General features: G+C 43.7%; 5 protein-coding genes across 7 annotated transcripts in view; 2 read left to right on the plus strand and 3 right to left on the minus strand.

The window, feature by feature from the left end:
• Positions 1-1,462, plus strand: part of LOC105898549 — a 19,237-nt gene extending 17,775 nt beyond the window's left edge. The window contains 3 exon segments of the mRNA XM_042708919.1: positions 1-210; positions 611-759; positions 1,099-1,462. The exon segment at positions 1-210 is cut by the window's left edge and continues 81 nt beyond it. Coding sequence (XP_042564853.1) covers positions 1-210; positions 611-759; positions 1,099-1,107 — 368 coding nt within the window. The 3' untranslated portion in view covers positions 1,108-1,462.
• Positions 1,463-7,101: 5,639 nt separating this feature from the next.
• On the minus strand, positions 7,102-68,039 carry usp43b (ubiquitin specific peptidase 43b). The gene is made up of 15 exons (XM_031571530.2): positions 66,933-68,039; positions 59,928-60,074; positions 41,738-41,841; positions 34,406-34,498; positions 31,933-32,068; positions 30,742-30,886; positions 25,862-26,027; positions 20,329-20,440; positions 16,165-16,268; positions 14,235-14,312; positions 13,146-13,275; positions 10,864-11,245; positions 10,357-10,515; positions 9,680-9,790; positions 7,102-9,326 (listed from the first exon to the last, which is right to left on the minus strand). The coding sequence occupies exons 1-15, from the start codon at positions 67,557-67,559 to the stop codon at positions 8,155-8,157; spliced, it is 3,666 nt and encodes a 1,221-aa protein (XP_031427390.1). The 5' UTR covers positions 67,560-68,039; the 3' UTR covers positions 7,102-8,154.
• Positions 68,040-68,259: 220 nt separating this feature from the next.
• On the minus strand, positions 68,260-76,222 carry LOC105898827 (cilia- and flagella-associated protein 52-like). Its single transcript, XM_031568786.2, has 13 exons — positions 75,898-76,222; positions 75,674-75,810; positions 75,399-75,527; positions 74,484-74,583; positions 74,256-74,372; positions 74,027-74,127; positions 73,598-73,768; positions 72,786-72,934; positions 72,330-72,475; positions 71,879-72,030; positions 71,370-71,472; positions 68,918-69,029; positions 68,260-68,606 (listed from the first exon to the last, which is right to left on the minus strand). Exons 1-13 carry the CDS (start codon positions 76,078-76,080, stop codon positions 68,428-68,430), a joined length of 1,779 nt encoding a protein of 592 aa, XP_031424646.1. The 5' UTR covers positions 76,081-76,222; the 3' UTR covers positions 68,260-68,427.
• Positions 76,223-98,542: 22,320 nt separating this feature from the next.
• On the minus strand, positions 98,543-138,867 carry ntn1b (netrin 1b). The gene is made up of 7 exons (XM_012825982.2): positions 138,504-138,867; positions 137,168-138,229; positions 115,771-115,959; positions 109,310-109,459; positions 107,804-107,857; positions 104,987-105,061; positions 98,543-98,906 (listed from the first exon to the last, which is right to left on the minus strand). Exons 2-7 carry the CDS (start codon positions 138,180-138,182, stop codon positions 98,584-98,586), a joined length of 1,806 nt encoding a protein of 601 aa, XP_012681436.1. The 5' UTR covers positions 138,183-138,229; positions 138,504-138,867; the 3' UTR covers positions 98,543-98,583.
• A 1,188-nt stretch (positions 138,868-140,055) lies between these two features.
• The window catches only part of pik3r6b (phosphoinositide-3-kinase, regulatory subunit 6b), a 10,425-nt gene continuing 6,301 nt past the window's right edge, over positions 140,056-144,179 (plus strand). For 2 of the 3 annotated variants that reach the window (XM_031571552.2, XM_031571565.2), the window contains exons 1-6: positions 140,056-140,393; positions 141,681-141,762; positions 142,373-142,477; positions 142,566-142,657; positions 143,198-143,266; positions 143,846-143,978. In XM_031571552.2, the coding sequence (XP_031427412.1) occupies positions 141,681-141,762; positions 142,373-142,477; positions 142,566-142,657; positions 143,198-143,266; positions 143,846-143,978 (481 nt within the window). In that variant the 5' untranslated portion in view covers positions 140,056-140,393. Of the gene's footprint in view, positions 141,763-142,372; positions 142,478-142,565; positions 142,658-143,197; positions 143,267-143,845; positions 143,979-144,179 lie in introns of all 3 variants that reach the window. The other variant, XM_031571559.2, reaches the window with a different exon arrangement.

The following is a 144,179-nucleotide window of genomic DNA, read 5'->3' on the forward strand; positions in this document are numbered from 1 at the left end:
CCGAGTCCATCGACATCACCTGGCTGAAGAACGGCATCAGCGTCGAGGCTTCGGACCAGCGAACCGATCTGCCATCCAAGGGACCGGACGGGAAGTTCAGCGTCCACAGCCACCTCAACCTGTCGTCCGGCGAATGGGACAGTGGTGTGAAGTTCACCTGCAATGTGACTCACATCACAGGTGCACTGTCTGTCAGCACTTTCAAACCAGGTGCCAATCATCTCCGTTCTGCTATTCACACATTCACACCATGTGCTGACTTAGAAATCACTTAAAGCAGCAGTAAGGAGTTTTGGTCAACACCTAGTGAGCTATCTACCTAAAACTACCAAATGCCTTACAAACAGCACCAGCAGCCCAGCTGGCACTGACAAAAGCTTGCTAAAATGCTAGACCACATGACCACAAAATGAGTTGCCTTTAAAAAAGCATACCTAAAAGTGGCAAATTGTTGCATAATGTTGCTTTAAAATATGTTCATCTTAGGAATGTTTGAAATTTGCACTCTTAGGGATCATCGTTTCTTATTGCCTGTCTCTGCAGCTTACCAACAGTGTTTGTTTTTTGCTGTCTTTTCTTTTTCTTTTCAATTCCATGAAACCATGTTTAGAGCCAAAGGACGAAGTGTTGTTTGTTGACAACAACATGGCAGACGCTGTTCCTGAGGACACTGTGGCAGAAACTATGAACATGGTCTGGGCTCTCCTCTTCCTTTTTCTCTCCTGTCTCCTCTACAGCTGCACTGTCACTCTCATTAAGGTGAGGAGCACATCATATGATCACAGTCTACACATAGACTTAGCGTAAGGACATGAGACACGCCTAAAGGGCAATTTGGTCTGCCACAATAACCTGCGCTGTAAAAGGAAGACTATTGATAGCGATTATTGCCCCAAGATCATTTAGATTTGTATTTACAAAATATCATTCCTAATGCCAAGAGTTGCAGGTAGACTGAAATTGCAGCATCTAGCTACAGTATATATAAAGCGCCATGGGAATTAAGACATTTGTACAGCAGAAAGGCACTGGTATGTTGTGAATCATTTGATGACATTTTCTCTGTGTAAGTCACATCACTATTCATTTCTCTTTCAGCTGAAATGAAGGGCTGCACCCAGAAAGCCTGCTCTTACTAACCCATGGAAAGATGGAAAGAAAATGACTGTGATTATTTCTTACTTAAAAGCTTCTTGGCGAGTTTAATTGTTTAGATGTTTTCTTTTGAATAGTTAAATGTTTTCGTATCATGCAATTTCATATGACACCTTTTCTTTTGTTCATATCGTCTTGACTTTAAGCACTTACTTGTTATGGAACTGAGAAGTGAAACTTCAATCTTAAATGATTTTATGCATACATGAGTTTATATAAATGAAAGTATATATTGAATAAAGACCTATATCCAAAAACTGTGCAAAAAATGTTACAACTGTTAATAAATATTGCAATTTTAACTGGTTTTCTACTCTCTGCAACATTTGTTTATTGATACACCTGAATGCTCATGAAGCATGAATTGAAATACCCATCATTTCCACAAGAGCTCTCTCTCTCTCTCCATTTCACCATCCCCTTCTAATTAGCTCTCCTTCTATCTATTTATCTACCTATATATCTATCGATCTGATGTTGCATATTATCACACAAATTAAAGACCAACCAGAGCACCGATTATTTGTGGTGAATATGTACAGACATTGATAATAATAATATTAATAATAATACTTTTAAGCTAAGGGACTGTGGCTTTAGAGCACTACAGGGTTGATGATGTTTAGTCTCATGCCCCAGTGGGCAGCAGTTTGGGGGAAGGAAGAGACATGGAGCCGGTTGCATAACGGCCCTGCATGTCAGATACAAATTGTGGTCAAGTATGTAAAGAAGGCCCAGGGTTTCTGTCCAGGTGTTTGTAGAATGACATTTCTCAGCCCCTCTGGGCCAGATGGTGCTCTGGGAGAGGCTTTCACTTCTGCTTTGAGCGGCTTTCAGGAGCTTTTTTCGTAGCCAGTTATCAGACTTTATGCCTGCACCTGCCTGGAGCTGCTCACTGAAGCCAGACCTGGTTCCAGTCACAGTCTCTCAACTCTCCCTTATTTGGTCATGGTTGTGTTATCAGACAGCACAGAACATGCAGCCATTTGCATATTATTGTAAATGATTACTCTGGTGTCTGTAGAACAAAATATCTTCACATGTGTATGGTGAGGCCTCTGTCAGATTTACAGTTGCAGGAGATTTCTCCTGGAGTGATGACTAGACAGATACATTTGTGACCACATCCTTCTAATCATACTTTTTAACGCCACGCAAAAGGGGAGGGGGAGAGAGATGGACTTCTCTGCATGAGTCTACCTCAGTCTGCCCTCCCCTGCTCATCTCATCTCAGCCCCATGCACAGACTTTACCACCTACATATTCTGCACTATCACTTTGCTCTTTCCAAACACACACACACACACACACAAGCACAAGATCACTATCTTGCACTACCCATCCTCACAAGCACAAGAACATTATATATTTTTTTGCACTCTCCACACCAGCAGCACAAGATCACTTTTCACTTTCCTCCTGGACACCGACACTGTCAAAATCATTGCACTCTGTACAATAGGGTCAGACCCTTTTCTGTATCTGGAAACACTGTGTGAATATGTTCTCCCTATGTGTATGTATATGTGATTTATGTATGTATGTAGGTGAGGTGTATAAGTGTATAAGTGTATTTGTGTATGTGTTAAAGCTACTGGATGACCTAAATTTCCCTCTGGATTAATAAAGTATCCATCTATCTATCTATCTATACTTAACCTCACCCAACCCTTATCACATTAATTACAAAACAGCAAACCTGAACAGAAACAGTGTTTTTCTTTTAGTCAGCCCCTTGCACCTCATTTCCATTGAGACTGAACCCTGCCACCCATAATAATTACAAGAACAAGATAAGACAACAGAAACTCCAACTCCACACACACACAAAAGGTCTGTTTTTTTTTGTGAGTGTGTGTGCTCTTTCTACCAAAAAAGTCGAACACCATACTACTCTAAAGACAAGAAATAGGTTTCCTTTGAATGTTCCTTTGAACCTAACAACTACACTAAAAGAATGAGGTCGTTTTAAAAGTTATTGCACATTTGCAAGTTTGCTTGACCACATCATTCCACATTGACAATGACCTTGTCTGACCTTGTCTGTCTGATGGGCTCAGAATGGCACAGGAATATAATAATAATAATATAAATATATTTTGAACGTATACAAAAGTATGTGTTGCTTCAGGTGTGTTTGTCACTGAAAGTCCCACATCTCTCTCAAGATGTGTATATGTTGATATACCAACATGTGTATATGTTGTATATGTTGAGGTACCTCTGTGTAGTGTTTACATTGGAAACACATCATCCAGCCCTGCCCAAAAGGAACATGTGTGAGGTTAAAGGGCCTCAGCGACAAAACAGATTAACAACTGAGTTTTATGATGCCATCAGAGTGCTATTTTATAGTTTATAACTTAAACCGTCAGTGAAAACACAGATACAACAGATAACTGTTTTGCATATTTTATGCTCCAAATTAATTTGCGGGATGCAACCTCATCTGAGCCTGATCACACTAGCCTAGCAGAACGGGACTTATGGGCCAAAATTCTTTTCAGTGGCGTTCAGGCTTTAAGTTGCCTTTGTTAGATATTTTATTTTAAAGGGTTAGACTGCCGCCTGCTGGTGATAACTGAGTAGATCAGTCGAGTACATTGGATGGCATAGTTGTTCTGTTCTGCTTTTAGTTAGAAAAATGTAATGCAATATCTTGCAAAACAATGTGACATGAATTAACAATAAAATATTTGTATTATGTGGGTGATGCCAAATAGAGGACAAGACAATCTTTCATAAAAATGAATTAATTGTATTCATATTCTGCATTGATATCTAAATAAAAATGCTTCCGATACAGTTAGTTATCAAAGTATATTTAAAATATAACTATATGTTTATCCTGGGTACATTTTACTTATGCTTTTGTTATGCTTTTGGTCTGATATCTTGCTGAGAAAATAGTCAAACACTGAGACTCCAGTTAAATACCCATACAAGCAACTTCCCTGGTGCTGTGTTATAACCTAGGGAAAGCAATCATTTTGGCTTTATTGGATTCTTAAGGGATTGAAGTCTCACAAAGGTGTTTGCAGTTATCTGCATCTAACCCATCTTATTAAACTGTATAAGGTGCATGAGCCTTCAAGGGGGTTGTTAGTTATGACAGAAGGCCTTTGCTGTATTTAGACATTTTGAGTACCCATAGGTAGCTTGAGCATAAAAGCTAGAAAAAGGGTAATAGCACCCCCAAGTGGCAAAAATGACACAACACAGCTCAACACAGGACCGATTACAGTGAATATAGTGGTATAGGGACAGGGCCAGATGCTGAGTCCACTTCTTAATCTTCTTACCAGAAAGCATATGCAGAAGATTAAGCAACAAGAGCAGCCTGTTTGATAAGATAATTTAAGTAGTGCTTTCTACTCAATGTAAAGTGTTAAAGAGGATCAGATGTCAGAGCAGTGTGTACAAAGTAAAACAATGACAGCCACATCAGGGGAGTTCTGTCACACTTAAATTATCATAGAAATGCATGTATTAGCTACACTTGCTACGTAGTCAACTAACTACAAACTATTATTATCAAAGCAATGGCACTACTAGACATTGTAGTTTTGGTCAAATGGAACTGCCCCAGCCAATGAATTAGGCTACTTGCCTTGATGTAGCTTAACATTTGCCTGGGCAACATTTGTTTGTTGTTTATCTAAGTCAGCTTTATGCTGATGTATTCTAAAAAAAAAAAAAAACAAGGTCAAGCCAGAACGGTTAATCAGCAGAAACTAGTACAGGCATGTGTCAAACACTTATTGTGTTGTTGGTGTGTAGGCTGATCAGTCTGCAACCTTGAACAGGATCAAATTCAACATGCATTAGTCAGCGATAGTGCACCTCCTTCCACCATAAGCCAACATTGTCATGCTCTCTATGTGCACACCACCAAATAAGTTAAAGGTCAAAGGTTACTAGTGTGCTTGAGGTTTCAAAAAATGTCTCAGCATTGTGCAAAGCCTGTGTCTTTCCTTCAGTCAATTTTGCACATTTGTTAGTGGACAAGGATGTATTGATAACATCAAATGCTTTGAACAGTAGGTAAAGGCACAGTGTGTCTTTAGAATCCCAATATTCCTATAACAGCCCACGCCCATTGTTTTATCAACAATGTCTCTGTTCACCTTTCAATGTACATTACATCAAGAAGGTCTCCCAATGGCAGCAACCACAGTATGGTAAACAAAAACATTTTGAGCTATAATGTGGGTGAGCCTGTAGGTGTGCAAGGAACAAAGAAAAAGTGATCTGTAGATCAACCATAACATAATTGTATTTCTTATTATTCTTATTTTAGATCTCATTAAAACATTATTAAGAGTATTTGTCTTTGCTACTATCAGTTTTATACATTGTATGAATAGCAGGCAACTGGTTTTGTTTACTGTTGCTTGGCAACATGTGGTAATTTCAAGTAATAAGGTGGTGGAGGTGAGCTACAATATTATTTATATAGTTATAGTTATGGTTACAGTATTTAGCAGATGCTTTTGTCCAAAATGACTTACAAAACATTACATAGATACATCAAATACAAGAAATAGTATAAATGAAAACAATATAAATGATCGATAATAATAATGATAATAATAATAAGGAGAAAACTATTTGATTATATTTATATGGTAGGCCTTAAACAAATGAACTAATTAGACAGATGATGTTTAAAAAAGTTGAGTTTGAAAATGCTTTTGAAATGTACCAAGGCTGTTACTGGAACAGACAGCACTAAGTACCGCTACTGAGGAACGAAAGTCTTGACTGCAATCTCTTGCTGCTGAGAGAAGGCAAAGACAATAGACGCTCATCAGAGGAGTGAAGTGGTCGAGAGGGGAAGTAGCGCTGAATCATCATATTTAAATTGGATGGTGCCACCCCAGTGGCTGTCCTACAGGCAAGGATAAGGGATGTACAGTCAATTGCAGCAGCTACAGGGAGCCAGTGGCTGATCAACCACCTGTGAGGTGTTGTTCTGCCGTTTCTTAGCCTCTCTGAAGACCCATGCACCAACGATGGCAGTTACAATGACTCACATGAAAGGATCACTGTGAATATGGTCTGTTGTAACAGAAGCATTTTTTAACCAATATCTGCCAACAGCTGAAGAGTGCTTATTCATGACAGGGATAAAACACAGACAACATGCACAGCAAGGGAGAGCTGTAACAAACACTGATTTATTACATGTTGTTTCTGCTCACTCTTTACCTAGAGCTCTCAACTGATCCTCAGCTGCTTTACTTCATTACAAAGAGGTTAGAAAATGTTGAGTACAAAAATGTTTCTATTACAATGTTTCTACGTGGGTCCAGTAGGACATTCAGAGTATTCTGGAACCACAGTGCTCAAACAAAGAATATGATAAAAAAAAATAAAAAAAACTCGACAAGGAATGATTTTGACTATTACATTAACCTGGCACGTGTATGTGGTACTCAAAGTGAACTGCATTTGGAACATATGAAGCAAACACAGGACTCTTCATGGAAAAAAAATGTTTTAAACATTGTCTAAAGCTGAACAAACACAATTAACAATTTGGATGACTGCGGTGTACATACAAAGTAATGAATTCAGTCAGCAGTTTGCATTTTGACAAGTCGGTCCTCTCAATATTCTAAACAATAAGCATTTAATGTCAACAACGTATGACAGGAAGTTGTTGCAGAATTAAAAATACATTTTGTCTTTTTTAAGAAAAAGCAATATGTACTGTTAATTAATTAAAAGCAGGTTCCAAACATTCAAGATGGTCAAGAAGGTCAGGAAAAAAGCAACAGAAGTCATTGGATCATGTCTACTGTCAGGATCATGCTCAAAGTAGACATGGGATTCTGCACAGCAGGCTTACAAAGGCAGTTCGCAGTGAGTGGTTGTTATAGTACATTGTGCATTTTATTTCTATGTTTAAACATTGCCAGTGTGTACTTAAAAATTGGAAACATATGTTATAAAAAAGAAAAACAAACAATCAAAAACAGAGGTGACAACATATAAGCAAAATGAACAATGTGTTGTGTGTGTTTTTGTAGTGTAGTTTTACATGTACCAACTGAATAAGGACTGTGTCTTATATATCAAATACACCCACACAGTGATAATGCTAATGTATGTAGGAGTGCTCTATAAATACTATGCAGAGTTACAGTACATCTTAAGTGATGTATCATGGACCTGGGTCCTTACTTTAATGGATGCAAAAAGACTGAAAGCACTATGAAAAATGGTGAACTCATGGCCATGCAATGTGTAATGCAGTGATTACCCTCGGACTGTTTGGTAGACAATGGAAGGAACTGGATGTACATAAGGCAGTGAAAGCCAAAGTGATATATTTCTGAAAAGTAAGTCAATAACAACAAAAACTTCAGTGACCATGTTTAAACTCAGTGCTTATGTCTAATGCCATATACATGTATTTTAATCTATATTTTATTTGTGGCTCTTCTCAACCTGACCATAATTTAAGAATTATATAACGAAATGTTTTAATTTATTACCATTTGGAGACGGACAACCTGAAAACTCCATCAGTAGCTTGCAGCTAAAACACCTAACCACCAGGGACAAACATGGTGGACTTAGTAGAGACAGGAGCCTCTTTTTGATCCACTGTTGTCTTTCTTCTCCTTTGGAAATGTCAAAAGCATTGTCGTTAAATCTCTCCTTAGAATTAAATCATAATGAAAACTGTGGCTAAGAAGCTTGCATTGTGGCCCATACTAACACATAATTGAAGAACAACCTCAAAAAACAATAACAAGAAGGGTGGATATGACATGAGCTGTATCCTGGGCTAAACAATTCTCTATCCAGAAGTGATTAACAAAAGAAATCAAATGTCTCTTTAGAATTTATGTAGATCGCCAATAACAAATGAGTGACAATGCTCATATACTATGGGACTATTCAGAAACTGGCCCTAGATTATTACTTGGCTGCTTGGTGTGCAATACAATTAGCTAGGTTGGTAGCTACTGGTCCAGTGCAGTTTATTTAGAAGCATGATTCGGGAACTCTCCGGGGCCTGCCCAGGGAGGTGGTGCTGTAGCGAGTCCGTTGTAAAGTGGCGTAGGACGGCCTGTCCATCACCGAGGTGTGGGGCAATGCTGACGGGCCAAACTGACCATTCCTCTGGAGCGACGCCGTCCTGTGCAGGCTGCCGCCTAACTTCGCCTGAAGGCTCGAGGAGCTGTGAGCTCGCTTTATGTCTGCATTATTGGCAGCAGCCGTGGCACCGCCATGGCACCTCCTGCCATTGGACATCGCTGCTTTGCCATGGCGCGCGCAGGGCCCTCTGAAGGGCAGAACCGAGCCATTGGCGCGTTTGTCCTCCAGGGCGGCGCCAGTCAGGGACCCGTTGGAGGTGAGGGATCTGGTGGATGAACTCCCATTGGGGAGCTTATCCTCATGCTCTCTGGGTCTGTGTGGACCTTGGTCTTTCTTCTTATGAAGGAGGGACACAGAGCTTTTCAGCTGGGCCCCGGTCTCCTCACTCTTGGTCCCAGTCCGGTGCTCTGCTGCCTGGGCTGGTGCTTCGGCTGGCGACCCGGTCCTGCTGAGCCCCTGTGGGCCCTGCTGGGTCTTGGCACGCTTCAGAGTCGAGTCCCTGTTGGACGGAGCGGTGCTCGCTGTGGCGGCTGCTTTGCCGATGGTGGGGAGGTTAGGGTGGGCCTGGCTAGGTTGGGGCCCAGCCAAGGAGCCTCTGGGAGGGGCCTGAGGGTCCTGAGCGATCCTGGTTCCAGTCCTCCTGGAACTCCTCCTGCTTAGAGAACTATCGTCCCTGCTGCTCGCACTGGCCTGTTCTGGGCCGCTGGAGGTCCTCCGGCACTGACCCTCCGGCACCCGTGGAGACTCTCTTCCCCTACTCGGGGAAGTGGTCGATTCTGGCTTCCTTCGGAGCACCTGGGCCTTGCCTGTGGGTGGGCTGGCTACAAGGGGGATGATGGGCTCTTTGATGCACCGGGGCCGTCGGCCAGACTCCAGGTACTCCACCAACTCACCAGGCATAACTCCGGGGGCCGTGTGTTTCTGGCGGTCCTTGGAGCCGAAGGACCAGCGCAGGGGCAACATGCGGCCCAGGCCATCTCTGCTGTGCCTGGTGGGCGAGCGCATGCTCACGCTCCTGCCTTGAGTCCCACGAGCCAACGGTCTGCTCTCAAAGCCCTCTGAGGATAAGGTGGATAAAACAGAGCTTGAGGATAGAACAGTTCTGGGTTTTTTTTTCTCACTACATAATCAGACCTTTCCAAAGAGTCTTACATAACTTCAATTGATATTCAATGTAGCACAAACTATTGCATTAGTGATAGCAGAGGTCCCTTCTGCTAATCTTTGTCTTTGAGTCATCTTAACATTAAAGCTATTACTTTATTTTGTTAACACAAGAAGCCACTTTTAACTACTGCTTCCGTTACTGAAAGACCATATTAGTATGGCATCATTAAAGAAAAACAAAACATCATTCAATTTTACATCCTAAAAGAAAAGAAAGTTGAAATAGATGGAGAATGAAACTCACCTGTGTCCGTGCTCGCCAACTTCTCCTGAAAGACAGGAGAATCAGGAGCAGGGGGACTGTCCCCTGCCAGACGAATGAGCCAGTGGTCTGAAGAGCTAGAGTTGGTGGAGCCTGGACAGCGATCAGTGAGTGACAGACAGACAGACAGACAGACAGGTGAAGAAACAGACATAGAAGGGAAGAGGGAGGAGGTGAGCGAGATAGAGAGTGACAGGAACATTGGGAGTGGTAGAGAACAGCATACTGTCAGTCAGATTTCTCAGTCGGTTTAACAGCCAAACACAAGCAGGCTCACTTTTTGTCAGCTAGAGTAAACATTCTTAGCTCTGAATGATGGTAGCACTTATGCTTAGAGCATTTCTGATCTCTCTGTGATGAAGAGGGATGCAGGGGGACATAGGCAACTCTTGGAGGTATTATACAGACCTGGAAAGACCTTTGGCACCAAAACTATGATGAGCCAATTGCCTTACGCCACATGACTGATGTATCCACGTCTCCAAAAACCTACACTGATTAGCCACTACGGTGCATGATTGAATGTAAAACAAACTTCTTGGCACTTCTTCATAAGCCTACATAAAACCAAACCAAACCAAAACTGCTGATGCCAACTGGCTGAAGGCAACCCTATGAAGCCTAACTCCCTGGGGTGACCATGCTGGAATCCTGCTGACCTCTGAGTAAACAGCTGGCTGACCAGGATGGGATGGTGTTGCGGCGCTGGTAGAAGAGGATGTAGGCCCCTCGCGTGCACACCTCCCCGTCAGGTACTGTCTCCACACTGCTGTCATCGTAGCTGTACCACTGGCCGTCCACCGAGTTCCGGCAGTAAGCTGGATTCACATGGGTGTGAGAATACAAACATGTGCGTGCGCACGCACACACACACACAAGAACAAAACATAAAAACACAAAGGTAACACGCTTAGGTGGATGAAGATACAGGTGCACGCACACACACACACATACACACACAAGGTTAGTGCTTCTGACCTTTAAATAATGACATAATGGCAGTGCAGATGCTACCATCTTCAGACTGTCGGCTAACAGCTACAAATTACCACATTTTCTGCGACATTATGTCAAGTGTGTATATATATATATATATGGTATGTTCGCTACAGCATGCCACAGGGTGTCATTTGGAAATGACAGATAGATCCTCAGCTGAAGCAAACCTGTGTAGTGGCCCCCATGCATGCCTCCGTGGTGGTTGCACACGGCGTACAGATCGTACAGGAAGTCCTGTGGCTGTGGCTGCTGCTGCTGCTGCTGCTGCTGCTGCTGCTGCTGGGGTGGCCGTGGCAGCTGTGGGGGCTGCTGGCTCTGGTGGGGCAGGGGGGCTGCTCCCTGCTGTCTCTTCACCACGTGGGGGGCCATGTCCAGGCCGGCCAGGGGGAAACGCACCAGCGTGGAGAGCTTGTTGCGCCGGTCAGCCACCTGCCGGAAGCGCTTGAGGTGCAGGATGAGGATGTCGGGCAGCGTCCACAGGCTCATCTGCACCATGCCCTGCTGCAGCTGCTGGCAGTATGGGCACTTCCACGCATCGTCTGGAGCCAGCTGCCATGGCACACACAAGACGGACACAGATGAGGTTGACTTACTTCAAGGGCACACACAAGACAGACACAGATGAGGTTGACTTACTTCAAGGTCACACACAAGACAGACACAGATGATGTTGACTTACTTCAAGGTCACACACAAGATAGACACAGATGGGGATGACTTACTTCAAGGGCACACACAAGACAGACACAGAGGTTGACTTACTTCAAGGTCAGATACAGATGGGGATGACTTACTTCAAGGTCACACACAAGACAGACACAGAGGTTGACTTACTTCAAGGTCACATACAAGACGGACACAGATGGGGACGACTTACGTACTTCAAAGTCACACACAAGATACACACAGATGGGGATGACTTCAAGATTGGTTCGTTTTGGATGGCTCTATTTGAGCACTGTTGAATGCTCAGCCATTCTGTGGTTTGTGAGATTGTGACAAAGAGCAGTAGACCATAAGTCATTACCAGTAAATAGGCTGACTTTATGTAGCTTAGTATAGTGCCATTTCAGTTACCATCTTGCTTTGATCATGAAAGACATAAAACATTGTCTTGATTCTTGTCTCTGTCATGCATGTAGTCTGATAGATTATTGAAGAGTCTTGTGAGATAGACACTTATATAAAGTGTACACAATGTGTGTGTGCACTTGTATCTTCACACAGTCATTACTAATAAATAGGCTAACTTAATGTAGCATAGTGTAGAGCCACTTCTGTAGTCATCATGCCTTGTGCATGAAATCCTAACATTTACCAAGAGACCAGTGGCAGATGCTAGCCCTGTCAGAGCGGTCTTACTCGCTTGGTATAATAATCTCTGTGTATATTATGATATCGGACTCTGGTGGTGCTCAGGATGGGGAAATCAGGATGACATAGTATCGTGCAACGTTAGTCTATGTCATTCAACTTCAATCCGTTCCACTCCACGCTATCCAATTTATCTGAAGCACCTGGATGCCCATTCTAGTACCGTCCAATATAGTCCTTTGCAGCCCAGCCATCAAGCTCTGTGCAATCAAATGGAAGTCACAATAATGCATTTCCCCCCAGCGGGTTCAGCAACCCACAGAGTGCAATGATGAAGGGGCCCCAGAAGCACTGCATAGGAACGCGCTGTCCTGCTGTACACTGACAATGGAACACTGAGAACAATGCATTGTTGAGGCAATAGCCGCAGCACAGCACCACACAGCAGTGTCACCTGTGTTCTTGGCCTGCTCACACAGCACACAACCACCTCACAACACAGTCTCCCCAGCTGCCATTGTAGCCTAGACATACAGTATATTTCTATAGTTATCTATTCTATAACGGTGTAGTGGAGCTTTCAGTTTAAGAATGGACTCAAATAAGAGTATAATGAGACAAAGCATGCTGAAGTGCCTCGGGTCTTGTTAAGGGCTGAGGCTGGAAGGCTAGAGGCCTGGCCATGAGGGGATGAGCGTGGGTGCAGGGTCTGGGTCGGGAGATGGGCTGGGGGATGGGCTGGGGTGCAGGGTCTGGGCTGGGGTGCAGGGGATGGGCTGAGGTGCAGGGTCTGGGCTGGGGTGCAGGGGATGGGCTGAGGTGCAGGGTCTGGGGTGCAGGGTCTGGGCTGGGGTGCAGGGTCTGGACTGGGGTGCAGGGTCTGGGCTGGGGTGCAGGGTCTGGGCTGGGGGATGGGCTGGGGTGCAGGGTCTGGGCTGGGGTGCAGGGGATGGGCTGAGGTGCAGGGTCTGGGCTGGGGGATGGGCTGAGGTGCAGGGTCTGGGGTGCAGGGTCTGGGCTGGGGTGCAGGGTCTGGGCTGGGGTGCAGGGTCTGGGGTGCAGGGTCTGGGCTGGGGTGCAGGGTCTGGGGTGCAGGGTCTGGGCTGGGGTGCAGGGTCTGGGCTGGGGGCTCTACCTGCTCTTCTTTGGTGTAGAGCTGGAAGCACTCATCCAGGGTGCAGCTGTACTGCAGCACGTGCTGCTGCTGCTGGGAGCGCACACTCTCAGCATCCTTCACCACCTCCTCCTGGATGTTCCCAAACAGGCTACAGGGAAACACACACATACACACACACACATATGAAATGTCATATTTTCATGACTACAGACACATAATCAGGAGATTTACTGACTGATGGAGATAATTTCCAAACACTGTTAATGACTTAAGAATATAATAATCAAGTGCTTTGTATTAATATATTCCTTGTATGAATCATGTGCTTATGTAAGCAGGAACATGGCTTTTCTGTGTTTCTGCGTGTGTGTAACTTAGAATATTAGGTGCTACTTAGTCTGCATATGTACAAGAGCATGTTTAGACCAGAAGTGATAAGAAGGGACGAACTGTGCTTCTTCCGACCTTGTGCAAAACTTCCATCTTTGCCTCGGACGTCAGAAATCCACCACGTGGTTATCCCTGCTGAACGCTCAACTTCTGTCTATATAAACCTTGTGCGATGTGTTTATCATTGCTTCACTTTTCAGCCTTCTGCTGGGGGTGAGCCCACTTGCAATTGAATAAATATACTTATTATACGGCTCTTCAGAATGTTCCAAAAAGTTCAGTTGATTTGAATGGGCCCTCCCAACGTTCGCCGGTGAATATTTCCTGATATTCACCGCTGCGAAAAGATATTGACCGCTGTCATTGGCAACAGGTTTTGTGCTTTTAATTCACATCTTTCATATCATTCCGCAAGTAGTCCGGTCATTTAACGTAACAGACTCATTGTAATTTGAAGTCAGCAAGTAATAGGTTGCTACGCAACACCTGAAACTTAAACGTTATATTTGCTTGAAGAACTATTTTTTCTTAGCAGAAATCACAAAGTGGCAACCTCCGCTTCGCGTCGGGGTGCTGTTCGCCCTGTCGGGGCTTTTTTTTCCCGATAATGACCGGCGTTCTATACATTATCCCTTACTGATCTACAGCTCCGGAGTCCTGAGGTAACTAGGGTGAATTTTCACCTAACACTGACTAATAGACGGAAGCTTAACTCACCAGTCTTTGATGTGATGCTCCCATTCCACAACCAGCTTCACATGGCGCGGTCCACCAGAGCCACACAGCTTCAGTGCTCTGTACACACACACACACACACACACACACACACACACACACACACACACACACACACACACACACACACACACACACACACACACACATATTAAACATAAGTCTACAGATGTATGTGCTCTTGTACCCTCGTACACCCTTCTAACAACTATCCACCTCTACTAAGGGTTATATTATTGGAAATTGGGCCCTAAAACAGTTTTTTTTAGTTTTTAAACAGACTCCTGCAATGACTGGGTGAGTGGTTGTATTCTACGCTTGGTAGCACTGGACAGAATGGTCCCATATGATGGACTGAGGTTCTTCAAACCATGAAACTGAAAGTGGTCATGAAAAAATGGCTCCAACATTTAACACATTGTATATTTTATAGTGCAGCAGATTAACTGGGCCAAATTCTGATGTCTGATGAGGGCAATATTAACTAGCAGCCACAAGGTGTCAGTGTGTACTCATAACTGTTTTTTTTTTCATATTCAAAGTGAAATAAAACATTATATTTCTTATATTATGTATATAAACTGGGACATATAAAGAGGTAAAAAACAGGCTCTGAATTAAAATTGGGAAGCACAGGCTTGATGGTGGCACATATACGTGTTAAGATCTACAGCAACTCTAGAGAACTCTCTGAGAAAACACATTGTCACTAATTTTTTCATTATGGTCTAACATCACTTTCGATTTCTCTGCATTTAGAGTTCACCTTGTGCTGTGAGCAGTTGGGTAAGTAAAGTTAAGTAAGTAAAGGGCTTAGGACAACTACTCTGTCTTGGACAACCTGTGCCGTATGCAGTAATCTAAAAAAATCAATGCTCTCTTATTACAGACATTGTTGAACTCTTCTTTCTGTCCTGGCCAACCATTATGCGGCGTTACTGGGGCAGTCTCTGTGTCCTTGGTTCTGACCTGAAAAACTTTCATAGCTTTGAACGACAGAACATGTGTGTGTGGGTGTGTGATGGCTGTGTATAAGCTATACCAAATTAACATGTTTTCAACATAGAAAATGGTCCTGATTACTGGGCTCAGGGATGCACCTCAAAAGCAGGAGGCTAAGAGGCATTCATTGAGTGGAGTGAATGGTCTTTTCTGTGTGAGTGTGTTTTTGTCTGTGTGTGTGTGTGTGTGTGTTTGTGTTTGTGTTTGTGTTGTGTGTGTGTGTGTGTGTGTGTGTGTGTGTCTGTGTGTAGGAGGAGGAGGAGGGGGGGTTAAGCTCTTTGAGTTCCACACAGCTTCACTGTTGCACAGAATGTCAATTAGCTGTTTAAAAAGCTGTATACACCCAAATTACCTTCCTATTAACCGATCTCAACCTGCAAAATTGGCAAAGGATCAGGTAGGTTCAGCTCACTCCCTGTTCAAATTACTTCACACATACACCTTTCAATGGAAAAAATATATAATGGCCACAAAAGGAGGACAATTCTTAATTGGGCCTTGCTTTTGACATCCAAACAAAGCTTTAGAGAGGGCTTCTGTGCTCTGAGTTCGGCTCGTTCTGAGGTTTGCTCAGCTGTGCTCCTGTTTTTCACTTTCACTAATGATGGCTGCATTCAGGAACCTGGATTCCTGCTTCTGCAGTATCTACCGAGCCATCTGTCACCGCTATAACATGTCCCCATCTTAATCATAGCTGCCAAAACGAGATTTCATTTTAGTTTTGTTTTTCTTATTTCGGAGTGAGGCCATGTAGGTGGAATAGCCATCAAATAGAAGGTGGGACTTCCATAGAAGATTGTTGGTGCAACTGGTAAATAATTCACTGTGTAAACTGTGTGTGTGTGTGTGTGTGTGTGTGTGTGTGTGTGTGTGTGTGTGTGTGTGTGTGTGTGCATGCGTGAGGTTGTACCGATCCACAGCTGGGTGACAGAGAGGCCGTCCATCCTGAGGGGAGAGGTAGCTGTACGAGGCTGATCCCCCCACCACACGGATCCTGAACAGCACCCTGGAGCTCTGCAGACCCAAAGGACACAACACAGGTTTTACTCTCATCCACAAATAAACCCACACATGCACACATGCAAATGCACAGAAACGGCACAGGATGTACACTTGTTCAGTAGGAACCACAGGGCAGGCAGGTCAAGACATAGGTTATGATACAGGACACAGGGCTACTGTAAGACAAGGCTCAAGTAAGGGTAATGCTTTGGATAGGGCTGCTGAGGAGGATTATAGTTTCTGCAAGTGTTATTTTCCCCTCGAGCCTTTGGGCTTGCTGCAACTCTGCTCTTGATGACCAGAGGGCTATTGCCTTATTGTGAATGCAGAGAGAGCTGCCATGATTCTCATGTACTCCACAGGGTCCACCTGTATGGACAGCAATACTGCTGAGATGAGCCCCGTGATTTTCATAAGTTGCATGTGTGCTTCTGCAGCCCAAAATAACTCCTGTGACTGGCCGTGAGCTTGAGAAATGAAAGAGCCTGAGACATAACGAGAGGGAGACACAGAGGGAGAGAGAGCAAATAAATACGAGAGCTCTAAGAGGCCTTTGTGGGTGAATAGCTAACAGCAGCAAGCGAAGAGCAGTGATTTGTACAGCAATCAGGGCTGTAGAGGCCAGTAGAGAGCGAGCGCCTCTGAAGCCTGATAGGCAGAGGGGAGGGGCTGAGGCATGCTCTCCAGGACACTGCTGTTAGGGGCGGATTGCAGCGATGGGCCAGATATTGCCTCAGAAAGCACAGTACCTCATTTGATGATGGCGCAGAGTGGCACACTCAGCAAACATGTGCAAACTCTCACTCTCACACTCACACTCACACTCACACTCACACTCACACCACACACACACACACACACACACTCACACATTCACACTCACACACACACACACACACACACACACACACATACACTCATAGCGAGGCTAATCACAGCATCATCGAATAACAATATGTTGTAAAAAATAAACAAATTCATAAAATGTGTCAATAAAAAGTCGTTCTTTTACCACACTATGGCTAAATTTCATACAACAAAATATATCAAAAGTATATGCCACAATATGGCTGAAATATATTTATGGAAATTGCATATAATAAAAATAGAATTAGTAATGGCTGCATTACTCAAAATGACCACATAGAGGCACCATCTGTCTTCAAGAGCCAATGCTGCTGGAGCTGAGGCTGAGAACTTAACAGTTTACCTTGTTCTAGAAAATCTATACATGAAGGAATCGGGAGCATAGAGACTAAGAGAAAGCCAAAAATAGCATACAGGTGAGAGCGGGAATGAGCCTTAGGAAGGCAATCAGAGAGGAAGAAAGGAGAGGGGGACAGAAGGAAACGACCAAGAAAGAATTAAGGAGAGCCAGGGCCACTGAGTGACTGACCAGAACACAGGGGAGAGAGAGGGGGAGGGAGAGAGAGGGGGAGGGAGAGAGAGAGAGAGAAAGAGAGAGACAGAGAGAGTGAGAGAAAGAGAGTGAGTGAAAGACAGAGAACTAGGCAGGGGCCGTGCAAGTGGTAAATAAACTGGACTTTAGTCTGGAGTCTCGTTTCACACGATCACATGTTCTCTAACAGATGGGCCGGATTTAGCGGAGCATTTAGGTGAGATTTCCTGGGATAGCTTGGGAATGTTGTCCCTGTTTCAATAAACAAAACAAATGAAACCTAGGTGAGGTGAAATCCCAGGTGAGTAATATTGCTGATTTAGAAAGCTGAGAGGAGAAAGTTTCTCTGGGCGCCTTATGGATATCCTCAACTAGAAGATCATAAATCTTTTCTATTGCCAAATGATATTCAGGACAAAAATTTTGACATTTTGAAGCCCCTTACAGATGACAAATAATTGCCTACTATTTACAACTAAACGTCACTTCAAGGTGTGGTAAATCAATGAAATCATTTCACTTTCTAATCATTTTAATGATCATCCAACTCACTCGTCCTTATTTAGATATGTTCAAATATGGATGTCACACTCAACAACACTTAGAGGATCCTCACCCTTGGCTTTAGACAGTGTTAATTAACCCTCTGGCAAACGCTGTGCAAATCCCAACCCTGTCCTCCGTTCTTAGACAGACATACAGTACACCAGTAAGGACCAAAGCCACCAGTGCCCTTCCACACGCAGCTCTCATGCCCATTAGACACCCTTCTGAGAGCAGGACAGGCACTTCGGGGGAGGAGCCTGACTACGGGGTAAGAGCCTGACTACGAGGTAAGAGCCTGGCTACGGGATAAGAGCCTGGCCCTTCCCTGTATAAATATAATTCTATTGGGGGGGGGGGGGGGTCTAGTCATGTTGTTCTTTTGACAACACACTTTCACCACCTCAGTGATCTTAATGTGCATCTAAAATTGACTTTTATCACATGATCTTCGCATCTCAGTTGTTATCTCGTCGATCTATAGCACCCCCATTTCTAGCATATGTCCCAATCCACTGAAGCCTGCGTGTGCACAGTATCCCCTGCACATACCAGTGTGCTCACACCTCAGTGGGCTGTGAGTAAGAACACACGGAGATGACACCCAGTCATTAATCACCCCCCACACTGACTTCCACAGGCTGCTGTAATGATTCAGCTCTCATGAGAGTTCTGCAATGATCATCCCTGAGCCAATATTCCTCCTCTATTGAAGAGAGAAAAGACAGAAAAGAGGGCCGTCGAGGCTGCTGGCGAAGCTCTTGACATGCAGATGTCACTTAATGGTCTGAGAAACGTATTAAAATAAGTAAAGGAGGAGATTTCCATGATGTGTCCTTGCTGGTCCTCCTTGTGATGGCTGAGAACATAGTGTAGTTTAATTCCAATTTCATCTGGGAGATTGGATAAGGACAAAAAGAAATCCTGCCCCAAGGGGAATGAGCAGGCTTGATGGCGTCATGTCTTACTCTCTACGTAGAGAGACTTGCTCTGGGTCAGGAAGGACTCCTCGCACGCACACAGACACACACACCCACATACAAACACACACACACACACACCAACATACAAACACACACACACACACACACACACCCACATACAAACACACACACACACACACACACACACACACACACACACACCTACACATACAAATACACACACATGTTAGTCATATTCACAGCCCTCCCCCTTTGTTCACAAATCTCACGTATTCATTTCTCTCTCTTACCTGCTTGTTTCTGAAACAGTAGCTGGGTTTCCATCCAACTCTTTCGCATCATTTATGCGCATTTATGAAAATTAAATTAAACAAAGTGTGTTTCTTTTAAGCAGTTGTGTTTCCATCAGCTGTGTTATGGACCCTCTCCTAATCAAGAGAGGAGATGTGGACAGCTGTGGGAAACCCCTGATAAAACTGAAACAAATGTGAATGTATGCGAATACACCCATTTCCATCAACCTGAGTCGCATTATACCCTATGTGAATTAAGAGTTATTCCACACCCCTTTTGCGAATCCAAATTATATGCGCATTAGATTTTATGCGGATTTCAAGCAATTCCAGTTTAAATTTCTTATTTGAATGGTCAAAATTGTGCATTAAAAAGTTGTATGGAAACACAGCTAGTGACAGGGGAAGCACAGGACCTAAATGAAGCGCTCTTGGCTGGGTGGGACTGTGACTGTGTCACTGCAACAGACAACATGTGCTAATTGGAACGTGGCTTTGTGCTTTGATTAACTGCTGTTTGTCAGCAATAGGGGAGCACATGGAGCCAGCACTGAGGTAAATAATTCATTTGATGGAGATACACAGCTGGAAGCATTTAAATATCTCTCTCTCTCTCATTGTGCCTGTGTCATCAGCACGACATCACGACTAAGGGCTGCCAAGCTTGGTGTAATTCGTCTGGTTTGTTTACGGGCACATGAACTGACCCAGTGCCCCAAACCCTCTGAGCCATGCAAGCAATATAGCGTTATCTACACACACACACACACACACACACACACACACACCACACACCACTCACACCACACACACACACACACACACACACACACACACACACACACACACACACACACACAGAGAGCAGAGCAGCCCACTATCGGCCCACATACCTGAGCCTGTGCTCCGTTGATCATCAGGTAGTAGAGCTTGCTGAGGATGCTCTGCTGCAGCTGGTCCCATGACACAGACCTGTCCTCTCGCATCAGGAATGGGGGTCCAAACCTGAGGGGACCAAAAAAGATGAGATGAGAGGGGTGTGTGTGTATGTGGGGGGGTGAGGAGCACAGAGAAGGAGAGAAAAGGGGGAACGAATGAGATTGAGAATGAGATTGAAATTGAGATTGAGTTTGGGTAAGAAATAATGACAAAGATTATTCCTTAACGTCTGTCGGGATGACAGTACATGGTGTTTGCACGACTTCGCAGATCTGAGCGGTTCACTGTTCTCAGTGTGTGGACGATGGCACATGTGAGTCAGTATTCATGTGCTGATGATCATGGTCGTTCCCTCTGACACCGACACTGATGCCAATGTCCTTTTAATGTCACGCTGCTCATCAGGATCATGATGTGGGCAATTTTTCCTAACTGTTTCGCTCGGAGCAACAACTGAGCCCTAGTAAGGTAAAAGCACTGATGGTGGGTTAACATGCACTGAGTGGCCTCAAGGAATCAACCCAGTCATTACATTCTTATGGCAACCATGATACTGAATGAAGGGAGATTAGCACAGACATTACGTAGTGGTGTAATCACTATTATCATTAGATTCCATGTGGCTATGCTTCCTGCTGTGGGATATCCATTTCCAGGCTTCAAGCAAACTGCGTCTCACTCAAACACAGCCACCAGATTACTCACAGCAGGCAGAGGGGGACGACCACACCTCAATTAACAAACGGACATTCAATTAGAATGGAAACATTCAGATACAAAAAGAGCTAAAACATTCTCAAGTTTTCCCTTCGAGGAGCCCAGATTACTGACGACTCACACTGGTTCCTCATAAAAATCACACTAATGTTCTGGTAGTGGTGATTTATGCCCTCCCAGCACTTGGTTCTTTGGTGATATGGAAATATTTGACTAAGTCTCCTATATATACAAATATCTGCCTATGTTTCCTCCCCACCCCACCCCACCCCACCCCTTCCATATTTTCCTCCCCCCCTCCCTCCCTCTTGTCCTTTTGGAAAACCTCCTGTCTACATTCTTCCTCCCTTTGGCCTGTTCCGTCGCGTCTGGTTGGAGGACGGTATAAAGGTTACTGACTTCCAGGTGACCATCACACTGTGAGCTTCCATGCTCTCAGTCCAACTACCTCCTCCACATGCAACTGTGGAACACCACCTGAAGCTGCAGAACTCTTGGATCATGGAGACAATGGCTGATTCACTGTTTGTGGCCTTTTATTCAGGCCACACATTAAAACAGAATGTGACTAACGCACACTGAAAAGGCCAGACAGCTTTGAGTGGCAAACACTATGAGAATATGGAAACTCAGCTATGTGTATTAAGAAAAAGTATTCAAGACATATCAATCTGACTGCTGTACAAAAGGGCCTCTTTCAAAGTGGCTACTATTACACCATGTCAGATCGCAGCTGTAACCAAACACTCAAAGGAAACATACAGTTAAGTCTAGAGCAAACTTCACATACTTCACGTAATTATGATCAATACATTTGTTCTCATAAAGATCTGCAATCCACAGAATCATAGTGTCATAGTTTGAGATAAACATTAGCTCTTGTCTACTGATTAGGTTCTGAAATTAGTGTAACCTAACAGAAATAACACTTGCTGTGCATACAAATGACCACAGAAACCAAGGCATGTATATTATCATATTAGAATATTAGCATGCTCAGTTACACCAGTGTTAATTTCGTTGACGAAAACTATGACGAAAAATATTCGTTAACGACCTTTTTCCCGTGACTAAAACGAGACTAAGACGTGACGAAAATGGATCTTTAAAAATAAAAACTATGACTAAATCTATTTTAACTCTCGTTGACGAGACGAGACGAGACGAAAATGTTGGTGGTTGACTAAGTCACAATTGTTTTTTTTTTCTAAACTTGTATGCACATCATTGGTTGAATGTTGCCCGGTCCTGTATCTATCCCTCCTCCACTCCCTGAGATGCCCGGACAGACATGAAAGTGACGCCCTAACAAACGTCATGATGGCTGAAGTTCAGGCACTCGGTAGGCTACTGGAAGAAAAATAAGAATAGATATCTGGACAGTCTTTAATTATAACTTGACAGAAAATAAAACACAATGCACCGCAATAACCGGCGAGAAACCTTTTGGCTTCAAAATAGGTGGGAAGAACACAACAAGAGGCACCTGAAAGCGCACAATACAACCCTGCAATTTATGCCAAGGTAAATTAGCTAGTAACTGTCAATGATAATTAGCTAATGTTAACTAGTTATTAGAATATATTAGCCAACGTTAAGTTAACTTCAAAGGGGCAGTCGAGTGTATAGGTTGTGTCAGCTTGGATAACTAGCTAGTCATTTTCGATTGAAACCTCCCGTTTGGCTTGGCAAATGAGTTCCAAAACGTTTAGCTAGCTAACGTTAGCTAACTATGAGGTAGCATAGCTAAGTTATACTAGCTATCGATAGCTAGCTAAGTTATACTAGCTATCGATAACTAGCTAGTAAACGCATTGCAGAATGGACTATAGGACAGGCCACGCATGACATTAATCAAGAGAAAATAAATGAATATGTGATTTGTTGCACTACTTTCAACTCTCAAACTATCCGTCTAGCTAAATATGTAGGTTATCAGATTGCACAGCAATTCATATGGAGGATATGTGGTTGATTTAACTAAGGCCAGGTAGGCATAGTAGTTGTATTGTGTTATCACATCATTTGAATCTTCAAAATCTAGACTCGATATTCTCTTATATTTTAATAACAATACTGTTAATTAAGTATTGCCTTAAAATTATTATTTACATTGAATTCATTGGAATTCAGCTGTAGGCATATACTAGGAGATCTGTATCTTAGAGACTAATTGCATCCACAGTTTAAGTACTGCAAGCTTGACTATTATGCAGTTGTAGACACTACACAAGGGGTCCCCGGGCCTGAGAAGGGAAGGAAAGGAGTTTAATGTGGCTATAAGATGGACTTTTAAATGTGACTAAAACTAGACTAAAATGTAATGAGACTTCGTCGACTAAAACTAGACTAAAATGTTCTGAGTTTTCGTCGACGAAAACTAGACTAAAACTAAGGAGGATATAAATGACTAAAAGTGACTAAAACTAATATGCATTTTCGTCTAAAGACTAAGACTAAGACTAAATCGAAAATAGCTGCCAAAATTAACACTGAGTTACACACACATACAGCTTGACCTTGACAAGTTTGGAAGGAGCCGCATGTGTACACCAGCCTCTGGTTTGAAAATACTCTTGCTATGCTTGAAACAGCAGACCCACAGTCTGTGCTTCAGTAGCGAGTTACTCACAGAACCCTAAATCCTTCCAGTCAGCCACCTACGTCATGAAAAAACCTTTACAGCCACTGACTTGAGGTCAGCCAAGGGTAGAATATCAAACGTAGGCGCCCCGTAACGGGCCAAAACAGTCTCCTAAGAGATGTGATGGCAAATAACACAAGGTCTGGTTCCTACCTCCTAATTTAATGGTTTTGGAAACTTCTCTGTGTCAGATAAATCTGCTGAAAAGTTGCAGAAAGTGATTGGAGAGATACAGAAAATCAGGGGAGGGCAGAGGAAGAGAGAGAAGGAAAGGGGAAAAACGATCAAGCATCTTCATGGCATGTTAACTCATTAATAGGAGACAAGAGGATAAGATCATCCCATGCAAACTAATAAAGGCATCAGCTTCTCTCCCCCCTCCCCTCCCCATCCTCTGCATCTCATCTCATCTCTGCAGCCCATCTGTCTGCCCATGTGGAAAAAGGAGAGAACATCGAACTAGGCCACAGTCAGATGTGTTTGTCACTGAGAGAGAGGGAGAGAGAGAGAGCGAGATAGATAGAGAGAGATAGAGAGAGATGGGGAGAGAGAGAGAGGGATGTAGAAAGATGGATAGAGAGTGAGAGAGAGAAAGACAGAGTAAGAGAGAGGGGGAGAGAGGGGAGGGAGAGAAAGTGGGGTGCCTAATGATGATATCACTGAAACTGAGATGTATCTGCTGACTCACAAGCAATAAGCTGGATGAATCTAAATGAGTTTTCATGTGTCTCTGAGGGGGGAGGGGCGCAATAAGAGCACAATGATATTTGTGTTTGTGTACAAACATGCTCGTCACTGTGATGTCAACACACTATATTCTGCTCAGTGTTTAGAGCCTTGAACCTCTACTTGTACACAAAGGTTCTGGACTAGTCCTACTCTTGGTCCAGCGCAAATGTCCGATATCTTACCAAAAAAAAAGCATTTGATTCATTTTCACTTAATAAATGTGCAGAGAGAGTTCTCATCATTTTTCCAGTGCAGAAGTCGGCCAGGCCAATTGCACACCTCTCTGTGTTGAGAGGCAGTGATGGGATTGTCACAGAGTCCTGTCCCCAGAGAGATGGGAAGAGGCGGGCAATCAGTGACTCCCTGTCCTCCCTTTCCATCTCCACCAGCCTGAGCTGGGAGTTTTTTCCACGAGTGCACAAGCGAAGTCCAAGGAGGGAAGACTGGGCCACACAGATGCTATAGGCAGACTCTGAATTTCTCCCTGTTCTTGGTGGTCCGTGTCGAGCGTGGTACTCTCATCTTTCTCTTCTGAGATGAGCTTTTCACTCATGGTGAGTTCCCATCAAAAGCCTAGTCAGTCCTGAAATAGTCATTTAGGACCTTGAGCTCAGTATATAAAAAAAAGGGTAAAATAAAAAAAAGATCTGCATATTTCACTCCCCTTTGGTATTAAAAACCACCAAACCCTTGTGCATTTCAGTGTGAACATGTAGAAAAACATCTGATTACACTTAGTATGTAAAGTATGTATTACAGTGGCATGTACATTCAGGATGTGAGAAAAGCTGTGAGAAAGACATGCAGGCCTCTTCTGGCAATCCTCAGCGTGCCTTTTCTATTTAACTTCCTATTTAACTCTAAAGTGAGGCTCAACATCACCATAGCCTCCTACCTAACTCTACAGGAAAACTCAGGTGAAGGTAGATATCTTAGCAGTCTGTCACCTGCACATTAGCAACAGTTCCTATGGCGATAGAGACAAGGCATATGCCTGCTGACTCCACTCCTGCTTTCTGAGAGGGGAGAGCGTAATTAGGGCTAATTACTGGATTTAAGACATCTGACATATTTATTCACGGCAATTCATTTCATTGATGCAGGGCTTAGAAGAATGCTGATGGAGGATGAAAAGAGATTTAAAAGACTGTAACACGTGGAACATGAATGCAAACATGCGGAATGCAGAAAGCTTTGGTTTAAGAATTGGTTCTTAATTCAAGTCCAGTCATATACAGAGTAAAGTCCATTCGTTTTTTATGCTGTAGTCAATGATTTCATGTAGTCCTATCTCTTTTTTTAAGTTGAAATGAAAAAGCCTGTGTAAAGCTTGCACCCACCCGTTCTTAATTAAAAGAAATATATCACAATGCCCTTGTGAGCTCATGTTTGGTCACCTGACAGCTTGCTGGCCTGTTCCTGCCGCATTGCAGACCAGCAGGAGCACCTTCCCAGGGATGCCCTGGTTGAGGAACTCAGACGACAGCGCCCCTGAGGCAGGTAACCTCTGACCCTCAGGCCCAGAGGTGGAGTAGGGGGAGGAGGGGAGACTGTGGTGGTACCCTAGGACAGAAAGAGAGAACATGAGAGAGAATTAAAAGATGGGAAAGGGACATCTGATAGGGCACTGGAATAAAACTCTCTACTGCTACACCTGAGAGCATACACCTGAGAGCTTCATTCTTCATCTCCATATCTGCTTTCAGAAATCAAGCTGATTCTCCATCTCTATATCTGCCTTCAGAAATCAAGCTGATTCTCCATCTCCATATCTGCCTTCAGAAATCAAGCTGATTCTCCATCTCCATATCTGCCTTCAGAAATCAAGCTGATTCTCCCAATCAGATGATGGGCAGAGACCTACAACAGTTTTGGAAACCGAAATGAGAACATGTGCGGAGAGATGAATGAAAAGAGGGGGGATGAGGGGGGCAGCTTCTTCTTTAAGATGAGCCCAGAAGCGTGAGGCTGGGCAGCAGATGGGGATGAGCCCTGCGAGCGAGCAGGCGGGCCGGCCAGCCGGCAGACTCTCCCAGCGGGGCGTCGAGAGAGAGACTGGCTGGTGGGGTGCCGGCCCTTCTCTCTCCTCTCTCTCATTTCCTCCCTCCATTGTGACTAGACCAAACGCTCGTCTCGGCCCCAGCCATCTCTGACGTCACCCGCTGCGAGTGCTGTCAACAGACTGGGAGGATTTACACACCGGGGTGGGTGGTGGTGGTGGTGGTGGTGGTGGTGACATGAAACATGACACAGCTGCACCTCATTCCCTACGGGTGGGAATGATGACAAATACCCCCCCGAGATGTCGGACCGGTGGGCAGGCGGTGGGCAAGAGATGGGCACGTATCGATCCCTCTGGGGCAAAGCGACTCCTCTTTCAGGCGAAGTCTCTCTGCTTCATTACACTCTGACGTCTGAGTCTCTAGCATCATTTATCACCGCCAGCAGCCCGGTGTCAACTCTGCTCTGCTGACTTTCGACTGCCCTAGTAATCAGGTCCTGTGGTCTCTACACTAATGACAAGCACTGAGAGTGAAGGGTGGAGACTGACTTCAGAACAGCAGTGAGGACAGGCTTGTACTCAGAAGGTTAGCAAACTACCTGAACACACAGGGAGAAGGTATTTCTGTACTTGGTGTTACAAAGACATATACGTACATACTATAACACAGACAGAAGCTCGTTGACTGCTTGATGTTATGGTCACTTTAGGACACATGCACTGCATATGTAGGTGTAATAATAATAATAATAATAATAATAATAATGTAGGTGCATTCATCTTTCTCTTCATTGAGCTGTCAAATGCTTTTTATATTAGCAGTCTTTTAGTGAGATTCATTATTTTGAAGGGAGAAACCCATAATAATGAGCAGCAAAACATATTCATAAAACAGCAGTGAAACAGCAGTGAAACAGCGTAAAGGTCACCTCATGGCTTGTATGTATTTGATTGATGCTGTGGCAGAGAGGAGGAGGGCAGTTAAATCAAAAGAGGGGTTTTATGGGCAAACATCAGGACTGCAGGGTTTCCAGGCTTTGCTTGCCAAACGTCCTTCACGTCTCTTCAAATTACAACCTGTTTCCTGACACAAAGCTGAAATCCAATCTTCAAAATGGGACAGGGAAAAGGTATCAAGATGACCCCTGCCAATCTGTGTTATGTGCATTCAAGAGAAAACCCATGCATATATGCTCAAGCGCATACTTGCATGTAAACTCATGTGGAAGACATGGACATGCACAGTACAGTTTCTCTCTCTCACTCAAACACACACACACACACACACAAACACACACACACTCAAACACACACACTCAAACACACACACACACACACCTGATTCAATCTATTTAGTTATCTGTTGACCCTCATCGCTTTTGATAAATCACATCTATCTCCATGAGTGTTAATGAAAGACCACCAGGTAATCAATGGGATGGTGGGGAAGCCATCACTCTCCTGTATTACAGAGCAGTCACACTCTACATGTAGCCAACAGAGCATGACCAAAGCTCGGAGATGCTAGCAATACTGTTAGTGACAAAAATATTTCATTAGACACTTTTGCCCTCTGTCTTTCAAGGCCATGGCCATACTTGCATGGATAAGAAAATACATTTAATAAAGAGATATAAGGCCATTGCCGTCAGGTGGGACACTCAGAATTCAAAATGTTGAAAGCCAGTATTCCTCTTTCACTGGTCATTCCACTTACATAACATACTCATTATAACCTGGAGATGCTGCTATACCGCTCACAAAAAGACTACAAACACTCCAACAAGGTACACAGCACTTGATGCAAGACAATATTATTATTTTTCATTCCATTTTCTCATGGGGAACTTCAAAGAAAATCATCCCATTTATCTTAAAAGACACTAGAGCAGTCTGATGTTCCCTCACATAAGAGTTTGAATAACCCTCTCCAGCAAACAATCTATATCTACACTCTAAATACCTCTGTGTGGGAGAAGGCTATTACATACAAATTAACCGCCTCCATCTTCTCCACATCTTCCTCATGGCGAGTTTTAACAATACTGCTGTCAATACAAGTAGTGAGCTGAATAGTCTTAACCTATAAAACCTAGAACCATGAGCATCCACTGGAGGCTGGCTGTCAAAACACCTCTGATGAGGCTAAATAGTGAAGACTTTCCTTTCTACTGTATATTTTGTATGATTGTGTGTAAGACTTACATGCATACAGATATATTCCAAATGTATTAATTTGTTTACACTATATGTATACCTTTATATACTTTCATATATGCATGCACCCATATAAAGCTAGGTACATACAGGTAGATACAAGTCAGATTAGAAGTAAATATCGTCTGGTAGACAGTGTCAGTCCTACAGTACCTATAAGTGAAGATCTCATTTTTCTGATGTAAAACTGAAGAGCTCCTCCTTGTTAGTAGAGACAGAAGAATACAATCTGTCGAGATCTCCCCTCTGATGTTTGGCATGAATGAAAAATGAATGGAAGTTGTCATCATGATCTTTAATGCTTCACTGTCTCTGCACCAATAACTTCCACATCTACAGCAGCTCATTAAACAAGGGCCCTCAAAGCTCTGCTATCCAGAGGAGATGGAGTGCTCTAGGCCAGCAGAAGAACCCAACATCCCAACATCCCAATCATGTTGTGCCCAGTATTTCAAAGAAAAGCCTTTTTTCAAAACTTCAGTGATATGGCTATACAATAATGGAGGACCAGGTGCTGGGTATCTATTTAACAGAAGCTGATCTAGTCAAGGGGGGAAAGGAGAGGAGAGCTAGAGCTAATAGAACTTGAATGAAAACTAAAACCATAAAGCTCTGTGTTGATGTCTCCATGACAGGAGAGTTCACCACCAAGCCAGTGTTCAGGGTTGGTCTGGGCAGTTCACTTTCAAACTTCAGCGTCCAAGTGAACAGCATCTCAGATGTCTTCTGTACATGAATATCAACGTGTATGGAAACTTGTAATGCGATGCTGCTGACTTCAGTTGCTCAAATACACATGACAAAACACAAACACCGCAGCACCTCAAGCCCCTGGCATTATGCCTGACTGGGGAACCCCTTTCCAAATATGCTCATAAAATCAAAATAAATTCACAAAAAATCCTCCCCTGGCTACCCTCTGCTGTCTAAAAGGAGATGTATTATATACATTATGTATAATAAATACAGTATCGTTGAAAAAGTACGATCAATTAACATTACTGATGTCTTTTAAATCCACTTATTTCTCAGAAGCAGAGAGTAATCAAGGCCAATTAGTGAATTCAGTAAAACAATGTGTCATATTTAACTCACTTGACAGCTTTATCTGTAGGTGATACATTTAGCTAATGTGGCCTAAGAGGAAGAATTGTATAGATTTCAAACAGAACAATAAATGGGACTGAAATTGATCCTTTGCATGCTTTGATTAAGTTTAAGGGAAACACAAAGGGGATGTTTTATTTTTGTGTCTGGTCTTTTTTAAATAAAGTTACATAATAAAATGTGCTTAAAAATGTCTTTTATTTGCCTGTGTTTCTATAAATCCATAATTACAATCAATCTGATATGTGACTAACACTGAAGGTTCCTTGATTGTGTTTTATTGACACATGCACCCAAGATCTCTTCCTGGCTATATTAAGAGCATTCATGGGAGCAACCTAGAACCCATTCAGCTTTAAGAGCCACGGCCTGGCTCTAATATCACAAGTGGTACACAAGATAGACTATACTTGACCTCTAAATAATTCAAACTTTTACAACAAAAAAAACACTGTCAAAACCTCAAAGAACACACGTCCGGAGAATGTGTGTGTGTGTGTGTGTGTGTGTGTGTGTGTGTGTGTGTGTGTGTGTGTGTGTGTGTGTGTGTGTGTGTGTGTGTGTGTGTGTGTGTGTGTGTGTGTGTGAGCACTCAAACACCAATGAGGGATAGGAAGCACATGAAGCCTATCCCGCAACTGTGCCATCATACTGCAAGGGCTCATGGGACAGCCTCCTAGTAGATGTATCTTTAGACTTGTGACTTCTCCTCTGTCTGAAAAAGGCCTGGGTGACAAATCATAGCCTGCCACACTGTCTTGACAGTTGATTCAAACACGCCACTGTCACTTTGCACAGTCCCATGCTGTGTAATTATGGGTCACAATTTTAACCAATGTTGAAAGCGCTTCGGCTTGAGAATACAAAGACTTGCAGGAGCATTAGTTTAGAATTGAGCAGAATATGTGAATGGCCTGTGCCAAACCACACTGAGCAGGTCCCCATTATCACCTGAGATTCGCGCAGAGCCTCCCCTGATGTAGAGGGGGGAGGCCTGAAAGGCATAGATGATGTCGTTCTCTGCAACACTGGTCAGGTCATCCTCATCGAAGAAGGAGCGCTGGAAGCCAGTAGAGTAGATCTCTGCCAGGATCACCTGCAGAGATGGAGGGAGGGGAGGGATATCATTAGGGGAACAGAAAGATACATTGACATAAATAGATACATAGATAGATGTACATATGAAATAAGGTTAGATATCTTGTATTTATACGTGGAGTGAGCTAAGGACAGCGGGACAGGTAGATCATTGAAAGTGCTACATGACATGTGACTCGCGCTGCTGTACTAAGAGGTTCATCTGACGGCGTTGAGCTAGTACTGATCATGGAAGTAATAGTACTTGAACTTCAAAAACTAGCACAGGGAGAGAGAAAAAAAATCTATGCCACCAATGCTCTGCGGGACAATATGTTAGACCAAAAATACACATTGGAGAGAGGGGGGTGTTTCTAAAATAAGACCTCCTCATTTTTACACTTGCTAGAAGGTTCAGTATGCCTTCTGAGGCATGGTATTACAGTTGCCTAACAGGGAGTCACAGGCCATTGTCCGCGACCTCTACAACTGCACATCTGTCTCTGCAAATCAAGACTACTTCCTAAGGGGTGGATTTCTCTCACTGCAGGAGTCCAATATTACAGGAAATGCTGTGAAGTAACAAATTCATTCTAGAAAAAAAATGGCCAGTATTGAACACTGTTTTTATCCGTGAACAAGAGACAGCTTTCCTAGATATATGAAACTTAGCTATAGACCATGTTGCCATGGTAGTTGATAGGAATATGTACCACCATGGATAGAATGCAAGAAAACATGTGCTTCTGTAACTTACTCTCCATCCGTTGGTGGAATATTCAAACATGTTTGTGCACTACAGGCTGGTACATCGAACATTACGTCTCGCAAATCATTATCTCACCCCCTTCTGTGCCCTACATACAGAACACCACAGCAGGTGTTAATGCAGCCGAATCCCATCTGGAGGTGTACTTCAGGACACGTTTAGTTTCAGAGACGCACAGTAATTTTGCGGAGGCTCTGGCTCTGGTTTTAAAGTACTGGGTGCTTATTCTTCTCTTCCCTTTTGTGTGAGCAGGGCAGGGAGCTGAGCTCAGAGTGTGTGAGAGTGCTGAGAGGCACCTGGTCTGGAGAGATCTTCCCCTCATCCGCCACCGTCCGGCGTAGGCAGGCCAGGGAGCCGAACAGAGGCATGGCCAGCCCCACGCGCAGGTACCGCTGGCCTTTGGTGCTGAACACCAGGGTCACATACACAGGCCTGAGCAGAACACAGGGAGAGGAGACAGGGACACCGGATCACATTTGTTATTACTAATAGTGATAACCTACTGTATTGTTTATTTCAATGTCGTGACAAAACAGACATTACAACATTTATCTTTGATCATTTGATGTTTAACGATTATAACATGGTTGGGGGTGAAATGGTGACAACATACAGACATCAACCAGGTTTATCATTCTTCACTCTAGTTTACATGGGGCAGAAAAGGGGTCTATCATTCATGCCATTCCATACCTCTGTGGTTCAAAAGGGACACACGGTTTTCATGAATAAATCAATATGTTTAGCATCAATAATAAATCATTAAGTCCCTTTTTTCATGCAACAGAAATAATGGAATCCATACTTCCATGCATCTTTAATAGCAACACGCCTGGTTTCAAACCATTCACCTCTGACACACTCTGACAGAGACTGGAGAACAGGATAATAGCCTCAGCTGGCAGTATAACCAGTTCTCATAGAGACCTTAGAGTTAACTGCCTGACGGGTGAAGAGGCGGAAGTGCTGTGAATTAGAAATGGCTGCCCTTGGAATGACCTGATGATGTGCCACGACCATGTGATGTGAACACACCCTTTATTCTTGGTGAAACAGGAGAGAGTAAAGGATAAAATAAGAGAGGAGGAGAAGGAGAAGAGAACAAGGGGGGTGAGATGGACAGGGAGAGAGAGAGAGAGAGAGAGAGAAAAAATGACTATAATAGAGTGCTCCGCCCTCCACTCTCAGTCAGGAGGAGAATGCAGCTCCAGCTGGCTGTGAGATTTCTCTTGAGATCAGTAGATGTACCGAAGAGTGATGGTGCTGCGGTCTTTGGTTGGTATGTGACAATGTGAATCATATATGGGCAGTCTATTGTCAAAACACTGATTTATAGTTCATGATTTATACAAGGTCAGCGTTTACACAGAAGGATTGCTACTGCTGAAATGTACAAGACTCGTGGGAGTAAATAAGCCAAAAGACTAAAAGATACCTGGACATGAGTGGCACATGAACTGACAATATAAGCAGTATCACACTCCTGTGAGCTGACAAGGGCATTACAAGCTATTCCAAAAAATGCACAATGCCATGTAAAATTTATAACAAAATCACTGTATGTTTGGTTTTCCTACGGGAAGAGGAACACTGACAAACTCCAAACTAAACCAGTGCCGACCAGATGACAAAATCACTAGACAATCACTACAATTCGTTCAATCACCTCATCTTGACTTATTGCCCTCTTGTGTTCCGTTCTGGAAAACACATGACCAATGAGACCTTGGTGACATAATGAGGTCCGGTCTAGACCATTCCCCACACCATCTGTGGAGCCTGCACACATGCACTGTGATATGTTCATTCACAATGGCCTCCTGGTGTATCTGGGAGTATATCAAGAGGCTTTATTCCCCTTTGGACCAGATGAACCAGAAACAGCTGCCTCTACTCAACATTTTTATGTTTACATTAACAAATTAGGTAAAAAGTCCAAATTCTATTCACATGGTAAGTCAGTGTAAAAAAAATTGACAGCATTTTATGCAGATATTCTGCTTACCATCTCCTAGAAATCCTTCCACAAAACAATGGAAGTGTGATGAGCAAGAAAGCAGTGGAAGAGCATTCAAGAACAACAACAATGAGGGAGTGAGAAGAGGAGGGAGAGGCGATATAGCCCGTGGCCATACACCACAGCCTGTCTGTCCATTTAGGGGTGGTTTGGGCTCCAGGAGGGAGAGCTGGTGTGTGTGTGTGAGGGGGGGGGGTTGGGTATGCTGGTGCCAGACCCACCCTGGTACGGACACGGGCAAGTGGGTGGAGATGGAGGCCGCTCGGAGAAGCACTACATCACCCGCTGTAATTCAGACTCTAATCTCGGAGGCAGGGGAGAACAATGCTAATGTACAGAGCTCATGTGCAACCACCAGGCCCTCGGGCTCAGGTTTCTCCACTGTGTGCCCCACCTTCACGGTTACATAAGGACACAGTAGAGCCCTGGGATTGTCACGTCCACACAAAGAGACGGGGGTGGGTGTGACTGGGCATGCTGTGGAGCGTTCCCCCAGCTGAGGTGAACCCGGAGTCTGAGTCGAACATTGTCTGTGGGTCTGAGGTGGGGTTTCCACCCTGTCCAGAGCAGAGGCAATTGGGCTTGATTGTTTCGCAGTTTGCTGGAGATCTCTATCCTACTCCCTTGAGGGAGCCACTGCCACTGAGGAGTACATGTGTATTGTAAGGTTCATGTCAATGGAAACACTGTGTGCCTTTTTTGTCATATAAATTGCTCTTGGTCGCGGACAAACACACAACGTGGTCACTCACCTGGTCTGTCGTAGCGGGATGGGAAGTGAGATGCACAGGAAGGGGTCAAAGGTGTTACTCTGTTTAAGGCAATGAGGGCATGTCAGCGATGACCTTTGGAAACAGGATGACAAAAAAGGCAGAGGTTAACAACTTCAGAATGAGGCATAATGTTTCCTGACTTTAACCCAGTTAACTATGGGAAACAATTGGCTGCCAGTTTCCAATGTATTACATCATGCTGTCCGTAAGGATGGGTTGTGCTCGATGTGGTTCAGTGGGTATTCCTCTAAGCCCATTTCCTGATTTACACTCTAATCCCAGGTTAGCAAAAGGGAGGGAACGTCTGTTTCATTTAAAGACAAAGACTCAAGGAGAAAGCCCCGGAGAGCTTGAAGTTTCAGTGGTGAAATAGGCATTCCCTGCCTTGCAGTTTCACGCACAGTGGCCATTAAAAAGCAGATAAATTCTCTGCCGTGGAGTGGAAAGGACGGGAACATCCATCCTTCATTCAGAATGGCTTGGTCATGCACATTCTGACAGTTAGACATGGCTGAGATCTGCAGAGTGCATGAATGAATTTCACTCATATCTGTCTCTTCTCCCAGAGGCTTTGCATCCTGAACACCTGCCCGCGAAGGCATATTTACTATAGAGAGGTGTTCCATGTTCCACAAATATCTGGTTGTTTCTCCTCCACATCAATCCTGTTTGAAAGATATACTGAAACATGTATGTGGCACACATAGCCACTGCAAAGGCCCTTGTATCTGATATTTTATTTACTTCTGAAATGGCATGCCTTTTATTTATATTATTTTATATATACCGAGATGCTTGGAGAACTCTTGTTTGCGGCCTAAGCCCCAGAAGGGGTAGTAGGCGATGATGATGATGTTATTTATGTGTGAGAGAGAAGTGTATATGTGTTCTGGATGTCTGAAATGTTAGCACATGTGGTTAACACAAATGTTAGCACACTCTCATTCACTTGTATTCTTTTCTGTCAGCCCAAAGTGAATCGAAGCCAATGAGAGACTGCAATGAGAGACTGCAGTCCAATTTACATTCAAGACCAAATGGGCAGTATCAGATTGGTAGTGCCATCATATCTCGCTCAAAATACAGCCTTAGGTTTTTTACTGAAGGCAACCACGTACATCTGCTAGAACAGCCAAATGACTCATGGTTGGCCAGTGAGCAACATGAATCGTACAGATGGTGTAAAAGACAGCACGACTGAGAAGACCCATGTTAAATACATGAAGATTTGCACTTGCCTGAAGCTTTGCCAGACAGAGGGGTTTTGAAAAACAGAAGCATAAGGAGTACCAGGTTCACACTTAATATTAAAAAAGTTGGTTAGGTAGAGTTTGCATACTTCATGTGTGAGACGCTAATCATAAAGTGTTATCACACATGCATTCCTTGATTATCACAAACAGTTGAGCGTGTGAACTTACCATTGCAAGTCAAACAAACCTTATCAGCCTTGTACATGGACAACTGTAAAGTAATGATTTAATTCTTTCCAATGTGATATCTAAGCATGATTATTAATCAACGCTAGAACTGAGGGATATCGTGAAATTCTCAAAATCAGATGGCAACATACTTAGAACAACCACACACCAACTGAGAGATCAATTGAATCGGACCAATCTAAAGCAACTCTGGCATTTCTCCATTCAGTCATTAAGACATAGCAGAGCACCTGCAGGTCTCAGCCTATGACTGAGGTCCCTGCAGAATTGTTTGACTGAGGCCAACAAAGATCACCCCCATAAAGATGACCCTCTCTAAATGCTTAAGAAAACGGATATGCAGACGGCACAGAAAGAGGTTAACTATAATGGCAAGGCTCTCCAGGGGATATATATAGGTGGAGCACTGTCAGGCAGGGCTCACTATCGGACATAGTGTTTTGCCTGCCACTGGTAATGAGGCAAGCCCTGCAGAGCACACACTGTTTCACTGTCAAATGTCTGAAATTAGGATCTTAACATAGAAACAGGAATGTTGCACAATAATAGAGATGGGTAAGGGAGGAATTTGAAATCTAACAGAACCAAATTGTGCTTATAAGCTTTTAAATAGAAATGCATATAGGGAACATGAAGTAAACTGTGTGGAGGTGAAGTAAAACAAACATGAAGTAAACTGTGTGGAGGTGAAGTAAAACGAACATGAAGTAAACTGTGTGGAGGTGAAGTAAAACGAACATGAAGTAAACTGTGTGGAGGTGAAGTGAAACAAACATGAAGTAAACTGTGTGGAGGTGAAGTAAAACGAACATGAAGTAAACTGTGTGGAGGTGAAGTAAAACGAACATGAAGTAAACTGTGTGGAGGTGAAGTGAAACAAACATGAAGTAAACTGTGTGGAGGTGAAGTAAAACGAACATGAAGTAAACTGTGTGGAGGTGAAGTGAAACAAACATGAAGTAAACTGTGTGGAGGTGAAGTAAAACGAACATGAAGTAAACTGTGTGGAGGTGAAGTAAAACGAACATGAAGTAAACTGTGTGGAGGTGAAGTGAAACAAACATGAAGTAAACTGTGTGGAGGTGAAGTAAAACGAACATGAAGTAAACTGTGTGGAGGTGAAGTAAAACGAACATGAAGTAAACTGTGTGGAGGTGAAGTGAAACAAACATGAAGTAAACTGTGTGGAGGTGAAGTAAAACGAACATGAAGTAAACTGTGTGGAGGTGAAGTGAAACAAACATGAAGTAAACTGTGTGGAGGTGAAGTAAAACGAACATGAAGTAAACTGTGTGGAGGTGAAGTAAAACGAACATGAAGTAAACTGTGTGGAGGTGAAGTGAAACAAACATGAAGTAAACTGTGTGAGGGTGAAGTAAAACGAACATGAAGTAAACTGTGTGGAGGTGAAGTAAAACGAACATGAAGTAAACTGTGTGGAGGTGAAGTAAAACGAACATGAAGTAAACTGTGTGGAGGTGAAGTAAAACGAAACAGATGGCAACTCAAGGACTGAATATACTTGAAGCAAGATGAGCACAAGTGCCAGAGACGGCATCGTCCTTCCATTTTCTTTTCCCAGAAAAATCTTAAAAAGCATTTCTCCTTAGAAAACCATTTTATACCATGTCAGAATCTGAAAATGTAACAACTTAAACGAGGTATTGTCATCCGAGGTTACACAGTCGTTATGTAACCTGATTGATTGTGCTAAGAGGGATATAGCCTGAGCTCAAGGAGTTGGCATGCTGACAGTCGAGACAAAGCCATTATACGGATGATTCTTTGGCCTGTCAGCTATGGTCAGCACACTGCGCTAGACGGCCTAGAGTAGACTGTACTCAGCAATCGACTCCTGCAGGGCAACAGCACAGAGGAACTGCAACCTCTCCGGTCTGAAGAGAGGATGATTTTAACGAGACACTCTTTATGTTTCTGCCTGAAAACCCACTGCCCACATATGTGCACACGCCATTTTCATGTCCACATACTTGTAATGTAAGGACCCCCTGCAAAACAAGATGTAAAAGTGATTACGCAATCACAACATGCAAAGCGGGCCCATTGTGAAGGCAGCGTGGAAGGGGAGAGAGAGAGAGAGGGAGACAGACATTAACATTCCGGGCAGGAAGTGTCCCCTGACAGCAGGGCCATGAATCACACGCTTTCCCACAACATCTCAGCTTGGCGCTGGCACTGTGACTGGGCCTTTTCAACAGCACTCTCACACCCCAGAATATGCACTGGGGATCACGGAGGATAAAGCAGAAAGAGTGCTGCACTGAGCACTGACCAACACATCCATCACAGGCAGATTTGAGATAGTGCCTCTGCGCCGACAAACAACAACCGCAATCCTACATGTTTGAGGGAACTAACTAAAATATGATGAGGCGTGTGTTGAAAAGCAACCTTTACAACACGATAGAAACTTTGCAGAAGTGTATTTCAAAGTAGTCTTATTGTTGATCTTAATGGATGCAAAAACTAATCTCACCACAGAGAAAACAAATAATGTGAATGCTGGTATGAACACCCAGAGCCAGAGGGATGTTTTCTCAGTCTAACACAGCCTACTGAGAAGGACAATGAGCCCTGCCAGCCTGGACTGCTATCTAAACAGGCATCAAGCCCAAATCATTTGTCTGCTGTTTTGGACGCAATTAGCTAGAGGTGTTTGATGTATTTCTGACGAGACGCTGAGCTGCCAATGTCTGAACTGCCTCAGCAGATGGAGAAACATATCTGGAGTTGGAAAAGCACTTCACAACTTGGATGTGGTTAGAAAATGTTATCTACTTGTATAAAGCAGCTACCGATAGGAGACACACTACAGCCCAGAGATCTGATCACAGGCGTTTATAAACAGCTGTGGACAGTGGACTGAGTTCTGCATTCTGCTTGGTCATGTTTTCCTCTGGGAAAGATGCACATCCTGAGTTCACGTTTTTTTTGTAAACAGAAAAACACTTTTTTCTTTGCCCTCAATGGATATAACATATTGTCAAGAATGCTGACACTTAACAATAAGCGATCCAAGAAAAAATAAAAGATGTACACTTTCCTACGCTAAAGATATTTCTCACTAATTAAGCTCAGTAATGTCTTTGAGCAAGGATCCGACGTAGGAACTATAGTCCAGCTGTCAGATGTCTCCATTTTGTGTGCCACCAGGAAGTACTTCAGTTTCTGGCTAGGCCGTTCAGTCTTTGAGCTCGCCATTGGCAGGGGGCTGCTTTTCCGCAGGCTTCAGAGTTTAATAGCTTCACATGCTGAAAGGAACCACAGCAGGCAAAAGATTCCCTTTATCTCATTAGGAAGGCCCCAGGCCTTACATTGGTTAAGACAGAACATACAGCTAGTAGAGTTATCCCCAGCAACATGCTCACTGGACACGCTTCCAAATGCAAATGAGGCGGCGGGGTAGCTTCATTCCTGTGCCGCAAATACCTCCTATTTACTCTTTTCTTCCATTCAAAGCACACACTTTCCTACACACACTCTAACTGAGAAAACCCTTTTAATCCAAAAATTGCTGCCTTTATACAGATGATTTCAACAATGTCAGGTGAACTTTATCAGGCACCTTCTCACTCCATCTTATTGTGATTTAGTGCAGTGGGCTATATTTCCTGCATTTTCCTCTCAGAGTGCTCTCAAAGTGACTGCTCAGCGTTATGATAAAAAACTGTGTGAACGTCGTCAGCCACGGTGAATGTGAAGGCACCTTAGAGTGTGTACTCTTAAGATTGATGCTCCTTAGAGATTATTACTCATGAGGCAGGAGAAAAATGTATGAGACCCCATCCCCTCCTCACCCAGGGGGCCTGCCTGCCGTGCACAGAACCAAAGACGCTGTCTCAGCCCTCGCTGAGGTGTCATATTAAGCAATTCAAATCTGATTGAACTGATGAAAGTCAATTTTAACGCAACACCAGTTTAAGACAGATTCAAATGAGGACAGAAAATCTCTCCGAGATTAGCCTGAGTCCTTCTAGTCAAGATTTCATTATTTTATGCAGAGGAGATGGACATCTCTACCGCTCTATGATGACATATCCTAAGAGATCCCACCTCAACAATAACTGTTAGCCTACTTGCTTCCAGCATGACTTTATGTGGAATGAGGATAAGCAACTGGAAGAGACCTGACTACTGCCCTGAACAATGACTAGGGGTCATCCTTCACCCTGTGTTCTGCTCTGGTCAATGGTTCTTTAAGACAGGGCCCAGATCATGAAAAGGGAACTGTATCATCTTAATAGCATTCTGATTATCTTTAAGGTTCTGCCCTCTGGGCTTCCCTTATGCTCCACCACAAAAACAGCAACTGTCCACAAGATAAGAAGGAGAACCTGCTGTTTTTTAGATGAGCAGGGGAAAGTTATGAATAAACATTTTTCACCATTAAAAAAAAAAATCATCATTTTAAATTATTTTTATTTAATTGCTTTTTTTTCATATTATCTCTAGAAATGCGACCATCACCAAGGAGACAAAAGGGGTAATGCCTTCAATTAGAGCTCCAACACGTTAAAATGGGAATCAGCTTTGACTGACAAAGTCAGCCTCGTGAGAGGGGCTTACTGTGTCAGGACTGATAATTAACCCATAATTAACTTATCAATGACACACAGAAACGGCTGACACGTTATTGCATCAATGACACTAAAATCACTGGTCACAGAATATCTGTGACCTTCTGTGTCCATCATCAAGAGCTGAGCCTGAGGTACATGATCCATCTTCAAAAAGGGTAATAGCTGGGGAGGCCTAATATCATCATTGGTGTAATGATCAGCCCGGGTGTAATGATGACATGCTAACAGTCAGAAGGACAGGTCATGCCTTGACAGAAACACATTCTATGACCTGTTTAGCATTACGATGTGATGTTTAAAGTGGCTTATGAGCAGAGGATCTTTAAGGATTCAGCCTTGAGTTTGGATGAGTATGCTGAATTGGTCACTGGCTATGTTAGATTCTGTGTGGATATCAGTATCCCAGTATGGTCTATTCACTCCTATTCCCACCAGAAGCCCTGGATTAACGACGACATTCGCCTGGGGTTGAGGGAGTGCACCACTGCTTTTAAACTGGGGGACAAAAAATCCTATAATCCAGCTGTGACCTACGGAGAGTCATCAAAGGCACTAAAAGACAATACTGGGGGAAATAACTACAGTGACTGTGACTAACAGCGCGTGTGGAGGGGGCTGCTGGCCATCACGGACTACAAATCTAAGCCCAGTGTGGCCACCAACACCTCCGCCTCTCTCCTAGACAAGCTTTACAACTTTTAAGCTTGCTTTGAAGCTCACAACTTGGACCCAGTGACAGCAGCACAGTGCCCAATGTAGTCGATCTACAGGTGATGGAGGCTGATGTGAGTAAAAATGTTAAAAGGGTTAAGGCTTGTAAAGCTGCTGGTCCAGATGTCATCCCTTCTTGGGTCCTCCAGACATACTACACTCAATTATCTCAGGCTTTGACTGATATTTTTACTGTCATTGTGTGTGGATATAATGTATACGAGAGTGCATGAGTGCATAGTGTACATAGTATATGAAGGTCTGTAGTGTCCTTTTTTGTTGGTTTTTGTGGTGGTGATTCGTTTATGTTAAGGCAGAGAGAGTCAGAGCATTTAAGTATTTATTGTATTTTTAATACACATGAATTTCAGTGTGATGTGACCTAGGCCTTTCATGGGTGACATGCACATATTTCTACAAGCCCATGTTTCATTTAGAAGTTCAAAAAAACAAACCAAAGAAAATGTAACTTAGCTAAGCTGCACCTGTCCCTGATAGGACTTTATCAGTCAACGATCCTATCCTTGGGATAAAAACAAAGTCAAACTGTAGCTCACTTGTACTGTGCCTGAAAGTGTTCCTGCACAAAGCTGTGGCGTTCTCCCGGCTGCTGTGGGATCAGAGCATCCCCCACTGGCGCCCCCTCTGGTCCTCCCAGGCCCTGCAACAACAGACACACACATCAATGAAACATCTCCAGAACACTCTAAGACATTTAACAACAGACACACACATCAATGAAACATCTCCAAAACACTCTAAGGCATTTGAGGGACTTTAGGGTTGACAGAGGCATTCTGCTCCCTGTCAACAAACAAAATGTCTGCGATAACAACTGGCTGAATGCGGATCCTATGAAGCTGTTAAGAAGTTGGCAAGCACTATGAAATATATGGGTGATAAAAATGGATATTACAAGATGGTGCAGACAACAACTCAGACAAAGAATGTGGGCTAAACTAGCCTTTTTATCCCATAGTGTCCTTAATAAAAATTAAGATATGTTTGTGTTATAGCACCATATACTGCAATTACTATAATCTACAATTGCTCAACCAGTAATGACACCAGAGATTACATGCTGCACCACTGAGGCCAACCACTTCATGTATTTCCAGACAGGCCTTGAAAACTGGCCTTGGCTGGAGTGTTGAAGCATAGACACTAAGCACAGACACATTTCAAGGTCAAAAAACAAGTGTGACGAGGAAGGGACACCGCAGGGGTGACTCACAAAGGACACCAATGCTGCACTTTCCCATTGCCATCCACACGTTTAATCACCAAAGCCAGGGACACCAGGACACAACTTCCATACAACAGCTCTCTCAGTGCCCTTCTCGTATCAGTCAACTATGCTCTCAGGTTAACCTAGCTAATATTAAAAAGCAACTTTACTCAACTCCCCTTTCAACTCCTAGTCAGTGTTGAACGACAGTAGCCACACACAGAGGCTGACTGTTTATCGACACCAATCTTTAGATAAAACACTTAACAAGACAGACATGTGGGCACGTGTATGTCTTGAAGTTGAAGTTGAAGTTAATAACTGCTGTTACCCTGTAGGAATCATTACTAGTTACCATCTCAACCATATACTAGCATCTTTGTTCTCCCTAAATGTAAAGACATACCTCAATAAAGCCATTACATCCACTCCAGTACACAGTAAAACTGTCAGTGAAACTGATAATCAACCAGAAACAACACATAGCCCTGCAATCAAACACTAACTTACTGCACAAGACGGTAGTACTATGTATGTTGTATGACTTGCGGAGGAAGTTATAAAACCCTTGTTTTATCAAGCTCTAGTTACAATAATACAATTCATACATACACACATGCACTGGTTACAATAATATAATTCATACATACACACATGCAAGGGCACACTGTGCAACTTTCCTTTACTTATACAGACTGATATTAACATATAGGCTTTAGTGATTAAAGCTAGTGATTAAATCAAGTTAATTAAATATTGATTTCTGATGTGCAGAAATGTACCAACAGAAATTGTATACTAAATCAGCACATTTTATGCTTGATTGAGATTGTCCCAATGCATAATGCAGACATTCATGAGAGAACTTTAATTACAAGAACATGGAAATATGACAAAAATTGATCAGTGATTGGGGTTATTACACATCCTGTTGTAATTAAGTCATGACAATCTTCTGAATATATCCAATACAATATGGACAAAAGGCAGGTCTAGTCAGCTAGCAGCAATGCTTTCTCAGTTCAGTTATTACTCAAAGCTGCACGTTACAGAGTAGTCGGCATGAGAGTGAAACTGATAAACAATCTATTTTCAGCGAACTGTAGCTATTTTCAGGGAACAAGCAACTTATCTTATTTTAAAATGTCAGCAAGGACAAGCTGCAGACAGAGGATAATTGCAGCACCGAAAATAACAGAACCATCACACCATACCAAACTGAGAATTGAAATAGGATGTTTAGTCATGCCTGTGTCACTGTGTTAACACTGAAAGTCCTCTGCACACACAATGTAGGATGTTCACTCCTGCAAGTTCCAGTCTCTTGCTCCTGTTCCTCCTCCTCCTCCTCCTCCTCCTGCTGCTATCCCCGTCTGCAGTTCCCAGGCTGGTGGCTGAGGCATGACCTCTCCTCCAGAACAAGAGTAAATGAAGGTTTTTGGTTTCCGCAGAGAAAAGGAAGACAAGTGAGAGTTTTCTCCAAAATGACAGGAATGCTGCACTCCTGCTCTGATTGGGTGAGCTGCCTCCTGTATAGAAGCCTGTTTGGATGCACGGGAGCCAGAGTGGGATCGAAACCTAACCCTCTCCACAGCAAAAGGGCCTAAGTAGGCAAGAGAATGTCTCCACTTTCTTTTTTGTTTTCTTCTTGCTCTACCCAATTTTCTCTCTACCTCCCACGCTCACATTTCTACCTCCCCCTATTACCTTCTTCTAGAATTTGCCATATCCATTCCTTTCTCCTTCTGTAATCCTTACATGTTTCATAATGAGAGGTTTGAATTTCTTGTAGGTTCTTTTGCACACGAGGGACAAATAAGCTTTGCACAAAGGTTTTGTTCGTGAGAGAACACATCATCGCTTTCGCAGACACGCAGGCTGTGAATCAAACGCAGGGAAAATTTGAGAGCAAACAAATTCAATAAGTGTGTGGTTTTGCTGTGATTTTTAGAGGCTACAATCAGTATCTTCAGTCTGGAGGAGTGAACTGAGCTACAGAGAAGAGGCATTCCTCTGTTATCTCTTGTGTCCTGTGGAGTTGAAAGAACTGTATGACCATTACGCTTATGAACGGAGGCTTATCACCTGTCAGAAGTGCCGGTCAGACTGAGCCAAATCAACCTGGTAGTCTGATTGCTCTGGAAGCACAGCAGACTTTACGAAACGTACAATGTTCTGGAGAGATGCAGCTGACGGTTCTATCACTGGCAGGGTTAAGTAAGGCTGAGGCTCCAAAGGCCTTGGCTACATCACGACTTGCTTATGCTCAATGTTTACACATAACAACAGCTCCAGGAGGGAAGAAGCAAAATAAACCACGTTTCACATCTTTTGAAAATAAAGCTTGAATAAAAATGGTACCACATATGTAACTGCTTTAGTACTAGCACTGCGACCTGGATTCTTGAGTTTATTTTTAGATCTCACTTAAGAGGCGGTGACTTAAAAAAAGGAACATGGATATATTTAAAAAACACAGGTCAATTTAGTGATAAACTACCATAACTTAAGTCAGTACGTGTGCAAAGCTGTCTTCCTTTCTGTTTTGGTCGAGAGTGATGAAGCTGTGTGTTTTCGTCTCAAGCCAACTTGTCAAAGTAAATCAAAATAACAAAAGAGACCAACAGAAAACATGTTGGCTTTGTGATCAAACCCTCTCTGTGTTTAACGTTAGATGTCTTAAGTGGAGAAATAGAAATTCAGATAGACAGTCTAATAACACGAAGACGGAGCTTAACAAGTTTTTCTCTTCGCTACCTAATAACAAAAGAACCCCTGTTGCCATGAAAATCCTTCAATCTAATCAAACCCTGTGATGTTCCCACCTCCAGTCTGAGTGATGTCTGTCTGATCTCTAGAATAATGCCTCTGTGCTTCAGGCACACAATGGACGCACATGGGCAGAGGCGGTTAGACGTGGCAGAATTTAACATGAGGAATTGAGAGAGAGGGAGAGAGAGAGAAAGAGAGAGAAGGATGGAGAGAGAGAGAGACACACAGAGAGAGAAAGAGAGAGAAGGAGGGAGAGAGATAGATAAATAAACAGAGAGAGAGAGAGAGTGGGTGGGTTCTTCAGTGCTGACTCCTCTGAGCTGAACTGGGCTGTCTGTGTGTGGGCAGCAGGTCCACTCAGGGGGCAGGGTGTAAACCTGTGATGTCCAGCCAGAGATCCAGCCCAGAGACCAAACGCTTGCTGCAAGGACATTTTCCAGTACAAATCATGTCACCACTCCCTTTAAAAGCCTGGAACATACCGTGAGCAATACATTACTGCAGGACTTGGGGGTGAATGCATCAATTACTGCAGGACTGGGGCTGAATGCTCGGATGATTGTTTTGACATTTTCTGTATGTGCAGCACATGGAAAATGTCCATCCATAAGCGCATGAAGATAATCTGTCATCTGGAGCGGGCCTGTCAGTGCTCTTCTGACATCCAGTACGGTGGAGAGAGGCTAGGTGGAAGAATGTCATGGAGAAAGTAGACTAAACTCAGGCATTATATGAACTAAAGAATGATGGCTTATCTGTCAGTCCGAATGAACCAAACACAGCCACAAACATTCCTTAATGGCGCAGTAAGAGAGGCTTTCCCATGGACAAAGTCTTTAGTCAATATTTAAGTCATGGCATCGGCCAAAAGGTAATCTGGCCGTACCCGCATTCCTTATCATCAGCACTGTGCAATTGTATGTGAACCTGAGAGAGCAAGCAGTCCCACACAATCACTGTGAAACACTGTGAGAACTCATCAAGCTGAGAGCTATTGGAAAGAAATGCTTAATAGCAGGGGTATTCTGTAGCTTCTGGAAGTGTCAACAAAAAGTAATCAAAATTACTTGGAGCGCCAAGACAGAACGTACTCTGTGGCCTTAAAATTAACTTAAAACCAACCTCCAATCCGTCGGCTTGGCACCTTTCAATGGCCTAATTGAATTTCAGGGATTTAGATAAATGACTAAGATTGCATGCTGAATTAAGCAGGATAGAGACTACAGGAGCTATGGTGTGCTTGTGGGGATGATAATAAGAGGTGTGTGTGTGTGTGTGTGTGTGTGTGTGTGTGTGTGTGTGTGTGAGTGTGTGTGTATGTGTGTGTGTGTGTGTGTTTCTGTGTGTGTGTCTCTGTGTGTGTGTGTTTGTGTGTGTGTGTGTGTGTGTGTGTCAAGAGTGGGTCTCAAAGTTGGTTCAAAGTGGGTTTTAGAGGAGAACAGGTATCCTCTCAGAAAAAAATATGAGAGTAGGAGCTCTGGTTGGAGATCACGTTCCTGAAACTGCAAAACTCAACTTGGGGAACAGTTTTAATGATCCTCCCAGCTCCGAGTTGTTAGTGCATGCCAGGTCCTAAATCAGCTAATTGCTGTTCCATGCAACCCACTCACTGACAGGACGCAAACTCCTTCAACTAGTACATCTTACACAAAAAACCCCTCACTGATATGTCATTACAAATGAATTGCCAGTCCCTCCCCATGCACCCCCCAAGACAGTGCTAAACACAAACCCATTCCGTGGCCATCTCCTATTTTAATTCCATTATTAATCATCCAGCCTCCCCCGAGGGGCGACCACACTGATTAGACATTTTGCACATGGCACCAGTGATTTAGTCAGGGCTCAGATGCTGTCTTGTTGCGTGTGTGGGAAATCCTCCAGGGTGAAATCAGTAATGCTTAATTCTGGAGTCGCCAGCATTGATTGGACACCCAATCTGTGGTGGGAAGTTAATCTCTCTTGGGTGCACTAGAAGTTGGAGGCGAGGGAAAAAAAGTAGTAGTAATCCTGTAAATGAGCCTGATCCATACTGATGGTAACAGCATCAGGTTGAAAGGGGTCCCATATAGGGGTTCCAACGCTGTCATGGCTACAGTCCGCAGTAAATAATTCAGCTGTTTATAAGAGTGATCACATACAGCTCTGGACAGCACTCTCTTCAGCCGAGGAGGGTATCTAAAAAAAAGTGGGGGCCAGAAAGAGTGTGATAGAGAGACAGTGAGAGACAGGCAGAGAGAGAGAGAGAGCGAGAGAGCGAGAGAGAGAGCTATACTGCAGTCACACACAGGGCACTGTAGAATAATGGACTCACTCCACAGAGGTATGGAGGCTGTGCTAAAAATAGCTGTTTGGTAGAGGAGACAAAACCCCTCACACAGATAACACCCTAGAGACTTTCAGCAGATTTTTCAAAGACTAATATTCAGCAGAAAGTTTCTGATTAAACTTAAGAAGCAGTGATCTACCATTATAATAAAGAAGCAGTAATCATGGAGAGGCCATGGAGCAGACCAGAGATTCATTCATTTTAATGCTTCTGCATTATGACAGATCTTTTCCATTGCTGTGTATCTCTCTCTCTCTCTCTCTCTCTCTCTCTCTCTCTCTCTCTCTCTCTCTCCAAATCAGGAATTTAATCCTACGCTGAAACAAGTGAAGAGGAACGAGAACAGCAAAGGCACTAAGAAATCCCAGCTGAATGGTCGCTCCTCGAGCACATTCAGTGGTCCTGTCCGAGTCTTTGTTGCACGGCTGCCAGCGGGGCGGCTGGCGGGGGAAGCCCCAGGGCGCTGTGGGGGGAGAGTTGTACCCGGTCAGCGAGCTGTGGTTGACAAAACAACAAGCAGGGTTTTGGCTGGTGGTCAACTCCACACCTGGGAGGTCGAATGGGGACTTGACAAAAACAATGTCGATGGGTTCACTCAGCCGTGATGCTCCTCAGCTTGTCTTTCGTGTCTGCTGTCCTCACTTGTCTCTCTCTGCTTGTCTGTCTGTCTGTCTGTAAAGCTCCCTCACTCCCACTGCTCAGGAGCCTCGTCTGTGCTTGAGTCTGAAAAGCCAGGCTCTTTATGTTGCAAGGCCTTTCTATTGAATAGATGGGAGGGAGACTACCGAGACACTGAAAGCCAATCCACTCCACACTGACATACACCATGTGTCAGTGAAGACACGATGATCATTTCTGGCCTGACAGGTTGCATTCAAATCATTATAAAAACTTATATCTATCTGTATAAGGGTTGAATGAGTGCGAGATGGATAAACCATGCAAAGTCACAGTAGAAGAGACCTGGTGCTCCTGAAAGGTTAGAGGGCTAAAAGGCCCAGTGAGGCACTCTATAATTTCTAAAGGTAAAACGCCCGGTAAGGCACTTTCTCTGCATATTTATGTATGTATTTGCACATCAGTTCACCTGATGTAAACTGACTTGAAAGTAACAAGTCATATAAAAACAACACATACAATTACTGACAACATTTACATTTAGTCATTTAGCAGACGCTTTTATCCAAAGCGACTTACATATGTGCGACTTACAATGTATACACATTTTACATTTTACATTTACACTGATGGCACACTGCACATCAGGAGCAATTAGGGGTTCAGTGTCTTGCTCAAGGACACTTCGACAGGGAATCGAACTAGCAACCTTCTGATTACAAGTACATATACATACATGAATGATCAAGTGAGAGAGAGATTAACTCTAATTATCTGTTTCAAATTAAAATATCTATCTCCTAAATGACACAAGATCATGTTACTTATTTACACATATTGTCACATGCCAGACAGGTGAATATATATTATAGACAGAAAACAACAGACTCTCTTTTGGAAGAGGCTGATTTGAATGATTTTGAAGAACTTTCATGGAAAACAACACGAGTGTGATATAATGATGGGTCCAAATCAGAAAGTGAAGCAGATAGAGAGAGCAAAAGAGTGTGAGAGTCAGCGAGAAAGAAACAATCTGTGGATGAATATATTGGCCAAACTCTCAGAACCAAACAACAGCAGTGCATCATCTCTCTCAGTGTTGCCATCATCTGTCAAAACAGATTGCATAGGGAGTTAAAAATAAGTGGCTCCTAAACGCAGTTTACCTCTCAGAGACGGCTCCGGTGGAAATGAAAATGAATCCAAATGTCGGGTTTTATTAGTGGCAGAAAAAGTAATACTGCAGAGAGATACTCCGGCAGTCTGACAGTAACAGTAACTTCTTCTCTCAGACTAAAGGTGATTGAATATAAGAATTGTGGGTGCATATTCAAATCAATGACATGGACATGGACATAACCACTGCTGAACTGCTAAATGCAGATCTGTAAAGATGCAAACTGAACTGCATTCATTTGACAGCACTTGTCACACTGACTATACCTGCTCACGGTCTCTTCCAAACAGTCTGGGACTGGGAAGGTTTGAAGAAAGCATGTGATTTAGCAAGGCAAGGAAAGAGCTGCAAGTGCTGCACACTGCCTGACCCTGGGCGGCCCCATAACGGCGATGCATGAAGGTGGCTGTGGCACTGAGACAGTCGGAGCTTAATTGTCTTGCCGCGAGCAAAGTATGCCTGCAGACTGTTGATAACTTAAAAGGTCTTTTTCAAGAACAAAGCCCCTTGGCAAAGGAGTTGATGGACTGACATTAACCGTACCAGTAGTAAACACCTTAGTGACATCAAACGATATCAAACAAGGACAAAGGCAAACAGTGCCAATGCCTTGATGTGTCCTATTGTTGAGCCTAACATCTAAGTGGAGAAGTGCTGCATGCTTGCAGTAAATGGTGAGTTCCTCCAATGACTGTGCAGTAGATGAGGGGTCAAGTCAGTGCCAGCGCGCACACACACACACACACACACACACACACACACACACACACACACACACACTCTCCGGACGTGTGTTCTTACAGGCTGCTTTCTCTGCTCGAGTGGCCCCGAGCCACAGGAAGCCATTTGCATCCTACAGGGCAGGCGGAATCAAAAGAAGGGAAGAGGAAACACAAAAACAATAGGCCTGCCCTCTGCCCTCCTTGTCACACAGCATGGTCGGGCTGGAGGGTGTCTCCGTGACTGTGTTTGTGAGGATGTAATCACACAGTTCCAGTAGTATCCAGATTTCTAAGCAGAGGCCATTCCAATCCTCCTATTTGCTCTGTACTAACATTCCCTACTCTTGTAGGGCTCAAAGGAGAATTTTCAATTAAATCTTAACTGTTTCTCCTTAAAGTAAGATTCCAAAAGTGTAGTCTGAAGCAGTACCATGAGCCCAACTATGCAAAGTGAAAATGCCTGTATAACACTTCTGGTATTATGGTCGAATGCCGCATTCTTGACCTTATGAACAGACTCAGATGCAGCTTAGCTGAATTTCATGGGTTTATTCAGACATTGGCCTTCACTGAGAGTATTCAATTCATCTTACACTGTACAAAGATGAGCTCAATTCCAAGGACAATTTTTACCCCATGTGTATGCCTTGCCCCAAAGATGAACCCAAGTTGTGCAAAAAAATGCACGCAAACACAAGGACATACAGACACACACAAACACTTGGCTGCGTTTCCCTCGACAGGAGAGCCTGGCAGGGGTTCCTCTTCAGAGCCTAAATCCCATTTTTTCAGGTGGGATTTAATTTTCCCCGATTCTGCAGTTCCTTGGCTGACCCCTGACCTCTCCTCTGCTGCTCTCTGTCCATCTGTGTCCTCACTGATGATGACAAACACTCGGGTTTAGCCTCATTCATTCCCTATATCCACACATGAAAGTCATGCTTTGATTGTCATCACGCATTATATGATTACAACGGTCTTTCATTACCTAAGCCCGAAAAGCTGCCTTGTGCATTTGCACAAGAAAACCCAACTGAAGAAGCACTTTTGCGGTGCCTTTCCATACTGCTGAGATAGTCAGTGGAGAGAGGTAGAATGATAGTAATATTCATTTTCGGGGAAAAACTGCAGAGTCAGCATCACATCCACTCCTGCATAAAAACGGATATATTTCTTAAAAATGGTCAGTCCTACATCTATTTATTGGCGCTGACTGTTGAATTTTTCAGGAGCATCGGCTGTGAAAGAATTACTGCTGGGTGGGTGTGTATTAACTCACCCTCCATGCAGAAAGTGCCTTAAAATAGGAAGCGGATGCCTGCTGTACACAGTATGTGCTACCCTGTGATTTTGACCAGTCACTTTCATCTTCTCCCCCTGTTGATCCTTTATACCATCATTTATTTTAGTTGAAAGCACTGCTTAGTCATTCTACCCAGTCCATCTCTTGTACCCTATGAGGCGTCGCGTCTTTGTCATCCTAGGAGCCAACTACTCTGTCAGTCCTTGTGGGAGAGGATTAGGTCATCGCCTCTTTTGATAAGCATAGAGACAGCCACTTGTTTCTCTCTCACTGAAATACAGCTGCAACTTCAATCTTCCTGTAAACTCAGATTTCTGTAACTCAATAATGTGACATTGGTACAAGGTCATGAGGTTTGATACTATAAGAGAGCACATGCCGATAAAAAGAGATACGCATCCTCATGCATACAGTGTTGAATAGGAGGACTGCTGACATTGCAAAGTGTTGGTATCTCACCATTCAAAACTTCCTGACTTTGAGACATGCAACGTTCATCAGTATGAGGGGTGGAAGTAACAATAACTAATTGATAAAAGTGGATGTTATGAAAATGCATGTTAATTGGAAAATAGAGGGGTAAAAATGGATGTGAAATGAAAAATAGTGAAAGATTATCAAGTGATTTGATTAATTTAAAGCTGATTTGATTAAATCAGTTGTGATCTGATGAAAACAGAGCCATGTTTCATCACTTTTCATTCACCACACAAAATTGTCATCTATCATTTAAGGAAAGTGGCCTCAAGGGTGGAAGTAACAAAAATGAATTGATCAAAATGGAGGAGATGAAAATGTATGTAAATTAAAAAATAGAGTGATGAATTGTCAATTTATGATTGACATTTTATTTTAGCAACAGTGTTGCTTTTATAATCAACTCACCTGACATTTATCATTTACAGCAGGCCATTTTTGTCACATCCGCTTATCGTTTAGAAGCAAGCCATTTTTGTTAATCCCGCCCATCGACTAACTGATTGAGTTTTTGGCTCTCATTTTGCAAGCCTGTCAGCTCGTGAGCTTAGATATAAACAGTAGAAGCAAAGAGACATTTGAATTCTATGCCTGAATCGTTGTTGGTAAGGGTCGAGTGAGTTACATAACCAGAGCTCGTCTATGGATACAAAAATCATACATATCTTTATAACATACCAATTGTCCAAATACAAAAATGTTCACATATCCCTCTTTATACATGCCAGAGGAAGCCCCTGTTCCATTCATGTCTATAGGAACATCTTAAGAATATCTCAAATATAATAACCTTCTGTCCCTCTGTGGTGAATTTCTAACACCTTGTCATAATCCCAAAACCCTCCTAACTCATTGATATTTTCTACTTTGAATCTCAAAAAAGGGTATTTCAGGTGTGCACCTAGCTGTCTGACATCTGCTGGCCAGTTGCTCTATACGTACTTGCACAGCAGTATATTGTATATTATGAAGATACTTCTGATATTGATCCACAGACAAGCTCTGGGTAAGTTATATTTTTATACAGTATAATCCAATTTTCGACCTTTCAACCTTTACCAACAACGGTTCAGGCATAGGATTTAAATATCTCCCTGCTTCTATCGTCTCTATGTATGAACAGGCAGGGCTGTCAGGATAGTACCAGCATTATCATGGTGGGCCTCGTGAGGAAAGGATTAACATTTATAGACCCACATTTTGTTGGCACCTGTCCATGGTACCATTGTACTGACATTATGAAGACATTTTCAGTTGCCACATTTGTTCTAGTTTAATGTCAAAACACCTTGTTATACTAAGTAACACACTGATGATGGTGGCATGTCTGTGACAAGACTAATAAACGCGGGGTGAGACCTGCCAGGAGGTCCGACCCCAACAGAGTCATGGCGCTTGACACTGACAGCTTTGGTCAGAGGTGCTCAGGCAGAGACACGGTTCCATTCCACCCTCTCTTCCTATCACATTCCACCCTGCCCTGAGCTCGGTGGCATTGCCGATGCGCTTCTCACCTCTCCCCCTCACGCCTGGCCGTGCGGAAACAAGTAACTCTTTCTTCACGCAGCTCACAAAAGCCCACATTCATCACACAGCAAGATGGCACGTACCGTACTCTGTCTCCACAGTCAGTGTGTTTACATGATGGTATAATTCGAATCTTTGCTTAGTCGGACTATGCTTTCTTTCGAGGGTAGGTGCTATTATCCCAATGTACATGGCAGTGAATAAATCGAATCATTGGCCGAAAGCATGTCATATCCGATACGATAGGTGGCGCTGTTTTTATTACAACTAGTGGTGATACAGCCCTTTCCGCTTGACCTCTTCACCACTACCAATAACAACAACAGTTGATTGAGCATGAATCGCGTCTGTTCATCGGTCCAGAAATGCGTGTTGCCTCTTGGGTTGTTTGTTTGTTTGTTTGTTTCTTTCTTTCTTTCTGCCAGGCCGATGTGTTTATAAGTTACATTATTCAAAGGTGAAAGATAAAAGGCGAGAGAAACGGACGCACATTCACACACGCGCGCAAATAATGGGTTACAGCCTAAACGCATTGCCCTTCTGCCAGTTGCATCAAATTGTTTTAGTACTTCTTCGCTGTCGATTTCCAAATCTGTGTGAATATTCATGAGTGCAAGTCCAGTCAGTCTTTTCGTAGATAGATACAAGACCTTCAGGACGCAATGAATGTTTGGCTAGAAATTTGCCGAACTTTCCAGGGCTTGATAAAGTTCACTGCGTAACTCATTTAGCTGTTTCCAGCTCTGTATCTGCATCGTCAACGCTGGGCATTAGTTGTCTGTACTCCTGATTTTATATAATAAATATTCGTTCATGATATATTTTTCTTCTTCTCGCGTAGCAGAAGGTACGCACAGTGCGTACGGCTGCATGCGCCACTGGAACTCTGTGCAATTAATACAATACATAATAGGCTAATTGATACAATATCTCCTCGTTTGAGTGTGGTTGTTTGAGTGCAATGGGAGTGTATGATCGATGTTGTCTATAAAGGTATTTAGGTAAAGGTATTTACGGGAAAATATCTCGATCCACCTGTCACGTCTCTGTCTTTAGAGGGCAGCGCCAGATAACTGAACACAACTAAAGTCAGGCGTGCCTCGCGGGCACAATACCAAATTTCATCATATTTGATAGAATGAAGGACATATTAGTTGTGAATAGTATCACCGAGTTTGATAGGTATTGGTCAGGTAATAGCCGAGTGACAGCTGATTTGCTTTCTGATTTGACAGTACCTTTTCGTGGTTTTTTTCAGCGCCAGATAACTGAACACAACTAAAGTCAGGCGTGCCTCGCGGGCACAATACCAAATTTCATCATATTTGATAGAATGAAGGACATATTAGTTGTGAATAGTATCACCGAGTTTGATAGGTATTGGTCAGGTAATAGCCGAGTGACAGCTGATTTGCTTTCTGATTTGACAGTACCTTTTCGTGTTTTTTTTCAGCGCCAGATAACTGAACACAACTAAAGTCAGGCGTGCCTCGCGGGCACAATACCAAATTTCATCATATTTGATAGAATGAAGGACATATTAGTTGTGAATAGTATCACCGAGTTTGATAGGTATTGGTCAGGTAATAGCCGAGTGACAGCTGATTTGCTTTCTGATTTGACAGTACCTTTTCGTGGTTTTTTTCAGCGCCAGATAACTGAACACAACTAAAGTCAGGCGTGCCTCGCGGGCACAATACCAAATTTCATCATATTTGATAAAATGAAGGACAAATTAGTTGTGAATAGTATCACCAAGTTTGACAGGTATTGGTCAGGGGAGACGGCCCAGTGTTCCGAAAGCCCGATATTCCGAAATCTCAATATTCCGAAAAATAGTCCCCCTGGCAAAATTTAGAAATATTTTAAGTGGCACAAAACACTCAAAGCATTTAGTTTGCACAGCAGAGCGGAGACGCTCACCGGGCTATCACGCATATAACTTTTCCTAGGCAATATTTGTTAACTTAGCCTACTCTGGTTTTGAATATGGGGTAGGCTACCACTCATGCGAAGGAAATCACCGGCAGATTGTCGCAGGACATTACGCAGATCTTGTCAAGCACTGACAAAGCATGCATGCGTTGGCAATCATACAAATATTTTTGTATCATCGCGATGCAAATGCATGTGTGTATAATAATATTCTGAATTCAAGTTAATGCTTGTGAAATAAAGGCATTTATATGTTTATGATTGTGTGATTCATTGGGATGTGCATGTGGGCAATAGTGGTTCACGTTGCTGTACTCACAATTTCGGAACAGCGGGCTGTCGGAGCATGCGCAAAGACGCAAAGTCCAGTTCCTTATCCAATTCACCGTTACATGCCGCAATAGTCGAACTATCAACTGGATCGGATCGAGTTATCCAGGGGTGTTAGTCCGACTATGTGCGGTCCGACTACGATCCGACTAAGGTGCTTACATGAAACGGATAATGCGATTTCAGTCCGACTAAGGCAGTTATTCGAATCCATGTAACCACGGTCAGTGATGCACGGTCAACAAACCAGGGATGAAGTAAGAGTTATGTTGAGCGTGTGTCTATGTGTGTAGTAAATGAGGAAGATACATAAATACACACACAAATATTGAAAAGAGATAAAGAGAGAGCGTGTGTGTGTGTATGTGAGAGAGGTTTGTGTTTGTGTGTGACCCATGTTTGTGCTTAGGGTCTTGCTCATGATGTAACACTAGCAAAATGCTTTCGCCAAGTTATTAACTTAGCTTTAGTTTATGCGCTGCGGACTTTGCTTGTTGCCCGTCAGTGGCCCGCTGTCACTGGTCTCATGTGTGTCCTTACAGTGTTTTGATTCCAATGAAAACTTCTAATTCCCCCTCATCAAAATCAAAGCAAACAGATACTAACTAGTGTTAGGAACTCATCTGGGTGGGCCAAGTGTGTGGAGCAGTGGGATTCCTCTTAAACCCACTGGATGCTCTGCCTTGCAATCTGCACAATCGCAATCGCCAGACTGACTCTTCCACGGGGATCACTGCAAAGCCTCTGCCTTATTCAGACACTGTTTGTGCTGTGTGGCTTTTCTACACCAAATAGTTAAAATATACTAAACCACACAAACACAAACCTCTCTCACACACACAAACACACAGATACACACACTCTCTTTTCTGAATTCAAATCAGACTTTTTCCAACATTCATGAACACTAAATGTTACTAAATGTTTGTTAGAGCAAAGTCTGGGGAATCATAAAATCATGAGGCTCATACAAATGTCAACTCTGTCTGCCGACTTTCCTAAGGTCTCTATTGTTGTGCACTGGAAGACAAAATCAGCATAATGTTAGAGGAGCAAAAGAAAACCATCAAGACCACAATTAAGTCTCAGAGACACTCTCAATACTGCAGCGTAATGGTTTTAAATGGAATCCACGGCAACCACTCTTTCCAATCCCATCTGAAGTACTCAAGACAAACTATAATTGTGTTCCACAGAGTAATTATGAATATTTCATTGCTATGTGAAAGGAGCAACATGACCCCAAAATGAACCCCAATTCTTTTCAAGAGTGTTTCTTAAAAAGCAGACAGCGTACTGCTTCACTCGCTGCCAAGGCACAACTATTAGAATTGTGTCTGTATCTGTGTGAGCAACCCTTTTGTAAAGAGGGTTTCACTAGTCTTTTATCCTGGTTAATGCCACATTTCTGAGGCTGTGGCACTCAGATCCTTTGAGAGACAGTGAAAGTCTGGCTGTATTATTCCCCTGTGTGAATATTTAGTCACTGTGTGTATGGTATGAAATACTGAAGCGGTCATAAGGAATGTAAAACCTCAGGATGCCAAAATGACCCTAGCCAATTGAGGGTTTAGTGACCCATCTTTGGGACACAAATGACATAGCACACACCCATGGGCTTACGGTCTCCAAACCCAGAAGCCACAGACACTCTCTCCGATTCTCTTCTCTCTCCGAGTCTCTTCTCTATCTTTCTCCTCATCTATGCTGCACACTAAATGTGAGACTAGTCTCAGAAGAGGATGGAGTGACTCATCAAACACACTACAGCACATATGGGTCTAAAGAACGCCTGTCCTTCAGAGGAACATCCCATGAGATGGGACAGAAGGTGAGGGGCTGAGCTATCTTTCTTTAGGTTCTTAGGCAGTGGACCGTCTTAGGCAGTGGACCGCCGCGTGTTTTCATGCTGATAAAAAATAATATCCATGGCAACACTTGTGTCGGCAGAGCCTTCAGTGGCAATTTCACAGGGGAGCTGGCCACACATTAGAGACAACTGTCAAAAATGATTTTCTGTCCTGCACAAGGATACCACAATGACTGTGCGTGTTTACCACAGAAAGGGGCATTTTCAATCCCAAGTTTGTCACTTCTTCTGTTAACCAGTTTACTGAACTGGCCCCATGAGCAGATTTTCACATGTGCCTTTGGACTTGGTCACACACTCCTGGCAGTCCTCTCCTTCCTTGTATCTATCCTGTTGGATATCATGTGCCAGTCCCATTCATAACAGACCGATCTTTATGCTTTCCCATGCAGGCTCATCCATCATGTCCAGAAAGAAGTAGCTGGCAGACGCAAGGCTAAGTGCAAGCACCAAGCCTTCCAGATGGATCTCAGCGGTTTTAGTGACGTCTTGTGTCTTTTCACGCTGACAGGACTGACGTGATGTTTCCTCAGAGAAACACCGGGCCTCTTCAGACCCCACTCACACCAGAGTGATATGAGGGCCAAAGCCCTGGCTCACAATGGGGGCGGCTTCCGAGGATTCTCACTCTGTGCCCCAGCTGCAGGGAAGTGGGAATGTTGACGTTGGTTTTAACGTTTCATTCATTTATTTACACAGCCTGAGCGGAGCTATCACTCAGGAAGAGTGACTCGCAGTCGATGGATTCAAGGGTCAAGTCCAGTGCCATAAAAACCAGCCTGGACAGTTACTCTTTATCTCAATAGATAGTTTTATCCATATGGACAAAGCGTGCTGTAAACAAATGCAGAACAGCTAACCACTGTTTGTGTTCCCAAGAACATAAAAACATATTATCTTGTTTTTTTCAGTGTACATGTAACACAAGAATAATGGAATCATAAAACAGATAAACTAAAATAACTCAACAGAAACTGGTCCGGACTAAACCTTAACTGGTCCGGATTAAACCTTAACTGGTCCGGACTAAATCATGCGACATGTCTGACAGGATTTGCTCCATGATTAAGTCCCACTGTGTTTGGAAAATATGTAACCTTTTTTCCTTTCCCATGAATGTGTCACCAGGTCATGCTGACAGTCCTTATCTCAGGATGACAGATTCCAGACTCAGAGCTTCTCTTCATCCTTGTGGTGAGAACAGACATGGCGTCTTGACACCTTTTCTGGGTTACATTATCTGTTTCTATCTACACTGTCTGAATCAATATGGTAGAACAGCCCCATGGAAAAGTTGGTCTGGTCATACAATACTGCTATAAAACAATTACTTAAATCATAATAAGCCATCAGCTACCACTTAACTGTTACATTAAATAGCCATGGGTTTCTGCTACAATGTTGTGTATCTCATAATGACTTATAATTTGTTAAGGTGTCAGAAAATCAGCCTTGCTTTTGACGCCTTATGTTTTTACTCTCTGGAACCGACAGACATCACTGGAGCCACCAAAGTCTTTTTGTTATGTGTGATTTGGCATAGCTTAGTAGGCATATTAAGAGAACAGTTTTAATGATGCAGGGGGTCTTTGTTAAATGCACATCCATAAATGCACACACGCACGCGCGCACACGCACACACACACACACACACACACACACACACACACACACACACACACACACACACACATACACATATGCAAATTTTAATAATACATCCATTTCTACAGGAATAGCGACAATAGCACAGATCAAAGCTCTACCCAGGGGGCTTCAGGCTTCATAGTAAGCCGTGGGTGTTCCTGGAGGTGCATGAAGAGAACACAGGCATCTACAAATGGCTCCATGCTTTCTACTGTAAATCTTCACCAAAAGACACAACTACGACACAAAACAGCCTGCTAAAACCTTGTTTGGTCACTTTTTAACAGCACGGACATGAACCCTGTGACCGTCTCTCGTACCATTTGGGACATTTAAGCACTCAGTGAGAACCTCATGCTTAGTAACCACAGGAATTAGCCAGTCAAAACAAAACATACCTCTGGATTCTTTAGGATTAGGGAATGTATATTTAGGGGCCAAACATTCAACCTTAGGTGCGAACAACCACAGTCAGACAAGAACAGCATTGAGCATGGCCAGGGATAGGACGTTTTAAAAGGACATAGACCCCTTCGTCTTTGGTTTACAGTTAGAGGGCAAATGCACACCACTTACTACACACATTTGCCTTACATACATTTAACCCAAGACAGAGAATATACAGAAGAAAAACTTGTAATACTAAAACCTTTTCTGTTTGTGCTTTCATAACACTATTCTTTTTATCATATTCTTTCTAGTACAGAACAGTTCAGCCCATTTCAACAGTGAATACCACAGCACAACCCAAGTACAGGACAGGGGAAGAAAAGCATTGAAGCGAAAGGATGCTAAGAGTGACTCCCTCATACCTTTCCAGAAGCTTTCCCCTTGTTTTGGTTGTTTGTGTAGGTGGGATTGATGTCCTCGTGAACACGGTCCAAGAGCCAGAGGAGGAATTCCAGGGCATCATGTTGGGAGTTTCCCCGGAACTGAGTGCCATATTTGGACACAATACTCTGAACAAAAGAAAACAAGGAGAGGGTCACCTGAGCCATTCAAAATGTTTTTGTTACAGCTGATGGCTACTCCCTTAAAATATTTCTACACTGCTTCTCTGCACAGAAGTGAGAGTGGCCCAATTTTAGACAAAAATAAACAGCATTCATGTTTCATGAATAAAAGATTATGATGATACAGACATATGTATTCTCACAACACACACACACACACATACACACATTCACCCACACACACTTTTCTCTTGAGTTGTGTAGATCATCACCAAAATAAATACAGAGGAACACAAACAGCACCAAATGATTTTGATCGCAGGCACTGACAGCATATCAGGATGAGAGCAAGCAATCAGGAACAGCTGGAAAATAGAAATGATTCTGTGCTTTTTAAGACTGTTTCACCCAGTGTTTACCACAGCCCCAGCAGGTTGTAGACCACAGCGTGAAATTCACCAGCTCTGTGTGCATTCACCACAGCATCTGTGATCACTCACTCATTCACACACGTACACGTGCACACACACACACACACACACACACACACACACACACACACACACACACACACACACACACACACACACACACACACACACACACACACACACACACACACACACACACACACACACACACACACACAACCACGTGGCAGCAGCAGTGGCATCCCTTCATCCAAAGCGACCACTGTTATTCCCACTTTCTTGTCTTGCATCAGTCAGATGGCCATCATGGCACAGTGGCATGTTTGCATTGCAAATTGGGCTTAGGCTCCTCAAATAGAACCATTCCTCTGATACCACTAGCCTGCACTTTTTTGACCCTAATCAAAGAATGGACCACCTTGATCGACTGCAATTTCAGATGTTTATTATTATATATGTTTCCACTTTAGTAACAATGACAATTGTTTGTTCTATGACACCCTCAGGGCCGCAAAATGGGCGTCTCTATTTATTTGGGCTACCATGCAAAACAACAGTAACGACATCTGCATAAATATTTGTTTTTCTTGCTTGAGCCAATACTGCTGTGATGCACTGTGTTAAATCTTTGGTTTAGTGCACTTTGATGAATCACTGTTGGCGCATGGTCCACTTACAGCAGTGAGATTTTACCCTGCTTCTGAGGATGTATTCTCCATCTGAGATTCGCTGCTACCCTAACAACAGCTGATTCAGCTAACTAATTATGTCCCTCGTGAGGATTTGGCTAAGGTGAGTTGGATCCGATAAGAATTTCAGAAGGAAGGTCTATCTTCAAGTCTTTCCACTGGTCTAAAATGCAGAACACAAACACATACTCTATGATGACGGAAAATGTGCAGGCGGCAGTACTTTTGCTACTCAGCGTGTCAGCTTGTTCAAAATACTTACACTGCCCAGTACTTTTTCACTGCCACAAGAGAGGTGAGTAACACTTGATGTTCAATACACAAAGACAAAAATGTGGAGTGGTGCATGGAAAGCCTAAGCAATTACCGACAGATATTGGTTAAGAGCACCTCTGACACAATTACCCACAGATATTGGTTAAGAGCACCTCTGCACCTCTGCACCTCTGCACATCAGACACAGGTGAGCCACCGTAAACTGTTAAGGAGTGGCTGTTAGAGACACATCTTCAAAGACCAATCACTCCACTGGACCATGTCCAAGACCAACCTCTCATACATAAAGCTCGGGCTAATTACGGGGACTCAAAGGAGCTTGTTGTTTTGCCACACCATTTCAAAGAGCAAGGACTGGCAGGAGTTTCCAGCAGAGACATGAGAGTGTAGGTATCCTTTTTATGCAAGACTACATCCAAAGCAACTTCATTGTACAGCAGTTATATGTACATATACCCACACCATTCAAAACGTGTACAGAAACCTTTCCACTAGCTGCACCATGGAAAGGAATTGTTGTGTATTCAGTTGGTTTGAGCATGGAAACTCAAGACAAGAGGACAAAAGAGTACGGTTTGTGCGCAGTGAAGAGTGACCTGACCTTGAAAGTCAACCAAGTTTGAAAACACTCATTTGAGATAATGATACATGCTCTGCTGAGAGGCTGAAAGAGGATGGTGAATCTGATCAAAACATCACAACTGAATGGAACAGAAATAAAAAAAAGAAAGAATATTAACGGTCTAGACATGGATAATGCCTTACAATTTTTCCACAACCCCGTATTAACTGGCTTCAATCTTCTATTGAAGTCTGAATTGCACTGATTCTGATTAACCATTACATTTGGTCTAATTCGTACTTCAAAAATAAAGAACAAGTGAATGTTTAAAAGTGTTGATGTCCTCAAAGTCTGGTCACACTGCATTACTACACAACATTTTGGTAAAATGACAACACAATCGAGAGCCAGCTGTTAGCTGAGTGAACAGATAACAGCTTCCTCTGTGGTGTTGCTGCCCCGGTCCCCTTATGGGGAAACATGTACTTGCAGAAAAACTCAACAGTTTAGCTCGGAGCAATTCAACAATTGACCAAACAGACCTGTGAATGTGATTCTTACACCTTTTCAAATGTGTTTCACAACTTGTGAAAAACTGACTGCTCTCCTTCAAAAAACAACACCACCCATATTCAGCCCACATGCAGCTCTAGAGGCCCTGTGGACGGATCTGGCTGATAAAACAAGTGAGATGAAGTTACAGTGAATGCAGCCAATGTCCTTTAAAAAAAAAAAAAACTGCACTGTTCAGTGAATGTTTATTTTAAAAACTCCAGTGGGGCAGACCACATAGTGTGATCAACACGTATCTATAAGACCAGCTTTAATAACAACACTGCTATGATGCTGCTGTTACCGAGAACTGAAACCAGACTCTGCTCCGATTGTATCCTACTGAGAGACATTCCTTACAGCTCACAACAGCATAAATAAATAGACTTCACCCACTTTAGTTCTACACAAGTTAATTCCTGACCGAGTTCCCTGAAATAACTGCTCATGTACTTAGATGACACAGCTACCTTCTGAAGAGATCTCACAATTGATACGGCCAATTATGAGCTCTTTGAATGCATAAGGCTTAGAGACGCATTACAAAGATACAATTATTACGGCTAAATAAAAGCAGCCAGCTTGCAATTTGACGTGTGGATCAAACGACTCGTCATTAAACAAGGTTTACTGACAGAAATGATCACTGCAACACAGCAAATGGACAGAATCTCACAAATGTTCAGAATCTTAATCGCATTTCTGTTTGTAAACCTCCAACATAGTGAATGACTGCAAAAGATCCACATCCACGTCCAATGGACAAGCTTTCACGCTATGCAGAGTTGCAGATGTATATTGATCAGGGGGAATGTTTTGGTCCAGAGTGGACAGACAGAAGTGTGGGTGTGTAGGCGTTTTATCTCCCAGTTACCACAATCCCAAATATTGACACATTCCTTAACTCTGGTTGTGGTGTGCCTGCATGAAGCCGTCATACACACACGCAGAAATGCACACAGGTCGATAATTAACTTGGACTCTGAGGGCGGTCAAGAAGAGTATCACCCTAATCCAGTTAACTACTATATCCTGTCAACTGCTTACCACCAAGACATTTCACAATTGCAATGAAGGCATTTTTATTCAGTATTATTTTGCGCTTGAGTAGTCCACATCCATTATACTTCTCTACATAGTTGCTAGATGCTAATATCGCTTTTTAAAGACAAGCATGAAGCTAAACCTTAGCTAACCAAAGATGTGAGGAAAACGAACCTTCTGACATTAGACCCACAACCACTAATCCAACTGAATGTGTTTCACACCAAAGGAAACTTCTCAAGGTTGTAGAATTTAATGTTAAGTTTAAAGGGCTTTTGGTCCTCTCAGACCACTATAACAAAGCACAAATGCACAAGATTCTCTTGAACTTTCTCAACCCCCTTCTGTTTTGCGTTTCAGAGATCTCTGAAGAAACACAAAAACAGGTCAAATTAGTTTTAGCCGGGGACATTTCCATTTCTTCAAGGTCCTGCCCCCCGTGTCACGTCTTAAGCCTGATGAGACTTGCTCTGCACTAGATAATTACTGACTTCATAAAACGTATATTACTCTCAGAGTTCTTGATCAAATTATAGGTCTACAGTCCTAGACTGTTTATGGGTGGAATCTGCAGTCAGGTTCAAGGGAATCATTAGGTCTACCACACAAAACTCTTTGTGACAACAGATAATTTACAGGGCTATAGCAGTTGCTCGGAGTGCTTGAAGATCCCATTTTAGATGGCCTGGACATTAACTCAACATGGCAGCACATCACAAGACCTCCCGAACCAGACACAACAGAGGGGCTTTGTGTTGAACAGGAAGACTTCCCCAGCTCAAGGGAAACTTAAAGTATTTCATCAAGTCTAGTCAAATGTAACTTAAGTCTATATTACTAAGTCATATTAAGACACAATGCTCACATCATGGAGTGATGAGATACTGTATGTGAATTATTGTCTGAGAAGACTGGGACTGTGATCCAACTTTACACCACCATATGCACCGTACACTTTCAAACAAACAGAAGGTCACCGTCACAGTAAACGTATCTTGTTAAAAAACAGTAAAGTACTAACATCTTGTCAATGGTTCCCGTATGCCCTACTGTAACACTGACAACCTGTAGTATTTGGTTGTGGGAAGTCATGGCTTCGAAAAAAAAAACTGAATAACTGCCCCAGGATGACTGCAATTCATCTAAATGACCAAGTGTGTCACCTACCACTGTGTTTAGCCATAATGGCAACATGCATCAAAACATCCCCTCTAATCATGGCCACCCAATCAATTAATCTGATGCTCTAAATGGCTTTTTGAAGCGCCAACTCCTTAAGTCTATCACTGTACACTGTACAGGAGAATAAGCAGAGCAACAATGCAAGGTGTTCTCATGCAAACATAAGCCTTGGACCTACACTTCTTCTAGAGTGATTACCATTTCCGGGAATAACATAACGTGGAATTTCTCCCCCTTTGCCCACATCATCCTCCCTTCTCTGCTCTTACCTTGAGATATGAAGCTTAGCTACAATCCAGAGTTTAGCGCCTCAGGCATCGGAGCAGGGTGATTCATTCTCTCTGCTCCTCAGAATATGTGGGCAGTGTGGGAGAGCTGGAGGGTTTGGGGTGGGGGTGGTGGAGCTGATACTGTCACATGCTCCACAAATATTGTTTTCTGTAGGCCCAAGGAGTATGTAATCTGTCTCTATACACATCATCCAGACTGGGGGATGCGAAGAGCCTATTTTACTTTATGTCTGGATTTCGGGGTTCAGAACACTGTTGTTCATTACTCTCTAGACCCAGGAGATACATGCCGAGACCCTGGCCAATCAGACCAGTAATCAGTCACTATCAAGGGAGAAAAGAAAAGCCTTGATTTCAACAACCATGATCAAGTGATCGTCTGTCCACACATTTCACAGGGATCCTTATTGTAATGGGTTTTTCCCCCTACTTGGCTGAATCTTTCTGCACCCAGTCAACTTACAATACCTGTGATGCATGAATAAATAAGATCCCCACCAGCATTAATGCACATTAACATGTATATCACCGCTGATTACTGCTGTGAAATGTTCCTAAACAAATTACTCCCAGTGGCCTTTTGTGTGGCCCCCTAAATACCAATGGTCTTTTATCCTCTAGTCACGGCTGAAATCACAATCATGATAAGACCATAAAAGCCTTGAGACAGCGAAATATGAGACAGATTTGTATTCCCAAGCTACGTGAGACGTCACTCTTTTTTGGCTTAACAAAGTGAGCGGCATCCTATTGCTGAAGCTTATAGTTCTTAGAGTGCTTTGTGATGTTGTCCTGCTCAGCACAGACTGTCAGCTCAGCGCTTCTGCCCAGACACCTGGTGACCCTGTGCCCCTGGGCTCTGTGGCGCACCGCTGCTGGCCACCTGCAGCATCAGCATTCAGGGAGCAGCAGACTCAATGGGCCCTCTGTCCCAGAGGGGAGGACTTTGTGTTGAGTCCTGCTGATAAGCTGCATAAACAGCTCTGTCGATAAGAGCCTCAGTTTTGGGTGAAAACACTTCCCTATCAAAAATGACCCGATTATTCAACAGATTTGGACTGAAACAGATATTATTTAAAGGATATATGATGGACCCTTACACTAAAATGCAGACAATACTGGCAGTTCAACAATATTTTACAAATTATCTGATGTATGATATGTGGTGCCCTCTGTGATGAAAGGCATTAAATGTTTGTCCAAAGTCCACTTGTCTGGTTCAGCATGAGTGCTTTTTAACCCCCCCAACAGCATGTTTACATTTGTCTAGTGTTGTCTATAAGCACTCAAGAAACTCAGAACTTTTGCTGAATCATTTGATGGCACAGAATTTTGTTTAATGATTAGAGGATAACAATATTTGTAAGATCCAGCTAATGGGTGGAACCTTAACAACTTTTCAAATTTCAGTAGAACTGACGTTATGAACCCATAGGGCTGTCCTGGTTCATGTCTAATAATGCATACCAATGCAGCGACCACGGTTCAACCCAGGTTGATTTTATGTAAGCATGGTTCTTTAGTAGTGCAGCAGTAGCGCGCAGTTGTTGTCACACCAACAACGGAACCCCGCGCACTTTGACCTTGAGGAAAAAGTGCAGTGAATACAAAACCACATCCTACTCTTCACAACAGCCTTTCCAGACCTAAGGGGTTCTTCTGTGAGAAACCCACTGGACTCTTCCGGAATTTTAATCCTGTAACCTCGCGTCTATTTACATATCCTTACATATTGGCCAGTTTTATGTATCCAATGTGTGTCATTTAGACATCGAGGCTATTGTTACTGGCTCAATTCAAATGCTTTAGAGTGCTGCCATATACGTAACTTAGCTTACCTTAAATTCCACGGATAACTGAGGAGTGTATTCCAGAGTCCATAGCGCCCTAACAAGAGACGCCAACTGCTCGGTCACCTCTCCCTGGGCAGACTGCACGTCTTCAGTCTTTACAATTCCATTGATTCTCCTTTCACTGAAATCCAATTTGTACCGTTCAAGGCAAAGGTATTCCGCCAGTAAATCGGTATTACTTAAACACTGTACAACTGCATTCATGAAGCAAGTGTTTCCGTGGTTTTTCAAACCAAGGACACCTGGAGTTTTGTCCCCGTAAGACAAGGACAATCTTTCTTTGAGGGAGTTACGGGATGAAACCGTGAAACTTTTTTTCGTCAATCGCTCGGACGCGACCTGGATGTCCTCTTTCATATATCCTGAGTTCGCACTGAGCGTGCAAGGTGTACCGTCCCGAAATCCCCCGTCATCATCTTCTCCATCCCCCGGTTCAGCGTCCCCGACATGAGCCCATGTGCCCAAAGTTTTCAGAATTTTATTCATAAGACTTCCCACTGACTTGAAAGATTTCTTTCGAAACAACTTTGCTGCAGTTTGTTTCTTCTCTTTGTTCTTCGCGGTCTTGGTTTTCATTGATTCGTCTTTTGCTTTGGTCTCTCTCGTATCCATTACTATCCGAAGAGCCTTCACTACTCACAGAGAGAAAATCTGAGGCAGTTCTGGGGAAAGCTTCTCCACCTGTCTGCAGTTAAGGTCTTTCAGCCAAAAAGCGGGACAGCACGGGCAGAGGTTTAACTATGATGGCACGGACAAACGGTGCCAAGGCACGGGGGAAAACAGCCATGAACATTTCCACGTCTCGAGCATTCCGACAGTTCAGACTCGCTGGAGCTGTCATTCTCTGCGCGCGAGAGGGACGCCGCGCCCAGTGTTTGCACGTAGTGATCCTCCCGCTGATCACGCTCGCAGTTGGAGGTTTTTGTAAAGCGCGCTGAACTGGCAGTAGGCTTCACCTAGCTACATTTCACCTCAGGCCAAGCACGAAAACATCCCCCCACTCAATTTAACAGTTAACCATTTAAAGGCACTAAATTGGTTACGCACTATATCACACAAAATTAAATGCTTTGATTTTCTCGGTCTATTGAAGCGAGAATATTTTCAAGAGTACAACGTCATATGTTTGGCTACAATTGTTACAGTAGTTGGAAGTGTTTAACAGTTGCACACTGAGCCCTCTGCTGTTGTGTAATATGTGAGATTGTCTCATTGCTCAAATTTCAACTGATTAAATGTACTCACAGGTGACAGCAATTTAGGCTGTAATGAATCAAGTCTACAGAAAATAAATGAACAAAAGTCAAACCATTTATAGAGATTAGAGGAAAAAAAACAGAAGTGTCTCAAGAACAGTTCTCCAATGTTTGGTACGAAAATATAATAATAATATTTCAAATGACAAGTGAGTAAACTGGTAAGACCAGCCATACTTCTTCTGTTCATGAGTCCCCTTTTGAACTCAGTTTAAGACCAGTACTCAGTGAGCAGGTTGAGGGTACCTCCACCTCAGCACTCCTCCATCTGAACTGGTGCTGATAATGTACTTGTTGTTGGAGCAGATTTTAACACTGGTGATGCAGCCACTGTGTCCGATACCCACATGCGTCATGTCTCCATTGTCATATCCCCACAACTTCACCAGCTTGTCACCTCCCCCTGTATGCAGGATGACATTATAACACCTCATCACTATTTCTCTACCTATAGGCATGGCAGACAGAGTTGGAAAAGTGTTACTTTTAAAGAAAGTAATCCAAGGTTACTGAAGCCTCCAAGCTCACAGGGGCCTGCCTGGGGTTTGTACTAAAAAATGCCTCTAAGTAAAATAAGGATAATGCAACAGTGGGGTTTTCCACTCCTTTAAGAATTTGAAACATCATCAGGTCTGCATGTCAAATCTACTTTGTGTGTCTATTTTGAACATGTGCAGAGTCAATGAATATGAAAAGAGAACACATTCACCATACCTGTCACAAAATGCTTTCCATCCAGGGTGATGTGCATGCCATTGATGGCACCGGAGAGAGCTCCTTCCAACATCCGGATGGCAGACCCATCATATACCTCCCAATAAGCAATCTATCAAGAGACATTCCACACAGCATGTAACCCACAAATACATACATCACCAACAAATATAAAATGACATGTTTCCGTATAAGTATAGTATAGTAGTCGACCCAGTATAATCTACTACAAGGCCTCTTCTATGTTTTACTGCTCAACAGGAAGTGCACCAAGGGGCACCAAAAAATAAATGCATAAAAATAAATTCAAATAGATAATAATAATTTACTATCTACCTTTCAGACGACTCCACCATTAAACCGATATAGGTTATACACTCTATATTTCACTGACATAATAATATTAGGAATTGTGGTGCCCCTTTATCTCCCTGTGGTTTGTTTTGATTGTACCAGACAAGCCCTCATAGTGACAATATGAAGGCTATAGGCAAAAATTTACGGAAGACAAAGGCAAAGGTGGAAAAGCAACCAGAGTCGAGAGCAGAAGAGAAAATGAAAAAAAATGAAAAACTGTGGGATGATGCTCTTACTTCTTGCATGTTTGAAAGTGTTAATTCTTAAAATAGTGGAACATTTGCCTAGGCTGCATACCAGGCAAGAAACGTCCAAGTTTAACAGCCAATGTTAGAAAGCTTAGTCTATGGGGCAAAGAACTAATGCTAGCCAGCATTTAAATTTGTGAGTGTGTGGGTTATTAAGTCAGATTAATACGCCATTCATTGAAAGGCTAGCCCACACAACAGTCTCTCCTGCTACATATGTAACTTCAGCATCTCTTCTAATCTGTCATTCCTAAAAGTAAAGCATGAGTTGTAGCACTCCTAAACTCAAAGACACAGCTGAAGGATATGGAACCGGCAAAGACAACAGCAGAAGTCAAAGAAGCATGTAGACTGACAAGGTAGAGGGATATCACAAAATTGTCCACATATATGACTTTGCATAGTTTTATTTATTGTGATATGGGAGATGAACGCTAACATAGCCAAAAATAAAATTAAAAAAAGAATGACACATTTTAATTTTGCTGAAATACTGCTTGCGTTGTCAGCCCACATACAAAAAGCGTTGTGGAGTATGTGTAATCTAATAAAATGATGTCAGCAACATGCTTAATATACATTGGACAGTGTCATTTATTTCAAGATAGCCGAGTTAGGTTTTCAAGGTGGCCTGGTTAATCTCTCTTTTTCTCTTCCTATCCTCCGACAACATCTTTCTCAGCTTCTTTGTCGCCTCTACCATGATGTCCATACAGACTTCCTCTTACTGTATATAGGTTTAGTTGCACATGCAACATGCACATGGGTTTAGTTGTTGTTGTATGAGGTGGTGCCATGAAGCATTACGTAGTTCTCGCGAGAGGCCTCACGCCCTATACCTCAAAGTTACATAGTGCATACTAGGCGCACCAGGCGTGCCGTGGCAGTGGCACAGATGCTGTTCTCCGTACTACAAGTCAGTTCACCACCAAAATGATTTTGAAGCTGTTATTTTAAGGTAAAATTGTTGCATTATGTTACTTTAACATAAGGGGATATATAGTGTGCGTCAGCATGTAACAGCAACAGAGAACTTATTTCTGGACTGCAAACTGCTGTCTTCAGTTTCTCATAATGAGTTCTCCATATGCAAATTAAAGCTGGATGTGTCTGTCAAACCAAACAAAATGCCGTGCTTAAGAACATGTTTGTGCCTCTGAATGTGCCCGTGATTGTCTCTTGGGTCGGCAACTGTCTCCTTCTGAGGCTGGCCTCCTATTGCAATTGTTATTTGAAGTTATTTTTAGAAAGAACCTAACTTTAGTTTTAAAACACAGATCCCGCTTCTCACTGTGCTGCTATCTTGGTAATTAGGAACACAAAATATGTAGGAAATAGCATTTTTATTGTCAATGCTGGTATGCTTGCCATCCTCGAGCCACATCTTTAGTTTGAATGACTGTAATGTTTGCATGGTGCCTACTGCCACAGTAGCTTTCTCATCTACATAAGCGTAATAAAAGCACAACGGTTTGGCTCAAACCAGAGGCCAAAGAGGCCAAGGTCATTCTTTACAGAGATTTTGCTCTTCTTATAGGGAAAAACAGTGAGCAGAAGCAGACACTTGAGTTGTTTCAGGTTTTTCTCCGCATTTCCTGGGCTTTGTGTGGGACTTTAAGATGAAGCACCAGCAAGAAACCTGAACCTGGTTGGCCCGTTTTACTCTGTTGTTTGTTTGACTGCTTTTGTGATGTTTTCATCAGTGCTACTATTACTACTGTCTAAAGGATATAGATAATTTAATTAAACTATATTGTTATTATAGATGTTTACTTTGAAGATGCATACCCATAAACAGGATGAGCTTTTGAGGAGGGCACATTTACATACAAATGATAGTAATTTACCTTTCTGTCTGTGCCACTGGTGATGATCTGATACTCGTCAGGATGGTAGCAAACAGTTTTGAACAAAGTGTTGGCCAACACCATCTGATTTCTGACAAAACGTCTGCAGGGATAGTATGCCAATGTCAGAACTTATGTAAAATTATGAGACACAATCAGCATAGAGTATGTACTGAGCCCATTACCATTACCTCAACAATTCAACTAGATGTGAGTGACACCAGCACCAAGATTATAGGTCCAAGAACTAGAAAATTGCTTTAATCTATCAGACAGCCTCAATGAAAGCATTTTTAGATTAATTGCGCTAAAAAACAAATCTGTCCAGGTTATCAAGCTCTTTTTTTTACACCTGTCATAAGTCTTGTTACACAAGTAACTGAACATAGCTGAAACCACACTGGAAAAAAATTACTAATTAACAGATAACATCAGACTAATAACATCAATGTTGTGGCTTCAAAAGACATCAGTCGGTCAGTAATGCGCAAAGTCGCCATTTCACTCACACTAGATCCCAGATGATACAGGCACCATCTGAGCTCGCCGTGACACACTCCTTGTCATTGCTCTTGATCTTAATGCAGTTGACTGAAGCGGTATGCTCCTTCATGATCTCCAGTAGTGTGTGTGAGTCTGTCAGGATTTTCCACACCCGAACCTTCTCTCAAAACCACAAATCCATTAATCAGTTTAGGCTATGTGGTGCATTACATTATGCTATCTACATTATCGCATCATTGTGAGGGGCTATGACAATAAAACAAAATATCAAGGATCAAAGACAGTCCAAACACAACAGCAATGAGGTACTGGTATTCAGACACGGTAGGAGTTAGGCATAACCTCACAACTAGGGTCAGAGCGTTTAGTAGTATTTCAAAGCAAAATAGATGCATGAACACAATGTCATCACATTTTCAATGAAGTTGGACACAAACAGGACACAAACAGCCTCACCTGCCCCTCGCCACCCCCACTGACGATCCTGCTACTGTCCTTGGTGATAGCAATGGCAGTTACCCCCATGCTGTGGGCGTTATTCACCATTAACTTCAGCTTCCCTGTTTCAGGTGTGAAGCCTCGAATCTTCCCATCATTCCAGGCTGGAGGGACATATTCCACCATGTGAGTTGCCAGCGATTCCACCATGTGAGTTCATGTGACTATTTGCTTACTTGGCAGATAATGTTACACAATAGAGCTTTCCCTGAGGCATTTGCATAAGGACTCAATCTAGAAATTAAGTGACATTCTAACCAACAAATAATCTCATATTCATATTCTTCATATTCATAATACTGGCAATAATATGTACGTAGGAGCTGCTGACCATTGCACTAGTCTGTCAAAGGTGAGAGACACCACTCCAGGACAACAGAGACTACTGGAAAGCCTGCGAGATAGGGACCCTACCACTGATAATGCTTGTGCCATCTGTTGTGAAACTGATGGCATTGCAAGTCATGTTGGGAACAGAGATCCGCAGCATCTCCTTGGACAATTCAGTGTGCCACACTCTGATGTCGCTCCCTGAGCAGGTGGCAAAGAGCTCAGAGGAACCACTAAGAGAAGGAAACAGTTCAGCTCACAATAAGTCATACCACTTTAAGGACTGCTTAAGCTTTGCATGTTCTTACGGGTATCACGTCCGCAATAGCACAAAACATTGCATATTATCGTATTGAATTTAGCTGCAAACACTTTGTTCTTAGTCAGCAAATTGTTCTGAGCAGTAAATATGGCATACTGCTGCACCACTGCATGCAGGTCAATGCATATGGGAGTGAGGTATACATTTAGGCTGAGATCAACTGAATTTCACCATTTGCCACTGCAACCACAACAATGACAGAACATCTGCTGCTTAATGTATGTGACAACAACTGATGATTCAGTCTGATCACACACACACACACACACACACACACACACACACACACACACACACACACACACACACACACACACACACACACACACACAAACACACACACACACACACTCCCCAAACACCCTTTGTTACCTCCCCAGGGTCCCCAAATACATCTTGCACTGAAAACCTGTTCCACCTGCACCTGCATATTCTGTCCTACAGCACCCTCTTGTGGCCAAAGACACTGTATTCCAGGCAACAAACGGGACATCAGGTCAAGTAACCTTTTGTATCACCAAAACAACAGGATACATCAAAGACTGACGTCCTATTCAGCACAAAAAGCACTCACTGGGGAAAAGCGGCATCCACGACTGCACTGCTGTGACTGGTGGCGATGACTTCTTCCTTGAAGTCCACGTAGTTAAAGCGGTACATCTGAGAAGCCTCTGTGCCCACAAAGAACTGCTGACCCTCGCCCCGCAGGGTGACGGAGGTCACCCCACCCTCCAGCTGCACCCGTCTGAAAGAGGTGGACACTGTCTGAGTCCGAGGCTTCAAATGCTTCACTGATTCACACATACAGTGACCACCTAACCCGCTCAATTACCACCTAAAGCTGTACTTCTGACTACTTTCTCATGAGTGTCACAGATTCAGGTGATTGACAACAAATATGAAAAAAGATTGGTCATTTCTGAGTGAAAATGGCAAATAGCCTAGTTTACTACAGTTTAATGTCTGGATGACGGTTGTCATGATCCAGTGGTCTAATACTTACTTCAAAGTTTTAAAGTTGGACTTAGAGCACAGGGTAATTATGCCATCTCCTGACCCAACCAACAAGTCACCTGTTATTAGTTCTTTCATAGCATTCACTCCCTGGAGAAAAAATGAAAATGAATGAATGACACAAAGTAAGGGCATTTACTCACAAATATAAAATGTCAATACATGAGAATGACAGAATCAGAAACCCAAATATAAATCTTGAAAGAGAGATGTCTCACTTTGATGAATTTTTGTTTCACAGGACCAACGCTGTTAAGAAGCCTGGTCTTCAGGTTAAATTTCAGTATGTCACCGCTGGTTGTGCCACAGTAGAAATAGGTATCATCTTGACTGATCTGGAAGTGAATTGATTAAAAACAGATACAAATGGTTACTGTAGACAAAAGATGCAATTCTGAGAATCTGAAAAAATTGTGCACACATCAGTGTCATCTTGTTTAGCCCACCTCAACACACTTGACAATCCTCTTCAGTTGGCCACTCTGACACTCTGATGCCCGAATTTTTCTGTTGGCAAGATCTAGTTCCCAAACTCGAACAGTTCCACTAATTGAAGAAGAAATGACAATTTTGGTTGGGTGAGGCTGATTGACAGACACCGACTTCCTAATGGAAGTTTTTGGCCACTTCATTCATATGACAATGCAATATGGAAAGTGGCACTGCAATCCTCGATCCTTTGAATTATTATGATTCAAAATTAGAATGAACATGTAATGAATTGGATATCATATTTCCATGTATTATTTTGGTCTCTTTATTCTAATGGCAATGTATAAACAGCGAAACATCGAAATTTGGTGTCAAAATTAAACTGAGAATTCAGTCCGTCAGGCATCTCATCAAGGCGGGTCTTCAGTTAAGATGTCACTTCTTTATTTAGTAACTTGGTTCACTTCGAATACCCTCCTGCCGCTGTAAATGGGAAACAAACATAGTGGTTCGCGCCGAACCATAAACAATTCCAGCCAACCAACGTGTTGCTTCAGGAGCCCGGAAGGGAGGGAGATAATTTGATTGCTATTGAAGTCAAGTATTAACAATCTTTCGCCATAATCGCAGCGCTGCTTTGAATGGATTCAAGTGAAGTTTTAAAATAAGTAATTCAAATTGAATTAAGGATTGCCTTGCCACTTTGCATATCACATTGCTAATTGCAAAATGCATTTTCTAATTGCATGACAAAATTGCACATTGAATTGGCAATTGCAAAATGCATTGCCATTTAAATAAAGAGGTAAAAAAAAACGTCCATACTTCTTTATACCTTGAATCTTACTTTATGAGGTAAGATAACATTGTCTTGATTTCAGTGTATCATGTATTTCAGTCTGTTTCTCACAACATAACAGGTGTCTTACTTGCCGGCAGACACAAACACATCATCTGTGTTATTGCAGAACTGCACAGTCAGGCACTGGCCAGACCTGATGGCCGATGCAGGGCTGCCACAAATGGCCTCTTTGGTCTCCACATTCCACACAACCACACTGCAATTACATGTATTTCATTAGTGTACAGTTCACTTTGTAATACTATTTTCTGTTTTGTGAATCTTAGCAGTATAACAGTGATATTACCAATACAGGTTACACAGCCTCTCATCATTTATTAAAAAAAAACTGTGTAGACTTACTTGTTGTCATCTTGGCCCCCAAGGGTTAATAGGTACTTTTCACCTGGAGAAAACGCTAGTGCTTCAACTTTTGCCTTGTGCAACTGAACACGAGCATGAATACCCTTCTTTGAAAAATCCCAGATGATGACGTCTGCCTAGAGTACAGAGGAAGTAAGATTCAACAAAACTTGCTGTAACCAAATTGAATAGCTTATCAACATATCCGCAGCTAATCAACATACCTTGAACCCCATGAAAGTGACCTGTCCAGAGGCCAGATATCTTCCACTTTTTGACACAGTGACGCAAGAAACATTGTTTGTATGGCCGTAAAGAATATCCTGCTTATTGGTGAGTAGGCTTTTTATTATGATATTGCACCCAAGGCAGTAAATGAGATGCTCCCTGTCTGGATGTGCAACCATTCCAGAAACGATGTGTCCTGGGATAAAGAACAGAGGTAACAGTAGTTCAAGCCATTACTCCTCTATGGAACATTTATTTCGTTATTTCAAAGGATATGAAATCAATTGTTTGTCTAGTTGAATGAATACAGTACGGGCATTTAGTTGAACCTGAAACAATAAACGTTGGTTTGTTCAAATGTAACACAACAGCTTGAAAGCTAATGTTGAAGCTGAAATTAGCTTTAAAGCTAACGTTAAGCTTATGTTAACATTAAACGGAAACTATTCGACAGTAACTTTAAACCATTTTGAAATGATCAGACACAATTTTAGAAAGCGGCTATCGATACCATCGACCAATGTTCTTTCTTATGATATATCACCACAGCTAGCTGTCTAGCTAGCATACCACTGTTAAAATACATAAGTAGGCACACAGCCGTTTACCATTGCCTTAACTTGCTAGTTAGCGTCACCTAACAGTTAATGTTACTGGAAGTGCGAAAATGCAGGTGTCAATGTGTTTTTACCATTAAATCCTATAACAACTTCAAGTTCAAGTTGTGCAGCTTCTTCTGAATCTCCATCCATGGCAATGAGGTCTTTATATTGATCTGTATAACGTTATTTGTTTTTATCAGGATATTCCAAATCAATTGAACGAAACAGATAGCTAGCTAGGCTAAGATGATTTTCGGAGTAACCTAGCAACGATGCTTGAGATAGAATCAAGTTCATCCTGTTTAGGAAGGCCCAATGACTGCATCATGCCCTCGCGTATAGGCCTTCTGTGAAACCCTACACTATGTTCTGCACCCATATCCTTGTGACAGACAACCTCTGACTTACTTTTGCATTTTGCATAATATGCTATGTCCTTCTGACCTCACCACATATTTGCAAAGGTGAGAGGTCACTCTTACATGCCAGGATCTTAATCAGGGTCACATCCGTCCAAGACCACCCAACTCTGTGTGATGCCTATTCATGCCAGCTTGTGCGAGGTAGCACTTCAGTTGAGTTATGGTTGGAAAATGAAGGGTGGACGCCATAAACTCATGTCTTGCATGCAGCTGGGCAGTTGTCTTCTTCTTGATGAAGAATCGATCCTTTGAGTAGAAAAGCACTGATGGGCTCGCCGAACACTGAGGTCCTTATGTGTGCCTGGTGGAAAAATGTTGCACATTATTAGCACTGACATGGCATCACTTCTGTTTTATGATTTGTTGAACCGCTTGAAGAAGTTGTAATTTTAGGAAAGAAGTACTATTATTTCTTGTGATAATAAAATGTTACTGTGTATAGTTTGTAGCATACACATAATGTTGGCCTGATTATGATTTAATCTAATAGCCCATTATATTACTTAATGTAATTTTGTTGGCCTGTTTGATACTAGAGGGTGCTCTGGAAATCTTTGCTGATAGCCAAGACTTCACCCATGAATGAATATCCTGAGGGGGGCAGTGTTTAGAAAGAAATGAGCCATCGATCAGTGCAGTGAGTCTGTTAGACAGTCATTCCAATTGCATGATAGCCATCAGTAAGCAATGGTCATCCGTGGCTACCAAACAAAAAGCACTCCCCTGTCTTACTTCTGTGACTCTTACCTCACTGTGAGTCATATCCTTTTACATCCGCTCAATTCACTGCTCTCTGGAAGAGGCTAATGATGATGAGAAAATAATGATAATGAGTAATAAATGGCTGTGATCAGCTAAGCAGTTCCACAAATCCAGATTTTAAGGGTATCAGAGACTTTGTTTTGACTTGATCCCCACATGGATAGCTTGGGCCGTCTCCAGTATGGCAGGTCCATTGTTAATCATTGGGGCGACATTACAAATTGGAGGCAGCCCCAACCGTGGAGGGAGTGAAAAACTCAGTGTGAGGTCTCTGTGTCAGCTGTGATGCTTTTACTCACGGCTGACTGATCTAAGCTTCCCCCTCTCTCTCTCTCTCTGTCCCTACCCGTTTTATGTGAAAGAATCAAATAGATGATGGGATAAAAGGGACACAACTCAGGAAATCTTTTCTGTTTGACCCAAGTTGTCGGTGCTGTGCCCGGCAACACTCCAGGATGACCGGGCTTTTAGAACTGCCTGATAGGCTCAGCAGGCGCACAGTGGGTCATTAATGGGATAAGCATTTAATCTTCACATTAAACTAAATAAACCCTGCAGTTACAGAACCATATCTGAACCTAGTGCTGGCTCCTCTCCTCAACCACAGGATTCATAGTAAGGGATTTGCGCATGAAGTAAAAAAAAAAAAAACAATTTGAATTATGTGAACATTGTTGGAACATTTTCAATTGAGTAGCTTATCCTTTGGAATGTACTGCTATTTACTCCAGGTTTTGTGAAAGTTTGGTCCATAAAGCACCATCTAGAAAGCATGATGTTTAAAAATATGATTTATCGGCAGGTAGGTACATAAAGAGGGAGAGACTCCAGGAACCAAGAATAAAAAAATGTCTTCATGTTTGTTTTAAACCCTATTCAAAAATGATCTTGTACTTTTTGCTCATTATCTCACATAGTACCAGGCGTTCCTATGAGACCTTCACATGCTAAGACAGCATCTCAGGTCTCTCAAGAGGACCACAAGAGCATGTGGAATTCTTTTTTCTTTCCTTTCTTCTTCTTTTTCTTAAGTTCCTTAGTCCTTGCCATGGCAAAGTGTTGCCCTGGTATGCAGCTTCTATTGATGAACACGCACATGCATGAGAACCGCATTTGTAATGAATCTCTCACAAGCCCTTCACTGCTCTCTCACATCATCATTGCTGAAGAGCCCTCGCAGATTTGCTTTCCAAAATGAGGACTGACAGATTTATTTGCTATTTATTTTTATTTCAAGAAACAAATTATTTGGGAAAGCTGTGGAATTGTAACAAAAATGCCATAAGGGTTGCAGATGTGATCCGTTCTGAAATCACACACATTTGTGCAAACTAATTTTTCTGATAGCCACTTCGTGTTTATCATGGCACGGGGGCTTCCAGTGGGATTCAGGTCTGGCCTGCCAACACAGCTGTGTATTCGGCCAGAATATAGGCAGTGTGCAGTATATTGTGTACAGTGTAACAGAATCCTAGAGCTCCCTGAATAAATAAAAACATGCAGTCGCATTACCCACTTCATCCTCTTATTACCTACCTGAGACTTACGGACATGCTACATTTTGTGGTTGTGGTTGTGGCTATGGGGGGCCGAAACAAAACAGGTTCTTGGCTGATTTGTTGAAATAAACCAGAGGTTTACTTTGCCCTTTTCTCCTACAGTGGGCATCAGCAAAGCATGCTGCACTGCCAGTGTCCCTGGGGATGACCATGAATGAAACCAGCAGTTTACTGCAGCACAGTGTTCCTCAGTGCTGGTGTTTACCGTAGCATAGTCAGATCTAGTCATTGCAGAATAGCAAGGCCCAAGGTCACTAATAGTATCTGCACAATTTGTCTTGGATATGCAAACTGCGTTCTTCCTCCGTAGGGAATAGGGTAGCTTTTATTGCTCATCGGTTGAAGTGGAAGGGCAAGAGTTACTCACATGCTGCCTAATCTTCACACGTGGACCTCACAGACTTTGACTTTGACATTGTCCATAAGAGATTCTACACCACCACAGGATGCGTTGAGTGTCCATGTATTTGTATCGTATATGTATGTACTGAATCTTGTTCTGACACTGAACATGCCCATCGTCCAGACACACACGGACTGTTGTCTATGAGTACACTGTGAAGTTTAAGATGTTGAAGTGCATGGTCGTATAAGTGGAGCAGGCGCACAAAGTCAGAGAGACACAGACCAGAGAACATGTCAGAAACTCAATCACTGTAATGAAGGTAGGAGCCTGTGAGGTCCAGTGATTTGGCTCGAGTAAGCTGTTAGAGATATGACCCAGGCGGTACCAATGGCGTATTTGAAATTATGACATTTTTTGCAACCATGTATGTTTTGCCAGAAACTGAGCTGAAAATAGTTGATGAACAAGCCCTTGCAGAGGAAATGGAAGTTGTACTTTAAAAAGGAAACCGCATGAATGGTGCTGGATTTGTCCACTTTCCTCCTGTGAAAAGGTTATGATCCAGATGCACGTCAGTGGTAGGGGAGGGAATGGGCTGTCGCATGCTTACAGATGTAGAAAAATGGCATGCCATGACTGGAAGTACTTTCTCAAAATTATCATTGACCTCTTTCAGTTGTGTATTGTAACATTTTCCTTGCCTCTGTGAATACTTGAATTACGACACATTTTGGACATGTCTGTTAACATGTCTGTAAAAAAAAAGATAGTTTTTTCATAAATTATATCAGTTTCCATTTGGAAATTATAATGCTTTTCTTCAGCATACAAGGTGTGTTTACATTACTCTTTGTCCTCTCTGGATATCTGATCTTGGGTCTGTAGATAATGTCATGAATGCATATGGCTAGCACAAATTATATCTACAGTTGCATTAGAAATCTTCTACTTTCAGTTTATTGTACATTAAAGCGTTGGTTATGATAGCATGGGTAGTTATTAAAATAAATATTGTGGCTCACTGAGAGAAATGAGGAGTCTGTTATTATGGAGATTTAATCCAAATTAATGCAACTGTAGATATTATCAGGCAGACCATCAACACCACTCAGTCAAACAATACAACTATGCCATCTCTACGACCACCTAGAAATAATTTGACGACTATGTCACAATTTTTATAAATTGACCAAAAAACTGTTTGGAAACAGTACAGCATCTTAAATCATCAGTGTGTTGTATTGACACACTGCCGTTGAAAACTGAAAAACTGATTTCCAGCACTGCTAGCAGGCACTAAGAACAGCTACCATTAAGCCTCTATAAAAATATAACTCTGTGCCTCTGTGTTAAACAACTATAGACCTGTTTCAAATCTTCCTTTTAATAGCTAATATCATGGAGAAGGCCATTTTCTTGAACCCGTGGTCATTTTGATATTTTTTTATCAGACTTCCCACTTCTTATAAAAGTGTTAGATGATAAACAGCTGAATTCTGATTCCGATAAAATATCAGTTCTGATCTGCATTTGACAATATTGACAATACTGCTGGACAGGTTGGAAAATTGGGTATATTTTCTGGAGCAGTCCTTGATTGGTTCAGGTCTTATTTAGAAGGCCAGAGTTACTCTTTCATCATTGGCAGTTATGAATCTGATAGAGAGGCTATGGCATGTGTGGTCCCCCAGGGATCACTTCTTAGACCTCTTCTGTTCAATCTCTATATGCTGCCTTTGGGCCAAATTCCACAGAACAACAACATTGATTACTATAGTTATGCAGATGATACATAAGGGATAATGAAAAAAGTTCTCCTCGGGTGCTGTTCGCCCCGTCGGGATTTATTTTTGGATAATGACCTCCGGACAATACATTATCGCACTTATTATACGGTTACTTGCCAAAAACGATAGAAGACATTCCTCCAAAATACCTCTTTTTAATGATTTAGTTGCCGTTTCGTGATTTACGCTAAGAAATAAATAGTTCTTCAAGCAAATAGAACTTCTAAGTTTCAGGTGTTGCGTAGCAACCCATTACTTGCTGACTTCAAATTACAATGAGTCTGTTACGTTAAATGACCGGACTACTTGCGGAATGATATGAAAGATGTGAATTAGAAGCACAAAACCCGTTGCCAATGACAGCGGTCAATATCTTTTCGCAGCGGTGAATATCAGGAAATATTCACCGGCGAACGTTGGAATGGCCCATTCAAATCAACGGAACTTTTTGGAACATTCTGAAGAGCCGTATAATAAACAGTTATATCTGACTCTCTCACTATATGACTACAGCCCAATATACTCACTGTGTCAATGTTAAGAGCAAATAAATAATTGGATGAGCCCAAATCTGGTAGGTTGGACTATTGTAATGGTCTCTTAACTGGTCTTCCCAATAAAGACCATTAAACAGCTGCTGCTCATTCAAAATGCTGCTGCTAGAGTTTTGTCCAGGACCCGGAGAACAGAGCACATTACTCCAGTTCTAAAATCTTTACATTGGCTCCAGTTAGTTACAGAATGGATTTTAAAGTGCTGCTACTAGTCTATAAATCACTAAATGGTTTGGGCCCAGAATACATCTCTGATATGTATAAAAATAAAAACTGGGTAGATTAGAGTCCAGAGTCCAAACCAAACACGGTGAAGCAGCATTTAGCCGTTATGCTGCATGCAACTGGATCAAACTGCCAGAAGATCCTAGATGTGCCCCAAATGTAGTCATCTTAAAATCTAGGTTAAAACATTTATCTTTTCATGTGCCTGAGATTGCACTTTACTCTTAATTAAAGTATATTAAATATATATACATATACAATATATATTGTCTTTATGTTTTATTTGGATGTTCCTTTTCCTTATTTATGTAAAGCACATTGAATTGGTTCTGTGTATGAAACTCACTTCAGCCACTTGTTTGACCTGTCTGATGAGTAGATTATGTTTTATTAGCTGATCTCAGTGTTTGCCATTGTATGAGCCATCCCGTAAATGTAATTTCACCCTGACTGGATCACCATTCTGGATGTGTGTAATCGTTGTGGGTTTTTTAGTCCTGTCACCACAAAATAATTTGCCACACAATGCCAAGTTAATGTTTGAACTATGCGTGTGTGTGTGTTCTTAAGCATGTCTGTGTTTCTCTACATCAGTGTGTTTGTGTGCCCATCGGTGTGCTCATGTCTGTGTGCGCGCTGCACTGGTACTTTGGTCTGTGTGTGCCTCAACCCCTGAGCCAGATTTAGATTGGTGAGGGGGTGTTGGAGAAGTGCAGCTGTGGGCTGTGCTGGGCTCGTTCAGTGGTTGTAGTCGAAGATGATGATGATAATTACGAGGGTGTTGGAGTCACTTCTGCAGGTTCGATGGACTCTCTGACCTGCTTCAGAATGAGAGAGGGAGGAAATAATGAGAAATAGAGATGAAATTGGGTCATTATTGCATGAGAAACATGGGTGTGGAAGCTGATGGGCAGGAAAATAGCAGGCCTACAGGTTCCCATTTTTCCCCTGTGCCTCTGTCTACCTCTTCAATGTACTGCTATTCTTATCCTTATCTTTGTAACTGCATCCATTTCTATCTGTCTTTCTTTCTTACATAGGTAAGCTATATCACACTTTTTACGTGTGTACCTCACTTACTTTTTTTTGAAGGAGCACTTGTGCAACCAAGTTAAAAAACTTTGTTGCACAGACAAATATTTAGTCGCACAGTATTTCGCAACGTTAGCGAAAGTGAACTTGAATTCTTGGAGCCGCCATGTTTCCACCAATTTTCATGGATGTAGTTAAACATACCAATGCACCAATTGGAAAGATACAAAATTACTGACACAAAATATACAGGAAACTTTATTTTCAGTTCATCATATTTTTATGTTCATATTTTATGTTTCATTTTATGTTTTTATCATATTTTACTTTCAGTTCTATAGGGTTAATACATCAGATTGGCTTGGCCAGGTTTGCTTTTGATCATCTTGACCGCTTTCCACTAGACAGCCAGTTTTCAGCACATCAATTGCCAAACAGCTTACTGAGTTGTCATGGCCTCTTGCCTGGTAACAGTGGATTGCACGGTGCGTGGATTGTTGAGCCGTGACCAGATGCATCCCTATGAACGCATCCCTGCAGCGTAAAAATGCCCCACGGATGCATTGTTTGACCACTACATCACGCCTTACATGCAGGTTTCCAGTCACAGCACAGCCTGCAAGTGACAAGGGGGCATTCTTACAAAACTTGCAGAACATCATACATACTAGGTTTTTCATATTCAAGCCACTAACAATCCCTTAGCCTGCTAAGGTTAAACTTGTACCTTTCCTTCACTCCCCATTCTCATCTTCTTCCTGGCACATTCTTCTTCACTAGTAGGCTGTTCTTATTCTTTTCCGGTCCATTTGGTGAATTGAGTTCCCTTAAGATAAACATTCTAGGCTGTATCCGATTTCTACTCAATGTTGCCACGAGCGTAATACTGCTGGTGATTTGAAGAAATTAGTTACACTTTACATCTTAGTAGGCTAACTTTTTCTCATGCCCTTGAATTTCAGAGAAGTGAGCCACTTCTACTTGCCAATTGTAGCGTGATACGTAACTCACATTTAAATATAGGGTTGTTTGGGACGTGAGGTTTTCTTATGCTGTATTCCACACCAGTGCTTTTTGACGTTGTAGATGATTTCATAGGCCAATATAAACATTGTAAGAGTCACTCACACCAGTGCGACTAAATATTTAATATGCTAATATGCGAGTGAAATGGTCGCACTGTGGAGCCCTGTCAAACATGATTCCCAAATGAACATGTGAGAATCACAACACAATTTGGTCCATAGAAATAATGAGCTGTTGAAACACCGGTTATTATTATGGTCTTTAATGAACCTGTGTCTTCACTACCTTGGTATGAGACTACAGTAAAGTTAAGTTATTTGGTGACATGACAGGCAGTTTCCCTCAGAGTCAACATGGGAAAAGACTGAGTTCAGAGCCTTGAGATAAAAGCTCCATGTTTAGTGTGCTTGCTCACTATGGTCAGAAGTTGTAGAGTGTATCTGCAAAACAAGCTGTGGTGTGACCTTAAGATTTGATGAAAGCAACTGTCAAGACAAGTGTAAAGAAGTCCATGTATGATTGTATGAGAGTATGTGTGTCTGTGTCTGTGTCTGTGTGGATAACAGTGCTCTTTGCTGCTCTTTGGTATTGTTTATGCTCAGGCATTGTACTACAACATTTTCTTTGGCCTCCGACTTGAGATTCACCACAAGCAAGACGCAGCCTGCCAACACAAGTGTTTCCTCAGCTGGAGGATAACCTCCACCATATCTCCCCCTCCCTCTTTTTCTTGCGCTCCTCTCTCAGTGTCTGTGCTCTTTGCTTGATTGCATTTACTTTCATGTTTTTTTATCTCTCTCTCATACTCGTCTGTCTTGTCTGTGTCCTTCATTTTCAGATCTGCTCTACTCCTTTTAGCACTTTCCTCCCCTTTCTCACTCTTACTTTCCTTCCTCTTTCTCTGAACTTCTGTTTCTCTTGAATAATAATTCATATGTGGCGTAAGGCTCGCCGTGTGTCTTGCTTGGGGCGAGAGACGGGGACAAGATGTCCAAAAGGCTCCCCCTCCCCCTCCCCCTCCCCCTCCCCAGGCACAGATTGCTGACTGGCCATGACGCACACACAACGCATGTTCCATTTGTGCACAGTAAAATAGCTCTCCTCCTTCACACACTGTTTAGTCTAATCATAGACCTATGCATGGGACCCCCTTGGGCCGGGTCACCTGTACCCTTTGACACCCCCGCCCCCCCCGGCCTCTCTGATGGCGGACCTCTGTGACTTACAGGCTATTCGTTCATGTACTGTTGCTGAGTAAGACTCAAGGAGCTCAGATTCCAGAAGGAAAGAAAATACATCTTCTTGTAATCAAGCTCATCCAGGAAATTGTCCTTATTACAAGTCTAATGACCTCAGCAGCAATCAGAACGAGATCACGTCCATGCATGCAAACCTCCTTATATGTCTGGTGTTGTTTTACCCATACAGTGTTTACACAGTAATGTACTGTAATTAGATAAACAGATTGTGTGGTTTTGTGGAGAATGCAGATAAGGAGGAGCTTGGTGAAGTCTGGATCTTTTTATCATCTCCTTGAAGACTGGTGAGCCAAAACAAGTTTATTCATTGAAAGATCCGACGTATAAATCCTTCTATAAAAATAAGCATGGTGGATGGTGGGGGAGGCCATTCATTTCTGGACTGAAGTGCCAGTGGGCCTACACTCATAACTTGGTAGGAGTGTGTATGTCAGTCAGTTCTGGCTGGCTATCAAAAGCCAGTCGGCACGGCATGGTCAAAGGTGAGAAGCACTCGACCCTTGAGCGCGGCATACTTCACATCTGTACAGCAGGTTTCCGAGACCGCACACCTCTCTGGAACTCTCTTGCCGACGATTCTTCGATTCCATCCAAGAACTGAGTTAAGAAGAAACGATTGATGGGTGTTCTTCATAAACATTCAATTGTTGTTTGTTGTTGTTGTCACTTGGCAACATCTTTTAGGCTAAATTGGTTGCTGAAACTAATATAATATTTAGCTGGCTACTCAGAGTTTGTCTTCTAGCAGAAATGGATAAGGTTGGGCTCAGAAAGCAGCATTCGGTCCACATTTGGTGGTGACTACATCCCTAATTACTTTCATCTATTGGCTAAGGAATATGCAAATCCAGGTGATCCAAGACTCCTGGAATGGAGTACGGCTTCTATTTTCTGAACCTGGATTGACCATCGCTGCCTGGAAATGTTACTCAGCCATTGGGGCCTCCCACTTGGCAGAGCTGTGTTCTTGCATTAAATTGGCTGAGCTGCTCTGCCGCCTTTAGATCTGCAGATTGTCAAGAGCAGTCGTCTCACTTTGTCTCAATTTTCCTGGTCCTGTGTCAGTTCCGTGTCTCAGCTCGGTCATGGTCGATCGCGATCTATCATGTGTGATGGCAGCTCCTGGACCAGTGTTTTTGGCACGGCGCGGTGTACACATGCACGCAAAGATGTTGGCTTCTTTCTCTCGTCCACCCGTCTGTCCTCTCTCACTCTCTTTCTCTCCATCCCTCTCTCTCTCTCTCTTTCTGTCTCACCTCTGGGTTTTGAGTGAAAGAGTGCTACGTGGCAACAGCGAAGGAAGAAAGCCAAAGCAAGAGGAGCGAGAGAGGCAAGGGGGTGACGGCACTGGCTTTTGAAGTATGCCTCCAGAAAAGAACACAGCAGAAGAGGTGTGGGTTTGAAAAGGTTGGAGGTGGGGATGGGGGTTGGGGTTGGGTGGTGGCCCGGCAGAAATCACCTGCCATAAAGATGTCCAGAGGCGTGAGTAAGCGGTGAGCTATTTGTTCTGGTGCCTGTGTGGTTATGGGTCCTCTGGGACGGCCGCCGCCGGGCCCCTCTGTGAGATGCGATCAGTGGGATCACACCGTGGCCCGGCCCGGAGGTGGAACTAATGGGCCCAAGTGTTCACAGACACTTCTGAGGACCAGATGCTGCATGGAGGGCCTGGAATGTTCACACCACAGCCCCCAGAGAGAACGGAGGGGGGGGGGGGGGGGGGGGGGGGGAGTGAGAATGAACGTGAAAGAGTCAGAAAGATTGCTTACCAGCTCTCACATGGAGCGCCCTGATACATGTTTTTTTTTCAATTGGTCGTGCTCACCTATCTATGTTTCACACATGTTTGTACATATCTAAGAGAAAACGTACACACATACAGCCTAGATAATCATGATCACATACACAGAGAAGCACAAGAAAAAACAATTGTCAGGAAAGTCGCCCTTTTTTCACTGATGTGTGCACAAGGGGTGAAGCACACCAATAAATTTGGCTCTGGCTAATGTCTATCTCTTCCATATGATGTGCCTGTCCCTGTAAAAGTCACGCACAGGCTTCGGTGCAATGGGTCTCGCCTGTTACCGACTCTTTGTCAGTGTTATGAATCTGACGTCTTATTTGAAGCACCTAATGATTACCATACCGCTGTTGCAGATGCTATGTCATAAATCCCTCATAGGTGACAGCATCGTAAAAATGTGGGTCACTCTGAGATGACGGAGGTGATGACCTGAGTTATTAAGTGAAGTCCAAATTACAATCATTTCTCTGTTAGAGGTCAGTGACTTCAATTCCACAGAAACACCTCCAGAAGCAAAATCCTGGAGATGTGATTATTTCATATGTTCTGTCATTTACAAGGGGCGAATGACACAGCCATGATTGATTACTTCGTCTTCGTACATCTGTCCAGATGCTTCACAACTCTTGTAATGCAGGCTACTGTAGATCTGGTGGGGAACAGCTAATGTGTGCGGCTGGCCAGAAATGTGGAGCTGCTTGGTGTCCATGATTTCTGTGTGGAGATGAGAGTTGAACACAGCATCACTGGCTGGGCACAGCAGGGCACAGGGCCAATTCTGGGCAAGGCTTTGCTTGCTGCTTGTTATAATTTGGCTTTGATATGCCTACATTGTTTTCCACTCCTCGTCATCCCCCTACATTTGTTTCATTTTTACACACTCCAGGTCAGTGTTTCCACATAAACAAGACTCTACAATGGTGTTTGGCAACGTCATCTGGCAGGATTTTAAATATTTCAATACTGGGCCCTTGGCTTGGCCAAGCAAGGGTCAAGAGTCAGTTTATAAGCTTAAAGTAAAATGCTTTATGGCACTTAGAAGTCTAGAGACGCAGACTTTTGTTCCATATGGCACTGCACAACTGGAGTGAATGAACGTAAAATTCTGAGGAAAAAAAGGCTACTACTAAGACAGATGTTAATGACCTTAATGCATAAATTACTCCCATGGGGTGATCTAGACTGAAAACATTTACATTTGGCAGAGCTGTGGCATAACTCGTAGTTGGGCAACCGGCTTCCCCATGAAATGCACACTCCCAGCACACGAAAGCTTCTGGATGGTGTGGGAAAAGAATCCATCTCATGTGAAGTGCGGCTGGACATCCCTGGAATCCTCATCTATCCGGAGCGGAAAGCTGGATCCCAGATAGTGACACCACCCTTTCCTACCTCCCCACATTCCTCTGAATGACTTCCGCAGGTTTGCAAGAGGATCAGAGAGCAAAGTGCCCGACACGCATCGTCTGCGAGAGGGACAGAATGAACCCTACTCCCATGTGTTCCACTCTGAGGAGACTTTAGAGGCCCAGAAGTGGACCAGCGTATTCCTGTGACAGTCGCTCAGAAGTCGGTTTTAAGAGGCCAGTTTGATGCAACAACGGCATCTCAGTGTGAGAGAAAGGAAGAAGAGTAGAGAAGGAGGCAGCCCAATGTCAGTTTACATCCGTGGTATGCCAAAAACACTCACATCTGCACACACACACACACACACACACACACACGCATACATACACAGAGGGGGTTAGAGAGAGAGACTGTGAGTGTGTTGTTTCAGATACTCCTACATGGTGTTTATGTGTGAAATGGTGCTCCTGTGCATCACTGGCCAGTAGAACACCTCTCGCTCTGTGGAAATACTTGAGGCTGGCTCACAATCCAGACTAATTGCTGTGTACTTAGAGGATGTGGCCCTTAGCTCCTCTTTGATTCACTGTGAAATCCCAGCAGGAAATGTGGACGAACACACACAAACACACACACACACACACAGAACCATGGTGGTCAAGGCAATGTCACTCTGAAGGTCTTTTCACCGTGTGCTTCTTTATTTTTCTTTCTTGCGTGTTTGAAATGATGTAATTAAGCATAATTACACATACTTAATGCAATGTAAGAATATTAGAAATTAGTTTCTTACTCAAAGCTATCGGCACACAGTGCTCACACACATCTGCGTGTACAGCAGGCTTGTTTGTAGTTATGATTTGGTGGGAGTACATGCATAATAATATCCCAAGCAGCATAGTTGTGTGTGTGTGTGTGTGTGTAAATTATGGGTGTGTGTGAGAGAGAGAGAGAGAATGTGTGTGTAGAAGGGTATCCCTCAGCTCTTTGATGAGAATCTGCTCACTGTCAGCTGACAAAGCCTGCCATTTCCTACACACACACACACGTCACCATTTCCCCGGAATTTTTATCTCTTTCTGTCCTGTCACAGGGGCAACAGAACCGTATGGGAACCATTACTGCATCTTTCATTCTCTTTCACACACACGCTCACACTCTCACGCAAATATGCATGCATACATGACACAGCCAAGTGTCAGGGTGTGTCAGTGGATCATTGTGTCAGCTTGCTCTCCACTCCTCCCCACCCCAGAAACACTAATGACAGTCATCAGCGAGTCTCCTGTCAGCCTCCTGTCATGGAGATACCACAGAGCTCGCATGGGTGTCCGCGCTGGGTGGAGCCCTGAAGTCACGACTTGATGGAAGCAGACACATCACTCCACAGCAAAGGGGAACTGTAATATCAGTTTGTGCTGACATTTATAGCCACAGTGTGCAGACCAGACACATAAAAAAATATATTCAATACATAAAAAATTGATTTAGGATGCAAGACCTTAGTTCATGTGTTCTTATGCACTAGAGACTGGCATTTGTTTTAGTGGGATTTGTGAACAAATGTTTTGTTTCTGGAGGACATTGTTGTTGGTTGCCTCACAGAATGAGCCATAACACTTGGCACAGAATATTCCCTCTACACAAAAGAGGGGACACACCTATGCTGTTGACCGAAAACACTATTACTATGAGAGGGACACTTCTATGACTTCATCTTTTCGTGATCTGATGCATGTCATGTACCAGGAAGAAAAGTCGACGTCTTGCCATCAGACTGTTTTAATAAGGCTTGTTTTTGAAGCACTCAGGAATTGCCTGGGAAAAGCATACAGAGTCTTCAGATGAGAAATCTCATTCAACTCTTCTGTAAACCACTGGGCTGACATGATTGCCTACCCTGCCATGCTGTTCTTAACTCTTTGAAAAGCACCTGTATCTTGGAGTGCAGCAGAACATTTTCAATCTTCCTCCTGCAGGGTCCAGGCTTAGAATCATGCTTGTGGTTTGGCGGCCCAGCTCCTGGCCTTCAGATTGCAGGGAGCATGGTGTGCTTCATGAAAGGCAGAGGTCTGGAATTGGTCTTCTGCTCAGCCGGTCAGGTTGAAAAGATAACACCTGACCCTGCACCACCCGTGTGTCTGTGTGACTGCCCTGCATGACACAGGGTTTGATTGCTTTTTGAGCACTTATTTCTTTTATTACATTTCATTTTTTTTTTTTCTCCTCAGAGAGCTCCCTGAGAGCAGAGAGCTCCCTGGGACACGTCCTAAAGCCCAGTTGTCAAGGTTACAATGAACTAAAAGCAGTGGTGCCTTGTTTGATGGCTGTAGATGGATCACGGCTCAGATGTTCAGGTGCAATATGGAACAGAGGAGGAGAGATGTGAGGTAGAAGAGTGGGGTTGTGACAGCCCCTTACTTCTGCACTATACCAGTCACGCCAATATGACTTATTTTTCTCTCAAAAACACAGGCACATTTTAGAACATTTTGAGGAAAGAACTCAACATAAGTAGCTATAATGTTTTTCCAAAATCTCCAGGTTAATACTGACATGATGGAAATAGACTTAATGTCTTTGATAATTATTAATGACTTGCTTTTATGTCAAAACAAGATTTGTGAGCTGGAGGAAACCAAACCCTCTTCTGTCATAAAAGAGTTGGTGATTTCAAAGGGCTGGTAACGACAATATCAGTAGGCAGACTAACGGACTATGTCTGCATGCCAGAACATTGCTCATGAAACTTAACATTTCAGTCTCTTCACTCACTGCTCAAACCTTTCGAAAACAGTGTTAACAGCCTTAATGTCTGTTACAGCAATACAAATCCCAAACGTAGCTGGAGTCAAGGACTACTTTTCTCAGCTGGCCCTAGATTTCTCTTTGGGGAGTAATAGCAGGCTAGTGGCAATGGCAAAACCAGATTCATACTTGTAAAAATGGAGGGACAGAATTTTAAAAGATTTTCCCCCCATTCATGTATTTTATTGATCCTTGTCACACAGACCCTGGCAGGCATAATGCCAAACCCAAACACTGACACGTCTCCTCAATTGGTTGGGGTTGGCCATAGCCCGGTTGTTGTGGTCCAGTCCTACCCTGAGCTTCGGCGGTAAGTCTGCTCTTCCCAACTCCACCATAGAGGCCACTCTCACCACTCCCATCCAGCACTGATTTGGCTCTTTTTGTTGGGGGGGGGGGGGGGGGGGGGGGGGGGGGGGGGGGGGGATACACAAAGGCCTGAGGCAGACGGGTGAAGGCGGAATGTGGGAGCCGCAGGGCCATTTATGTTTGGCAGAACCAGGTCGTGTTTGCTCAGTAAACCCAGGGTCCGGAGTGTGTATTGCTGCGGGGGAAATGCCGGCATTGTTGGGCCTGGAGACCCTGGTGACGCGCCCTGCTATGGGGCCTCCAGGCAGGCAGGACTGGGGGGAAACAAGAGCAGTGAAGGTCAGCTAATATAGCGGTTAATTCCACTTCCCGGTCCCCATGACACCCAGTAGGGGGTTTATTTGAAGATCCCAGACCTCCGAGCCACCACGCACTTTGTTCAGGCACTGAGTGCCTTCACGTCTGTGCCAACACTTGAGGATATTAATGTATTCTGATGAAATGGGCTGGCGAGAGATCATTAGTGGTGTGTGTGTGTGTGTGTGTATGTTTGTCTTTCTCTCTCTCTCTCTCTCTGTATGTGTGTGTGTGTGTGTGTGTGTGTGTGTGTGTGTGTGTGTGTGTGTGTGTGTGTGTGTGTGTGTGTGTGTGTGTGTGTGTGTTTGTCCGATTGGAAAAATTCCACAGCTCCAAATCATTCTGTTGTTTCGTTTAGTCCCCTCATTCTTTTGCTGTTCCTCTTCCCAACTTCAATTCAAGAACTGTGAACTAGAGTAAGAACATGGGCCCTAATTTCAGTTATTGGTTTGGTTTGTTGAATTTTATCAGTAATGATACACATTTGCCCCTCTTTTGCTGATCTTCACTTGTCATATCTGGTGTAGACTGAAGGAAGGGGCAGAGCCTCCTGAGTGAAGTCCTTGGCTTCTTACTGCGTGAGCCCTCATTAGCAGCGCTACCCCATTCATTAGCACACTGTCTCAGCAAGTGTTTGCCTTAAAGTGGGAAAAGTAGCCCACCAGAAGAGTGGCGGGGGAAGAGAGCGAGGCATCTAGAAGTTGAAATGTATATAATACATACCTCCCCCCTGACCCAAGTGGCTTAATCCAGTATGGAAATGCTAATGAGGTTAAGGCCATGCCATCCCAAACATCTCGCTGTGTGCTCCAGACTGCAGCTGAAGGATTGGGTTCCTGCTCCTTCTAGAGGGGCTTCTCCCTCACGCACAAGAGCCGCCATTGTGCTGGAGTCTCGTAAGGCAGAAATAAGTGGGAAGTAAATGGGTGAGAAAGAGAGACAGGAGTGTGAAGAAGTGAACTGAACTGAGTGAAAAGAGCAAAAGAAGGAGAGAAGGGAGCAATGAAGAGGGAGCTGGTGTCAAACACTAAGGTCCCTTGTTTGTGTGGATGGATCTATGTGCAATAAGTATGGGGTAAAGTTGAAAACCTGTAAGAGTGATATAATTTATCTAGACTTTTATTTGAAAATCTTTAGAAATCTGGTAACAGGCCTCAATTTAGAATCTATGTTTGTTTGGAATGAGCAACTCTTCACGGGGGCACTGAAGATTCTTACCCTTAACCTTATTAAACAAGCCTTCCTGTGGTCTCCACAAAAGATACAGATATTTAGGCAATTGCTAATACTAGGATTTTGATAGGGACATTTATACTCTGACCTAAATTAACCGTTCTCTCACAAAATTCTCTCAACCGTTCTATCCAAAAATGGTGCTGTGTTTCAAAACAAAGAGGTTGGCGGGTCAGGCAAACAGGCTTTTCTCAAAGGTCTTGTCCCAATGCCATCAGGACTACATTCTCTTCTGATGTTTGGCCTTGAGGCACATGATCTTGGGTATTGGGGGGAAACATCAACGAGTGAGGCAACTATCCTACAGTACATTTGTCAGAGAGCAAAGAGTGCTTGACAAATATGTTTGGTCTGCTGAGAAGACACTGGATGGTGTTGTTCTCGTCTGAATCGGCCGTGCTGAAGCCAAACAAAATGGCATCTGAGATAAAGCCCTGGATTTACGCTGGGTTAATGACTCAGATCAGGGGGCCAAGAGGATTCCAGAGCAGAGGAGAGAAAGGATCTTGATTGCATAAAGTTTTTATTGAGACAGAAAAAAGAGAAAGTGAGAAATAAAAGGGAGAAAAAGAAAGAAAGAGAGAGTGAGGGGCCACTTGGAATCCCTGGTGGCCAAAATCCAGCTTTGGTGGCCTTGTTTTGATGGCTTTCAAAGTGCCACCCCTGGTCATAATGAAAACGTGAAGTCTTTTTAAAAAGTGGTAAATGAAGTCTTTCTCTCTAAGTCAGTGGCCCTCGAGCGTGGGGTGAGAAAGAGTGAGGGGTGCAAAGCACACCCACAGGCAGATTAGCTTTCGGGGTCCCTGGGGGACCCCTGCTCGTCAGGAGCATCAGAAGGAGGAGGAAGACAGATGGTGAGAGTTTCTCAGAATTGAGAATCAATACTCCCATCCCCCAGCAACCTACTCTAGCTCGGGTTCACTTAATCCACTCTGTCAGTAGTTGACATATCAGGAAAGGACTGGGAGTGGTTTGTATGCTAAATTGGAATGTTACGACGGCAGAGAGCATTAAAGGATTATGACACAATCACACATAAGGGAGTGCTACCTGAGTGTAGTTAGTCTTCAGGGTTTATTTGGAAGGAAGCAGCCCAAAAAGAGCTGCTAAATGTATGCAACGGTTGAGTTACAGTTTATTTCAGAAGCCATTGTTGGGAAATGGTCTTGCATTATCTATGAGTGCTTCTGTACCTAAGTCTGTGTTGTTCGTGTCCTGTGTATTGCAGAGAGCGCTGGTATCAGAACGTAGCACTATAGTGGAATTCTGCCATCCCTGCTTAATTTAAATATTGATTGTCGCATGTGAAGATTGAACAGTATATCCTTGATATTAATTTACAGTACAGCTTCTGCAGTGACCTAATGGTCAAATGTTGATGTTGGGGTAACGGTGGAGCTGCGTGGCTACTGAGCAGGCAGTGTGGATTTCTATTAGGCCTCAGACAGCTGTGGTCTGTTGGTGTCCAGCCCTTTCCTGTTGCATGCTCTCACAGGTTAATAGTTCATTGTTTTAGGAAGCAGTCTGATGGCTGCTAACAGGGATACAATGGAGGGAGTGTGAGTGTGAGTAATGTTTTTTGGGAAGTGTTGGACTGTGTGTGTGTGTGTATGTGTGAGAGAGAGAGTTAGACATTAACCATGACCTTGATGTACTTAGTAGGGCCAGCGGTATTGTGTCAGTCTCCATTGCGCTGCATTGCTAACACAAGATGGCAACAGGGTGCTCATGTTGCACATGGATGAAATGTATTGTGTTCTAAGCTGATATTTATAATGTGGACTTCTTTTACAAGAAAATGAATTAAATTGAACTTGAACCTGAGTGTTAACATATTACCGAGTCTCATAACCTTGCAATTCCATTTATGTAAATCTTATCCCTCTCTAATGTTGATTCCCGTCGAGATTCAGGCTTTGCTGATGTAGCATTAGTTATGAGTCTTTCTAAAAGTCCAAATAAGTATGTATAAGGAGAGGAGAGCCAAGTGAGCTTTCTATCCAACACCCACAAAGAGCCCCCTGGCTGTTGACAGCATCTACACCATTTTGACTTCCGTACATCCATGCAGTTCCAGTGTTTACCATTTGCATCATAGGTTTTTCAAAATAGGTTTCCAACCCGCTCCCTAGCCCTAACATGCTCATGAAGCAAGACCTCAAACAATCACCAATAGCTCCAGAATGTGACTTCTGTTGTTCACTACGCTTACATCTGTAGCCCACAATAGTAAGCTTGAGCGACGAGGGGCAAATGAGAAGATGAATGATGGTGCAAACATTTGTGTTTTCAATAAATCAGCCATTTCGTTATAGCCCACATTTGGCTTCAATGCAAAGGGGGCCCAGTGGCAAATATTTACATCGTGGCTGCCTGTCTGAAACTACTTATCCCTGGGTAACACAGAGTTTAGAGCGAGGGCAAGGCTAGAAGAGATGAGATTTCTTTCACAAATGCTCTGCAGGATAGGGTTGTTCCCGTCAAGAGAAGGGAGAGACATGCTTTTCTCACTTTCTTGGCTGGACCTTGTGCTATTTCTTTTATGTGAAACATATCATTTTCTTTGGAGTTTGGACATGGACATGTATTGAGATTTTTTACAAACTCTGTGTGTGTGTGTGTGTGTGTGTGTGTGTGTGTGTGTGTGTGTGTGTGTGTGTGTGTGTGTGTGTGTGTGTGTGTGTGTGTGTGTGTGTGTGTGTGTGTGTGTGTGTTCAAATGTCACCTATTTCTATTCTCATGAATCCACAGAGGGACTTTTCATTGTATCACTTGAATGTTGTTTATACTGCCTTTATAGCACTGGGATGTCTTGTTGATGCAAGAATTCCATTCTAATCAGTTTATATGACTTTCTCTTTTTGTCATTCTGCTGGTGTTAATCTCTTTCACCTCAAATAAAGAACATAACACACACTTTTTCACATCATTAAATATATCCATTTATGATAACCATAATATATTAGTATGCATTACAAGACAATACACAACATTTTTTGCCCTGGACACAGCTAAACATTCTTTACTGTACAGACCAACTATGAACAAATGACAGGTCATTCTCAAATATCAGAGCATATGAAGAATTCTCCAAAGACTAGGAAAATTGGTCTCAATATAAAAGGTATGTTGGCCTCACTCACAGGATGAAACATTCAATATAAATGATTCCAGCTGAAGAGTTTCTGTAATTCAGTTCAGTAAATGAAGTGAGAAGGAAGGTATTCATTACCAGTTTGGTACAACATTGTAAATTACATTTATAAGCATTGGGTGTTAGTGTGTGTGTGTGTATAAGTGTGTGTGTGTGTGTGTGTGTGTGTGTGTGTGTGTGTGTGTGTGTGTGTGTGTGTGTGTGTGTGTGTGTGTGTGTGTGTGTGTGTGTGTGTGTGTGTGTGTGTGTGTGTGTGTGTGTGTGTGTGTATTTGTATTTGTGTGTGTGGCTGGGTGTGTATGTGCCTGTCTGCAACTAAATTCATAGATTATTTTTGATCTTTTTCTAAAACATTCCTGTCAATGAATGTAAACAAGGATAAAAGTTAATGTTCTTTATGCCCCCTTATTAAATCTATGGTTCTCAAACCTCTGGTTAATAGCATGTGTATACAATCTAGTTAATGCCTTACAAAAAATAACTATACATCTATACAATAAACAAAATGAACAGAGCAGTATCCTCATTAAAAAGAAAGAAAAAAAAAGTAAAGTACCAAGTCACTTTTTAAAAAATAGACATTTATACTTCATAGATGTTTTTCCATGAGGGTAAATTAACAATAGAAATTAAGCTAAATTTGAGGGTTTCACTGAATTACCACAAATTCAAGACAATTATTTTAACCAACCACAGCCATATGCCTTGATGAGATTAAGTACACTCAATTGAATAAAAACTAATTTTATAAGACAGGACTGGATTTGTTTTTATAACCATGCATTTTTTTAGGATTACCATGTTAAGATGATGGACAGTCAATTTGGAGTTTAACTTGAAGTAAAACAATACACACAAAATAACACCTTATGTGTGTATACAAGACATTTCAGCTTTGAGTTTGAATACTTTTTGGATCACTGTGATGACTGCTAATATCAGCTTGGTTAGGTCTGATTATGCTGCCTTCATGTTAAATTTATGATTTATAGATTTATATGTATTGTTAAGCAAAAGGCATTTTCTCCTCAACAGAGATTTGAGGTTGAATGCTCTGGTGTGTTTTTTTCTTTTAGATCATCCATGTCTGTGTTAGCAAACAGTCACATAAGAAAGCCCACAGAGTGTAAACCACACAATAACAGGTAACGACTGGACGGTAACCCCTGTGGAATCTGTTAGCTGCTCCCCACATCTATACGATATGATTTGAAAAATGATTGAACATGAACCCCCTGCGCCTTGTTCAGACACGCAGTTCATTGATCATATAATGGCCATAGAAAATGAGGCTGCAAAGAATTTCAGTCATAAAACACAAATGGGTTTTTCCCGTGTAGGACCTGGTAGTGTAAGAAAATGAACAAAAAACATGAGTGTTACTGGTGAGGTATTCGCAAAGTTGAACATTAAGGCACAAAAGAAATGTGATGGACTGTACTTCCACACGCATCCCACCCCCCACCGTTTTACCAATGTGAGCTGAAACCACAGCAAAACCACGGTTTAATGATCGGTTTAGTGTGTTAACACTTCTGGCGGCAAGTGGTTTACACTGTTTCACTGGGACTCGGCCAATGCAAACAGCCGTCCAAGGCTACTTCAATCACCAGCTCTTCTCAGTCACCTTAACTCTACGCAGAATCACAAAATGCACACAACAAGAGCCACTTTTGACTCTGAAATGAGATACAGTAGCTTGTTTTTATATAATAATGTCGTCTTTAAAAAGATAGCAGACTGTTACAATCAATAACACCTATTGTGAATGAAACACAGAGGACTTGTACATAGTATTTTATATGCCAGGTTAGGTGCAAACTCTGCAAATCCACAATGAAGAAACATAACCCTTGAAGGAAAAACGGAGACTGCAACACTGGGCTCCTTCACAAACAATCCTAAAAATGAGGAAATGGAGGAAAAAAAAAACATTCGCTTAATATTGTCAGTATGCCTCTACCCAGGGAAGCAGCACTCCAGTTCTTTTTAGCCACGTCAACATCATCACTTACTCATATCTATCCTTCTTCCTCTATTTCTCTTCATACTTTTTTCTCCTTCTTTCTTGCCACCTCACCCCTCGGACAGACAAGGGCCTAGCACTTGCCCCTCTTGTCTCGCTGCTGGAACTTGCGGAGGCGTCGCGCCCACAGGTCCTTCCAGGGGATGAGCAGGCTGCCCTTGTCGGCCACCACGCCACTCTGGCCACGTGAGTCGTCCTCGTCAGAGCCCAGCAGCAGGTACTTGCGGCCAGGCTTGATCTTGGGGCAGCGGCAGGCCACGTCCTTGGCACGCACCCACAGCAGCTGGTCGCCGCGCCGGATGCGCTGTCCGCCCTGCTTGTAGACGGAGATCACATTGATAGTGAACTTCCACCATTCGCCGGCCTTGTCACCCTTCAGTACGTGGACCTGGAGCGCTATGGGATGAAAGAGACAGACAAAACACGATACTTAGACACGATAAAGCCGATTGATGGTCTTGTGTCAATATTTCCTGAATGGCCTTATTTTTACCTAATGTCGTTTGAAGAGAATAAAATTATTTTTCGAGACGATAAATAAATAATTGCTCCCAGTCTTTCTTCCATGCGTGTATTTTTGAAAGCTGTTGGCTAAAAACGAAGCATTTCATCCAAATTGACGTTGGCAGTGACCAGTATAAACATTAACTGTGCTCTTGGCTCTAAAACTTCCGATTCCACATTTTAACAAATATTTTGCCAAAAGACCTCAAATCCTTGAAAAACTTCTAGCATGGCTAGCCCACAGATGGGCTCATTTTGCACTGTGTTTCTATGTTCTGCACACTCATGAACCTCCTATCCAGCGACTAGGCTACCCACCAGAGGCAGTCCAATCCCTGAGAACAGGCTTCTCCCTCCGCCTCTCCCTCTCCGTTCCTCCTCCATCACTAACCTCTGACCCCGGCTCATTATACTACCCAGCGTGCTTGGTATTGCGGCAACAGTTGCCATAGTGCTCCCGGCGCAAAGACAATGAGGGCCCGCAGAGAGCATTTAAATGTGCCCCTCCCAGCCAAGTGGGACTCGCTATAATGTTTGACTACAGTGGACGTATCCTTAGAAACGCTTTCCTGCCCTCCACCGACACCTTTTTAAAGAGGTGGGAGGGGGCATGACACATGATACTACTCCTGCACTTGGGATGTGAATGAGCAGCCATGCTTAAATATCCACAAGGCAAAGGCAGGGTACGGGTGGTGAATGCGCAAAGGTGAATGAGGTGAAACGGAATATTAAGTGTGTGAGGGAGCATTGCTGCATAATGCTTGCGGGAATTCTATTTAATGTAGATAAAACAAATTTAAAAAATCTTTTCAAACATGTGCGGCACCTTCCCTCGGGCGTCACCTTGTTTTTACACTCACTGTGCATCGTAATCAGGTGAGATTCCTTTGTAGTTGTAGAGAAAACCCTGGCTCGCTGGGATTTCAACATGGCAATGCATTCTGGGGGTAGGTTTATAAAGCTAGGGCCAGAACCTACCTCAGGCGCAGGGAATGCAGCCTGGATGTCCTTGGATTTTAGGGCTATTTCTGGGAAAGAATGGACATTTTTGAAGGACACTTGTGTGTGCTTCCAGATGCATACACATAGGACATCACTGACTAGACCCTTGGATGACTGGATTCTCTCTTTTAAAAAAAGCCAGTCTCTGCAGGTATATCATAATGGAAGAAAGGATTGAAAAGTCTCTCCCTTATCTGTCTCTCTCTCTCTCTGTCTCACTTTTTCCTGCTCCTTCTCTCTCTCTCTGTCTTCCTCACCCCCGCTGAATGACAGCTTTCCTTTTTTGGAGATGGGGCATTATTTTCCTGCTCCAACAAAAGAAGCTTGGAATGTTCTGATTGAACAGCAGAGTGAGCAAATTGCACACAATTTGAGAATGAGAGGGGGGGTTTGGAGTGTGTGTGTGGGGGGGGGGGGGGGTGTAGAGGGAAAAAAGGGACTGTTGGGGCTGAGTCGAGCACACAGTCTCACAGCCCATGCCATTCACTCACAAAGAGTCCCTGGGCTGGAGCCGACTTGTTCGACCAGAGGAATAAAGAGGATGTGTGTGTGGGGAGATGGGATTGGGGAGGGGGAGGGGGGTGGATGTGAGGAGAGAAAGGGAGAGGGGGGGGGGGGTGGTGTCACGCTATTTATCTTCCCAGCCGCAGAGAGCCTTCCAGAGGAATCTTGACGTGTTTTCGACCTCATGAGCAGCACCCGGGGGCCTACTCCCAGCGTCCTCTCCCCTTCCAAAAGAAGCGGCATGAGAAATGCTCTCTCTGTCTCTCTCTTTCTCTCTCTCTCTCTCTCTCTCTCTTTCTCTCTGTCCCATTCTATCTCTCTCTCTCTCCCACCTCTATGCCACTCTGCTGAAGGTTATGTGTGCAAACTGTCACAGTTGCACCTCTCAGCCGAGAGTGGTTTGAGGTATGAGTGACAGACGGCACAGGCGATGCTTTGGTGCAAACTCGGTGTGCTGTCTCGAGGAGCAGAGGGCAGGACAGCGGCTCTCAGTGTCAGTAGCACGGCTGCAAGATCTGTAGCCTGAAGGCTCAGGCCCTCGTCCTGACAGAGGGAGGGTCGTGGCCCAGAGTACGCCCCACTGCCCCCCCTCCCCCCTGGGAGAACATGAAAGCAATTCCCTTTCTTCTTCACTGGGGAGGGCGAACAATGAAGTACATCCGCAAGATCACACAGACATGCAGCATGTGGGACAGACATAGAGAGAGAGAGAGACAGAGACAGAGTGTAAAAGAGAGGGAGGGAAAGAAAAGGGGGATAGCACAGAGGGCTGCCAAGTCTCCCGCTGGGTCGTCTCTTTCTGGCGATGCGTGAGGGGTTGACTCGCATGCCGCCGAACAAGCAGCACCTAATCAAATTAGTGCGCCTAATTACAGCACTGAGGCCCCCTGTGCTTTCCCTGCTGAGCTTATCTCTCTCTCACACACACACACACACAAACACACACACACACACACACACACACACACACACACACACACACACTAACAGAGTCCACATGCAAAAACACATCCATACAGGAAGGCAGGAAGGCATACTGCACACACTTCCACATGTATGGAAACATACAGAAAAGCTCAACACATTGGGCACACAAACACATACACATACACATTCATACACACACACACACACATCAAGTCACCCATTACCCCTGTTTGATTCATTGAGCTACATTTTGCTCCATTGTGCTCACTGTCGTCTTAGCTACAGACAACAATGCAAACGATTGTTAGGGCATATTTGTGCTCTCCCAGTGTGGCGCAGCTGTCCCCTTTAGTGTTAGACCCCCAGTTTAGCACCTGATGCTCCGCTATATAGAGTTGCATCAGGAGCCCACCCCTATGTTTGTAGTGCAGGGCCTCCCGAGTGACCCCCATAAGCCCCCACCCCTGAACACACACACACACATCTAACACAATCAGAGAGTGAAACGGACAGGTTTAAAGGCATCATCACAAAGACAAGTGTCACACACCAGATGACAGCTCGCTTTTGGGCTTCAGTTCTCTCTGTCGGAGAGAGAGAGAGAGAGAGGGAGGGAGAGAGAGAGAGAGGGAGGAAGGCACCAACGCTATCCCGCCAAGGGACACAACAACGCATCCACTGTTTATCAATTCAGAAAAAGAGGTGCATTTACTGATTATCTGCAGGAAGAAATTAGTCTGGTGTTTCAAAACAGTGAAAAACAAAAACAACTTTCTGGCCCACAGTTGAGAATTATACACACTGTGAATGAAGATGACAGCTGGGTTACCGCAGACCGGTTACATTAATCTCTTGCTTTTTTATTACTCTGCGGCAAACGAGGAAAACAGAGGGCTCTGGGACTTCTTTTTTATTTACTTGGAGGCTCTTAAAAGTACCTCTGACTTGTGTCCCTTTGCTGGTTGATTGATGGGACTTCATAGCCTGTGTGTGTGTGTGTGTGTGTGTGTGTGTGTGTGTGTGTGTGTGTGTGTGTGTGTGTGTGTGTGTGTGTGTGTGTGTGTGTGTGTGTGTGTGTGTGTGTGTGTGTGTGTCTGTGTCTGTGTGTGTCTGTGTGTGTCTGTGTGTGACAGGTTGGGCTGTTTGCTGAGTGTTGTGTGCTTCTTCTCTGTCTCTCACTGCCCGCTGCATTGTCTCCCCATTGCGAGAGACTCAGAGGCTTCTGAGCATCAGACTTTGCATACAGCAGTAAAACATATTGTATGTTCCTTCCCAGTATGGTGGTAGGAGCCAATGTCTACATCCTTCAAAGCAAATCACAGGTCTCTAATGCTGAGCAACGCAGGTTTATAGGTGACCTGAGACGCAGGTGCTCTGGCCATTTTTAGAACTGTTGAACAGAATAACAACTAGTCAGAACAACAAGGAATACATTTGGATGTGGTGGACATATCCTATGATGAACATCAAAGGCAAAATGACATTGTGGTTTAGGTCAGATGACTTTCATATGTTCTGCTGTCTTTTCTCTGGGAAAGTGGAGTTTCCTGACATGAAAAATAATACTTGAGCTTAGAGGATGGCATTGATGCAGACCTGTGCTGTGGGCTCAGCTCCCTCATAGAGCCTCACACACGCAAAGTGCACACACACACACACACACACACATACTAGCACACACACGCACATACACACTAGGACACACACACACACATGCACATCATACATCTCAACCAAACACAGACTGACACACATGCTCACGAATCCTCACACACATTCAGGCACGCACACACACATACCATACCCATGTGGTTGTGCGGTGGGGAACCTCACTTGAATGCGTGGGAGTAGCGATTTGTTCTGTGGTTTAGGAGAAACAAATCCGCTGATAGGATATCCCCACTGCAATAATGCTATGATTAATGAGGACCCTGGAATCCGCTGAGAGAAACTGTATGCGGGGGTATGGCAGCTTACAACAGGGCACAGAGCACAGAAACCCTACCTCTATCTATGTGGACATGCACTGAACCCTGGGAAATAGATCGCCAGGGCCAGTCCGTAGTGGCATCCATGTTTCTCCCTCTCATTTCATTTTCTTTCTCTCTCTCTCTATCGTTCCCTGTCCCTAACTCTTTCTCTCACTGTCTGTCTCTCTCTCTCTTGTTCAGTATCTTTATTTTCTCTTTCTTTCTCTCTCCTTTCTCTCATTATTGTTTTCCTTAAAATCATTTCAACTTGCTTTCTCCCTCTCACTCCCTATATCTCCCTTTCCTTCCTTCACAGTCGTTTTCTCTTTCTTGTCTGTTTCTCCTTCTGTTTCTCCAGAGAGCTGGGCAGCCTAGGGTGGTGAGGGGCTGGCACTGAAAGGTTGCGGTGTGGGGGGTGGGGGGGGTTTGCTGGTCTGTGCCGTGAGGTGCATAGACTGAGCGTGGTGGGAGAGAGGAAATTACCCGTTAGCTGTAATTGAGTGGGCCCACGAATAAGAGCAGCGGAGGGTGTGAGGAGAGGGGGGGGGGCCACCAGGGGAGGCGCTAGGAGTGCAGAAAGCTGGCTAAGATCAGAAACCTGGCTGTTCACCAAGTAGTGCCAACCTGACCTCTAAGCTACAGCCCAGAGTACCCCCACCGTGGAGCTAGCAGGATACAGCTGAGCCTGACTGTAAGCTGGTTTTCAGCTCTCAGCTCTCAGCGCTCCTCTGCTCAACTCTGAGTGGTGGAGATTTTGAGCAGCTTGGCTTGACCTTAGCTGGTGACTATGGAGCTTTGTTGAAGAAGCTGAAAAAAGTCAGGAGCCTGAGAAACGTCTGGGAATTGCTACGCTACATTCCGTGTAGCAGAGACGAGCGAGCAAGAATGAGAACAAGGTGTTCGACCATGAAGTTAGCTATAAAACATCTGCCTGTCCACCCTACACCAACCCCCCACCTCAATGAAGGTACGCTGAAGTATGCGGCTAGCTCCCTCCCCCCGACTCTTTCCAGAAGACCCTCGTATGTGCCCTGCATGAGGCCTTCATGAATCTTAAATAACAGTATCCCACCATAAAACAAAAGGTGAGGGAAAATTTTAAGATCTGTCAGAGGTAGACCTTTGAGAGAGAAATCATCACCAGCACTGCCTCAACTATGTGTGGAAGACGAGGAGAAAAATAGCTCGAGCAACTCTTAACTCTTCAAATCCCTCCAACATCCTTTCTTTATCTGCTCTTGAAGTTGCCTTTGAGCCTACAAATCTCCTCAATCCGGCTACACTCTCCTTTTTTCGCAATGGAAACCACCTGTGAGCGTTATCCACATGGTGTTGTAATGTCTGAAGGCAGCTCTGTCAGGAAGGACCCCGCTGGGCTGTGGGCTTTGATATGGCGGCTATAATCCTAACAGTGTGAGTGAGCCGTCACCACAGTGCCTTTGGAAGAGAGGTGCGACTCCGAGGCAGATAAAATAAAGATGTCTGACCCGCTGGTCTGTGTCCTGGCGGGTGGTCAGAGAGACACAGAGGACGGCAGGGGAGGGGGACGCTCACTCGCTCACTCACCGTAGTGTTTCTTGCAGTACTTCTTCATGTTGATCTTCATCTTGCCCTTGGATGCCTTGCAGTGGGTGTCGCAGTCTGTAAAAGGGAGAGAAAGAGAGAGTAGAGAGATAGATAAAAAGAGAGAGAGAGAGAGAAATAGGTAAACACATAGGGAAAGAAAGGGGGAAATTGGGGGAGGGGGAGATACAAATTCAAGAGCTATAACTCTGACAAGCAGTCAACTCTCCTCAGATGTCTGAGTCGGGAGAGCTGAGGAATCTGGCTGCAGGATATTTATGGGTTTAACTCTGCAGCATCGTCCTCAGTAATATGCTGCGGGTTCTGAACACAGTTTTAATAGTATAGTCTGGCCTTGAGGTGCTGTTAAAGTACCGCATAGATAGATACAGTTTGTGCATGCGTGTTTGTGTGTGCATGGCTATATTTCATCCTCTACACGTCAAGGCAAGTTCAAGGCATCCCACAAACCTTAAAACCGGAGCAGAAAATTCTTAAAAGATCAATTCACATGAAGGCAATCCCACCTCTTCGTTATTCCAAACCAAGGTCCCCCACCCCCTCCACCCCACTTCACTACCTCCACATCTCTCCACAGCCCTGGCTGTGAGTCTCAGCTGTGGTCAGTCAGAGCACTAACAGGTTGTTAGGAGTTTATTTGTATTGAATTGTAGGAGGTTACTGGAGCTCAGTGAGTGACTCCAAGAGGAGCCGGTGTCCCAGGATGCATATCAATGAGTGACCTCACTGATGGGTCCAGGCCGCTTCTCCAGGAAGATGACTACTGGCCCGGTGGTCCTGGAGGTCCTGGCCAGAGCTGCCTCTAGCTGAATGATTAATCACTTCAGTGCAGTGAGGTGACCATCATTCAGACAAACCTGCCAAGGCGCTCCAGAGGTGGTGTGTCCCTGACCTCGCTTTTGCGCTTAGGCACCTTGAGGATATTGAAGGATTGAGGTGGACACACTGGGCCAGCGAGAAAAGTCGAGAACATTCTCTCATTGTTTGTTTAGACTGAAACTGGAAGCTGAGAGTCTCCTAGCGTGGTTACCTGAATCCTGTGCAGTGGTCTCAAGATGTCTCTGTGTGTGAGAAAAATATTTATGAAGTAGAAATATGTATGTGTGTATATGTGGGTTGGGAAGGAAGGGTGGGGGTATCTGTGAGTGTGTGTGTGTGTGTGTGTGTGTGTGTGTGTGTGTGTGTGTGTGTGTGTGTGTGTGTGTGTGTGTGTGTGTGTGTGTGTGTGTGTGTGAGTGTGTGTGAAAGAGAGAGAGAGTGGTTAGGAGAGAGTGGGGACCTTTCAGCCTAGCCTGAATATGGACAAACTTCATTATTTTCCCCGGGCCCTTCGGTCCGTTCCTTCCCCTTTATGTCCCTTTCTGTTCCGTGTGAATAAGGTTGCCTGGGCAACGGCAGAGAGGGGAAAAAAACGCCTCTGCACCCCCCAGAAAAGTTTGCGGTAGCAGTGATGGTGGGATTGGAGCCTTTGTGTATGTGGAGAAAATATTTTCTGCTGAAATGCCTCAATAGTGGGAATAGGGACTATGGGGGTTTCGTGTGTGTGTGAGAGGGAGGGGTGATGGACACCCGCATAAGTAAATGAATTTGATGAGTCCATATCAACCATGCCTCATCTCCACGCAAAGGAAATGGACCAGGGTCTTACAGGGGCTGGGGGGTTGGGGGTGGGGAACCCCTGTTTTCCATACTTTGGCCCCTGGGGGCCTCCAGCCTTGCCTCGCTTTGATGACGTCTGGCAGTGTGAAGCCCTGTGGCTGAGCCCAACAGCACCCTCCAAACCAGTCGTTAGGCTGCTGTTGCTTCTCTGACTAATGCACCCTTTGTGGAGCTCCAGGACTCACATCAGGAAAAAAAGATTTTAGCCCCTTTTACCTCTGTACCTCCTTAACTGTAGAAAGGTGCACATAGACGCTCTAACTGAAATATCAACCTAAAATGATTAGGCTGATTACATATGAGGGTACACCTTATATGCTTAAATGCTATTTGTTTAAATATGTTACATTTTTCCACACTAATAGTAAGCAAGTAAGAAAGTAAGCATCAACAAAAAGTCTGTCAAGTACACCCGGCTCAGGGATGCCATGAAAACCTTCCTCTGTCTTTCCCCATAAGAAACAAACCTCTCCAGCTACCTCCCTCCCGGCCTTCTCTCAGCTCCTCATTATGAAGGACCCCCCTCTCGAAGCTCTGAGACTAGACAGGGAAAGAGAGCCTGCCAAGCGGTGTCCGTGTCTGTGCCCCCCTTTTCTTTAGCTGGCTGAGGCGGTGGGAGAGAGCTGCTGAGAGGCCTGAGGAGGCTGAGTGTCAGTGAGACCTGCCCCAGCCCGGGCCACCGGCTCTGGGCGTGAGGCGGTGAGATAATGGACACGGTAAATAAGAGCGAGGGGGGCGTCAGAACCTACAACACGGCACAGCACTGCAAGACCCTGGTCCTCAGAGACAAACACATCCTAGTGAGCCATTTAATTCGATTATTATAGAAGTTGGGCCTCCCTGACAATTAAGTATTTGTACTTGGGAGGTGTTACAACAATGACAAGTATAAGAACAAAACAATATAAATGCCTTCTCTTTTTTCACATTAGTTTTCGTTTCGTTTCCACACTTGTGACTTGAATACCACACAGTTCAATACAATCAATCAATGTAATCAATCAGTCTGATAAACAGTTTTAATTGATTGTCATTGGAAAAAATGCCATACAGCGACACACTGATGCACACACAGCTTATTGTAAGAGTTCTTCCGGCTGGCGGAATGCCTTTCTCAGTGTTGCCATGGCAGACGCTCACCTGTGGGTTCTTCTGAGCTGCTGTAGGAGGTGGTGGGGGATGCCACGGGGATCTCTGTCGGGGGGGGGGGGGGGGGGGGGGGTAGAAGCACAAGAAAACAGCCGATCACACACAGAGTACAGACACAGCACCATTCATAAACTACACACCAGTCCCCAGAGCCTTCCAGAATACGTTTCCCCTCCCATTCCCCCTCAAGTTTGGTTCCTCCTCCGTGATTCATCGTCACTTCTGTTATTGATCTCTGATTAGGATACGAGAAATAACTTGCCTACTGCTCACAAAGCATTCCTCCAGGCCTCTGAAAAGCCCTCGGCGCAGTGAGGTAAGACACCACCGGGGGCCGGGGCCTTGTTTAAGTGGCTGCTGGCAAGAGGCTCGATATCACAAAAATTTAATATCAAGCTATTAAAAAAAAAAGCAACATATTATCTCACAGGTCTACGAGAAACCAAATATTTTTCCACTCAATCTGCGGGACCTCTTCTCCCCCTCCAGTTTTTACAGAACATTCGTAACTTTCCCAGCAAAATTAAGGAAATCCAATTCCAGAAGGGTTCACAGGTTTAATTTCGCCTAGCTGGACCTGGGCCAAACATATCAGAGCAATGCCATATCCGCCACAGCTTTGACTGATGTCCAAATTCATCTTTATTGACGCCATCGTCTGTGACCGGCCGTGTAAAACTGCAGTGCTCGTGTAAAACGGGGGAGTGCGTTGTGTCGCATTCGCTGCCGCTACCTTATCTGTGTTTGCCAGCGGGACAGGCTGGTGCCAACCTCTCCTCTTCCATCCCACTCTTTCCTTTTGTGTGGTCCTGACATTTATCGCCCGAGAGGCTAGAACCTGCGAGTCGGCTGATAGGGCCAGTAAACATGCCGGCCGCCTTGCCGTGGTTGCCTGCGGGGCAGATTTATGGGGCGATGGCAACGGCAGTCACAACGCGTCCGAGGGCAAACTGGGGCATGTCTGCGTTAGCGCGTCTCGCACTCTGTTTGCTTTAGCTCAGGTCAAACAGCAAGACGTCCATCCAGAGCAATAACGCAGAGGAGAGACGAGCGGAAATGAAAAGGACCCAGGCCATAAATACATGCATAACAAAAAGCTGGACCCATGTGCCGTGTAAAGGCTGGACGATACGGCTGAGTTAATGACAAAGTCTCAGAAAAGGAAAGTGTGTGTGTGTGTGTGTGTGTGTGTGTGTGTGTGTGTGTGTGTGTGTGTGTGGATGCGGGGGGGGTGGGTGGGATCAAAATTTGTGATCTGAGGTCATGGTAGTTGCAAATAGGGGCGTACAAGCACACAAGGCCACAAGAACGAGATGGTGGGAAAGGTGGGGGAGAGGGAGAGAGAGTCACAAGAAACTTTCATACAGAAGGATGGTAAGAAATTCCACATGGAGAAAATGGAACATATCAGTGGCAATGGCAGGTAAACGAAATGGAGAGAGACGGCCACGGAAAGTTACAGAGAGAAAAAAGAGCGAGGGCTGAGAGTGGTCTTACTGATGCAGGGTGCGATGGGGGAGCGGCTCTGCTGGTAGCCCTTGGCACAGCGGTTGCAGGTGAGCCCCGTCACGCCGTCCTTGCAGGGGCACTGGCCTGTGGTCTGGTTACACGTCTTGCCCGCTGCTCCCACCGGGTGGCAATCACAGGCTGTCACCAGGAGACAAAACCAGAGGGAAGACAGAGACAGAGGGATTTAAATAGCGAACGCAGGCCTACATATATACACAGACAGACAGACAGACAGACAGACAAACTGACATACATACACAATGTAAAACTCCGATGCACTCATGTCAACAGGCACAGAATGAGGGTTTCCACAGAGAGATGGAAAAAGAAAAGAAAGAAAATCTAATAACTTTGTGCCTTAGTTTTACTGGCTTTTTGAGCGCTGGTGTCTCGCTGACATGAAGGTCAGTCTGGGAAGCTTGCTCTTGTGATTGGGGACCGGTCTCTCCCATGTTGGAGCGGTAGGCTCCAGATGTTCAAATGAGATGAGCCCAACGAACGACCTCCAACTTAATGAAAATTCCTCCCAGCACTCAATAAAGGCCAACGCCACACGCCTGAGCAGCAATCACACCCGGCCAGCGGAGAGACCGCAAATGTGATGCGGACTTTTGAACTTTCCTCTCTCTCTCCTTGGATGCATGTGTCCGTATGGGAGTGTGCGTGTGTGTGCCTGAGAAGTACTTGAGCTCAAACATGTGCACAAGGCCAAACCATGAATGAGTGTATGCTTCGACCCATGTATATTCGGATGTCCGCAAGTGTGTGTGAGTGTGTGTGTGTGTGTGCTGTCTGTGTGTATGTGACCTGTTTAAACATGCACCTGCGTATTCACATTTATGCTTGCATGTACAGTATGTATGTATGCATGTTTCTGTAGAGGGTGTAAAAAATGTGTGTGCCGTGTGAGCAGTGTGTTCATGTATGCCTGTCCTCTGTGTGTGTATTAGCATGTGTGTGCCACGCCACTCCGATCGAGTTTCCAGCGAGCGTGGAGGCCCTTGGCAATAGCGGTGTGGGCTGGGCAAATGAGGGCTGAATAACACTCGCCGTTAACGGGAGCGCGGGGCACGGCTTCAAAGGCCGTCTGTTTAAGCCGTTAGTCCAGAGGATCGCACATTTTCATGTGAGCATTTCTTCCTTGCGTGCGCTCTCTGCCAGGCGTTTACCATAAAGATGGCCGTTTGAAGTCCCGGCCCAGCTCGGCCCATTAGGCCTGCAGGGTTTCATTTTTCTTTTTTTTCCCATCTCCCTTTTGCTTTCGTTTTTTTTTTTCACCGGGCTGTAGAGTCGTTTGAGAAGCGCTTGAAGTGGTGCGGCAAGGGTGTTGAAACGTTAGTTGGGACTGAGTGGGCTTCATGAATATTAGAGGTTGCTCGTTGAAATTTGATGAAAGGGAATAAAACAGGGTTTTTCTTTTTTAAACATGGGTGTTTATCCTTCGTTCTCCATCCAAGAGAATGGGTCATAAACATTTTCCAAGGGTGAGCCATTTTATAGCTTTATGTATCGGCTTTTATCTGAACGTACACACGGGAGTGTCCCGACTAAACAGGAATGCCACACGTTACACACTTATTTCACAGCGGTCTCATATAAAATGGAATTAAGTTGCACAATACAAAAGCGAAACAAAGATTATAAACAGCATGGGTATGGAACGGTCTGATGGCCGACCTCTGCTTGACAGAATGTTCCATTGAAATTAATGGAATGGAATGTAAACTCTACCAAATTGCAGTTTGTGAGGGTGTGGTACGGACAGGGTAGTCAACACACTGGGGCTGTGTCTAGTTCATGGTTACTGCTTGGCGGCAGCCTGAGCTGTTGTGGCCCGTGGTGAATTTCTGTCACCATCCAAACCCAAAGACAAATAAAGCAAATCCATTTATTCAAAGGTACATAATCCATCTAGGTTGTTTTTTTCTTTTCTTCTACTCGGCATCTTGTGAGCTCACATCCTAATGCCTTTGCTCCACAGCTCACCATCCAGATACCTTTTTTTTAGAGTGCTGGGATAATTGAGTTGGCTGGACTCTGATGAGTGTATGGGCAGATGGCGGGGGCCCCAGCTTTGGCTCAGGCGTGTGAAGTGGGACTGGAGTGGCAGCAGCAGCGGTGTGAGATCAGTCACCCTGACGCATGCCGCCGTGCGCACCTCCACTTCAGATCCGCCTCCGGCTCCCGCTCCGGCTGCGCCTCCAACCGCCCACCTCACCACCCCACCCTACCCCACCCTCCACAGCTGCCCACCCCACCCCCGCTCCACTCAGGCACTCCAGCAGCAGCCTCCCGCCCTCACAGCCCACAGCGGAGGGGCCTCGCTGCGCCACCGCGAGCAGGCACTCATTTTTCCCTCATCACTCAGACAGCCCAGCGAGAGCCGCTGAGAGGCTGAGGTGGAGATGGAGAGAGAGGAGGAGGAGGAGAAGAGAGGAGAGAACAGAACAGAGAGAGGAACAAGTGGTTCTGACTCCCTCGGTTAGCAAATTGAAAGAAAAAAAGAATTAGTAAGGAGAGTGTGTTGTGTGTGTGCTGGAGGGGGCGGGAGGGTAAAACAAACCGCTCAAGCTGGGGACGGGGAGCAGGGTGTTTACACGGCGCTTGATGAGGGATGAAGTCGTTAATCTGGGAAATAAAGCATGAGGCATTCCACAGCACCACTAGAGACAGATTCGCCCTGGCCATGAAACCTCATTCAGTGTGTGCGGGTGCGTGTGTGCATGACTAAGAGTGTGTGTGTGTGTGTAAGAAAGTGTGTGTGTGTGTGTGTGTAGGGGGCATATTTTCTCTCTCTGATTTTCTCTCTCTCTTTCCTCTCCTATTTATTCTGTGGCCTACAGTTGTACCAGCCACTGAAGGAGATTGCTTTTTTTTTTATTCGCTCCCTCTCTGCCTATTTGCTGGCAGGCCATGGCGTCCCCTGGCCAGGCCAAGCAGGGGCGAGATGGTTGGCTGCCTCCAACAATAAATACCGGCGTCCCCCGAGTGATGTCACAGAGAGCGGAGCACCGTCACCTGAGTAACGCTCTGCACATCGGCCAGTCCACTCAGCTGCCGTGTGGTTTAGGGGGTCTCTCTGGCAGAGAGCTGAAACACGCCGCACTGGAACCCCTCACTGCTGCTCCCCTGCACACACACACACACCCTCCAAACCTCCCACTGAGGTGGACGTGCTAATCTCATTACCAGCAGGACGGGCAAGAGGAGAGAGACAGATGGACGGAGTGTGAGAGTGTTTATAGCAAGTGACAAAGAAAGAGAGAGAGAGAGAGTGTTTGTGCGCATGTGTGTGTGTGTATGCTTGACAAGAGCGATAAAGAGAGCGATTGCAGAGAGAACTGTAAGAGAGTAACCTGCCCACATCCTCTCCTCCTCTGCACTGAACAAAAACAACATCCCAAATATAGACTGTGTAAATGTTTGGGCTGGCAGCGCAGCGAGTGGGCAAGAAGACCAGCATTGCTGAAAAACCATTTGTAACCTCCACTAGACTCCCCCACCACCCCACCCCTCCCTCCCTTCCGCCGGCAGGCAGGAGCGTGGGGGTGATGACAGCTAACCAGGGCCAGTGTTTGCCATCAGTTACAGTTGGGGCAGGGCTCCTGACAGCTATACGAATATAACGGCCCCATGCGACCCACCAGGCGGGCGCTTAGTCCAATTAGCCGCCGGTGAGGTCTGTTGATGCTGTGATTTGGTGAGGGGATGTTGGGCCCGTCTGCAGGGGAGGGAGCACTGTAGATCGCAGTCCCCTTGGCGCGCTGGAGGAAACGCTCCGTGCTGTTAAGCTTCCTGTGCCTGATTGGCTCAGGGCAGGGCGAGCAGAGGAGAATGGGGCACCTTTCCGATACAGATCCGAAGTTAGAATACAGTACTTTCAGGGAGTGGATTGCTCCACCCGTATCCGTTACTCCTACTGAAATGGAGCTTGTGGTGCATTACAGACTCCAGTGCCAAAGCGCTAATATAGCTGAATCTGGTCCAGGTGTGTGGTACAGGAATGGGAGGCTGATTTGATGGTTCAGTATAGGGGTGGGAATCTCTTGGCACCTCACGATTCGATTCCGATTCAGTGGTCAACGATTCGATTCTAAACCGATTATCGATTCTAAACCGATTATCGATTCAAAACCGATTATCGATTCAAAACCGATTATCGATTATCAATTCTAAACCGATAAAACGATTATCGATGCATGTCGACTTTTAAAACATTTGAGTTTGCTACTCAGAGTCTCAAATCACTTCCTACTTTGTGTTTGATAATTAAAGAAAATCAACAGATGAATTACCTTCTCTATTTTTTATTAGAGAAAAAGCTTTTCCTTGTCACAATTATGACTTTCAATGAACAATGCAATAATCGATGCAGCTTGCATTTCAACACAAAATGGATGTGTAAAAAAAAAAAAAAATTTAATTTTTTACATTTTTTTTTTTATTAAAAAATCGATTATGAACTTTTCTGAATCGAGACAGAATCGGTCTAGAGAGAATCGAGAGAAATCAAAAAATCGATTTTTTTTCCCACCCCTAGTTCAGTACTAACCGGCCTGTTGCATTCACGTGGTAATAGCGTGTTGACTAGGTGGGACACCAAAGCTGATGCATCCACTTCTGTGCTGTAGTCTAGCAGCCTAGTCTGTGGTCCCACCATTCTCTCTCTCCCTCCCTCCCTCCATCTGTGTGTCAGTCTGTCTCTCTCTCTCTCTCCCGCTCTCTCTCTCTCTTTCTCTTCTTCCCCCTCTGGGTTCACCAGATCCCAACTCACCCAGGCACAGCTCGATTCATTACAGTCCTCCAAGTTAAGTAAATAAAATCCAATAAAGCATGTGAGCGGCGTGGCCATAAGGGACTCTTGCGCCCCATGCTATGCCTCTGGGTCGAGGTCTTCTCCCAGGTCCTCTCTCAGTGTGTGCCCTATTCATCCTAAATGAGTTTGGTCCTCTCCTGCCCCAGCAGAGAGGTATCATGTGAGATCTCATTCTTTATGTTGTTCCCAGAAAGGAGTAGGGCTAGAGAGGATATAGGTGTCGGGTTCAAGGGTCTTCTTAATATCGCTTGTCTCAGGGAAGGCATCTCAAGGAAATTGCTTTGTGTTATCTACTGCATATTGTCCTTACATGCTTTGTAGTAGCAGAATTAAATATGAGTTCTTTTAGACACCTCGACTGTTATTTGTGTACATAAGTGTGTATGTGTCAGTGAGTTTGTTTTGGTATTGGTATATTGTTTTAATATTACGTGTGTGTGTGTGTGTGTGGTTTGTGTGTGTGTGTGGGGGGGGGGGTCTGTTCCTATGGGTGTGTGTGTGTGTGTGTGTGTGTGTGTGTGGTTTGTGTGGTTTGTGTGTGTGTGTGGGGGGGTCTGTTCCTATGGGTGTGTGTTTGTGTATGTGTCTGTGTGTGTGAATTCTCATGTGTCTGAATACTTTAAACCTATTGGGGTCAGAGGGCTATGACTAAGACAGGTGGGAGACAGGTGAGGGGTTTTGTCTAATCTGCTTCTCTTCCAATACAACAGATCAGAGGATTTACAGAGCCACATTGCTCTCAGTGTGTTAATCCCTCTGCACATTCTGTGTGTGCCAACTACTTAAAAGTACTGTGCAACTACAGCACAGACACAGAAGTTTCAAGAGGAAATGTCGTGCACCAATAGAATATTTGTGAAAAAGTATGGTGATAAAATAGTAAGACAGAAATAGTAATACAAATAGTAGCCTATTTATCAGAGATGCTAGCAACCTGAGAACAGGGTGAGTAGCTAATTTACTTAGCAGGAGCAGTTCTGCTCGCCTAAACCACATTTTACATTTGTTGACCAATAAACGAGTAAAGCGAGTTGTTTCCTCTCGTAGTGCCATTGCTTTGATCTTCTGAATCTTATTTGGTGGTCGGCTGTTACTTAAGCAAAATAGTGGTTATGTAAAAGGCTATTTCAAGAACACATAACATTAGCTAGCAACGGTAACTGTACCTAAAGCATACGCTTTTTCCTGGTCCTTTTCCTCTTGCTTGAAAAATGGGCGTTTAAACACAATAACAGTAAAAAATGTGTTTTACTCTATAACTAAATATAAAGTAATTGAAGGCCTAACCATTATAGCCATGGTCCGCCAATGATATTTACATTAATCCAGTGATATATACATTAATCCAATGATATTTAGTAATCCAGTGATATATACATTAATCCAATGATATATACATTAATCCAAGAGCACAATAGCAAACCTGATGGTGTTAAATGGAATATACTTTATCTTTTCTTTACTCAGCTTTTAAAAACAACCCTAATGTTCAGTTACACCTTTGCAGGTCAGTACACCAGCTGACTGAGAAGAGCGGACAGTGACAGTGTGTGTACCATATTCAGAATATAAACGCTTATCGATCTGTGCATAGTAGATTAGAAATGCCAGAACATTGATATGCAAGCATTACCTTTGCAGGCCTTGCGATGGGAAATGGCCTTGGACATGTCACGGTAGTAGCCCTCCTTGCAGTAGTGGCAGTGGCGGCCAGCTGTGTTGTGACGGCAGTTGAGGCAGACCCCCCCGCTGCGTCTGCCCGACAGCTTGTATAACTCCATGTTGAAACGGCAGCGCCGGGCGTGCAGGTTACAGTGGCAAGCTGAGGGAGAGAGAGGGAGAAGGGGGGTGAGAGTTCAACATCGGTGGACTCTCATGATTTTCAACCTACTCCAACACTTGTTTGCACAGAACACCCACATATGCACACACACACACACACACACACACACACACACATACACACTCTCTCAAACGTACACTTAGCACCCACTCCATCCAACTCTCTCTGAAATGAACAAACAGACGGAGGAAATTGATTTGGTTTGGTTTTAACAAGTGAACAAGCATCAAATAACAAAAATCCCCAAGCCACCAGTTACATCAGTTTATTATAACACACAGAGACTCCGAAAAACTCAGAGGCTTTTATTCATTCCCTATTACAACTGTCTTAAATCTCAGCTCTGGTAAGGGGAGAGTATCACCAGTGGTTGAGTAGCATCCAAGGTTCCCGTGGTTACTTGAGAAAGGACTGTTATTCTAATGACATCAGCGAGCTGTGGACTGTGCTTCCCAGGATTTCATTAAGGAACACCAGGTTACTGAAGCAGCCAGGCCAGGCTTTGAGGGACCTCGCTCGACTGGGCTGGGAAGGGGTGAAGGGGTCACTGGACGTGCTGAGACCCTCGTTTACACCTGCTACAGGGCTTTGGGCCCTGATGACCTCGCCTTGATTGATTGTGCTCTTCTCACTGACTTCATGATTTATATTTACTTTATGAATATATAAGTCACATTCATTGTGTTTCTCTTTCACATTCATCTCTTGTGCATAGATCTAGCAGAGATGGAGGAGAGATGGCATGGTGGCCCATTTGCAAGACCAGTAAGACTCATAAGTTACATGCATATGCTTATGCCTGAAAACATTCAAACTGACATGTTATTCAACAGCTCCTATGGCACTTGTGCCTGCTATGGTTCGGAGTGGCAAATGCCTTTATTTATTCAGCACACGCACGCACACACATACATACACACACACACACACGCACACACACACATACACACGCTTGCACGCACACACACGCACACACACACACGCACACACACACACGCACAGTGTTTGTCAGTTATGAGGAGCTTATCTCAGACCCCCCTCACCTTCAGGCCACTCGACATGCTGTCTTTCTCCACTCTCTCCCTCCTCCCCTTCCACTCTCTCTCTCTCTGTTTTTTCTGTGCCATATTTCTCTCTTTCAATTTCATCTTTTTGTCTCTCAGTTTCCAATCACACTTTTTTCCTCCTTATCCTCTCCCTTTTCTCTCTCTATTTCTCTCTCTCTGTCTCCTTCTCACTCTCTGTCTCTCTCTCTCTCTCTCTCTTTTATCTCATGTCTCGTGATGAATAGGTGCTATCTCGCAAGCTGTCCTCAGTCTATGTTAATGGGCACTGTGCTATCTCACACACACATCCCCCCTGTCCAGCCCCTCTTATCACCAGCCTAATTGTCTCTCAGTGCCAATGGCTTTGCTCCGATAAACTCTATTTACATCGGCCGCCTCAAAATGTCTCACCGAGCATCTGTCACACTTTGTGTTTTTGACAGCAATGTGTTTAACAGGGTGAAATCATTCCGCCAGTCCCAGCCAGACATTGCTGACATCCTTCCCAGCTGTGGCGGAAGTGAATGGAATTTTTTTTTTTTTAAATGAATCTCTCTTCTTTTCCAGTTGTTTAAAATCACACAGGGACTGTAATATCCACATATGGGAGTTTTAATTCCCACAAAACACTCACTAACACAGATTTTTTTTTCTCCATTTGAGAGAATGTGTTCCTGCACTGTTTCAACACCAGCCTGTCCAATATCAGCTAATTTAGCAATCATCATCAGTAGATCATTACCAGCCCATCCGTGACTACAGTGAAGGGCATAGCATAGCTCTCAAACAGTATCCTTTGCTAGAAGACGACAAGATCCCAATTTAGCATTTAGACTAGATTCATTCTGATATCAAATTGTATAAATGTATTCCTTTGTTAATTACGCTATGCTGTGGATATTACTTAGTTCATGGTAAACTGAATAAGGCTTACCAACTCTTTTTGTGTGGTCAGATATTATAGGATTTGTTCAGTTCTCAGGACACAAAATCTAGCTTCACTAGAGGAAAGGTGTTCCTGTTTGAATATTGATTTCATGCTGTCTGTTTACAGGGTCATATAAAGAGTAATACTATAAGTTCAACTACTCTTTGCAGCACACAGCAAATGCAATGTCTGGCAGCAAGCTAAGTTACACTTATAAACTGAATTATGTTTCAGGGAGAGAAAGAAATGAGCTCAGTAGTGCTTAGTGAAAGTGCTCATTACCAAGCCCACATGATGCTCTCATTGCACTTGCGTAACACTTGTGTAATGTGTGGGAGATGTGTCAGAAATACCCCTTAAAACTCAAGAGGGCTGACAAAGGCTATTATCTCATGCACGTCCGCGTAGGGGAAATAATACGAGGTATTCATTTCAAAGCGAGTTTAAGAATCACTGCAAAGAGCGGGGCGAGGACAGAGGAATGCAAATAAGAGGTGTGAGCAGCATATCGCATTATTTTCTGTTCTTTTCAGTCTTACAAGCCTGTCTGGCACGAGGTACGCTGAGCCTCCATTTTCATGCTCTCCAGTCCTTAACACTGGATGGAGTCACAACAACGCTCAGCATCTGAGAAGGCTTCCAATCTCTACGTAGCCAGTGGGATCCAAGCGCCAGAGCGGAGCACAAACAAGCTTGATAAAGGCCAGAGGTGCTCCTCAGCCCATTACATCACTCTCATCCCACTCGTGGTCTTCCAGAGCTCTGACGCAGTCTCCCAGACACATTACAACAGGGCTTCCGTCTCTATTCGGGAGCATTCAGATGGCTCGTGTGCGAAGGCCGTGTAATTAAGCAAAATATGTTATGAGACGGTGTACAGTCAGCTTTTCCCATCAGCGCACCTCCTCAGGAGCAGCTGTTGCTTTGCTGGGAGTTGGTAGGAAAACACCCCTTTAAGGCTCAACCTCAGCGATGATGAGTCTTTTTACAACAAGCCGCAACGCTTTTGATGATGAGTCAGGGGACGTAAAAGAAATGGAAAGGAAAAACTAAACGAAAACCATGGACGTCTGCTTCTATAGAGGGAATCACCTCATTGTTGTCAGGAAACACGTCACCTTGGCGTTCAGAAAACAAATAAAAAGATGAAGAGAACCCGCCAACCAGCAGTTTGTGTTGTGCAGGAGCGTGCTGCCTATGGTGAATGGAGGGATTTCAAAGTGACCAACAGAGAAAAAAGACCAACCGATAAATGGGGACAGACTGTAGACAGCTAGAGAGAGAGAGAGAGGGGGAGATGGCAATACTTTTGAATTAGCCACACACTGGACGTTGAGTGAAACAAGACACATGATGCAATATTTTGATGTTGGACAAGCATCTGTGTTTCTCCCTCATCATGATTAAGCCTTGAGAAACAGACTATGAGAAAGTGCTGCTGGATCAGCAATTAAAGTTAGTTTGCAGCATTCTTTTGGTATGTCAGAAACATAAATAATGGCAGATATACGTCTCAAATAAAATATACAGTCACACCAATCAAGACCAAAACCAATGCATACCGCAATTTAGTTCAGAAAAAATGACAGGTAGATGCCTTTAAGGTAAGAAATTACTGTGTGCCTTGGGAATATTTCTAAATGTCTTAAATCTTCATGATTCAGTGCATGATTTAACCAACTGATAAAAGGACAGAACCAACCAGTTCGACGCGAGCTGTACACAAGCTGAAATCCTGGCTAATTTTCTCTACTCCCTAAGGCCCGTGGGACAGATAGACACAAAAGTATTGACCACATGTCACATTCCTCCCGGCAGCTTCATCTCAGAGAGAGCAGTATGTATCGGACTTGTGCGGATAAAAGATTTAGTATGGCGGACTTCACTGTCACATCTGACCGCTGGTGCTCCACAAGCCTGAGCGGCCCTAATCATTATTCATCGTGTTGGATGGAAAGGAGCTGCTGCTGGATTAGGAGCTGTGGCACCTTAGCCAGAAGATTTATGGGGCTTTTTGTCCCCAGCAGAGGCCTGAGGCTGGACTTACGGACAACAAAAGATACCTAATGAGCTCCTGCTAACACTAACACCCTAGTTTCTGGCCTTCTGCTCTAGCACAACGACTTGAGTGGTTCATATAATCCACGATGCATGATGGAATCTGAGTTTGAAGACTGTGGTATCCCCTTCAGAATAGAATAGTATTCCCTCCATTGTGTTCTGGAAAATAACGCATCTTCTGTAGTTGTTTTATGGTGGGAATCATTCTTATGAGGCAAATACGTGGAACTAACAAGACAAGCCTCTCCCAGGGAAAAACATGGTGTTTCTCTCCCAATGGCATCTGGGGAGAAGGCATCCTGTTGTCTTCCTGGCGTCTGTGATGTAATGGGTTTTGAGGGCAATTTTTTGTAACAAGAGGGGCTGAGGGGCTGAGGCTCAGCCTGTGATCTCTAGCCGACTTCAGTTAGCTGAGCAATCGGACCTCCCGGCTTCGCTGGGTGAGTCACGCCTCGTAAACCGGTGCGGTTGCCTAGGCAGAGCGTGCAGTGCAGCGTCTCAACAAAACACAACCCGGCTAAAATACTGGGGAGAAATTAATGCACAGTACGTTTGTCTGACGTGGCAATACAGCATTTTCTCACTAAGTAGACTATAAAAGTGTCATGTTGCCCGAATGGTGGGGTTCGGCCTACCTTTTTATTCAGTTATGTAAACAGCCGGCTGCATGAAGTAGGGGTGGGATGGACTTTATGATTACAGAGCAAACTACTGTACGTTTTATTGGCTATTGAGGCTTTAGCGCGGTCCATGATTTAGAAGAAATATATTATTATTGGACTTCAAATAGTCTGGTTTGGCATTATATGCATGCATACCATGCAACATAGCACATGGCTGAGCAGGGTGATGAGTCCATGTTGCTACAGGTCCAGTAGAGTGGCCCGAGTCGGTGCATTTTTAGTTCATGTTTTGGCGAGGTAATGAGTGGGAATTCATCACGGTTGGTGCTGTTGGGGTTTTGCTTCTTTTTGTCAAGATGATGTCACCGGTTTCTTTCTGGACTGAGAACCATGGTTTGTGCATGTACTGCTTGCCCCTTGTCTAAACGGTCACCTGCCAGTCCCCATCATTCTCATCTGGCATCATGAGATGAAGCAGACTGGGATGAGCAGAGGTTGGTCCCCCAGAGTGCAGCTCAGAGTGACTGCTATGTGCTCCTCCTCGGTCCTGACCTGGCATTCAAAGAAAAGAGCTTGATGCCATGAGAGCTCCAAAAGTGATATGGTTGTGCAAGTAATGACAGCAGCTATGAAGCTTCTTTAAAACACAATGCGTGCACTGGCCAATGAAAATAAATGCTGGTCCGTTGCCAGAGTTACAAAGCACAGAACGCCCATCTTAGACCGAACATGTGTCCTACACAGGAGGGCCCTGTAAATGAATTGTGTGTTAATGAGCATCATATCAAAAGAAGCTGGAGTGAGAGTTGCTTTCTGAATAAAAGAGTCCTCTTCTCATGGTTCCTAGCTTGCACCCGAAACAATATGTTCAGTTAGCACGACCTGATCCGCCCTTTCAACTGACTCTACTCTCTCTTACTGTGCCACTATGAGAAGTTAAAAGCCAAAAAAGTCAAGTATCTGCAAGCCAGTTAGCCCTCTTGATAATAATGATGATTGAACACTTCAGTTCTACTGGCTGGTAGGTGTTATGCTGTAAAATTCCCTATTAAAATGAGTGTGACTGATATTTTAGAAGCTGCATGATAAGATTTTGTGCAGTGAGCTTCTGAGCGAAAAAAGCAAACACTCAGAAAAAAGGTGTCAGTTAAGACGTGTCATTTCCTGTCCAATTCCTTGCATAAGGGAAACACGCGTGCCAAGATGAATACTCTGCCCCCACCCTACCCTTTGTGTCATCACCCTGTGATAAACTCACCATTGTCGTGTGTGTTTTTAAAACAAAATCAAGAATATGATATTCCTGCAACCACCCAGTCAACCTTCAGCAATCTTGACATCTCTTTTCTCCCCCACTCTCTAAAGTCGAGATCTGACTGCCCACTGTACTAATGAGGGTTCTGGAAAGTTCTGTCTGTAACACGGTGAGCTCACAGAACACAAAGATCCCAGGGGCTCTTTAAAATGGATGTGGCTCTCCCTTAGAGCTGGAGACACAACAGAGGCACCGTTGGGTGAAGCCAAGCACAAAAACTGCCAAAAACAGACTGGGGCCGAGACCAAAGACTTTCTGACTCTCTACGTTCCTCTTAATAATCAAGGTCTATCTTTTGTGTCTGGCATTGTGAGTGTTTGTGTGGCTCAGCTGATTGAGTAGGTGTTGTAACATGGCATCGAAATATGTGTTACTTTAGATAAAATCTTCGTGTAAATGACTACAACTGAAATGGTGAATTGAGTGTCAGGCTCAAAGTCAAAATGAGATGACCTGTCCAAGGCCAGAATATGTATGATATCAGGGAATACTTATCTCTGCGAGGAAACAGATGTTTGGGTGATGGATGGGCAAGGGATCTCTTTAGGCAGCCTAAAACGCTACCCTGATTTCATCATTTCTGGTCTGGCTGTGGTGGAGGACCCTTAGTGCATGAACTGATTGCATCAATCATTACAATGCTCCAAAATCCACAGACTGCTTTTAAATTCCCATTGCTGATTTAACAATGTGGTCTCGCACGCTCAGGCCCTCCTGCGGACAATGAGGTGGATCAATCAAACTGCTGTCATGAAGGAATAATGACCTCTGAGATAACACACGATGGTGCCAAGCTGACAGAGACAAAGAGCCCAGAAAACACTTGGACAGTGGGAAAGATAGAGACGTCGGGACCCCAATGCAGAAAAATGTAGGGTGAATGGATGTTCTCCTCTCTAGGCAATAAATCACGTCTCGGAGGACCACACTGTCAGACGTTCCTTTCCAACCAGCATTCCTGTTTCTCTCGTTCTCAGTCTGACTCTCTCCCTCTCTCTCTCTCTCTTTCTCTTTTTCTGTCTTTCTCACTGCAGTCCATACATTTCTTGCCTTGACCGGCAGGTCTGCAGATGTGTTGCCCTGGGTTCCCCAGCCCCAGTCGTCTCTCTGAAGCATGACAGCCAAAGCCTTCCAGACGCGCTCCGCAGCAGCGCAGCCACAGGTGTCATCAATGCGCACCGTCGCCTCTGGCCCCCCTTCACAGGATTTAGGGCCCTTCGGAGGGTGTTAATAAGCCCCTCCACCCCCCACCCCCCCCACCGCACCTCTTTCATGCTGCTTGCTTGGAATGCAGCCCAACAGTTGGGTGGGGGCAAGTTCTTCACAAAGATTACTGGGTGTGAAAATGATCTGGGTGACTGAGAATGAGCAAGAGACAGGGAATAGATGAGAGAAAGATGGAAACGGAGGACTAAGGGATTTACTGGATACATCTAGGCTGAGACAGGGTGCCTTTATAGCACCTCTTTAGTTCCTGGGGACAGCTGGTGGAGAGTTTGATGTGGGACAGGTAGCTCAAGTGTGATGCACCAGGAACATGGTTTAAATGAAAGCTTAATTAGCTGTTATTTATTAGGCGTTACAGAGTCTGTGCATAGTAAAGAAGCGTGGGAGTCATGGTAACAGTCTACATGACATATTTCCTCTCCAAAGCCCTAAATGAATACATTTTATTTTACGAGAACAAAATGGTATGGTTCCAGACCTCCTTAGAACACAAAGCCTAATGATGAGAAAAACTTACACACTTGTAAAAATGTTCATCATCATTATCCTGGAAGAGCAATAGCACTAAGTCCCAAATTAGCTCAGCTGTTTTTGGAAACATACAGTATATACACCCAGCACAACTGCTCTTCAAGGGAGGGAGAAAAATGGGGAGTTTTACCAAATCGGACGGAACACAAGCTATCCATCCGCTGGGAGCTGATTTGTGCAGATTTACAAAATGGGAGACACATGCTCCTCACACACTTGTGAGGCCAATGTGTGAATACTGTTCATGGTGGAGATATGGAAGCACTATGGGGTATCTGTTCCATCATTAGTGCATTATTTTCACTGGCCCCGTGGTTTAAGACACTGAACTTTCCCACCATTGAGAACCCCAGCCCAAGCACGTCTTAACAATCTCTGGCTGCGCGTATCGGAGCGTGTGATTGGTTGCGTGCTTTGGGTGGGATAGGATGCTTGGCTAACCTCTCTGTCATCTCTTCAGCAAGTCTGTGTTCAATGGGGTGCTTATAAAGTTGCTAACAGTAGGGCTTAATTGGCATGTCCTTGGATGGGTTGAGGTAGACTAACAAGCTGTGGAAAGATTAGGTGACTGAATTCCCCAGAGTCAGAGGCCACATGTGCTTGTACTCACTGACGCAACAATCGTGCCTTGATGACAACTTTTGTGCTTTAGAGAAGGGTACTCTCTCTAAGAGGCAATACTGGTCACTTTCTGTATGCTAAGTAATGTTTAATGTATACCACATTTAAAGCAACCTGCCGGTCTCCCAGTGAGCTGCCATCAAATTCTTGATAGGCCAATAATTTGGTTCAGTGGGTGTTGCAATTTAGGACCCGTGACTGTGTGAGGTGTTATTTTGGAGTGGAGTGTTAACATACATATCAGGTTCAGTAAAGTGACTCGACAGCAGAAAGACATCTAGTGTGACTGAAATTTCTCTAGAACCTCTCAATAACATTTATACATAAAGCGAGAAGATATCTCTCCAGAGACTCCTCAGAGGACTACAGGAGAAATCCATGCCAAGCCAGTGTAGTAGACCAATAACACCATTAAAACCATTAGCGCCAGTTTGGGCCTTTTCTTGATCACTGACACAGGGATCCCTGGGATTTGAGGTGCGTATTAGATGGCTGGTGGACCACCTAACTGTTCTATGCTGTTGTTAGGGTCCGTCCCCATTTTACAGAGTCGTTAGCACACATAAGGGGGGCTTCACACAGCTCAGTAAGTCTGCTCTGGTCTTCAGAACATTCTCCTGCTCAAACGTGTTGACGTTTTCCAGAATTGCAGTCTGTGTACTTTGGACATTTCAGCAGTAAAGGGACAAAAGAGGGCTTTAAGAGTCATTAGAGCAATCACTGTATACCACAAGGTTGCGATGGGAGCACAGCTGTGTTTTAAAGGTGGCAGCAGCCAGTTAATTATATTTGCGGGGGTAATTTCCATTCACACACCTCTTGTGTATGACCTGTTAAGTTTACGAGTTTAATTTATATGCTACTCTTGCAGGCAGGCAGGCAGGCACACACACACACACACACACACACACACACACACACACACGCATACAGACACAGACACACAGAGCATGGGGAACAACAATTCTAACTCATTGTTGTCTCTGTGGCTTTGAATCAGACATAAAAGTATTGAGTTTCAAGTTGTATGGGCCTCAACAAATGTGTCTGTTTGTGTAGGCATGTGTAAGTGAAGTGGTATGGGGAGGTTATTCGCATATGGACAAAATCTGGAAGTGCTTGGTGTCTAAATCTGAGGTGATCCAAAAATTATTTATTCATCCTGTTTTGTCCCAGGTCTTATAGAATTAACAAAGCAAAAGGCCTTCTAAACACTTAACACTGACATATACACCTGAGTTATAATCCATCCCTGTATCACGACTGGAATCAAAGCTGTCAGCTTTGTTGTTGTTCTCTGACTGAAACTAGCCTCCTGCAAACCATATAATTTCGTGCAAACAGCTCCGTTCTCCCAGCTTGTCACCTAACCTATTCCTAACCCAAGTGAGTTAGTGTATAAGAGGAATTCCATAGCACGGGGTCAAAAGTTCAGTTGTCCACCTGCTCATGTTAGACTTTTGGGGCAGAACTAACATGCTACTCAATCCCAATCTGTTGGTTTGTGTATATCAAGGACATATTCTTTCTGAAGGACTTTTGCACATTTTCAATCCCCTGTGTATATAATCATAGAATCACTTCTGAAGCTCCCTCAGGGTTACGGGCTATCTGTGCAGGACAATGAGGTCAGACTCAGGCCACAGGTTACATCACAGCAGCAGACTGGACAGTGTTTGTTATTGAGGGGGGCCCCACTCATTCCTCTTCCCACCCGTCTGAAGGGAAGCTAGATATCCTATCGCCACGCAGTTATCCTGCGGAAAGTGGCCTCACTGTCAGTGAAAATAAAGCCTGTGACATGAAAGCACCTCCTCACTACTGCTCTATCTTAGTACCCAAATGAGGCCCTGTGTCATACACACACACACGTTCACACACATACACACACACACATTCACACACAAGTTCACACACATACACACACACACATTCACACACAAGTTCACACACATGCACACACACACACACACATTCACACACATTCACACACACACACACACACACACACACATTCACACACATACACACACACACACACACATTCTAACACAAGTTCACACACATACACACACACACACACACATTCACACACATACACACACACATTCCCAAACATAAACACACGCATTCACACACATACATTCACACACAAATTCACACACATGGACACACACAAAGAGACAGTAAAACTGCATATCCAGGGAAAAGGAAGAGCAGAAGAGTAAGCTATGGTCTCCGAGGGGAAACTGGCATGTGGGGAGTGGATGGACGAGGTCACGCCTGGAGGGTTTCTGCTTTGGGGTGGAGAGGGGAGCAGCTACTCACATCAGCCCAGGAGACATGGTAGCTAGCGGGCCGCCGTGCGGACGGACAGCTGGCACTCCTCCCATCGGCTCCTGGAGCCAGAGAGGAGTTATGGATACCCCTTCATCACGGCTCTCCCTGCACAGAATATTAATGTCCTCAGCATGACAGCGCCCGGAATGAATGGATGAATCCCCAGGCTCCCTCTTTCCCTCTCTGTCTGTCACTCTCTCTCTCTCCCTCTCTGTCTTGTGCCGTGTCTGCCTCTCAGATGCTTCGATGGGCCCAGGATTATTTAGGGGTCCGCTGGGGCTGGGAGTCTGGTAGTCATCCTCCTCCAGCCCTCTTGCTCCGTCTGCCTGTTATTTATCTCCCAGCCTGAGACCCTGTAAGTGGTTCCTGATTCTCAGAAGTCACTCATGGTGCTGTGTCTGTGTGTGTGTGTGTGTGTGTGTGTGTGTGTGTGTGTGTGTGTGTGTGTGTGTCTGTGTCGTGTGTGTGTGTGTCTGTTTGTGTCTGTCTGTGTATGTGCATGCATTTGTATATGTAGTACATCAAATGTTTTGTGTTTTTAAAAACAACCCTTTCACAGGCCCAATTAAGTTTAAGAGTTCCAAAGTAAGCTGAGGAAAATTAAGGTTTCTTTTATCTGGTCTCACTGGTCATTTGCCCCTTGATTTCTCCAGTATGCTGGGGGAGATCTAAGGGAACGGGTTAGAAATGATGTGAGGGCCACATGTGGTGAACAGAGAGGCTCCGCAAAATAGTGATCTGGTTATTTAGTTTAAAACAAAATGAAGACAGTTAAATTGATCATATTAGTATCACTGATGCCACAGCCTTAGACGTTTTATATCTCAGTCAGTTCTTAAAAATGACAATGAAAAATGTTTTTAAACAGTCCAAACTCCTGATGATTAATTCATACCTCTTAGAAACAGACAAGGAAGTGGGTCAGAAAAGAAATAAGAGATTGGTTATCTGGAGATGACTGGACGTATGCACAAACACAGAACACACATCACCATATGTGAGCTGTGCACGTGTTGTTGGAAAGACAAATATTTAAAGCACACACTGTACATTAAGAGAGCAAATCTTCCCTGACTAGTATAGAAGCATTACATGTCTCATGCATTCCCTTATATGAACTATGAGATGAGATGAGGCTATACAGGTACGAATAACATTTAGCCACCATATATTAAGCTTAATTAGAATGAGTGATTCATGAATTTTAAAAGGATGGAAAAGAGGAAGAACAAGTTAAGGGAGGTGTATGGAATTACAAGAGGAAAGCTGTTGAATTGGAGTGTCTCTATTGCTGACTATTAGAGGTTTTTCTTTTTTTCTCTACCTTATGTTGTCTTTAAAGTCGGGGTATATAATCAGCAAAGAAAAGCCATCAGCCAAGGCACATACTCTCACACACAGAAAAGGAAAAACATGCATTCTAGCGACTGTGCCTTGAACTCATTGACAAGCGTTTCGGGGCTCAGGTTACGTGACCGTAAGGAATCCAACTGAAAACAGACATGTTTTACATAAACACAAAATAAAATTAAAGAGCATTTTTTATTCCAACAAAAACCTTAGGGGTGGAAAACAGGACCCTTCCCCAAGACTGTGTCTGCACTGGGTTTTGTTTTGTGTTTGTTTACTTGTGTGCATTATGGAGATTAGAGTTGGGTTTTATGAGACAGATGGCGAGAGAGGTTGCTAAGAACCTCAGGTATGCAACCCAGCCCAGCAGTGGTGGAAGAGCTTTTCAACAGATGCAGAAAACCACAAGTGGATATGGAGAGGGATCTAGAGAGAGAATTGCGAGAACCACTTTCTTCAAATTAACACCAGTGAGCAAGAGATGGACAATGAACCAAACCCATACAAACATAGTGGAAAACAAAACACACGGTCTGACATCAGTTTCTTAAAGAAGTGTGACACACTCTCTGGCAAACAGTGCTGGAGAATGGCGGCTATGAGGATGAGAGAGGCTGGGGCAGGGGGGATGGGGTTGGGGTGGGCAGGGGACCTTGGGGCCCAGCCAGGGCCACCCAGCGGGGCCACCCTTCCAGCTCTGATCCCAGTTGACTGCACCCCTGGCAGAGGAGGGAAGAGAGCCCTCCTCCCCAACAATTAGCCTCCTGCTGGCTGGGCTCGTTCCCGCTGGTAACCTTGTTTGGCTTCCATTCATGCGTCACGGTTGGGTCACTCTCTTCCCTGGAGCTGGGGAGGGGATGAGGGGGGTTGGTGGGTTGAGAGAGAAGCTGGTGCCCACAGGCTGTGGAGAGGGAGGGGAGATGCCAGAGGCCAGGCCAGAGGAGGGGGCAGAGCTCTCTGCCAGTGCCCTCGCTTTCACTCGGAGGCCAGTGAAGATTAGTGGCGCTATTCCCAACTAAACCACTAGGGGCCACTATGTCTCTTGAGAGTCTTCATTATTCAAAGACTTCACTTTACAGCTGTGTTAAAACATGTGAATGAGTTCATGTGTGTGTGTGTGTGTGGTGTGTGTGTGTGCATGTACATATTTGTGTGTTATGTTGTGTTGTGTCACACACTAGCTCTGTCAGGTGACTGTGAAACAGGAGAGCCAGCTTAGACTGCAGGGTTAAAGGTATGAAGATGTGTATGAATGTGTGTGTGTGTGTGCATGTTGTGTGTGTGTGTGTGTGAGCACACGGCCTGAGCATATTGTTTGCACAAGGGCTATTAATCATCACACCCCCAGCCCACAGTCGTCTGCCCCAGTCACTTGCTCTTCACACACTCCCAGGGTGGTCCTGTCGCTGGCAATACTGCAGCCCAACACAGGGGGCACGAGGGTCAACCCCCCTCCATACACACACACACGCACACACACAGAAACACACTAATACTCAAACACAGTGCCAGTGATCAAACACCCATCAGCCTAAACACAAAAAACATACAAGCACCAAGCAACACATTCCATATTTGCTTCTTTTTCCCCTTCCTCTGTTATTGTGGTTGCCTTAGCAGCCCGCAAAAAGAAATCAGCTATTTCAGCTCCAGCTCTTCCAACCAAAGCGAAAAGAGACCCCAATCGACTGACAGACACCCCATGTGAACTGTATGCTGTGTGAAGCCATTAGTACTCTGGTTTTATTGTGAAAGTCTCAAGTTTAACCGATACATTTTGCTTACTATACTTAATAACTTATGTATGTTTTAGTTAAAGACTTTGGGCTGTGTGGCTGTGTGTCTGTGTGTGTATGTGAGAGAGCAAGATATAGCTAATGAGAAATCATGTGACGAGCAAGGTGAGGTGTAGACCAAAGCTGAAAAAGGGGGGAACACGCATGTACAGTATATGTGCACATGTTAGGATGATTCTTTTTGAGTACGCTCTGTGAGCGCGCGTGTGTGTTTGTGTGGACGCACTCAGCACACCCTCACGCAGTGGGAGGTGACGTGGCAGCAATAAGGGCATCTGATAACGCGAACATGTGCCTACCATCATCTCGTCAACAACATTTCAGAGCAGATCCCTACGTCTGATACCTTCTGGGTTCCTCCGCGGATGACCGTGGGCAAATCAAACGGCAGCCTGTGTCAGAGAGCCCCAGCCAGGCCGTGTCACACAGGCCTGTGTTCTACAGTACACAAGCAGATGGAGATAAGATAGGGACATGCACATATACACACACAGATCGAGAGAGACGAAGGAGTATGAAGAGGCTGATCAGGTCCATCCACTGACTGAGGATTAGAAGACGTAAATATTAGGGAGGAAACGATCCCCATGCCAAAGCAAGCATGTACAACCAGAAACAAGAAAAGAAACAAATACAGAAATCGGGACCACATTCTAAAGTCTCCTCTCTCTCTTTCTCCCTCTCTTTCTCCCTCTCTCGCTCTCTCGGTCTCTGTCCATCTCTTTCTCGCCCCCTCTCTCTCTCTTGAAGTCTTTTTTTTTAATGGCATCCCCTTAAAGACTGAGAAAAGCTTTTTGGCTTACAAATCATGTCTGTCTTGAATTATGAGCTCAACAAAACAAAATCCCAAAAACATGCAGCCTTTGCCCAGAGGACACAAGATTCCACCAGGGTTTGGATTTTAAAATCCCCAAAATACATCTCTCTGTCATTTTTTTCCCCCTGTGAGTATAGAGGGAACCTTCTTTCTGCAACCACACCAGGCTTAGCTCTAAGTAGCACGGAGCAGGCACTTCAACAATGCAAACAGATTATTTAATGATACAACCACTGATCTACAGTAATTATAGATGAGTGGTTATGACTGCAGGGGCCCACACTGAGTGTCAAAGGCAATAGGATTAGTACAGAACTGATTGCAGTGCAGTTTCTTCTAAATGTCCAGTCGTTTCAGTTGTTGGATCTTTACATAAATACAACGATAGCAAATCCTTATAGAAGATAATAACATTAAAATGATTACTGTTTGTATTGTACAGTTATAATTATTAGTCCCTCTAAAATCCCTAAAAAACGTAAAGTCTACTGGCATCTTTTGAAAAGTATCCACTGCCGCAGCAGGCTGTGTTGTGGCTGTGGATGTGCTTGGGGCTAGGTTGGGCCGAACACCAGAGGCACACATGTGCTCCCCTGAGTCTAATCGCAGGCTTCTCGCCTCCCTCTGCCCCTGCCTGAGATTCCCTCCGTGACGGTGGCCATTCGCAGCCACTCTCTGCTCTCCCGTGGGCCGCGGGGAGGAGTCTGAGTTTCCACAGCGCGGTGCAAAACGGCGAAGCCGTGTCAAAGCGGCCCCCAGGGCTGCCCCGGTGAGAGGCGCACCTGCTTCCGATTAACAATCTCAGGGAAAACAGCTCCTTCGGCCGCATGTGTTTGTTTTCATTTGTGTGTTTTTCATGCGAGGGCTCATTTTCTCTTCATTCGGAGGAGACGCTTAGCCATGACATTGCTTGGCATCAGAGTCGATGTTCTAAAGCAAAGGAATAAACCCCTTGATGACGTCACTTTTTTTTTTTTCTTGCAAATTCTTTCTGCGGTCACATGGGCCTATAGCGGAACTCAGAATGTAGAAAGATACAGATGGCTCACAGGCCAAGCTGGCCCAGTCCAGTCCAGTCCATCTGGGCAGCCCTGGGACCAAACAAGCAGTCAAAAGCAGTCAGATCAGTAGAAACAAAACTAGTGGTCCCTGCTGCCCCTCAGGAACACAGAGCTAACCTAGGGAGTGATTGTTCTTTAGACCGCTGCTGACACTGCTGCAGTGGGAATGAGAGAACCTGCGTGGGTGTAACATTTAGCATCTAGGAATCCGTCTGTGCTTGGGAAGTTAAAAGCCCATCAGTAAGCTCTCATTGCATGGAACTGACAAGCCTGAAGACTGAAAGTGATGCATTTTAAGCACGTTTTTGAATTAATGTATGTGACATACATCATTTGATATAATGATCTCATTACATTAGGGAGGATAAGGCTTTGCCAATCTGCCAGTAGAATAATGATTGGGAATCAAATTCTGTAGTTTACCACACATTTCACACACATCACTAACAGCCAGGTGTCCCACTATTTGGACAGAATCCAAATTCAAGAGCATTTTAACATTCTATCCACTTATAATAGAAGGGAAAAAATGCATGTGCCCTGGCATTTCACTTATATCCACTTAGTTTCACTGTTTTCTCTCCAGCCATGACCTGCTCATATAAATAATTGATCTCTATGTCCCATGCAGGCGTCCAAATTATAAATCTTAAAATCTGTAATTAGCTAAATGTATTTGTTTAATATGACTTTTTTTCTCTTTTATTTGTACCAGAATCTCTGACAGGCGGTGGTTTATATGTTTAGTCATTGCACGACATTTAAGTGAGACGTAATTATAGAAACTTGTTATTTTCTTTCATGTACTGAACAAGTAGCTCATTTTCCTTTTGAAAAGTGTATTAGGTATTGGGTTGGTTCGGTTTCAAACTGGTGAGTATTTCAATGTTCTTCTCCTTACCAATTTTGGCTACCGCTGTGGAAGATTTGTGACTTTGTGAGGCCACACCTAATTTGGTAATACCTGTAATACCGCGGAGGAAAGTACAAGCTTATGTGAACATGACTTCAATCCACACCCTGTCATAACTTCTATTATGATGTGCGATTAAATAATTGTAATCAAGCCTGACATCCCTGACTAAAAGTAATGTATGTTTTTAAAAAGGAATTTGTGACAACTGTCAAGAGCTTGGAGCTAGATGCGCTTTAATGGAGAAGGGAGAGCCATCTGCTAAATGGCTTGAGCAGATTTAAGAGAGAAAAACCCTTGAGATAGCTGTGATTTCAGATACGAGAACCATGGGGTCAGAATGGCCTGCTGTTCAGATGCTTGTTCAGGTCTGATTATACCTGACTGAGTCTCCTGAAAGAAAAAAAAAACATGATTTTGACAGAGCTCAAAGCACCTGAAGATTAACAGGAATGTCACTGCAGTCCTCTGGGATTTAGTCAAAATAAAAAAAATCAACCAGTCAGTTTTCACTCAAAAAGACTGCTCTGTCTGAAGTGGTGCCCACAACTTATTTGGGAAAACGCTTACCTCTGTCTGCAGACGAACATACAGATCTAAGACGATCGGTGTGCTCCCTGCTATTTTTAGGGCCAGCCAGTGGAGTGGAGTAAACTACGTGCAGGACCGCTCAGGAGAGGAGCCAGTGTGTTATTGATATAATCACATCCCATTCAAAACCCCAGTCTGTGTGAGTCACTCCTGTGACACAGTGACTTCTGTTCCTGCTGCCCAGCCACAATACCACAGTTCAAATGTGTATCCAGGGCATGTCATCCTCATATGAAGTTAACAAGGAATCCTGCTTCAAACAGCAGATCCCAGTGCAGACATCAAAGATAACGTTCTCAGTAGGAAACACACCGGACATGGCCAAGTGAGGAGAGAATATGTTTCTCTCAAAGTCAGAAGCTGACATTTATCCGTTATCGCTACACAATTCTCCTCACCACAAGGGGCTGTCTCCTTTTCATTGCATCTCATTTGCACTCAAACCCTGCTACGCACAAATGTCAGTCCGTGCTACTAAAGTGTCAGTGTTTATGATTAGTTTCAGCAGCATCCTTTTACGCATATGCAGACAAATGTACAGTAGCTATTGTAACTTTGTGTTTAATACTCTTAAGAATAATGTTTTGCTCTGTTGCTACGCGTTGACATGCGCAGCAGAACAGCGCTTGTGTGGTGTGTTGATGGGGCAGAGGACGGCCACTCAGGTAGACACCTTTTTAAACAGAGGTAGCATGATCAAAAGGAATAGACTTTCACAAATAATGAATCTATGTCTAATACCTATCTCCTCAAAGTAAGGACCAATACTAAAGAGAATGCTGTTGACCAGATGCTCTGTAGTGTTATATGGGAGGTGTGGGAGGCAGACATTTTGTCTAAGTGATCTGCTTTAAGGGTAAGACTTTTGGTCTGGAGGTAATGAGAATGGGCACATATGCCCGGTCAGCTCTAAACTGTTGTGTTCCTTTGGGCATGAGGTATGGGGAAAATGGGACAAAATGGGAAATAATTCCACAAGTTGTTTTAAAACACTGAGCTGTCCCAGAAGAAGAAATCTTCTGGTCACCACAGAGTGAACCACTTCATACCCATAGCTGGTTGGGACAGAGAGTGCCTATGTAATGAAGCCAAGAGGCTAGCTGAAATTCTCATAATGCTGAACAATTACGAACATAACAGAACATTTATTTTGTGTCTCTATAGAATACATTAAGGGAGCCAAGTAACCCCTAACAAAGGGATGAAAGACTTTGCCAGTGTTGAAAAGTGGGTGTCCATACTGAATGATTGACACATGAGGAGGTTTAAATGGTGAATTTCAAAAATGGACTGAGTGACTGTGGCTTCCCACCCCGACTCAAACTGACCCAACTTGGCAACTAATTTTGTTCACATTCTTTCAGACCTCATGACCTAACCTCAGTCGAGACTACAATTCAGTCCCAGAGGACACTGGGGCGTCGAGAATAAACTTTGCAGGGATGTGGAGTTGCTGGTCTGAGTTCAAAATAACTGTTTTCTTATAAGAAGGCTCTCCTGGTCTATGGCAGCATCAGGACAGTCTACCTCCCTAATGGAGCTTCTCAGCCAATCAGTGGCAAGGGGGTGGGGACACAGCCCACACAACTGCATCATATGAAGACAGCAGTAGCTCAACTGCAAATGGAAATCAGAAACACTGGTGGTCGCTGAAAGAATAGAATACTGTAGATGTTTGAGTGGTATGGAGAGATGTAAAAATTGTTTATTCAGCACCACTGCATCTGTCCAAAGTGAACATAGTTTTTCAAATGTAAGCTTTTATTCCCATAATGTGCTCCTTTGATATTCCAGGGATATCTCTTTTCTTCCAAAATAAAAGGTGTTGAAAATGGTTTTAGGATACAACAACAGTTCATGGTTAAATAAATGTGGGTGTATAATTTTCCCTGCTACAGGACAAACAATGACCATCAGCCAATGTAATTAGAATGAGTGAGGTAATTCTGTATGTGGGGTGCTCTTTTACACACAGTTAAGTTATTATTGTTTGCCAGAAGAAAGAATTGATTGTGTCCTTGTTCAACTGAATTTTTTTTTTTTTTTCCCAGTTTGGGAATGGCTGCTGGCAAGACCCCAGTTGTGTCAAAAGTCTGTTGACGGAATGAGCAAAATGTAACGTGAGTGAGTAAGCTGAGTTCATATACATAGTTTTTTTATACACAAGATTCGTTGACCTTCGTGAGAAAAACCTAGAGCTTCAGAGTCACCTCTCCATAATAAAAGATATCGGCACCAACCGTTTCTTAGACGTGGGATTTTAACTTTTGTTCTAGCGCGCACCTGTAGGCCTACTGTGCCTTCTGATATAACTGAGCATATGGGACCTGCACTAACAAGTTATTGTTTATACCAACACCTTTCCCAAAGACCACAGTAATGCCCTGTAGTAGGGTCAATAGTATGCTTTCCATTTCCTGTTGGGTGTTTTCTGCGTAAGAAACGGTTCTTTCCTTTTGGCACTTCTGCGATCACATCGTGTGCATTACATCTGTATTGAAATTACTGACCGCCAGCATGATTCAAAGCGCAGCTAAATGTTCGTGTCTTGTCACACAGAAGGCCTATGCCATACGAAAACATCTGTCGAGCAGTCAGTGCAATCGTGTAGTGCACGGTCCACAAATGTCCACAAAAGTGTGCAGTGCATTACACGGCAATGTCGTTTGACAGCGCATTGCATGAGTAATCTATATATTGTAGACACTCCCAATCATACCATAGCTCTAAATCCGTTATACGAGCCTTTTACAAGACCGTGCTGGGGAAACATGCGCTAGTGGTGATTGCCTTCACAGGGTAATAGAACTTATGGACTCTGCTTTGTAAGATCACTTGGCGCAGAGAAGCAGTTGATACAAAACGTTCGAAAAATTTCAACAAAACCACCAAATCGTCCGTACAATCTGATAATGGCACCTGCCACACAACAGAGAAGGAAGTCAGTGAACGCCTTCAGTGCTTTCTTCACTTGCTTGCTGCCTTTCCTTCCTATGGAACAGGAGTTGGAGTCACTACGCTCCAAACTAGACCACACAATTGAACACTCCTGTGTTTGAATGAAATAACTTCCTCTGGACTACTTGATTGTATTTAATCGTCACGCAAAACACAAATGGATTGAATACTATTTCCACCGTCTCCCTCACAGAATCCAAATACTGCAGCGCGCCGGCTGCTTGTTGGATTCTTCAAATTTTAGAATAAATACGATTTATTTTACAAAAGATAAATTCTTATGGGTATTGTTAAAATTGTATGTTTTGCCAAGTTTGGAAGGTGAAGAAAAAATATACTGGTTGATTAGGAACTCTCGTTCCTCACAAAAAAAAGTTCAGGGCCAATACATAGAATTCAACTTTTGATTACATGATATTTCAGTGACTGCCTTGAGTCCATTCATTTCACTTAGTTTAATTTGCATGCATTTCACTTTATTTGGCTCATACCATAGGAATCAAATTACACCTAGGCCTAGGCCTGTATACACATGTATAGGCCAACAATTTAAATGCACCTGAAGAATGTATCAATATAACGGGTTTATAATAATGAAATAGGTCCGAACCTATTTGTACCTAAGTACAATACACTCCTAGAATGTAACATTAACTTATCCAACACAATTTCCTCTAGTGCTTCCTAAGAATTTTGCGTAGTTTTGTATTTTGCATTAATTGCCAATAAATTATAGAATAGGCCTACACTTGTACTTATATAATTGTACATTTATGTAGTAAACTGAAAAAGAAGACATACAGCTTTATTGCTTTCTCATATTAATTAATAAGTCCAATTACAGGTTTACGGATTAGTGCTCAGGCATCAAATGTTTACGTTATTCCATTAGGCCTACACGTCAAACGAATTTTTGTTACAGTTTGTTCAACGCACTCATACTGCTTTTGCTGATTTTCCATGGAGACACAGAGTACAAAATAGTGCGTGAAATCTAAAATAAACTTACCAACACATTCGTTAGCCTCTCTGGCCGTTGCGCGTTGCCATGGACGATCGTAGTGGAACGGTTTGCATCGATCACACTCTGGTCCTGCGGTGTTGTGTTTGCACTCGCAAACCAGGTTTCCCTCCCGGTCTTTCACGCACTTTGAAGCGTGGCCGTTGCACTTGCACCTCCCGCCAACCTGCAAGTCAGACACCGCGTAGAAATACGAGTCCCGCGCCAATTCCGAGTCGTCCTCGTTTTCGTCGCCAAAGGTGTGCAGCCGGCTGAATGTCACCTTGATGTCGGTGGCTGTCACCCAGTCCTGCAACACGGGCGAGTTGTCAAAGTCGTGTGCTGACGGTCTACCGTCCAAAGTGCTAAACGCAATAAGTCCCCCTGTCAGGGGATGCATGTCCGTGTGGGAATCTGTGCAGATGGCCTCCTGTTCGTTCTGTTTGGTAATAACGGCTTTACTTTGCCTGTTAAACATTTTCTTGCACTGGGTAGAGTAAAACTGAAAAGGGACCCAAGTTTTGCCATAGTCCATTGACTTGTAAATGACCATAGATTCTGGTCGTGGTGAACAAAACTGTAGACTCACATAGGTCACCTCAAATGTCTTACCTAAAGACAAGGTGAGAGTCACGTTTTGGGGATATTGTACATAGGTTTCTGACTGCCAACAGGTGAGGTTATGGGGGTTGTTTAGATCTGTCAAGTATGCAGGTGGATGAGCCTTCTTGGGCTCCTCGGCATCACACGTGTGGCAGTCCCTGGACCTCTCTTCTTCTTTTTCCGTTACTACGCAGTAGCGCGAAGCGGGGGTACCACAGGTGCTCGTCACGCGCACATCTTTACCGAACGCGGCATTCACGAAGTCGGGGATGCACCTCCTTGGGTTACCGTGCTCGTCGTTACATGGGTCAGGAGGGGACGACTGCGCGGCGAACATGCTCATCCCGTAACCACCCCGCGTCTCCCTTACCACCAAGGAAAGTGTCACCAAAGCGACCCAAGTCCCTGTGCTGCTTAACATTGTAATCCGAGTCCTAGAATGTCGCTTGCGGTGTAATACACAGGTGTCTAGGGAGAAAATACACTTGAGTTTTAGGACATTTTATAAACAAATAGCTTTGTCTCACAATTGCATAAAGTGGCTTGTTAGCTGTGCATACTGGGGTAAAGCATTACAAGGAAACAGACAAAGTAGTAAAATACACAACTAACTATTCAAATCACTTTAGGACAACTTCGAAATTACATCAGAAAGGATACTATTCTGGCATCAAAATTACCTGTGAAAAAACAAATATCCATAAGTTTACTTTTAAATGGACAACAACAGTCTACTTCTCACCGTGCAACTGCAGTATGCAAAGTGATTCCTCTTACGAGGCAAAGAAAAAGTCCACAGAGAACAGTGCCTTGGAAGCACTGCTTTGTCTAGAAGAACAGTATAGCAGACGTCTGAGAAAAATATAGATGTTTCTGAAAAACGCCGCCGGGCTATCTGCCTGTCAAATATCTTTCTCTGATTTATTTAGAGCTAAAAAAATATATTAGACATATTATAGGGAGAGCATGCAGTTAGTTTGCTCGTTTCTCTCTCACTCTGTCACACCTCTGCCTCTCCTCCTGTCTGCCTCTGCCTCCCACCCTGTCCCTCTCTCTTTCTGCCGCTCTCACTGTTTGAATAGAAAGTGAGATTCCGTAATTCAGCCTAGTCTGAGGTCATGGAGTAGAGACGCACGCCGTGCAAACCTGGGGTACAACGACATCCCCTGGTGGGCATTGCGGCTCCATGAAGGGAGCCGTGGCAGCTTGACAGAGTGTGGAAACAAGAGTTTAATGATTGAATGCAGCTCGTAAAATCAAATATAATACATATCAAATGATAAATATTGATTAATCTGGTCACCAAGAAACAGCAGCTTCTTTACATGAATTTTCAACAGTATTTTGCGGTAGAGTGACATGCTACATCACTACATTAGACCATTCAAGTAGTTTTTGTCTTCATATTTTAGTTCAGAAATGCCTAGAAGCCGTCATAGTATACGTTTAAAAAACTGAGTGTAATGTTTTTTCGTGCTGTGCTGTAATTGGAGCAGGTAGGCGATGAAAATGTAGGGTGGGCTACTCGTTATTTCCAACAAAGCAAATTAAAAGGTCTGCTCACTGTTCATTCATCTTTAAAGTATTTTTTTTTTCAATCAGCAATTAGTTGTAACACAATAGGCCTACGAGAGCCCCATACAATTGGATAGGTAGAGGATAGGAAATATAGCCTGCTACTACATGGTTGGTGTTCGAGGCTATTTACGGTTTGCCTATAAGAACCAGAATTTATTTTATTATTCATGTGTCATTAACATGAAAGTCTACAACGGGAAGTAAATCATTTTGTCTAATTAAAAAAAGAAGGCAATAGCGTCATCTTGTGGATATGTAGTGGATGACCTTAGAGAGAACGTTCGAATAGACCCTTATCTATTTGTATAGTGGCTAGCTGTCAAGAAAGGCGTAAGTCATTTTGAATCACTTTTTTGAGGGTATGTGTCAATGCAAGAGCGCCAAATATTGTATTCGTAATTATATTGGGGAACTTTTACTTATCAACATTACTTATTAACAAGATCAAAGATCAAAAAAGAATGTCACCCCGGCCCTAATGCCAGAATAAAAATTCTATGAAGGCGGTTATCTACTTTTCTTTCATGCAATCTCACTCAAGTTAATAACTTGTCTGACTTCTGATCAAGGACCATTACGGCACCGAATTCTGTCGCTCTCCTTCAACACATTTGCAACTTTCAGACAGCGCACCGCGTTCTGGTGCGAAGCTAATCACACTTCTGGCCAATGCGAGAGAAGTGAGAGAACTGTAGCACGCATATTTTTAGCCATCCTGTGTGTGCCTCGTTTGAGCATCTCTAACTATCAGAACTGTCATGCGGTGGTAACGGTTTCCTCTGCTCAGCACAGTTACAAGTTTACCTAGCCTTATGAGTTGCTTAAGGTAAACAATATATATATGAAGCCGATTTATTATTTAATTTCTGTCCTATGAATAAAAGTCTGAAACAATCCTCAGTCATTCCATTATGTAGGCTACTTCCTCAATTTGTCTGACGCCATTGTAGACGAGGAATACCTAAAGAGGATTTATGTGGTAGTGCGATATTGGCAGTTGCTGAATGGGCTTTGGACATCTACTGAGTGAGCGCAACCTGAAGGCAGCACTTCTGTAAGTAATCATTTATCCCGTTCAGAATTAAGGAATTCAGAACTCAAATTGCCCTATCGCCTTGACAAACAACTCAGCCTACATTTTATAGCATGAGGTGTAAGCAATATTTTTCAAATACAGAAATGAAACTGTTGTATGTTGAATGCGCCACGTTGCCGTCAGATTATTTATTGCTGTCACAATTAATATGTAATCGAAAGTCATCTTAAGTTGGGTGCCATCTGCTTGACACGCAAAGCAGAAGTAACACATAAACCATTTTGTTGACTAGGGTGACAGGTTAAGCGTTACTTTTAAGTTGACTTTTCAAAGTTTTAAATCCCATAAATATTTCAACATTGTTGTGAAAATGGTTTAGGGTTGGGCAATTAACATCTACATCGTGTTTCTTTACCTTTAATGTTCTTAGCTTTGAAGGCCTTGATTGCCCACAGCTTTTTTTTTAAAAAGCTGTTAAATAGTGGTGTAAGTATTTGTAATGAATTTGTTATTCACTGATTGTTTATAGTAGACGTCTAGTCATATGTCTGTACTGTACATGCAGGGGAATTTAATTTGGTTACCTTAATTGGCGCCTGGTGTGTCACTTGTACATTGATTATAAAGAGACTATATTCATACCATTGGTGAGATCTACAGTATGTAGGCCTACAATTAGTAAAATTTGTTAAATTGCATGTACTAAATAAAATATACCACAAGGTTTCATTTCAACCCCAAAAGTCCATTATAAGTTCAGAATGACCACAGAAAGTGAAGTGATGAGTTTGAGGGTTTCCTTTATGTTAAGTACACACTTATAAATGGGGAAGACTTTCCTCTATGGTAACAGACAGTTGAATTTCGATGAGCTGAACTATTCTCTCCAACTTCTCAATTTATCCAGCGAGATATGACAATGAAATTATCACCCTTTACAAAACCCTACCTTACTGACTAACTAGATTATCTGATCATTCTGAATCTTCCTGCAGATACTGAATTCAGTGTCTTTTTCTCTCACACACTGGATACGTTGAATTTGGGATGACTATAGTTGATATGATATGACCATGATATCAAATCTGATTCAGTGTGCTGCACGTACCCATGTGGGGGTCATGGCAATGGTAGGAGTAACTATCAGATCTCCATCTTCATTGTTCACACTCAAGTAAACAGCACAGCTTCAGATAAATCACGTGACATGTGCTGGCTTTCTCAGCTCAGCAACTTTCATCCTGTGAGGTTAGGTGTTTGTGTGTAGTGTGATATTTGTACTCACCATGTCGCGTGTCTTTGCAGATGAGACAGACTTGCAGTCGGTATGTGATACAGAAACTCACAGTTAACCCCTGCATTCTATGGGTTGTCGTGCAGAACTCAGGTAGGCTGCCATTTTGTAAGTAGCACTGCGCTTACACATTTTCTTACCCTGACAGTCATGGAGAGATCATTGATAGATCATTGAAAGTTGCATGGTGCTCTGAACTAGGACATATGACTTGGTGTAAGACCAGAAGGTTCTGGAGGGAAGGACAGTATATCTCTATATCTTTGTAAAGAATGCTGAATGATTTGGAGTAGAATGGTGTGGTCTGTTTGAAAGCAGGCCCTAGGCCTTTACTTTGTTTTAAATAAACATTTCCTCTTGTTTTCATAGGTCCTTTTGTTTGATAGTATATTGCAAGCAGTAATGAGAAATGTGTAACACAGTACAACCTCTGATTAAATGTATACTCCCATTTTGGTCCAGTGTAGTCCCTTTGGATTGGGGAAGCTGTTACATGCAGGCCTAAATGTGGAACCGAACAGCACTTAATGCTTGTAGGTGTTTCGGTAAATCCTGTTGTGTACTTCTCTTTGTTCACCCATGTCATTGTCTTTAGAAAAATGCTTAATGGAAACAGCCACAAAGTAAAGGCTCTACGTCAGAGAACAGATTGCACCTGTGTGCGTTTCTTTTTCCAGTCAATCAGAGATCTTTGTCTCTTCAGGAGGAAGCATGTCCTCAGCTATTGAATGTAACTTGTACCGCAGCATCCAGGCCATCCTCAAGGAACTCGACTGTCCCAGTCAAGCTGCCTCCACATGCAACAGGGGTGAGACCATACATTGCCAGTGTCTCTGACCAGGTAGTCGTGTCTGTTCACTGAGTGATGCAGTTCTTGTGTTTCTTCTCCCATCCAGGAATGCTAAGATGGACGTTGCACAAGAGGATTGAGAATAACCCGTCACATTGTGTCTCCCTGTTGAGAGTTCTGGTGAAGGAACTGGAGAGGGTCAGTACTATTGGCTATGCTTTTATGAAAAGAGAAATAAACTTGCGTTTATCATGAACAACGCATAACCTTATCAGAAGTCTTAAATGTCTTAACATGGTGTGATGACTTTCATGTGATATGAGATCAGACAGAATGTCGTCATCAATCTTTACACCTTTAAAGATGTTGTTGGTCATACTGCCGACCTGTTATGGTTGTTTTGGGATTGGAAAGTTTTTTGTTGGTAAAAACAAGAGGTACAGGTGATACAATTCAATGTAGTGTGTGACCTTTTGACAGCCCAGTCCAGTACAGTGTGTAGTGTGAAAGGTGTCTTCTACAAACTCTGATCTCGTAATCTCATCACCACTAAACGTCTGAACACTTGTCTTAAACATCTTTGCATTACATGCCCAGTTATGAATGGCTTATCCCATGTTATGGCTCATGCTTTTCAGAGTAGACATGTCCCACACAGGGCCAAGTGAGATCTGTTTATGTGTAAAATGTGAAAATACGCGTGAGGATGGTACTCACCAAGGTGTTCTGTCTGTGCAGGTCGAGAGAGTGGACTACAAGAGTCGTATTATTCCTCTCCTCCACATGTCGGCCTATGTTGTTCTGCAGGTCACACATCTTTCTTTCTCACTTTTTGAAGACAATAACTCTCACTGACATTTTATATTTTGTTTGGGTGAGAGGCAGGGACATGGTGCTTTTCTCTGTATAATGTTTCAAACTAAGTGTTCTTGCTTGTCTGTTTTGGCTAAGCTCGGAACATTTATTTTCCTAGCGGTCGTCTGTAATAGTTCTCTGTTGGTGTGTCTTAATATTTGGACTATAATGTAATTTAATAGTTACACTCTGACGATCCAGTTAGCCAGATTTCTATGGAGTTAGAAAAGTTTCAAAATTCACAAATAAAGATCACAGCATTCACACGTTTGTTAGTCTATAGATATAGATGCAGTCTATAACAGCGAACGTGAATGGGTTTATATATAATATATTTACATTTATATGTGAGACAGGAAATACATTTGTGAATTGCATTTTTTTGTGAATTCCGAAACTATTCTAACTCCATAGAACATTTTTGCACCATTGCAAAATTGACCACTGGCTGTTTTGTGTTGAAATAATAAAAAAAAATGTACTGGTGTGATGGTGAGGAGGACATTGACTTCTTGATTTCTGTGTTAACAGTCCGTCCACATCCCAGAGGACCTCTATGAGAGAATGTATATCTCCATCAAAAAGCTGATCACACTACCAGAACCTTACTGCACCGTGAGCCTGGCCTATGCCCAGATTATGAAGATGGAGATGGGCACACCAGGTGTGGCGAATAGGAAAAGCTTCAACTTTGATGATATTTTCTCTAACGGGCTAAATGACAGATTTGTCTGTCTATGCTTAACATGAACACAGCATAATTATTCGCTGTCCTAACACTGGCTTAGTTCTTCGCTACTACTGCTGCTAACCTACTAATAGGTACTTGAACCCCATCCACTGTGAGATGAGATTTTGATCAAAC

This window comes from Clupea harengus, chromosome 1 (genome assembly GCF_900700415.2).
Source record: "Clupea harengus chromosome 1, Ch_v2.0.2, whole genome shotgun sequence".
Lineage (NCBI taxonomy): Eukaryota > Metazoa > Chordata > Actinopteri > Clupeiformes > Clupeidae > Clupea > Clupea harengus.

Bases quoted from the DNA above. Each gene is read 5' to 3' on its own strand.
- usp43b (XM_031571530.2), bottom strand. From the start codon at position 67,559: ATGGATACGAGAGAGACCAAAGCAAAAGACGAATCAATGAAAACCAAG. The intron at 34,499-41,737 runs GTGAGCTACAGT...CTGTTTCCAAAG, and splicing joins CACTTTCAGGCACAGTACAA to GTCATCGCTGACATGCCCTC. The intron at 13,276-14,234 runs GTGAGTTAAGCT...GTTTCCCTGTAG, and splicing joins GAGCATCACATCAAAGACTG to CCTGTTTGGGAACATCCAGG.
- LOC105898827 (XM_031568786.2), bottom strand. From the start codon at position 76,080: ATGGTTGCACATCCAGACAGGGAGCATCTCATTTACTGCCTTGGGTGC. The intron at 71,473-71,878 runs GTGAGTGAAATG...CTATCCCTGCAG, and splicing joins TGTATCATCTGGGATCTAGT to ACGTTTTGTCAGAAATCAGA. The intron at 68,607-68,917 runs GTATGGTGAATG...TCCTGCATACAG, and splicing joins TGGAAAGCATTTTGTGACAG to GGGGAGGTGACAAGCTGGTG.
- ntn1b (XM_012825982.2), bottom strand. From the start codon at position 138,182: ATGTTAAGCAGCACAGGGACTTGGGTCGCTTTGGTGACACTTTCCTTG. The intron at 115,960-137,167 runs GTAAGTTTATTT...TCTCTCCCTCAG, and splicing joins AGAGGCTAACGAATGTGTTG to CTTGCCACTGTAACCTGCAC. The intron at 98,907-104,986 runs GTGAGTGAGCGA...TTCATCCCATAG, and splicing joins GTACTGCAAGAAACACTACG to CGCTCCAGGTCCACGTACTG.